The sequence below is a fragment of the Vulpes vulpes genome, chromosome 5, assembly GCF_048418805.1.
Source record: "Vulpes vulpes isolate BD-2025 chromosome 5, VulVul3, whole genome shotgun sequence".
NCBI lineage: Eukaryota > Metazoa > Chordata > Mammalia > Carnivora > Canidae > Vulpes > Vulpes vulpes.
In genome coordinates this window covers 70,603,544-70,726,955 of record NC_132784.1, presented here as the reverse complement: position 1 = coordinate 70,726,955, position 123,412 = coordinate 70,603,544, and the positions used below count along the sequence as shown (strand labels likewise).

At 50.3% G+C, this 123,412-nt stretch overlaps 1 protein-coding gene and 3 long non-coding RNA genes across 5 annotated transcripts in view; 2 read left to right on the top strand and 2 right to left on the bottom strand.

The window, feature by feature from the left end:
• Positions 1-3,187: 3,187 nt before the first annotated feature.
• On the bottom strand, positions 3,188-21,374 carry DUSP8 (dual specificity phosphatase 8). 2 transcript variants are annotated; one of them, XM_072758752.1, is made up of 7 exons: positions 21,238-21,374; positions 14,564-14,903; positions 12,804-12,942; positions 7,947-8,113; positions 7,276-7,435; positions 6,930-7,053; positions 3,188-6,695 (listed from the first exon to the last, which is right to left on the bottom strand). In XM_072758752.1, exons 2-7 carry the CDS (start codon positions 14,792-14,794, stop codon positions 5,639-5,641), a joined length of 1,878 nt encoding a protein of 625 aa, XP_072614853.1. In that variant the 5' UTR covers positions 14,795-14,903; positions 21,238-21,374; the 3' UTR covers positions 3,188-5,638. The 2 variants fall into 2 exon arrangements, with proteins under 2 accessions (XP_072614853.1, XP_072614854.1); XM_072758753.1 differs by lacking the exons at positions 12,804-12,942; positions 14,564-14,903; positions 21,238-21,374 and adding an exon at positions 10,447-10,801.
• A 637-nt stretch (positions 21,375-22,011) lies between these two features.
• LOC140598898 (uncharacterized) lies at positions 22,012-74,252 on the top strand. Its single transcript, XR_012001444.1, has 3 exons — positions 22,012-23,563; positions 67,195-67,317; positions 72,905-74,252. It is a non-coding gene; the product is annotated as an uncharacterized lncRNA (long non-coding RNA).
• Positions 74,253-113,057: 38,805 nt separating this feature from the next.
• The window catches only part of LOC140599041 (uncharacterized), a 22,884-nt gene continuing 12,529 nt past the window's right edge, over positions 113,058-123,412 (top strand). Inside the window, exons 1-2 of the long non-coding RNA XR_012001696.1 lie at positions 113,058-113,519; positions 118,448-118,627. This is a non-coding gene — a long non-coding RNA (uncharacterized lncRNA). The remainder of the gene's footprint in view (positions 113,520-118,447; positions 118,628-123,412) is intronic.
• LOC140598897 (uncharacterized) overlaps positions 122,433-123,412 on the bottom strand; it is a 1,185-nt gene continuing 205 nt past the window's right edge. Inside the window, exon 2 of the long non-coding RNA XR_012001443.1 lies at positions 122,433-122,989. This is a non-coding gene — a long non-coding RNA (uncharacterized lncRNA). The remainder of the gene's footprint in view (positions 122,990-123,412) is intronic.

Here is a 123,412-nt window from a genome sequence, read left to right as displayed (position 1 = left end):
CAGCTGGGATGAGCAGAGCCCAGAGTCAGGCATTGAGCCCACCCCAACTCTGCCCTGACTCTGAGGGATGTTGGAAAGTCAGTTCCTCTTGTTAAAAAACAAAATTCAACTGAAAAAAATTTGAAATTTTAATTGGCTTTATTTAAAGATTTGTGAACTGGGCAATATCCCACCTAGCAGGTAGAAAGAAGCTCTGGGGAGTGGTACAGAATGAAAGGTTTATATAGGCAGAAGTGGGGGAGGGGACAAGGAAGCTAAAAGAGTGGATTGTTTCAGGAAGGTCACCTTCCCTTAGGGAAGGCAGGGATCTTATCCAGCAGATGACCTCACTGGTGCTGACCAGGAAATTCCAGACTGAGTCCACCTCTGGGAGAGGCTGGAACTGCAGTTAGATTAGGTGATTAGTCTTGGCTTGCTGGTGGGGGGCTTAGCACAGGTGACTCCATTTTGGGCCTGTTGTCACTCTTTTAGCACCTCCTTGGTCCTGGAGAGGATTGAACTGGGTCTCCGCAGTGGTGCCCAGCTCTGAGCCTGTGCTTTATACATTGAACGTTTACTGACCATCTTCTCTAAGCAGGGACTAGGTGTCTGTATACAGACCAGTGGTAGAATGGAGGCAGGCACACAGCTTCAACGTAAGGTAGACCAGCAGAAGTGCACCCTGCAATATGTTACACTTATCCATCTTCTTTTTCTCCCTCCCTCCCTGCCTTCCTCCCATTTACCCATCCATCAATCTCCTGTCTACCAATCTACCTACCCATCCGACCACTAACCACCCAGCCAGCCTCCCATTTACTCGTCTATCCACACATCTACACACTCAACCATCTACCCATCCATCCACCCATCTCACCCACCCATCCATATACCACTATTCACACAGCCACTCCCTAAACCCCCATCTATCAACCCCTTATACCCACCCACCCAGCCAGCCAGCCAGCCAGCCAGCCCTGGAGTATAAGTGCCTGAGGATTAGCTTTTTTGATTCTTAATGTAACTGCATGACATTAAGCTTTTGATTGCTGAGACATTCACTTCAAAGACATCCATCTCAAATAAACACATTGCCAGCTACTGGACTGGATAAAGAGCCAGGCTGCCCCACCCAGGCAGTTCTGTTCTAGAAAGTCCTCAGTGACTTGATAACCAACCACTCTAGAAAAACCAGCCCCCACCCCCAACCCCCAAAAGTCAGAGACCAAGGTCCATGCAGCCTCCCTCTCTATCTGCGACCTTGCTGTCCCCTCCAGGAGCCATGAGCAGTAAAGTTTCCTCCAAGTTCCCTGATGGCTGGTGCTAAAGTGTGTCCTGTAATGTAGGATGGACCACCAGCACCGGTCCTGCCATGACACCGGCTCCCATGGGGAAATGCCTGTAGTGGCCACCAGCGGTGGTACAGGCCCTGGTGGGGGCTTCGGGCATCCCCAGTCGATAGCATCATTCCCCGCAGGCGAGACCAACACAGAGCAACCCTTTACCGACAATGCTTGACCCATCAAGACCCTAAAGCTCTTGACCAAGGAGGGCAGAGGAGTGAGAGGCAGAAGCAGGCAGGATGTTTGCAGAAGACCCCTTGCGGCAGGCACCAGACCATGTGGTCCAGAGCAGGTGGAGGCCAGCCCACAGTGCCCAGGTGTGCCTGGCTACTTGCTCTGTTCAGCCCTTGGGCCAGTTGACCTCCAGGAGCCTAGTCGACTTGGTAGCTGGCATCCTCCCACCCCACTTGGGTCCTTTGTCCTTATGAGCCCCAGTGGGTCATCCTGGGAGAGGTGCCATCACCCTGCCTCCTTAGAGAGCAGGAGGCACCATGGGCTGCTTGAGACAGCCATCAGCTTTCTTCCAGTCCCCAGTTTTATGGACTCCAAGGGGCTGCCAGAGTTATAAATAGATGTTCTTGAGCTAAAAATAGCCTTGCTTTAGCAACAGCCCTGTGCTTCTAGTTTTCGGCCTCTTGAGGGCTCCTAGGGATGCTGGATTCAAGGACCCTGCCTCCTCCCACAGGCCCCCCCCCAGAGAGGAGCCAGCTGAGCCCCTCAGCTTTCCCCATCTCCTGCTTTCTCATCTCTTCCAGCCTCCTGAAACATGCACATCCTGCATGCGTGTGCACAATCCGGTGTATGTGTGCTCATATGCACACACACACATAGGTCTGGCCTGTGTTCCTGGTTTGGGCTACCAGCAGCTTGGAACTAGGGAAGTGTCCCTAGGAATAAGCAGGCCAAACCTCCAAGAAGGGACAGACCCTCTTCGAGGGCTAGTGCTGTGTTAGCCAGAGGGCCATGGGGCTGAGGGCACAGACCTGTCCTTCAGTCCCACCCCCCCCACCCCGCCCTGCCCCGCCCCACCCCACCCCAACCCCACCCCTGAGCCTGGGAGATCTTTTCCTGGGAAATGCCAGGATGCCTGGAGTAGTGCCTAGCACATAGTGAGCCCAGTACACAGAAGCTGTCGTTATAGTAACAGCCAGGCAAGCGTTGGGTGACCCAGAGGAGTCATGTCTGAAAATCTGTCCCAGGAGAGCATTACCTGAATGCTCAGAGCTGCAGCTGTAACCACCGCATTCCGGAGGACTAATCTAAGCCCCTGGGGGGGGGGGGGGGCTGGAGCCCATCGCTTGCACTGACCCCAGGGAGAGGAACCCACAAAAACGGGTGAGTCACCCCAGTGCCTTCCACCAGATACTCTCGTGTGCCTGTGGTCCTTGTAGCACGCATGTGGATTCCTTCAACAAGTAATTTAAATAATTGAAAAGCTAATTGCAAACACTCTGTAGCTAGACCCCAAATTCTGTTGGAAGGGAAGGCTGTCGTGGCACACACACACACACACAGGCACACACGTTCATCTGCAGGACTTACACCTGGTAGTGGGATGGGGAAGGGTTGAGGGGCAAAACCAAGTTCTTATTGGGCATAGTTGTAAGTTTTTAAAATTTTCACTGGCAGGTAGCAACAAACAGGGTGTTCTCCATTCTAGGGTGGGCTGGGGCCCCTTCCCCAGCACCGCACCCCCATCCTGCCCACCCTGCCCTCGGGCTCTGAGGCAGCGAATCCTGGGGAAATTGGTCTTTTGGGCCCAATGCCCCAGTCTCCTGGCCTTAGGAACCTCCAGGACCACTGCCCCACGCTCTCCACTCCAACCACTCAACCCGCCTGAAGAAAGAGGCAGCCAGAGGCATGGAGAAAACATCCATCTCAGGATTTATTACAACACATTGTTTCCAAATACAAAAGAAGGGGACAGGACAGGGAGCAGAGTGTGGCCGCACTGGGGGAAGGGTTCTGAGGTGGGGGCGGGCTGCCCAGTCCAGAGAGACTGGGAGCCATGCGGGGGACCTGCCACCTCTCCTCCGCTGGACTTTCCAGCAAATATTAGGAGGGGGCGGGGTCCATTCTGGGATGACCCCCAATGCCAGGGCCGGGGGGCGGGGGGGGGAGGACTGAGAGACTTGGAGAGGGCTAGGGCCTGGCCCCTGCCTCACCTCAGGCAGTGTGTGGAAGTGACCGGGGAGGGATGCGTGCCAGGGCCCAGTCCCCCCAGGACAAGAGAGGGGTGGCCAAGACAGGACCTCCCCACACATTGCAACTGCTCACTTTGGGGTGACCAGTGCCTCAAGAGCAAGAGCCCCCCCACTCCAAGACCTAAGTTACAAGAGATGCTGGCAGCCCTGGAGAAAGGGCAGAGGGCAGAGAGAGGGGAAGAATGGGGGCTGCGGGACCTGCCTCCAGAGTTTTGGGCCCAACCAGTGGCCCCAGACCACTGTCTCCTGGACAGCACACGGGTGGGGCGCGGAGGTGGGGACCAGTGCATCCTCCACACCCAGGGTCACCTCAGAAACCCAACGCGATAGACAGACAGAAGGCAAGTTTACATAATCAATCATAATAATAATTAACCAATAATAAATACTTAAACCTCTAATCCATAGATTGCAAACACAACAATGATAGCTTATTTTCTTGGGAAATGGGGTGGGGACAGAGGGAACAGGAAGAGGACTTTTGCTTAAAGGAGGGATGACAGGTGCATAGGGCTGCAGGTCAACAGAATAAACAGAAGAAACAGCCACAGGGCAGCTGCCTGAAGACTCAGTCCACCCAGCTGCCCCTCCTGCCAAGCCCCTGGCCTCTTCCAGAGGCGACCAGTCACCCCCCCTCCACTAGACACTAGGACATCTGAGGGTTGGGGGACATCTCCTGCCTCCAAAAGCCATGGGTCCCAGTGACCCAAGAGGGTGTGGGGCAGGTGCAGCTGTGACTTTTCCCTGCTTTAGTGCCAGGCCAGCCCACCTGGGCCAACAGGCCACCTGGCATATCACTTGAAGATACTAGGGAGGCTTCAGAGGCGAGAGCTCCCCAGGGGAGTATGGGAGTGCTCTTCTTCAAGGACCCCGTGGGGCTGGGGCAGGTGGGGAGGACACCTGCACCTGCCCATATCAGGGGTCTTTGTTTGGAGACAGCTCTCCCAAAGCTAAGGACCCCCATCCCCTGGAAGCATAAGGGTCTGACAGGTGCTTAACTACCCCCTCAGTCGGCAAGGCAGCCAGCTCCTGGTGGAGGCCCTCCACCTGTAGGAACATACCTGAATTCCAAGTTTGGCCTGGGGCCAGTGGGGGAAGAGCCCAGAACCAGACTCTAAATGCATCTGCCCTCTGACCAGTGGAGACAGCACTGGCTAGCCCAGCTCCTCCTGCCTCATACCCATTGGGGCCCGGCGCCTCTCCTCTTTCCCTCACCTGGCAGGTGGTGCGGAGCAGCACCCCCGAGTAGAGGAGGAGGAGGAGCAGCCTGCACGGAACAGCCTCGTTGAACCCGAGAAACTGGCCCTGGTCTCAGGCAGGAGTGGGAGGCATTTCACCTCCATCCCTGCCCTGGGGACCCATGGCATCTGACACTCAAGAGCCCCCTCATGGAGCCCCTATCCTGTCCTATCCCCAGCCTGCTCCGAATACTCTAGCCTCTCCAGGCCCAAAGCCAGTCTATACCAACCGGGCAATGGGGCGGGGTGGGGGGCAGGGGAGGCAGAGGGCAGGGGTTGGGGGTGCCCCCAGCTGGCAGAGCCGCCTTGGCCACACCCCAGCTCCTGGGACATGTCCCCCACCTAGACTTTGGTGCAGAGCCCAAGAAAGGAGCAGAGGAGGAGGAATGGAGAGGAGGGGTCAGGGAGGGGCAGGGAGGGGCAGGGAGGTTCTGCGGCTCAGTTTGTGGCAAAGTTTTTTTCTCCTTTTTTCCCCTTTTTCTTATGTAAAAAGTGCACGAAAGCTCGGCAGCCTCTTTGCAACGGTCAGCAGTGTTTCCTGGGAGGGGGGGAGGAGGGAGGGGACCCCAGGCCTGGCACCCCAGCTTGGGGCTGAAGGTGGCCTCATATTGCTTAGAAACGTGTGTTTCAGTTTAAATACCAGACAGTAAAAATAGAGCTCCGAGGACCGCCCGCACTGTTGCCAAATCATTGCCAGAATGAACAGCTTAAATAAATAAAAAATTGAAATATTTACTTCTCGATAAAAATCGCAGTAAAACCATTTACCTTTCTTTGCATTATATATAATATATATTTATAGCGGGCCGGCTGCGGGCGACCCAGGCCAGGAGCCGAGGGCAGCGGAGCGCCGGGCGCCGGTCCCTGGCCGCCGTCAGGACACCTCGATGACCTCCACGCTGCCCGAGAAGCTGGCCTGCTTGCCCAGGGCCGCCAGCTCCTCACCCCGCGCGCGCCCCTCCACCATGCCCTCCTCGAACTCCATCTGGCAGCTTCGGCGCTTGAACTGCGTCTCCGGGGCCGGCTCGTCGGGCCAGCCGGTCCGCGCGTCCCGGGCCTCGGCCCTCGCCGCCTCCCGCCGCCGCAGGTCGCCGCCCCCCGCGCCCTGAGCGCCCGCCCGGCCGAAGGGCGCAAACCGCGCGCCGCCCGCGCCCTGCGCCCCCTCGGGGCTGAAGCACCAGGGCCCGTCGGGCGACGGCGTGCCGGGGGAGTCGAGCGGCGGCGCCCAGCTCCCGGGGCCGACGGGCTGGCCAGGGCCAGGCAGCCCAGGGGCCGACAGGGCCGAGAGGCCGAGCCGCGGAGTCTGCCGGGCGGCGTCACCGAAGTTCAGGCCGAGCCCGTGCGCCGGGGAGCGCGCCGGGGAGCCGGCGGGAGGCCGGGGCCGCCGGCGGAGGCGCGGGCGCGTCTCCGGCACCGCGTCCGGGCTGTCGGGGCCCGGCGAGGGCAGGCCCAGCGCGCCCCCCGACGGGCTGTCCAGCTTGCAGAGCTTGGGGGCCTCGCCGGGGTCGGGGGGCCCCGGGTCGTCGGGCCGCCGGCTGGGGGCATAGGCCGACTTGATGTCCAGGGAGAAAGAGCGCTTCAGGCGGTTGGTGTCCTGGAGGCGGTCGGAGGACAGGTGCAGGCCACGCAGGCCCTGCTGCAGCGCGCTGGTGGCCGGGGCGGGGGCAGGCGCGGGCAGCTCCCCGCCGGTGCCAGGCGCGCCCTCCCTGGCCGCACTGGCCGCCGCGCTCCCGGTGGCAGCGCTCTCTGAGGTAGGTGGTGGTGGCGGCGGCAGCGGGGCGGCGGGGCCCGGGAGGGGCTCAGGGGTCCCGGGGTGGGACGCCCCGTCCCCCTGCAGGGCAGCCAGCAGCTTCAGGCTGCGCTCATACTCCAGCAGCTGGCCCAGGAAGTTGAAGTTGGGAGAGATGGATGGGCGCCGGTCCTTCACGAACCTGGGGGAAGGCGGCAGCGTTGGACAGGCTCCCTGCCGGTCTCCCCCTCTCCCCAGCTCCCCCTGCGGTGCTGGGGCACACAGCAGGTGTGCACACCGGAGAGTGCTGGAGCCAGCGCCTGCCTCCCCCTCCCGGCCAGGGGGGGGGCCGTTGCTGCTCTCGTGGGTGGAGAGGGGATGGCAAGGGCTGCTTCCAGCCTTCCACTTCTGAGCCCAGGAAGAAAGGAGAGGCTACCTGTAGGCATCGTCAGAGGACATGCCCATGGTCTTCATGATGTACGCGATGGCGATGGTGGCAGAGCGGGAGATGCCAGCCAGACAGTGGACGATGACTTGGCAGCTGGACAGCTTAGCTTTATCTGGAGGCAGGAGCCATGGGGCCAGATGAGCGCTCAGGTTGCGCAGCCCTTCCCTAACCCAGATAGGGGACCTTCCTGCCCTCCCGCCCACCATCCCAGCTCTGTCTGAGGCCCAAGAACCGCTGGTCACAGTGCTTCTCCCCTGCCTCCTGCACACCCTCCTCCACGAGACCCCCACCCCCCCCACCCCCAAGGACATGGGCAGGAGGGCGCCCCCCTCACCGATGAACTCAATGGACTTGTCCAGCCAGGGCAGCAGCTTTTCGCAGTAGTTGTCGTTGATGGGAATGCGCATGAAGCGGCTCTCACAGATGAAGTCCGGTTTGGGGCAGGAGTTGCTGGCATTGAGGACATAGCTTATTCCATTCTGGGTCATCAGGTCCTGGAGAGACGGGGGAGGGGACAGGTTGGACAGGGGTGCCCTTGGAGGTGGAAGCCTGGCTCCAGGAGCCTCTCCCACTTCCACCTGGGAGCTCAGAGCCTCTGGAGCCTCCAGAGCGGGGTTGGGATGCTGGTCTCTGCTGGCGCCGCCCACAGCCTGAGGTAGGCTCCCAGGAATTTTATGGCTGCCTGGGCGGTGGCTTTACCCTCTTCCCTCATCACAATTTTAAAACACGGAATTCTTTCTGAGCTGGCCAGGGGCCCAGTGACATCAGCAGTTTGGCATGTGGGCTCCACCGCCTAAGGGGCTGGGAGCTGCTTCTCCACCCAGCCCTACTCTGGTCCTACCCAGTCCCCTTGCGATCTCCTGCCCTCAACCCAGTCTTCTCCCACACCATGCTCACTCATCCCCTCATTGGCTTTCAGCTCCTTTCTGCGCCCTGCCCCCCCCCCCCCCCAGCCCAGGAGCTGCACCTGCACTCCTGCCACCTTTCCCGGCCAAGCCCACACACCTTGTTCAGGACATCTTTCTGAGAGCCCAGGTAGAGGTGAGGCAGGATGCGGGTCAGGCCCACACTGGGCACAGGCAGGCAGGGCTGGGAGAGGCTCATGGGCAGCAGGGCAGCAGGCTTGCCCTCACAGAGGCCAGGGAAGCAGGAAGAGAAGGTGGCAAAGCCCCCTGCAGGAGGAGGAGCAGAGGAGACGTGGGTCAGGCGGTCAGCCGGCTGGGGTACGAGAAAGAGCCCAGGGCACCCTACCACCCTTACATCTCAGCCACACCCAGCCTGGACTCCCAGCCCAAAGTGATGCCAGCAGGTGAGCCTCTGGCCTGGGCACCTGGTGTCAGTGCTAGGTGCTGGAGGGCTGCTCTCACTAAGTCGAGGCGTGTGCTGTGCCCATATACAGCCTGCCCCTACGCCCACATTCCTCCCCAGGCTAATTAGGAGCTGGCCCCCCTGGGGACGCTGCTGTGATGCCCATAAATGTGGGGTCAAGGTGGCAGGTCAGCCTAGCACGTGCAGGACCCAGGCAAGGGTGAGTTCAGACGCTATGGCAGGCTCCTGTTGATGGTGTGGATCTTCCGTGCCCATGGCTGGAAGCCAGCCTGGGCCTTCCTGCCTCTCCCCCTGGGCTGATGCAATCCCTCCCTGACTCTACTTGGCTGGAGGCCCCAGGCCAAGCTTGGGTGCCAGGACCAGCAGGCAAGGGCTTCCAAGGGGCCCTCCTCCCCCCTGGGCATGACATCACCTACTGGAATTGGCATGGCCCGCGGGGGCACCTGTGCCCTAGTTAGGGCTCCATTCTGCCCAGAAGACAGCACCAGAGGATGGACTAAGAGCTGGGAACCCCCGGGACTGTGAGCAAGCAGGGCACGCAGCGGGCGCACGTCCTACACGTGGCTGGCATGTGTGCTGCCTTCCTACCACATTCACGTCCTGGGCCATAGGTCAGTGGAGGGAGCATCTCCACTGGCCCTGAAAGACCCGGGTGGGAATCCCTAGTTTCACCCTGACTCAGTGAGTGGCCACGGGCAGAGCTAATCACACCCTGGCCTGTTTCTGCATCCTGCCTGCCACATAGCACAGTTGTGAGTCTCAAGGGAAATGATGCCCGTGCAGACACACTGCGAGCTGACCTGCCCACACCCACAGCTGGGTGATCACCAGCTCCTGGGGTAAGGGGTGAGATGAGACTACCTGGTCGCCACCCTGGAGTTAACCACACTTTCGGCGACACAACCCCGTGGACATTCCCTGCTCTCAGTGGACTGATCCATTACAGAGTACAGATGGACTGAGGCCTCGTCTGATGTGCCACAGAAGGAGAGTGAGGGTACGGGTCCCAGGCCACGAGACCCCCAGTGCTCTTTCCTGGGCTGCAGAAACAGCTGGTGCCAGACCCTGGCTGGTTTCCCAGGACAGAGATACCTGGTGCCCTCAGCCTTCACCCCTGGCCCAGCTCAATGGCCAGTTTGTATAAACTGCCAATCGGAGTGCCTGCCATGTGTGCTCTGTGGCCCCCAATGGAGGCTTGACTTTGGCAGGGGGCATGGTGATGTGGAACCTCCAGTTGAGGGAGGGGAGGCACCAGCAGTGAAGGAGAAGCTGTCCCTATCTTGGCAACCTGCTGGCTGGATAGGGAGAAGTGCGTGATTGTCGGCATCACTGACAACCCAGTTCACAGGAGAAAGCTGACCGGGGTGCTGGGGCTGGGCTCCTGTTTACCAGTCAGAGCCAGGGGTTCCCTGGATGTTCCTCCTGAAGGAGAGCCCCCCCTACCCCAGAGGGACAAGGTCGGCAGGACCTCTCCAAAGACTCCTCTCTACCCTATGCCTCCCTTGCTCTCTGGGTGGCCTAAGGTGAAGGGTGGGGGGCTGTATTCCACCAGGAACCTCCCCCACAAAGGGGGATCTCTGGACAGGTGCAGACACACCAGATTTGACCGCAACTCCTCAGGTAAAGCCCCACAGGAGTGCCCCCAACCTGATAACTGCCCCATGGATGCCAAGTGCAGCAGAGCCCGAGGCCCCGCCCCTCCCGTAATTTCAGGACCCTCCCAGGTTCTGGGGTGCAGGAGACGGCCACCCCTCATTGGGTCAGTGGCAGCAGGCCTGGACCCTCCCAGGGGCTGGCACTACTGGCAGCAGGGGCGCCCCCACCCCGAGGCCTCCCCAAGGGCACCTTCCTTCAGGAGGGATGCCCACCTCCCTCTGCCTCACCGCTTCCCGGCTCTGCGCCACACAATGGGATCCCGGATTCGCACAAAAGCCCATGCCCAGGACGCAGCGCGTCCACCGTCCACCGACTCCGCGGGCCCCGGGCCCCGCCAGCGCCCCCGCCCGCGGCTCCCCCGCGCGCTCTCCTGCCCCTGGGCGGGCGGCGCGCCTCGCAGCCCCCGGTACCGCCGCGGCCCCCCCCGCCCCCGCCCCCGCGCCCCGGGCAGGGTCCGCACCTGCGCGCGCCCCCCGCCCCTGCACGCCCTCCGCGCGCCCTCCGCGCACCCTCCGCGCACCGGGCGCTCCCGCCGCGGTCTCCGGCCAGGGTCCGAGGGCGGCGCGTGCGGGGTCGGGCCGCGGGGACCCACCGACCCGGCGCGGCGACATCACCAGCCCGCATTCCGCAGCAACGCGCACCCGGGCGAGGGCCGCCCGCCGCTTAAAGGGCCAGGCTCCCTTTCCGTCCCCGCCCCGCCGGACGTCACCGCCGAGCCGCTGTGGGGGGCGGGGGGGGCAGCGGTCCCGGCCGCGGGTTCCGGACCCCAGCGCGCCTGCCCCGCGGCCCTCTCCTGCCTCTCTCCTGCTTCCGCAAGCCGCCGCGGTCTCTCTTCTCTCCGAGAGGGATAGCCCCGCCATCCTCCTGCGCCCCACCCACCGAGGGGGGTCCTCCCCTTCTGGCCTCTGCTGAGCCCCATCCCCCTGGACAGTCACTTCCCCTTGTGGCTGGGCAGCGGCCCTCTGACCGCCTCCCCCCAGCCTTGCCTTCCCATTCCCACCGGTCCGGCAGCTGTGCTTGCCTCTGGTGGGAGCTGTGGGCCAGGCTCTGAGGCTGCCCCCCAGCCCGGGGCCTGCTTGGTGCCACCAGGAGCCCGTCTCACTCACACCACGGTGGGTCAGGACTTGGGCCTCACCTGGCCCTCAGGAAAGCAGGGGCAGGCAGGGGAAGAAAGAGCAGGTGGCTGCCCCAAGGGTTCAGCCAGCCAAGTAGGGCACAGCCAGGTCCCTGGTGAGCCCTCCTGGCACATCCCAGCCTCAGTGTCCTCCCTGCCTGCTGGGTGAGGGGCCCCCCGGCTCCAGAGGAGACTGACATGAGAGGTTGGAGGCTTTCCTGGGAGGCCTGATAGTAAGGGAGGGAGGGCACTGCCCTGGACCTGCTTCTCAGACTCCCAGGAGGCCTGGGGACTCCCACTCCTGACTACAGAGCACGCGCATGCACATGCACACATGCATGCACGCACGCACATGCACATTGACATGCGCAGGTGTGAACATACACGCTGGGTTCCCAGCTGGGCTCCTGTTCTGCCCAGGACACCTGCCAAAAAGCCCAGACCTCTGTGCCCTCTCTGTCTTCTCCCTACCCGCTCAGCCCCCAAACAGCTCAGGGGGCAGTCTGCAATTCTGTGGCTTCCAGAGTTCACACACATGCACACAAACCCACATCCTACCCACACAAATTTGGGGTCGCCGAGATGGGACACATAGGCACAAGCAAGCATGGATCACCAGCATCCCAGAGCCACACACAGATGCAGATGCCCTCAGACTGTGTAGACCCAGACAGACACAGGTGTAGATGGCAGCACGCACACCTGCATACACTGCAGATCCACCAAGAAGCCCTTGGGGTGAGCTCAAGGGGTGCTTCCTCCTAGAGGTCAGCCCAGAACAGCCCAACTAAAGCCTTGGGTAGGTTCTCCCCAAAACTTCCCCTGGGCAGTGGTGAAGGTCTGTGTTCCCACTGAACACCAGTGCCAGGGGGCCAACCCAGTGCCCACGGACTACCCCACAGGGTGCCCACACACAGGGACTGCTCAGGGCACATGTGCTGAATGTACAGAAGAGTCCTATCGGCTGTGTGAGGGTAGGGATGGCACCCTCATCAGCCCTCTCCATCCTCTGCTCACCTGCAGTGGCCCCTGGCACCCAGAGGCCCCAGACCTGGGCAGGGAGGGTGCACCTCCCTGGGATAGGCCAGCTCAACCCAGCCCTGGATCCTGGGCTGCCTGGGGGAGGTGGATTCTACAGAGGTGCCCAGCCCCTGCCTACAGGAGGACGGAATCATCCAGAACCACTGTGGAGCCTGTGTGTGTGTGTGTGTGCCTGCGCGCACACATTCATGCTCAGGCACTCGTGCATATGCGTATGGGGGGGGGGGCTTCCCAGCCTCCAGGATGGCTGGGCTGTTTTCGGGGGACAGCCAGCCCTATAGGGGCCTCTGCTGGCCCCCAATCAGGGGTCAGGCACTCTGCCAGCTGCAGCGTTCAGAGGCACCCTGTCCTGGACCAGTTCTGCTCAGATTGGGACTGTGACTCCCCTTCCCAACAGCTGGAGGGGCAGAGACACATCCTTGCCTAGACTCCTCCTCTGCCAGTGGAGGGGCGGGCCCATGTTGGAGGGGTTTCTGAACTGTGGGGGCCCAGGGAGGGGACGATGGGGCTGCAAAGAGCTCTGGTTACTGAGATGGCACCCCTAGCTCCAGACACTGCCCTAGTACCTGCTGGTCTCTGGGCTCAGAGAAGAGAGCAGAGGTGGGTCCAGAGCCCTGACTCCCCAGGCGCCCCCGCAGCTAGGAGAGGTAGCTCCTGTAAGGAGGCTTACAGCGAGGAGAGGATACCCCAGAGCCTCTGCCCGAGGTGTGTCTGGAGCTCACCCGTGAGGATGGCCACGCTGTCGAAGCAGCCGTCCAGCTTGCTGAGCAGGATGGAGAGGAAACTGTCCGCAGCCAGCACGCTGGCGTCCCGTGTGCTCTGGTCATACACTACCACGTCCTGTGGCTCTGCGGCCTCCACCTGGGGGCCATGAGGGCAGAGGTCAGGGCACTGCTGTGCATCTGCTGGATGCCCCCTGCTGCCACCCTCTGCTACTGGGCAGGCTCTGGCGAGGAGGGGTTATCCCTGCCTTGCTGCCTTGCAGGGAGGGCAGACTTTCACCCATCCACCTCTCGGCTCACACTTGGATGGGGCTAAGTGCCCACAGACACACAGGGAGGCCCTCAGAGCAGGAGGAAATGGGGAGGTGCTCATCTCCATGCTGAACCCTTGTGTGCAGTCACCCCAGCTAAGGGAACAGACGGGATGGGCATCCAGGGTGGGCCAGGCTCATGTGGAGGACGTGCAGGTGAATGTGACAGTGTTCTCGGGGGCACGCGCAGGTGGCCACAGTGACAGGAATGTACAGACTCTGTCAGGGTGTCTGAGGCAAAGGGAAAACTGTCCCCAGGGTCACTGGGAGGCGTGTTTAGAGGCTCCTGAGGGTGGCATGCCTTTGGGTCTGGGCAATCCCCTAGCCAGTAATGGGCAAAGTGGGGGCTGTGGCAAGAGCCCCTATAATTCAGGAGGCAGCTAGAGGTGGGGGTTCCACTGCCCTCCTCCCAGCCTTGGGACCAGATGCTGAGCAGCTTTTGCTCGGAGTGGCTAATGCCCTGCCCCCCAAGCACACTCAGCCCCTAAGCCAGCTGAGCCGCCAGCCCTGGGCTGGATGATGTCACCAGCAGCCAATGGGATTGCGCTCTGGCAGGGAGTCCTCGCTGGGGGTGATTAATCACCGGATTCCCCTCATCAAGGCTGCAGGGAGCTGGTTCTGGCCTTGGGAGGGGGGGACTCCCCACAAGCGGCTGTACCACCTGGGTCCTCACACCCAGCTCTGCTGGCCCAAGGCCTGTGACCAACACCTTCCCATAGCTCTGAGCTGCTGGGCATGCCACCCCCCGACCCGTGCCAGAGGTACCCTGCCTCCCCAGGTCACCAGGCCAGTGGTCCCTCCCAGTGCTCCTGGCTCCACTGCAGTTGACCTGGGATGATCTGGGGCGGTGGAGGGGGGAGGCACAGAGAGAATTCTGGGTCACTCCAAACTCTAGGGGAAAGAACTGGAGGGGGGGCTGGGCACACGTGGCTCAGCATAAGCCTCTTGGCCCCCCTCCTGCGTTCCTCTGGATTCTCGCAGCCATCAGTGTGCGCCTGACCAGCTGCCACCATGGCTGCCACCATGGTTCGCTGCCCTGCTGCACCCCTCTCTGAGTCCTGGTCTGGACCCAGGGACATGGCCCCATCTTAGGTGGCAAGGACCCACATAGGGTCAGCAGCCTCTGGGCGGGAGGGGTGATGGATTGTATCTGGGGAGAGGGTATCAGCCGGGGAGGGGGGGGTCTCCCTGGGGAGGGGCATCTGTCCACCCTAAGAGGAAGCTCAGGGAGAGGGGTGGGGGCTGCCTACAAGTCCTGAGGGATGGAACGGCTCAAAATATTCTGACTCAAAGAGCTCAGTTTGGGTTTGAGGGCAGAGGAGGTGGAGGCTGCCCCAGCTGAGAGCCCCTGTCTGTGTACCTGGCCGAGGAACTCTGCCCTCGCCCCTGGAAGTGATGGGTGTCTGGGTGGGGACAGGGGACAGGGTGTGGGTGGCAGGGGCCAGGTACCTGGCCGCGCACGGCTGGCTGGATGAGCTCGGCGATGGTCACCTTGCCCTGCTGCAGCCGCCGCTTCACCAGCTTGGAGCAGCAGATGTTGACAGAGCTGAGCACGTGCCAGCTGTTGTACTCCACAAAAGAGCGGCTGTCGATGACCAATGGTCCCCCAGGTCCGCCCCGCAGGAGGCTGGCCAGCTTCTTGGCATCCATCACCTTCCGAGGGAGTCGGTCCCCAGCCATGGTGGGGCAGTGGGCAGTGGGGAGGGGGTGAGCCCTGCAGTGCACAGGGGCTGCTCCGAAGGCCAGGGATGTGGCCTACAGTTCGGAAGGACCGGGCATGGTGCCAGACCTGCAGGGAGAGGCAGATGGTCAGCAGTGGTGCAGGCCCCCAGGGTGGGCACCCGGCCAGCTCCCCCGGCAGGCCAACCTCAGAAGGACCCATGCTGGGACCTGAGGGCACCAGAATGTTTGAGCCTGGCATGCACCCATGGGGGCCCTTCCTCCCTTGGGGTAAATTGGCAGCCCCACTGGCCCTGTGAAAGTCAAGTCCCCTAGCATCTGAGGCAAGCAGGGTGGGCTCTGTGGCCCTTGGACCAGGAGAATGTTCTGGAATGGTCCCATTCAGCTGTGGACTGTGCAGGTCATGGTGACAGCCTCTCAGTGGGACACAGCAAGGGTCTCAGGGCTTGGACTGGGCTGGATGTGCAGGACAGGCCGGAGAACCCCTCCTCTGGGCCCTTGGGTTCATGGGCCCTCACTCAATCCAGAACATTCATCCTGCCCCCAAGGCTTCTGTCATCCCATTGCCGGGATGCAGACTTCTCCCTCTCTGGCCTGCACATCTTCTTAATCTCCAGAACTCTGGGCAAGGCAGGGATCCAGAGCCTGCTCCCTGCCCCAGCACAACCCCCTCTCCAGCCCTGCCCAGTATCAGTGCTCCAGAAGCAGATAACTGGACCCATAGGAAGGGGCAGGTGTCCAGGCAGGGTGCTGGAGGGGTCGTGGGAGTGGAGGCCGGGCTCCTACGCTCCTGCCATTGTCCCAGTAATGCCAGCTGCAAAAAGGGTCTGGGGCCAGCGCCCGTCTCCCTGCAGGAGCGTGTCACACTCTCAGAGAACAGAGGTGGCAGTGTGGCAGGGTGTTCCAGGCACAGTGAAAGCCCAAGGTCTAGGGGGAGCCTTCTAAGGACCTGTAGGTCCCAGGACGGGGTGGTATGGGTGGTGTCTGAGGATGAAAGTCTAAGTAGGTAACCCATATATAGGACTCTTCCTCTTGGAGGAAGTAGGAGGTAGATGCGGATGTGGGGACCCCAGATCCTGGCACAGAGACCCCTCCTGCGGATTTGGTGCCAAGCCTCTGCCACATACCTCGCACCCCCACCCCACCTGCCAGGACCCACCTGCCCTGCCACCTGCCAAGACTAGCCATTCTTTTCTTTCTTTTTTTTTTCTTTCTTTTATTTTTATTTATTTTTATTTATTTTTAAAGATTTTATTTATCTATTCATAGAGACACACACACACACACAGAGAGAGACAGAGGCAGAGACACAGGCAGAGGGAGAAGCAGGCTCCCTGCAGAGAGCCCGATGTGGAACTTGATCCAGGGTCTCCAGGATCACGCCCTGGGCTGCAGGCGGCGCTAAACCGCTGCGCCACCGGGGCTGCCCTCTTTCTTTAAAAAAAAAAAAAATTATTTATTTACTCATGAGAGACATAGAGAGGCAGAGACATAGGCAGAGGGAGAAGCAGGCTCTCCACAGAGAATCCGACGCAGTACTCGATCCCAGGACTCAGGACCACGACCTGACCAAAGGCAGATGCTCAACCACTAAGCCACTCAGGTGCCCCAGGACTGGCCTTTCTTAGGCTCACCTAGCCTCACAGCCCACCATGAGGCACACAGTATGAGGACAAGTTTACTTTAAAGATGGGGAGACTGAGGCTTGCGGTAGGAGTGGGATCAGCCTCAGGTGGCACCACAAAGACTGGACAGGCCCCAAGGCCTCTACCACTGCCACTCATTTGGGGTCTTCCCTCCACCACACCCCCACCTAGCTCAGACACGGGAGAGGCTGGTGGTCAGATGGCGGAGGGGGAGCCCTGCAGCAAGCCCCCAAGCTGCAGCTGCAGATGGTGTTGGGGGAGCCCCCCCCCGCGCCCCCCCCCCCAGCCAGGACACTGTCCCATTTCAGTGATGTTGGTGCTTATTCCTCAGGTGAGCTCCCAGGCTGGTGGAGGGGATGGCGGAGTTCACAGAGAACTAGGCACAAGGCAGGTGTAGACCATGTCCAAGGGCAGCCTTGGGCTGAGCCACGGGAGTTGGCCCAAAGGGAAGCGCTTGGGATGGCCCTCGTCAGTGGGCAGGGCCCTAGGATCCCATCCACAGACACCCTGCTCCCCAGGCTCCTCCACTGTGGGGGTAAGGCCTGGGAGTGCAGCTGGAGCAGCTGTCCCTCATCTGCAAAAGGGATACCCCACAAGCTGAGGGGGAGTCTTCACTAGCTGGGGAGGTCCTGCCTGTTGGTGGAGGGGAGTCCCACCTGCCCGAGGGTTCTCATCTGCTGAGGGGTCCCTGATTCAATTCCTGAATGAACTGTTCTGAGTTCTAACCTGTGTCTGTGGTGTGGCAGGCAGGCCGCAGCCAGCAGCACCCCCTCCGCATCCTCCACAAGCCTCCTGCTCTTGGATGTGTGACTAGGAGCCCAGCTCCAAGGCCGGTCCCTGAGACAGCTAGCTGCAGCGGGGCAGAGGGGCACTCAGTGTCCTCATCCTTCAGGTGAGGGCAGATCGTTTCCCACCTGAAGCAACAAATGCCAGAGGCAGGGACAAGGGAAGGGGCTAGGAGAGATCCTCTGCCCTCCCTGCAGCCACTGGGCACAAACACTGCCTTCAGGTCCTTAACTGGACAGGAGAGGAGTTGGGGTGAGGAGGGGTGCACCCTCCACAGATGGGAATCCAGGCTGTAGGACAGGCGGGGAGGCAGGCTCAAGAGGGGAGGAGGGTGGGGATGAGCCCAGCCAGGCTGCAGGGCTCCAGGACAGGGGCAGGGGGCTGGAAGGGTGGGCAGCGAGGTTCCAGGGCCCGGTACCTGGTCTCAGCCCCACCTCCCCCAAGGAACTCTGCAGCTCAGCCATATTAACCGCTATAGTATTGTTATTTGCAGCCGAGGGGGACTCATTAGCAAGTTAGCACCTCCGTCGTTGCCATGGCAACCACAGAGGTGCCAGGCAACCGCCGCTCCTGCGGCACAGCCACAGAACAGGCTGGCTCTGCAGGACGGCAGGGCCCACCCCTTGCTTCCTGCAGGTGCCCAGTAGCTGGGACCTGGGATAACCCTGGGCCAAGTCCACATGAGCCCCAAAGCCCAGGTGTGACATTCCTCCAGTACCCCCACCAACCCCATCCCTGCTCAGCCTGGTCCTAACCTTCCTTGCCTTGGGCACCTGTGCGCACAGCCCCCCTCACTCCCACCTCTGGGGAAGCCTTCTCCAAGTGGCCAAGGTCTGGCCGGAGTGCACTTCCTGCAGGAGGCCTCTTGCCCTGAGCGGGCATCCTGGGAGTGCATCCTCACCCACGGGGACTCCAGGAGTCTAAAGCTCCTGGGACAGGCCCTTGCCTGCAGTGGGATGGATCTGGGCCCAGAGCTCCAGTGGGGCTAGGGAAGCTTAGGACAGTCTTGAGCAGATGAGTGGGGCTAGAACAGGCCTGGTGGGCACAGAGAAAACAGATATTGTTAAGTCTCAGGCCTCTCTGACTTCAGGGACCCTCTCTAGGCTCAATCCAGATCCCATTCTTGGGAACTGAGGGGAAACGGTATCCATCACCTGCTATTCTAGAGTCTCAGTGCCGGTGGGATGGAGGCACAACTACAGACACCCCCATCAAAGGATTCGTGGCTAGGGAGACTTGGCAGTTCCGAAGGTTGGAGGCCCCTCCCCACCAGGCTGGGCACCACCCAGCAGGCGGCAAGCAGTTCCCCTTGCCTTGCAAGGCCACATACACAGGGCAGCCTGTGCTGTGACATGCCCTTCTGCACCCTGTCTGAACCCTGTCTGCTCACCTCTTTTCCACAAGCCACCCCATCCCCTCATGCAACTACTCACAAGGCAGACATGTGTGCTGGTACATGTGGCCACTGGGTGCACTCATCCTCACCCTCTGGGGGCCAAATCCCCTCAAATCCCAGGACACTCAAACCCCAGGGGCCAGCCCCAAGATCTCTTTACATTGTTGGCTCTCAGGGCCTCCATGGGGCACATATTTGTCCCCTGAGCAAGGGACATGCGTGGCCTGAAAACTCCCAATGGATAGCATCTTCACCAAGGCCTTCTGCTCAGCACCTACTGACGGGGAACTCACTACCTCCAGAGACAACGGTCAGGACTGTCAGCCATGGGTAGGCCTTGGCTCTCACTCACAGCGGTGTCTCCAGCCCGAGTGGTGCCTGGCACTCATAGGTAGAAGAGAAGAGCTGGCAGGGGGCCCCCACTATGCTGCGATGTCCAGCTCGCTGTGATCCAGGGGTACCTCGAGTCAAAAACTGCTGCAAAACGAGGCCAGGAGATAGGCTGGTAGATAGCTCTCACCCACTTAGCTCATTTTTCCCTTCCTCTGCTTTCATCAGGGACCCCTAGATGCTCTCACTCCTGCCCCCTCATCTCCCTGGGCTGCAGGGAACAGGATCCAAGTTGGCCTTTACCTGGTCCCAGAGGGACTGATGGCAAGGCCAAGTAGGGCTGACTTGGTGTGGAGGCCATGGGCCTGGGAGACAATGGGGTGGGGCCCTGCCCCCTCAGTTCACAGGGGTCTGGGTAGAGCCTGCAGTAGGTCTCAGCATATGGGTCCTTAGAAGGCCACACTCAGGACCCTACAGATCTAGGTTTCCTCTGTTCCTGCCTAGCTTGTGCTACTGAGCTGCAGGACTCTGGTCACTGTCCCCCCATGCTACACATGTGGGCCAGCCCGGGATATCTATGGTCACTGCTTGGAGCGGTCCAGGCAGAAGTGGACTCAGCCTGTGCAGTCCTGGTGGTCAGAGTCTGACCCATGTCCCTCTTGCTATGGTTTGGCTCCTTCATCTGCTTTCCCTCTGAGCTGCACCCTGTGGAGATGCAGCCAGGATACCCCCTGGCTTCCAAGGCCCCTTGGGCCCTCTGTCTGTGCAACAGAAACATCTGGGCTCCAAGGTCAGCCTCAGCTGGAGAGGAGAGGATGCTGGGTAGGTTTCTGGAGCAGAGGATGCCTTCAAGCATCCTTCTGCATCCATTGCCTTGCATTCCTGGAGGCAGTCTCGGGGGCACAGGAGCCTTCCCGAGGGCTGAGGGCAGCAGGGGGGGGGGGAACGGGGTGGGGGTTACTGGGAACTAGAACCTGCCCAGCAGCTCTCCCAGAGCCCTTGGCTGACTGCAGCGGGAGGTATTCAGGATGAACTCCCAGCTCCTAGTCACATGATCTGTCCTACCGGGCAGGTGCTTATTAAGCATCTGAGGAGTGAATTCCTGGGACATCTGTCCTCCCTGAGCAGGAGGTGGGGGGTGGTGGTGGTGGTGTACTGGATGCTACACTCATTTCCTGAGCTGCCCTCCCAGCAAGAAGGTCTGAGGGAGGCAGAGGGCAGTGCCTGGACCCACAGACCTCCACTCAGGCTCCCAGGGGCAGGGGGCACAGCAGAACGCTGCTCCCCTGATCTGCAGCACCCCCACCTCCACCCCAGGCTGCACCACGACACTTTGGGCATCACCGTAGACCCTGCCACTTCTCTCCTCTGCCGCATGGACTGCCCCTTGCACCCCGCAATCACTGAAGCACCCAGGCCCCCAACTCCCCCCTGCAGAAGCCAGTCCATTTTTGCAGTGGGAAGTCAGGAGGCAAATTCTCCCAGTCGCGGTGACCTGATGGGAGCTGGGCCCATTGTGACCCCCTCCCTTCAAGGCCAGACACCGAGGTACCCCTCCCCACTAAGGTGGGCAGATAGGCTGAGGCAGGCTGCTTGCACTCAGCCTGGCAGTGCCAGCCCCTCCCCCAGCACCCGCTGCTGCCTCTGCAGCAGGCTGGCGGATGGTCTTTATTCTGCAGAGGCCAGCTGAGCACCCTGAGGTGGGGGTACCGGTGGCGGCCTGACCACACAGCGGACAGGGGGTCTGCAGCTCCTCCCCACCGAGTTCGGAATGGGCCCTTTCCTAAGCCTCCCACAGGCCCAAACCCTCCGCTCCTTGGTCAGGGCCTGCGTCCCTACCCTGCGGGGGCAGGAACGGCCGTCCGATCTGGGGCCTCCCTGGTGCGGTGGGGGGCAGCCTGGGAAGTCTGGGGCTCTAGCAGAGGTCCGTACAGGTCTGCGCTGGATCGCAGAGGGCCCAGGTCCGGGGTGCTTACTGCATGCCCTTCCCCCCACAAAATAAGAAAGAATTTCGAGGAGAAAGGCGGCGAAGCGGGGGTTGGCGGGGGCAGCGCGGGCCGGGCCGGGGGTCCGCTGGGCGCCGTGGGAGGCGGGGGAAGGGCTTCCCGGGCCTGCCCGCCGCGTCCCCCTGACCCGGGCCTCTTCCCTCCGGCCCGCCGCCGCCGCCTCTTCCCGGGCGCCCGCCGGGTGCAGCCGCCCCAGCGCTCCCGCCGTTGCGCCCACCGGACCGGCTCCCCGCCCGCGCCCCGCGTGTCCCCGCGCCCCCGCTCGGCGCCCCCGCTCACCTCGCCGCTGCTCGCGTCCGGGGCGCACGGGGACCGGCGCCGCCCATGGGCCCGGCGGGGGCCCGCGCAGCCGGGGCAGGGGCCGGGGGAGCGCGCGGGCCTCGTCGCCGTCGCCGCCGTCGCCGCCGCCGCCGCGGGGAGCGCTCGCTCGGGCCGGGGCGCGCGCACTGCGGGCGGGCACGCGCGCTCGCGGCGCGCATCCCACCCCGGGCTCGGCGGGCGCGGCCGGTGCGGCTCCGGCGCGGCTCGGGCTCCGGCGTCCGGGCGGGGGGCGCGGAGCCGGCTGGGCCGCCGCGCTCGGCCGCGAGTGACAGGCCCGGGGCGGAGGGCGGGGCTGCCGGCGGGGATGAGGTCATGCCGAGCGAAAAAGGCCCTGACGTCACCTGCAGCCAATCAGCGCGCGCAGCTCCAGGGCAGGTGACGTCAGCCGGAGCCGGGCCGCGGGTGCAGATCAGAGGCGGCGGCCGCGGGGGGCAGGAGCGGGGCGGGGGGGGGCGAGCGGGCCTCCGCCCTCCGCCCTCCGCCCTCAGCCCTCCGCCCCTCGCCCGGGCACCGGCTCTTAAAGGCGCCGCACAGCGTCCCTCCCGCGCCGCCGGGGCCCCCACCTCCGGGAAGCCTTCCCAGCCCCGGCGCCCACCCCACGGCCGGGGACGCCGGGCGTCGCGGCACTCACGCCCGAGGAGGGGCCGGCCGAACGGGTCCTGGCGCGAGGGTCCCTCCCCCCGCCCCCGCCGCGGCCGGAGCTGGCGCCGCCTCCCCCGGCCCACAGCCTTTGTTTGCGCGGGGCCTGCGGGCCGGGGACCCCGCGGCGAGCTGGGCCCGGCGGGCACCTCACCTGCAGCACCTACGACCCCGGGGCTGGGAACCTGGGTTTCCACTGTGCTGGGCAGCAGATGGGGAGCTCCGAGGCGGGATGGTTCGTGTGGGGTCACACAGCTCCTGGAGTCCGGCGAGGGGGTCCCCAGTGCAGCGCTGCCCCCTGGCCCCACCGGGTCACCTCTGGCCCCTGGTGCTTCCAGGGAGAACAGCGCTCATGGGGTGCACCCTGACTGTGTGTTCTCCTCCCCTCCCCGCACAAAGAAGGCTGTTGAGGGTCTGTCCCCGCCCCCCCCTCCACGGTGGGGAAAGTCGCGCTGGAGGCCAGGGTGCAGGGAGTCCAGAGGGCGCGTTGGGGGTGGGGGGACCTAGGTAATTACCCCTTGAGCAGGGTTGGGCCGGAAACAAGGTGGTGGGCCGTCTGGAGGCCACCCCAGGAGGTGGCATGCAAGCAATGGCTGGAGGCTGTGGAGGCACCCGGGTGCAGGAGGGCCCCCCCCCCCCCCCCCGACTCCCCCCGCCCCCATCCCCCCAACCCCGCCCTAGGCAGGAAAGACCTGAACCCTCCCTAGACCTGGGGGCAGGCAGGGAGCTAGGACCAGGAGATCCAGGAGGATACACATCTCCAGATTCATCCAGTCCTTACTGAGCACCTTCTGGGGCTAGGCCCTGTGCTGGCCACTGGGGAGTTAGTTCTGAGACAGAGGACAAAGATCCTTGCCAGGGAGTTGACAGTGGATGGGAGCCTTCAAAGGTAATTATTTTTGAGGGAGGGGGAAGGTGTGACCAGACACCACAGCTGTTTCTAACTAGCCCCCCCCCCCCCCAAGGCTGCCTGATGGAGAGTGAGGGCCATCTTTCCTCCAGCCTGGAGCCCCCTAGCCTTGGCAAGTCTCCCAGGGCCACCCTGGGGCTCTGAAAGGAGCTTTGGCCTTCAGGAAGTGCAGCTCCTTCCCACAAAGGGAGGGAGCCTGGGGCCACTTTTGGCATCCCTGGTTGAATGAAGGGTCACAGAAAATGAAGCAGGTGCAACTGGCTTGGGCCAAGATGAGCCCTCAGGACCCAGAGCACTGTGTGGGCGTGCAGGAGGGCATCACTGCAGGAGGGCGCTGGGGGTGGGTGTCTGGAGGGCCCCTTTGCTGATCCTCATTCCTGTTCCGGAGAGAGCAGGCTGGGCCTCTTGCAGCCTCAGAGCTTTACAGAGTAGTTGTTTAGCAAGGGCCTGAGGCCTCCTTCCTGGCTGGCCTGAGGAATGTGGGGGTAGCTGTGTGTGTAGGGGGAGAGCGTGTTCCTGGCAAAGAGCCAGCACCAGGGACAAACAATCACCTGGGCCTGACCTGGAAGGACGCACTGGTAACCCAGGGGCTATTTGGGGCTGGAGCTGGGGTGGCTTCAGGTCCTTCCTCTTTCTCTGCCCTTAGCCAGAATCCTCTGGAATCTGCTGAGAAGAGAGGTCTTCCAGAGGCGGATCCTGAGCTGTGGGGAATGTCCAACCCAGATGCATGGCCAGGTCAGTGCTGCGTGGGGGATGCAGTGGGGCCTTGCTGTGTTTGGGCTCACTCCAAGTCTGAAAAGTGCTGGACCCTGGGAGGGGACAGGAGGACTCAGGTTGAGCCTCACATGGGGCCAGATGGCTGGTGGGGACACATGAAGCCCCTGGGGAGCATGGACAGGTCCAGAGGGTCTGGGACTGGCAGGGCATGGGAGGTTGTCAGTCTTGAGATTGACGAGCTGGGCTTGCTCCGAGGCTAGACCCAGGATGAGCCCAGTTGAGGAGGAAGGCAGAAGGTGTCCAAGGGGGCTCCTCTTCTGCCCGGCTCAGATGTGGTCAGGGGAGTGCCAATGGCTCCAAAGAACTCCGGTTGTGCCCTGGGCAGCTCCTAGCTAGGCCTGAGCAGGTGGCAGTAAACTGAGGGGCAGGCGATGGTGTCCTTTCTTCCTTCTGGAAACTCCAGTAGGTGAGTGGATGGGGGCGGCCTGTAGCTTTCCGGGGCTGTTGCTGGCCAGGGAAGTATGTTTGGGCCATGATTACTTTACAATCCTGTCATTTCTCGTGCAAATGAGCACTTAAAACCTGGACTTTTGCAACAGTGGGGCAGGGGGTAGGGAGATACTGTGACTTTCCAAGGCCTCTAGCCCTGCCCTAGGTTCTTTCCAGGCCCGGGGCTGAATTCTGGCCCCTCCCGCTGGGCTCCCCCAGAGGGCCGGCCTCCTGGGCGCTGAGACGCCTGCGTCTAGGAGACGTGGAGCGGCAGGGACGGCTTGGGGAAGCCTGCGCGGGGTCCGCAGTGGCCGCCGTGTCAGGCGGGGCCAGGTCCAAGCCCGGCGGCCTCTGGGCCCTGGCTCCCCGCGGGAGATCGCCGCCCTGGGGCCCGCGCCCCCAGCTGTGGAGCAGGATCTGCAGGCGCCCGGGCAGCGTCCGGGGCGACCGCGTTCGGGGCCCAGCAGGTGCAGGTGCGGGCGCAGCCGGACGGTCCGTGCGCGCCCTCTGCCGCCCGCCTGCGCCCGACCCGCCGCGGGGAAGACGCTCGGGGTGGACTTTCCTTTACGCAGCCTCCTCTCCGCGCAAAAAGAAAAGCAAGGTCCACTTCTTCTCGATGGTTTGCAACTCAGCGTTTCAGCCGATGACTCACAGTAAACGTGTGTCCGTGGCATTACTCTTCCCACTACCCGACTTTCTCTAAGTCCTCATTGTTAACAATATCGGTAACAAAGCACATCTCAGCGGGTGGGCTCTGCAGGCACGTGTCATCTCTATCCGCCCGAGGCCTAGAGCATTCCCCTCACCCCAGGAAGGTCCCTCACCCTCTCCAGCCAGTTGTCCCCTCACCTCCTGACCCGGCACCCGGTTCACAGAGATGGAAGCCAGGGGTGTTAATTATTTTTTGTTGGCTGCTCCCACTCCAGGAAGTGCTTTTGAGATTTCATCCAGGGTCCTGCTCTCCCACAACCAGGTGATAAATGCCTGTGCAGTGTTGCATCTTATGGATGTATGGTGAGACTCGAATGAATTTTCTTTATTTATATGGCCGATGATTTCCATATTTTGGCTACTACAACCAACGCAGTGAGCAGCATCCTTCTTTATGTTTTTCACAATACATTAAACATTATTTTATTCCCTGGGTTTTAATCATGATATTTTAAGAAAACTGACAAACACAGAGGATGGTATAACAAACGCCTAGCTCCTAGACCCAACCATGTTGGCAGTTTCCTGGGTTTGCTTCAGATTAGAAAAAACAACAGTCCCCATGCTGGTGGCTCCCGGGGTGTCTCCTGTCCTGTGTCCACGTCCAGAGGCAGCTGTTGCTCAGACTGGTGGATGTCTTCCTGCTTCTGTCTTTGTCACTGAACCCTGTGTATAGGTCTTGGGTACAGCACCTGATCTTCTCGTGTGCTTTTAAATATTTATGTATAAGTATCATGGTACAACATATCACCTTCAATTTGCTTTTTTTTTTTCATATTCCAGCCTGTTTATCCTTGCCAATGCGGGTGAGCCTACCCCATCCATTTTAGCTGCTGAATGGCTCTGCATTGAATGAACAGACCCATTACTTAGCCATTCCTCTACTGAAGGACATTTCATTTGCAAGTTTTTCTACATGTGGCAGCATAGTGGTGAGCATTCTGGTGGAGGTCTCCTAGCACTGTGTAACTCATGGTCCTCCCCACCAACTGTGTCAGCACCACCTGGGGCTGTGTTAGAAATGCAGGCTCTCAGCACCCCCCCCCCCCCCAAAAAGCCTGCTAAGCCAGAATCTGTGTTTTAACAAGTTCAGGAGATTTGTATGCACATTCAATACTTGATTCATGTTTTTGCATTTTATTTAATTTCTAAAGTTATCACATAGTAACATTGACTCTTTGACTTCTTTACTGTGGTACAATATGTACAATATAAAAATGGCTATTTTAGCCATTTATAAATGTACAGTTCAGTGGCATTATGTACATATACATTGTGCAGCCATCACCACCATCCATTTGCAGAACTTATTCATCTTTCCAAACTGAAACTCTGTTCCCCACTAACCGCTAGACTCCATTGTCCCTACCCCAGCCTCTGGCCCCCACCATTCTGTTTTCCATCTCTATGAATTTGGCTCCTCGAGGATTCGTGTATGGAATCCTGCAATATTTGTCCTTCATATCTGGCTTCTGTCACTGAGCATCATGTCATTGGGTTTCATCCGTGTTGTAGCATTTGTTAGAATCTCCTTCCTGTTTAAAGCTGAATAAGGTTCCATCGTGTGGACGGATCACATTTTGTTTAACCATTCATTGTTCGGCGGACACTTGGGTTGTTTCTACCTTTTGTCTATTGTGAATAATGCTGCTGTGAACGTTAGTGTACGAGTATGTATATGAGGCTCTGTTTTCCACTCTCTTGGGGGATATACCCAGACATGGAATTACCAGATCATATGACATATATGTGTAACTTCTGAGAAACCACTGAACTGTTCCCACAGCAGCCATACCGTTTTATATTTCCACCAATAACGTGCAAGGGTTCCAATTTCCCAATGTTGCAACAAAATTGGATCTTGAGGGTTTCTTGAATCTACCTGTGTAGACTCAAGTACCATCACCATAATCAGGATACAGAATGGCTCTGTCATCCTAAGAGTATCCCTCATACTGTTCCTTTATGGTGACATCCTCCTCCCGCTCCTACCCCTTGGCAACCACAGGTCTGTCCCCATCAGCATAGTTTAGTCTTTTGGAAGCAAGAGAGAAATGGAATCATGCAGTATATAAGCTTTGAGACTCCAATTGCCTTTGAGTTTGATCAGGTTGTTGGGTGTATCAATAGCTCATTCCTTTTTACTGCTGGGAAATATTTTTTTAAATATTTTATTTATTTATTCATGAGAGACACAGAGAGAGAGGCAGAGACACAGGCAGAGGGAGAAGCAGGTTCCCTAAGGGGAACCTGATGCAGGACCGGATCCTAGGGCCCAGGGATCACACCCTGAGTGGAAGGCAGATACTCAACCACTGAGCCACCCAGGTGCCCCTGCTGGTATGTATTTGATGGCAAATTTAAAACACAGTGTACCTAGTCACTTGCTGAAGAAAATTTGAGTTGTTTACAGTTTTTGAAGATAATGAATGTTATAAACATTCACATGCAGATTTTTGTGTTAATATAAGTTTTCATGTGTCTAGAGTAAATGCCCCGGGAATATGACCACTGGGTCACTCAGTGGGTGTAGGTTTGACTTAAAGAAACTGCCATTTGCCTTTGAGTGATACTGCCCCAGTGCTCTTGGGCCAGATTTCTCTGAGGTGTGTGCCCAGATGTGGGTTATAGAATCATCAGGTTATAGGATATATCTGCCTTTAGCTTTCTGGACATTGCTAAATTGCTTTCAAAGTGGGGATATAATAATCACCCACCAGCAGGTTATGAAAGCTCAATTTTTTATAATTCTTGTCAACATTTGGTATTCTGATAGCAGCTGCATTGAATTGATAGGTTACCTGGAGAACACTATAGGCTCTTCTCATCCATGCTCTTCGTTTAGCTTTTAAATGTTCTTCCATATTGCTTTACAACTTTCTCCAGACGTCTTATCCGTGCCTGTAAGATGTATTCCTACTTACCTTATAATTCCTGTTGCTGTTGGGAAGGGCCCTTGGTAAAAATTGTAGTTTCTGATTTGTTTTCACTTGTCTGTATGCATGTTTTTTTAATAAAGATTTTATTTATTTATTCATGACAGCGAGAGAGAGAGAGAGAGAGAGAGAGAGAGAGAGAGAGATGCAGAGGGAGAAGCAGGCTCCATGCAGGGAGCCTGATATGGGACTTGATCCCAGGACCCCAGGATCACAGCCTGGGCCGAAGGCAGGCACCAAACCGCTGAGCCACCCAGGGACCTCCCTGTATGCATGTTTTGATTTAGCCTTTCTGAATTCCCTCATAAGTTCCACCAGATTCCCTATCAACTATATGGACTTTCTAGGTAGACTGTCGTACTGCTGTGGATCACCACATTCATTTTTTTCCAAACTTGACATGGCCCATTTCTTTTCCTTGTCGTATTGCATTGGCTGGGATCCCCCATCATAATGTCAAATGTACACGGTGATGGTAAGAATCTTAGCCTGAGTTGCATAGAAAGCAGCTAGAGGCAAAGCTTAATGCAAGTGTGCTGTTGAAAGGTTGATCCAAGGAGGCCTCAGTGAGGGGGGAAGAAGTTGCAGCTGGTTGCTTGTCTATGAAGGTCATCTCCAGGGAGGCCTTATGGAGACAATGCATCTCACAGCAGTCTTCACAGAGGAAGAAAGGAGAACACTTAATCCTTCTGTCTTCTGTTCCCACAAAAGTTCAAGTTCACTTCACGGGGAACTTACTTCCCTGAACTTTTCTGCTGTGTGTTAAATTAGCTCTTCTAGGAGGCCACTGGAGGAGCCAGAGCTTCTGTGGGTTCGGCAAAATTGGAGCGGCATGCAGAACCTCCTGGGGCTCGTGTTGCTAAAGGCATGATGAAAGTCAAACATAAGACTGGCCCTCTCTGGAAGCAAGGCCAGGGTCCAGGGCTAGAGAAGGGGCCAGCAGATATGGGAGGGTAGCAAGCTGAGTCCCGTACAGAGGATATCCATTCTGTTGACCAACTTTAAGGAGACTATTTTATAGTTTTCCTGTCTGAATTACCTGTTCTCAGTGCCTGGCCACAAAGCTATCCTCCTGGCATCTCCCTGAACTACTGTTGGGTGGCTCACCTAAGTATTATATTTGAAACAGCTCTAAAGATTTACAGCCCCTGGCCTCATTCTACACTTGGCTGGACCATGAGACCTTGGTCCTCCTTGCAGCAGAGCGAGCTCAATCCCATACTAATCCCCCTTCCCCTGAAAGCCCATACAGGGGTATGGGTCAGGTAGTAGGGGTGCCAAAAGAGGGATTTGTTCCCAGGCAAATACTGGCTCTCAGTTCCTCTGGCAGAGAGCACTCGACCTCCATGAGGATCTTGCTTTGTGGCAGCCCTTTTGTTTCAGAGGTGCCTTAGTACCCCCTTGGGGCTTCCCATAGCTCTATATATGGCCCAAATTTCTGGGTGCTTGTCTCATTTATTTTATCTTGGGAGATCTGCTGTTTTAATAACCTCTACCATGTAGTGTGGCCAGGCCCCTTTGGGAGCATTTGTTACTCCTGTCTATGGTTTTTGTAACACTAAGGAGACTCACTGGGTTTGTTTGTTTGTTTTTTTTTGTTTTTGGCGGAGGGGATATCTATCTTTATCCAGGGCATTTTAGATCCCAGAGCCTGCCAGCTTCCAGGAGCACAGGATCTCTAGGTGCAAACAAGGTGAAAGGTTCCTCATTGATCACTGTCAGATGAGGAGCCTGCCCTTGGGCTGCCAGGCTGTTCCTGATATGGCCAGTCCAGAGCAGCCTCACCCTCAGGCTTGGAACAGCTCCTCCTGTGGTATCTGTGGGATTTTATCAGCCTTGGAGATGTCTCTCTGGGTTGGCCATACCATGGTCATTAAACAGAAATCCCAATAACAAGTTTGCAGAGTGGATTGCGGGAGATGCCTGCTTGTGGCCAACACCTGTGAAAGCATGACCTTTGTCAGCCTCTGAGCACCCAGACCACCATGATTGCTCAGACTGTTGACCAAGAGGGCTGGCTGGTTCCTCTCCTCTCCCTCTCTCTGTAGATCTGTCTCAGGACTTCGTGTGAGGTGGTCATTGCCCTCAGGGATGGTCCTGGCTGTGGCTGTCAGGAAAGGGTGCAGTTCTGCTTTTTTCCGTGGGGATCTGGAGCTCTTCTGGACCCCTGTCACGTAGGGGCCCTGGCAGCAATCATGGCACTAATTGGGTGGCTTGTTTCAGCCCTCCATCCTGCCACACTGCCTCTAACCATGGACTCCACTCATGTTTATTAACAGGTATTTTAGTTTCTATTTCTTCCACCTGTTCTGTTTCCTCTTTTTTTTCTTGTCTTTTAAAAAATTATTTATTCATGAGAGACCCAGAGAGAGGGGCAGAGACAGACAGAGGGAGAAGCAGGCTCTCTGCAGGGAGCCCAATGAGGAACTCGGTCCTAGGACCCCAGGATGGGGACCTAGGACCCTAGGAACCGAAGGCGGATGTTCAACCACTGAACCACCCAGGTGCCCCTCTTGCTTTCTTTTGTATTCAACTACTCTCTTTTTTATTCAGTTTCTCTCTTCTATTAACTGTTGAGTTATATATTCATGTATTATTCTTTTGTGGTTATCTCAGAGATTATATTTTATATTATTGACTTTTTATAATATACTATCGATTAATACTCTTGTGACTTCCTGAACAAGGCAAGAACCTTACAACTGTTTCATTCCATTTATTCGCCTGCATTTTACTTCCAAAAATGGTAAAAATCTTATAGGACATTAATATAATCTTTAACACCAACATATTTACAATTTCTGATGCTCGCTATTCTTTCTGAAGTTCTGTTTCCTCATGGGGCTCTTTTCCTTCACCCTGAAGAACTTTCTTTCATATTTCTTGTGCTATAGGTCTTTTGGTGATAATGTCTGTCATCTGAAAGCAACTCTATTTCAGTTGCATTTTATTAGATGTAAAATTCCAGATGCGTGGATGTTTTTATTTTTCCTTTCTGCACTGTAAGATACCATTCCATGTCTTCTGGCTTCTATCACATTTATTTATTTATTTATTCATTCATTCATTCATTCATTCATTCATTCATGAGAGACACAGAAGGAGAGAGAGACTGAGACACAGGCAGAGGGAGAAGCAGGCTCCATGCAAGGAGCCTGACGTGAGACTCGATCCTGGGACTCCAGGATCACACCCTGGGCTGAAGGCAGGCGTTAAACCACTGAGCCACCCAGGGATCCCTATCACTTCCATTTAAAAATCAACTGTCACTCTTATAGTTGTTCCTTCAAAGATAATGTGTTCTTTTTCTCCTGTGGCTTTTAAATTTTTCTGTTGGTCTTTGGTGTTTGGAAATCTTACTATGTTATGCCTCTGTGTGGTTTCCTAGTTATTCATTCTGCTGTTAGTTTGCTGAGCTTCTTGAATCTGTAGATTCATGGTTTTCAACAATTCTGGAAAAATATTATATCATTTTCTCTGCATATAGCCCTTACTCCATTATTTCTTGCTTCTCTTTCTGGGAGTCCAGAAATAGGTTTTTAAACTATATTTCATATGTTTCATGTTCTGTACTCTTTTTATTTTCTGTGTTTATTCTTTCTGTGCTTCAATCAGGATATTTTCTATTTGTATATATTTGTATTCTCTAAACTTGTTTTCTGTTGTTAAATCCATCCGATGAGTCATTAATTTTAGGTATTTCAGATACTGCATTTTTCAGTATGAGACTGTTCTTCCATTTAACATTTTTTTTGAAGATTTTATTCATTTATTCATGAGAGACACAGAGAGAGAGAGAGGCTGAGACACAGGCAGAGGGAGAAGCAGGCTCCCCGCAGGGAGCCTGATGTGGGACTTGATCCTGGGTCCCCAGGATCACACCCTGGACTGAAGGCAGCGCTAAACCACTGCGCCACCGGGCTGCCCCCATTTAACATTTTAAAATGTATTCCAGTTCTTTTTTTTTTTTGTGAAGGATTTATGGATTTAATATAGGATGGAACTATCACGTGCTATATACAAGACAACATAGTCCTTTCCTTTTTTTTTTTTTTAATATTTTATTTATTCATGAGAGACAGAGAGAGAGGCAGAGACACAGGCAGAGGGAGAAGCAGGCTCCCTGCAGGGAGCCTGATGTGGGACTTGATCCCAGGACTCCAGGATCACACCCTGGGCTGAAGGCAGGCACTAAACCGCTGAGCCACCCAGGGATTCCCAACTTAAATTCCTTGCAAGGTAGCTAATACGCAACATATTTCCAAAAATTATTTGAGGCAAAACAGAACACCAATAAGTAAATTTAAAGACATGTAATTATTTCTTGAGGTTCAGTTACCATAATAATTTTAATTAAGAGTAAATAGGGGATCTCTGGGTGGCGCAGTGGTTTGGTGCCTGCCTTTGGCCCAGGGCGCTATCCTGGAGACCCGGGATCGAATCCCACGTCGGGCTCCCGGTGCATGGAGCCTGCTTCTCCTTCTGCCTGTGTCTCTGCCTCTCTCTCTCTCTCTCTCTGTGTGACTATCATAAATAAATAAAAATTAAAAAAAAAAGAAATTTAAAAAAAAAATTAAGAGTAAATAGTATTACTCCTTCTGAAAGAAGGCAGGATTAAAAACACACATTGAAATAGTAATTAAAAAGGCATATTTTAGATTTATATATATATTTATTATTTTTTATTGGAGTTCAATTTGCCAATATATAGAATATTACCCAGTACTCATCCCGTCAAGTGCCCCCCTCAGTCCCCGTCACCCAGTTACCCCAACCTCCTGCCCACCTCCCTTTCCACTACCCTTTATTCGTTTCCCAGAGTTAGGAGTCTCTCATGTTCTGTATTCCAGTTCTTTACAGAAAATCGTTTATCTTTTCATCCACTTTGCTTATCTTTTCTATATTTTATTTAACATATTAATAAGTTATTTTATTTTTTATTTTTTAAAGACTTATTTATTTGTTCATGAGAGACACACAGAGAGAGAAGCAGAGACACAGGCAGAGGCAGAAGCAGGCTCCCTGCAGGGACCCCAGTGTGGGACATGATCCCAGGACCCGGGGATCATGACCTGAACCAAAGGCAGACGCTCAACCACTGAGCCACCCAGGTGTCCCAATCATAGTTTTTAAAAAATCGTTTCCTTATTTCAATATGTGGTCTATCTGTGGACCTGCTTCTGTTGTTAGTTTTCCTCTTGATTATTGATTTCTTGCCACTACCTGTATGTAGCACTTGTTGACTGTATGACAATTATTTGTATAAAAGGGCAATGGAGGGTCTAGTTGATATCTTTCTTTTTTTTTTTTTAAATTTTTATTTATTTATGATAGTCACACGGAGAGAGAGAGAGAGAGAGGCAGAGACACAGGCAGAGGGAGAAGCAGGCTCCATGCACCGGGAGCCTGACGTGGGATTTGATCCCGGGTCTCTAGGATCACGCCCTGGGCCAAAGGCAGGCGCCAAACCGCTGCGCCACCCAGGGATCCCCTAGTTGATATCTTTCAATGGGGCACTTGGCCTTTCCTCTCTTATCCAGGTAGGGCAAGAAATTGAACACTCCAGTCCAGTGGAGACTGGGCTGGGTTTGGGCTCATTGCACTTTTGTGAGTCTTCTGGGTGTGGCTTTCTTGGTGTGTGATTAAGAGCCTTCTAGATGTGGCTTTCTTGGTGTTTGATTAAGAGCCTCTGTATCTCCGTAGTGCTACAAGACTGTGGAGAACTCTGTTCTTTTCCTCAAATATAAAGAGCTTAGCTCTTTAGTTTTCTGCTCAGTCAGCTTCAGAATTTGAAAAATGTCTTAGAAGACGTTTGTCTTGTGTCTGAGGCAGAAACCTTTTTCTCTAGAAGGACATCGTGTGCTAAGGACCATGAGGCTACAGGAGATTTCACTTTGCCTTTAGAATCCTTGGGTCTCGTTTTGTGCCTCTCATAGTCCTGGAACTTAGCAAATGTCCCAATTTTCTACACCAGCCCTGGTGTGATTGCAACAGTTCTGTGAGTTTTCTTTCTCCCAGGAGCATCCCTCCTTCTGGGTCACACCTGATGATCAGCCCACACACAGAAATGGCTAATTCCCCAAAGGAAGAAAACATGGTGGTTGATCCTCTGTTCCTTTCAGAGAGCTTTCCCTTCTGAGACTTGTTTTCTCTGGTCCTCATTGATGTCACAGTGCCCTAATATTATATATGTATTCCACTTTCTCCAAATTGCAGTAAAATACACACAACATACAATTTACTGTGTCTTTTACTCTATGGGTTTTGAAACTAATTTAGCCTTTTCTAGTTGCTGCAGTGGGATCATCGACCTTCCATAAATATGACAATCCCTTTGGAAGCACAGAGTTTGCTCTCCTGACTTTAACACATCATCAAAAACCTTCATGGTGCAGGGGTTGGGAGGGTGGCTTGGAACTGGACTGCATGGTTTTCATCCTGGCTCTGTCGCTCTCTACAGTGGAACCGTGGACAATGTATTCCTATCTTGTGGCTGCCCCATGGGGGTCAGGATCAATTCTCTGCCCCAAATTGGCACAGATACCAGACTAATGACACTAGATACACCAAGAGTATAGGAAAGGGTTTATTATTGTCAGAATGAGCCGCCAGGTGAGTAGGGCAGGCACCAAGCTGGTTTGGAATGACTTGAGTGAAGAGAGGGAATGTGCTTTGGTTTTTACCATGGTTAGGGGTAGCTCTAGGCTTTGGGTTCCTATACAAGCTGGACCTGGAATGGTTTGAACTTCCCTGCCAGTGGCAATGGGCTTTCTTATTGGCTGATCATCTTTGGGGTAAAAAGAAGGTGGGGAGCCCCTGAAAACTGTCAGTGGTCCAACGTCAAAGATGGTGTTGGGCTCTTTATTCCACTTACCCTCTCTGAGTTTCATTCTGCATCAGTACACCAGTGCTGCTTTGAGCATTTGGTGCAGTGATACACACAAAGTGCTTGCACAGTGCCAGATCCACACAGGGAATGTTTAGAGGTGATTTCATTTTGGTCAGATTGCTTCAGGAAAGACAACAGGGCCATGCCCACCTCAGCTCAGCATGGAGCCAGGAGGTGCATGCCAGAACTTACCCAGCTGGCCGCCATAATAAGTCCATCTCCTATGGCTGCTTTACTGTGCATTTCCTACAAGGAAAGTACTGTATCAGTAGCCCATTTTACAGGTGTGAACCTAGGTTCTGGGAGGAAAAATTATATGCTCAAGGTTCCTCAGCTGGTTGGCTGTGGGAAACACACCAAGTGTTTGCAGATGTGGAGCAGATCAGCGTTTGCCAAAGGTGCTCTGGGATCCTAGGACAAGTGGCCTGCTAGCAGGTCTGGGAAGCATGGGTGCAGGTGTTAGCCTCAGTGCACATCCTGTCCCTCCCAGCAGAGAGATGGAAACAGAGATTCATCAGCACACAGCTACAGGGTTCTGGGCAATGGCTTTATTAGATCCTTCAAGGACAGATATCTGAGAAATTAGTGACTGTAGAGTGAGCAGAGTTGAGGAATGCTTGTGTGGCCCCTGCTCGGATGTTCTCACTGGAGAAGAGGCCAGGCAGGCAGGGCTTGGGGTGGGCCTTTTCTGCAGGTGGCTGGGGAGGGTCTCCAGGTGATGGGAGGTGGGGTTTTGAAAGTCATTGTTGGACACAGTGCCCGCTGTATCCTTTGGCAGGAGATCAAAGGGAAATGCTCACAGTGGGCAGGGGAGGAGGGCAGAAGACAGGGTGCTGGGCTGGAGGAGAGTTTGGATCAGGGATGCAGGGAACAGGCAGATGATAGCCGTGCCGGAACCCATGGGTCCTGATCAGGATGGCTCTGGCTTTGGTAGGAGTCCCTGAGAAAATGGAAAATCAGATCTTGCACTGGCAGCAAACAGGGACAGAGCAGCAGGACTCACAGCAGCTGGGTTTGCAGCAGCGGGACTGGGAGCAGCAGGGTTTGCAGCAGCAGGAATGGGAGCAGTCACAGGACCCACAGCCCCCCTTGAAGCCTCTGCAGGACCCACAGCTAGAGCAGGGACAGGCCGGCACACAGCAGCACATGGGCTTGCAGCAGCAGACAGGCACACAGCAGCTGGAGCCACAGCCTCCAGAGCAGCCACAGCAGGTCACGGTTCTGGTGGGTGGAGGGTGGAGCAGGTCAGAGGAGCAGGTGCAAGGGGAGGTGTTCAGGTGTGGAGCTTCCTGGGCCAGGGCCCCTTATATACCTGCCCAGGACAGGTGAGATGCTGGGCACACACCACTTCCTGCTTCCTGTTTGTACCTCTTCATCCCTGTTTTCCCCTAGATACCAGCCCCTAGTATAAAGTCCGTTCACTGCTATTGGCTACTTGTTGGGGCTCAGCCCCTCACAGAATCCATGTCTAGACTTGAGGGAGATCCATCCCCAAGAGTTCAGCCCATTTCCATTAACTAGGGGTGTTAATGGGATGATTAACATGATTAAAAATTGTTTAACTGTACAAAGCATATATACAATAATATATCAAAAAACATGTAAAATGCCCAGATTATGAAGATATTAGAAAAATAGATGAAGCCCTCTCCATGCATCTTCCCATCTTGTTTCCCTCCCACCCTAGGCAAATTCCTGAATTTGGAATGTATTAACCCTTGTAGTCTGCAGGGAGCCCGATGTGAGACTTGATCCCAGGACCCCAGGATCATGACCTGAGCCGAAGGCAGGTGCTTCACTGACTGAGCCACCCAGGCATCCTTATGCGTATTCTTTAAATATTATTTTGCATGCTTTAAACTTAGTGTAGTAATTTTCTCCTTCTGGAAACTGCCTTTGCAAAATGCAGTGGTTACGTGAAAGAGATTTCTCTAGGCGACTGGTAAGGCCCTAATTTACACGTTTTCTTCCTGAAGATATAGTCACTGACTTATCCCCTTACCTGTTAGTGGACATTGTCTCCAGCATCCTGCAACTGTCTTTTCTAAAGCTGCTGGTGCATTTTGGAGTGGTGGGCCTGGGACTGGGCTGCTCTAAACCCTGAGCACTTCCAGCAGTGCTGGGGAGACCCTAGTCATCACCCCCACTTGTCATTGCCAAGTTCAATGGTGCTAGATGAAACAGGGTATTATTGTGGTTTAATCTTGTATTCCTATTCACCATAAATGATTAGAAAATCTAGTAGGAAAAAAGTTGCTTAAAATGTCAACAAAATCTTATGTATCTAAGAATGAAACAATAAAGAATGGCTTGAAACCTCTATGGGGGAAAATATAAAAATCTTTTTTCTTTCTTTCTTTCTTTCTTTCTTTCTTTCTTTCTTTCTTTCTTTCTTTCTTTTCTTTCTTTCTTTCTTCTTTCTTCTTTTTCTTTCTTTCTTCCTTCCTTCCTTTTTTTTTTCAGAAAAGAGCCCTAAACAAATTGGATAAATGGAGAAATAAACCATGTTCATGGATAGAAAACATTATAAAACATTAGTTTTCTCCATATCAGTCCATGTAGTCTGTGCAATTCCAGTTGGAATCCCAGAGGATTAAATTGGGGAATTTCTTCCACAGATCTAAAATGTATGTGCAGGGCAGCCCGGGTGGCTCAGCGGTTTAGCGCCACCTTCATCCCAGGGCATGATCCTGGAGATCCGGGATCCAGTCCCACGTCAGCCTCCCTGCATGGAGCCTGCTTCTCCCTCTGCCTGTGTCTCTGCCTCTCTCTCTCTCTCTCTCTCTCTTTCTCTCTCTCTGTGTCTCTCCTAAATAAATAAAATCTTTGAAAAAAATAAAAATAAAATGTATGTGCAAAGCTCATGAATAACTGATATTATAAATAATAAGCAAAAAGGGTTTGTCTACTAGATATTATTAAATACATGATAAACATATAATAAAGTCTTTTCTGTTAAAAGTTTGGTACCAGCACAGGAACAGATAAATAGACGAAAATACAGAACAGGAACCCATAAGAGGCCCATGTATTGGGAAGTCTACTTTTTAAGAAGATGAATGGGAAAGGTGGCTCATTCTATACAGAAAATTAAAATTATATGCTTATGTTACACCCCCTAAAATGGATTTAAAGTCTAAAAGTATATGTAAAAGTGAAGGGAAAAATAGAAAGTGTAGGAGACAGTGCTGGAGGTTATGGTTATTATGCTAGGGGTAGAAAATGAATTTTTTTTTGGAAAGGAATTCTTAAATATGATTCCATAGCATAAATAATACTTAGGAAAATGCTGAATTTGACTGCATCAGAATTGCATATGTATGTGCTCAGTCAGGTTGCTATAGAGCAAAAGGAAAAGGTCGTTGGACTTTTGGGGGAGATATTTGCTGTTTGTAATCACTAAGGGGTTAATATCCAGACTGTACAAGGAACTGCAAAACAACAGGGAATGGACAGAGACAGTGAATAGAGCACTCACACTTGGCCAGTAAGAACACAGAGATCTTCACCCTGATTTTGATCAGAGGAAAGCAAATTAAAACAACGCATCATTGTATCATTGAGGAGAAGGAAAACTCTAGCAGCATTTAGTGAGATGGTGTATACCCATCCCTTATGACAAGTGGATTGCCCCCATATGTAACCCCAGAGGAATGCTCATACAACCTGGTGGCACTTAGTGAGGTGGAACATATGCACACCTCTGACATGCAGATTCCACCCAGAGAAACACTCGTACAGATGCTAAGGAAAAAGGATGTTAGTCATGGCTTTTCTGTCATGACTCCCCAAAGGGCAACGAACTCCTGCAATGTGGGGTTTGCATGGAATACACTTTAGTGGCCAGAAATAACATACTGGGGCATCCTTGGGTGGCTCAGTGATTTAGTGTCTGCCTTTGGCCCACGGCTCAATCCTGGAGACTGGGGATCGAGTCCTGCGTCGGGCTCCCGGCATGGAGTCTGCTTCTCTCTCTCTCTCTCTCTCTCATGAATAAATTTTAAAAAAAGAAGTAACATAATGGTTTTTTATGTAGCAAAACAAATCAATCTCAAATTTGCTAAAAAAAAAGTGAGAAACAGAACAAGCTTTATAACCCTCATGAATACAAATAAACATATATGCTGGAAAAATACTACCTATTTGTCATGACTGATGCACATATATGGGAACAAAGTTATAGGAGGTGAAAGAGAAGAATGTAGGGGGACAGGTGTCTGTGGGTGTGGAGGGTGGTGAGGTTGGGCTGAGGATGAAGGAGAAAATTTAAGTAATAAGCAGGGAGGACCCGTTAAATGATGACTGTGATCTATAAAATTCTCTGTGCACGTTGAGGCTTCATGGCCAGCCATGGTTAATTTTTGTGACTGCTCTGTGTGCACTTAGAGGAGCACACATTCTATAGTTAGTGGCACAACACTTGACATGAGTCATACTGGGTCAGTTTGTTAATTGAGGGGCTCAGATCCTCCACATCTGCCCCATATTTCTTGTTGTTTGAGTATAAAGTACAGAGAAGAAACCTCAGAGCCTTCCACTCTGATTATGGTTTGGTTCACTTCACCCCCTAGTTTGTGCAGGTCTGCTTTCCTTTCTTTCTTGAGGCTGTTTCATTATGTACACACAAATTTTAAATTGGTGAGAACTCTTAGTGTATGGAAATGATACTCATTTTCTCTGGTAACTCTTCTGGGCTTTTGGTTCTACTTTTCTTGCTATTGATACAGCTTTGTTTGCATGCATGTCTTTCTCCATCCTTTGATTTTTTTTCTTACCCCTCTCTTTCTGGTTAAATATGGCTTTTGAATTGGCATGTAGTTAGATTTCAAAAAAAATCTAGTCAAGCAATCTTTATATTTATATTTAAGGTAGCATATTTTTGCCCATTTCTATTTAGTGTAATTCCGGACACATTTGGGTTTATTTTTTATTTTTTATTTTTTAAAAGATTTTATTTATTTATTCATGAGAAACACAGAGAGGAGAGAGAGAGAGGCAGAGACACAGGCAGAGGGAGAAGCAGGCTCCATGCAGGGAGCCCGACGTGGGACTCGATCCTGGGTCTCCAGGATCATGCCCTGGGCTGAAGGTGGCGCTAAACCCTTGAGCTACCTGGGCTGCCGCAGATTTGGGTTTAAATATACACCTTACCTTATATTTAATATAGAATCAACCTGTCTTTCTTTCCTCTTCTTCCTCACATCTTTTTGGATTGATTTGTGCTTTCTCATCCCATCATCGTGTGACTGGACCTCCCCATCTTCTGCTTTCTCTCCATGGACCTCTGCTTACACATGGGATCTTCTTTGCCTATCTTTAGTATTCATAATTTTGTCTCTAATCCTTTTTATCTCATTCACTTTTTTTTTGGCCTTAAAATGTGTTGTTCTTGTTCGCTTTGTGTTTCCTTCATTTTACTCTTTATTTCTGGAGTGATTTTCTTTCTCTCTCTTATTTTCCCCTGAGGGTTGTCACCTCATTCAAACATTCTGTTCTAACTTATGTTGTTCCTTCACTTTGTATTAATTTCTATGATTGTTTATTAGCTCATTTTGAAATAGTAGGCTACTTGTTGGTCTGTCGGGTAACATTTCTTTCTCTTGCCCTAAGGACTCACCAAGGGCCCCTGCGCCCACTCACCACAGCAGGGAGGAAAGCCTACCACGTTCAGGTGCTGAGCTCAGGCATGTGCCACGCTTTCTGACAAATACCCATGGCCCTTCTGAGGCTGCCCTGTCCTCAGGTCTGTCACACATCCCTTTGCCTCCGTTGGCTTTCTCATGCAGAGATGCTGATACCACAGAGGACTCGTGACTTTTGTGAGTTTGTACTTTGTGGTTCACCTGATTTTGTTAAAAATTTCAACCATGGAGTTTTAGTTTTCCTGTCTAGCTGCCTGGTCTGTTTTTATGTGAAAATATAAGAATATACAGACGAGCCCCCTGTGCTTCCAGTTTTCTAAAATTCCTCTTTTGAAAATTTAGCCCAAATACCTGAAACCATATTCTCTTGACATCACAAAACAAACAATAATCCTGTTCCCTGGTGACACGAGATGTCTGGTATACCCTTCTATCCTCACTTCGCCTCCCAAATGTAGTTGAAAAAAAATCTGATATTTTATTTCTGGATTAATTTCTCGTTTTCTCTTACATCTTGTCTTTTTTTTTTTTTTTATCACAAGGATCCTTTCTTCCAGGGCATGCCAGATTTCTCCAACCCATTATCAACAGTCATTTAGGTTTTGCTGTATGTTTTATTGGAATTTACTGCTCATCAGTGATTCTGGCCTCTGGGTTTTCATGTAGTGTTTAATTGGCTGGAGAACATCCTCCCTAGAAATGGCATAGTTTCTAAAATATGTGTATGTTATAGGTTCTGAGAATAGTCTCAACATGCATGTCAATGTGAAAGAGCTTCAGACTCTCCCAAATGTGTCAGGCCGATCTCACCTCTCCTGGGGGAGACTGCTTTCTCTCAGCACTGTGAGCAGTGCTATAGCTTTCTGGTGACTTTGGTTTAAATTCTAAAATCCTAATTTTGTATTTGTATAAAAGGTGGATGGTAGCCTGAGGGGAAAGGGCATCCTGATGCTTTATGCTTCCTCTCCCTGACCTTGATCTGCTCCAGGGTCCTCCCAGGGACCAGTGATCTGTATGGTATCTGGGAGGAGAGAGGAGAGGGGAGGTTGCCCATCTCTTACTCACCTGGACACACACACCTAGTCCCTGCTCAGATGGTTGTCAGCACCCAGCACCTGCTATGCATCTGGACCTCCTGTGACAGACACCCACACCCACTCCTCAAGTCTGAGCCCTCTTATCCTGGGAGCAGAGAGGGTGAAGATATTTGGTAGCCGCTGGGGTCAGAGAAGTCAATGGATGGTTCTTTGTGAATGTACCAGCATAGTTAGCACATCCAAAAGCCCATTGACGAGGAAATTGCTAACTTGTCACTATACAGGAAAAAGGTTGAAAAGAAAAAACTGCACTAAGCATACCATTGGCTTACAGAGACAAAATAAATTTTATTAAAGGGATATTCAATTGTTATTATTTTAAACAGGTGAAGTTAGAGGCACAGGAAGGAAGGAAACCCTTGTAGGGAGAAGAGGGTCACAGGGAAGTAGGAAGTGGCCCCGTAAGATCCAGCCTCCTGCTGGCTGAGAAGCCAGATTAAAACAGTCTTGGTTTTCACTTAGAAACCTGGACTTGGCCTTGCATCTCAGCCAGCTCCCACACAAGTCCGAAGGGCTGATTGCAACAGTCAGTGGACAACTGCTTCTAAGCAGTGGCACCTACAGGAAATCCACTTCTGAGTGAGGAGATTAAAGACAGGTCCTAGAGGTAGAGATGAACCAAAGAAGGAGGTATGTGTATGAATGAAAGGTTGGAGAAAGTTGAGGATACATCAGGAGAGGATGTGTGAAAGGTGCTGATTCAGGGAAACCATAAAAATACAAGTTTCACCAAACATTGAGAAAGAAACCAAGGTCGGGGTTCAGAGCTTTAGACCTTGCACTGGCAGCAAACAGGGGCACAGCAGCTGGACTGGGAGCAGCAGGGCTTACAGCAGCTGGACTGGGAGCAGCAGGGTTTGCAGCAACAGGACTCAGAGCAGCAGGGTTTGCAGCAGCAGGACTGGGAGCAGCAGGGTTTGCAGCAGCTGGACTGGGAGCAGCAGGGTTTGCAGCAACAGGACTCACAGCAGCAGGCCTGGGAACAGCAGGGTTTGCAGCAGCAGGACTGGGAGCAGCAGGGTTTGCAGCAGCAGGACTGGGAGCCACAGGACCCACAACCCCCCTTGGAGCAGCCACAGGACCCACAGCCCCCCTTGGAGCCCCCACAGGACCCACAGCTGGAGCAGGGACAGGCCGGCACACAACAGCACACAGGCTTGCAGCAGCAGGATTGGGAGCCCCCACAGGACCCACAGCCCCCCTTGGAGCCCCCACAGGACCCACAGCCCCCCTTGGAGCCCCCACAGGACCCACAGCCCCCCTTGGAGCACCCACAAGACCCACAGCCCCCCTTGGAGCCCCCGCAGGACCCACAGCCTCCCTTGGAGCCCCCACAGGACCCACAGCTGGAGCAGGGACAGGCCGGCACACAACAGCACACAGGCTTGCAGCAGCAGGACTGGGAGCCCCCACAGGACCCACAGCCCCCCTTGGAGCCCCCACAGGACCCACAGCTGGAGCAGGGACAGGCCGGCACACAGCAGCACACGGGCTTGCAGCAGCAGACAGGCACACAGCAGCTGGAGCCACAGCCTCCAGAGCAGCCACAGCAGGTCATGGTTCTGGTGGGTGGAGGGTGGAGCAGGTCAGAGGAGCAGGTGCAGAGGGTAGGGGTTCAGGTGTGGAGCTTCCTGGGCCGGCCCCTTATATACCTGCCCAGGACAGGTGAGATGCTGGGCACACGGTCACTTCCTTATGACTAATTACATTATTTTTCCAAGCCCTATTTTTTCTCTTTGCTGGTGCCTTCCTACTGTCTCAGGTGACCATCCACTTTCTGTGGCCTAAATTTGTCCTCTTCCACTTTTGTTTTGGGCTCTATAATTAGAACCTCAGCTCCAGAATGCCTGTGTTTCCCCAGGAGCCCCAGGCACTAGTCACCTTCCCTCTGCTGGCCTCAAGTGACCTATGGATGCTCTTACTTGTGCCTGACCTCTCTCAACATTCGTCTTATATGTTGAGATTTGAAAAATCATCCATGCTCTTTATTGGAAATAGTAAAAATTTAAAGAAGAAAATAATTCCCATAGACCTGTCATCTGGAGATGACATTTTGGTTGGTTTCTGTAAGTATGAATAAGTGTATGTATGTTTGCGTTGCCTCAGTTTACCCAGGCCTTTGTCAGCCTTCTGGGAACACACTTTCTTTTACTATCAAAATAAGAATAATCTAGCCCCCATCTTGGTATTTGCCAAGGAATCCCTTCTCCACTTGGTTATTTCTGAAAACCTCACAAATGTCTCTGGTTCCTGTTTGTCCTGTCTCCACCCAGACCATCCGTTTGTCATGAACTACTTTGTCCAGCTTCCAAGTCTGCTCCCCTCCTCAGCTTCACTCCACAGGAGAAGGGGTGGTTTCTCTGCAGTTACCAAACCATTGCTAATGCAAGGTTACTTTGTTGAAGGGATGGTTATAAAGCTTGAGGTGAGCATAAGAGGATTATTGTGCTGAAAAGGAGAATTTAAATCTGTACCAGATGTCACTGCTCCTCAATTCTCTTGGCCATGCCCTTGGGCATCGGCCTCCTGCTGATGGCCTCTTTCCTCTGGCCTCCAACCATCTACCTTTGACTGGACTGCTGTCCTTGGTATGAAAATTTCCGACCTTTTCTTCCACTGTTCTTTATAGTCTCTACCGCTGATTCTGATCCTGACAAGGGATCTTCCAAATCAGCAAGTTTGTGATAATTTCTGTAGAGATGCACCTTGTTCCTCATGAAGCCAGCCTTTTCCTTGATTAAATAGTGATTAAGTAGTGAACCCAACAATTCAGCGTGCAGCATCTGTGTCTGGTTTGTGCTCTCATCTCAGGGCTTGCTGGTCAATGGGAAGTGGCTATCTCTGCGTCTGCAGCTTTGCCTGGAGTTCCTGATATTGAACCATCCGTGCATGCTTGGGGATGCAACCCAGCTTGGTCATTCTGTATTTTTATTTTGATACACTGTTGGATTCTGTTGATTACTATTTAGGCATTTTTGCATCTATATCCAGAAGTAAGATTAAGAGGGCATCCTTGGAAGATGACAGCTTGAATATGTAACATCTCTTCTCTCCTGCCAAGATTGACTCCCAGCCACATGCCTTTCAAGGGCAGCAGGCAGAGAGGTCATGGATGGGGTGATAGATGAGGTTTAGGCTTTCCTTGACCCTTTGGGCTTGATAAGAGGTTGGGAACAGAGTCAGAACCCTGGCCTGGACAAGGACTGACCACAGAGAGCCACCGAGCACAGTGCAAAGCAGTTTCTGTCCCCCTCCTGAGGGTTCTCTGCCTCTATCCTCACACAACTGAGGGAAAGTGGGATGAGTCCTCTGTACCTCTGGAAGGACATGGGGACACTGGGGAGCAGAGTGGATCCCACCTACTGCCTCACTTAGGGTATGACCTTCCATATCTTGTGGGAATATAGCCATTACTGATGCCCTAGCAGGCAAAGTGGGCCTCACAGGGCAGTAGGACACATGCCTCACACCAGAGGATGATCGAATTGGAGGGACAAGAAGCCTTGGCACCAGATCCCAGTAAAATGAAGTTTCCAGTGGGATGAATGGCAGGTGAACAAGAGAAGACTAGTTCAGGAGAGTCAAGTGCACACACGTGAAGATTTAAAAAAAATAACAGGCAATTTTTTTAGGAGTTTTATGTTTACAGAAAATATTGAGTGACAAGTACAGAGGATTTCCATATACCACCTTTACCCACCACCCCCTCAGTTTTCCATATTTCTAACACATCACGTTACTATGGGACAGTTGTTACAATTGTTGGAACCAATATTAATACATTATTATTAACCAAAGTTCATAGTTTACATTAGGGTCACTCTTGTCACACATTCCATGGTTTTTGAAAAATCATAATGACATGGATTCATCATTATGGTATCATACAGAATAATAGTTTCACTGCCTTAAAAATCTTCTGTGCTCTCCCTCTTCATCTTCCTTCCTCTCCTTCCTCCAACCCCTGGCAACCACTGGTCTTGTTACCAGCTCTTTCATTTTGCCTTTTCCAGAACATCATAGCATTGGGATCATGGACATTTGGACATTTCAGATTGTTTTTTTTTCCACTTGGGAAAATGCATTTAAGATGACTCCATGACTTTTCATGGCTTGATAGCTCATTTCTCACTACTACTGAATGATATTTCATTGTCTGGATATCCCACAGTTTATCCATCACCTACTGAAGGGCATCTTGGTTGCTTCCAAGTTTTGACAATTATGAATAAAGCTGCTATAAACATCCACATGCAGGTTATTGTGTGGATGTAAATTTTTACCTCCCCTGGGTAAATACCAAGGAATGTGACTGCTGAATCATAAGGTAAGATCATATTTACTTTTGTAAGAAATTGCCCAAAGTGGATGCACTGTTTTGCATTCCCACCAGGTGGTGTGTGGTGGTATCTCATTGTTGTTTTAATTTGCATTTTCGAATGACATAGGATACAGAGCATCATTTCATTTGCTTATGTGCCATCTGTGTATCTTCTTTGGTGAGCTATATATTCAGATCTTTTGCCCATTTTAAAATTGAGTTGCTTGTTTGCTTATTGTTGAATTTCAAAAGTTCTTTATATATTTTGATGCCAGTCCTGTATCCGACATGTGTTTTGTGTTTTCCGCCTCAGGCTGCATCTTGTGTTTTCATTTTATCAGTGGCTTTCATAGGGCAGATGTCTTTAACATAAAGTTCATAAAGTATAACTTACCAAATTTTTCTTCCAAGGACGTCCTAAGTCATCATCAAACCCAAGATCACCTAGATTTTTTTTCTTTTATTTTCAAGACTTTAATAGTTTTCTGTCTTATGTGGTTCATTTTGAGTTTTTTTTTTTTTGTGTGTGTGTGTGTGAAAAGTGTAAAGTCTGGATATAGATTTTTTTTTCTTTTCTTGTATGTAGACATCCAAGAGTTCCAGCACCATTTGTTGAAAAGTCTATCCTTTCTCCAGTGAATTGCCTTTGCTCCCTTGTCACATCAGTTGACTACATTTGTGTGGATCTGTTTCTGGGATCTCTACTCTGTGGCTCCATCTGTTTGTCTCTCTTTTCACCAATGGCATGCTGCCCTGACTGCTATGGCTTGTGGTGGGTCTTGAAGGTGGGTAGTGTTAGTCTTCAGACTTTGTTTTCCTTTGTTAGTGTTGGCTGTTCTGGGTCTTTAGCTTTTTGCCATGGTCTCTAGCATCAGTTTGTTGACATCTGTGGCATAATAAGCTGAGATCTTTATTGGGATCACACTTAAATCTGCTGATCAATTTGGGGCAATCTCTTCCATCAGAGTTTTGTAGTTTCCTTGGATATATATATCTTGTATATGTTTTATTAGGTTTTTACCTAAATATTTCATTTTTTTGGTGCTAAAGTAAACAATACTGAGATTTTTCATGTCAAATTCCAATTGCTCATTGCTGGTATGTAAAAAGCAATTGACATTTCATATTAACCTTGTATCCTGCAACTTTGCTATAGTGGGATTTCTATAGAAGCAGTCATGTCATATCACTGAAATCTAAAATACCATGATTTAAAAAAATTAAGCAACATCAAGTGCTGGCAAGGATGAAGAACAGCAGGGACATTCTCTCACCACTGGCAGGAATGTGGAATGGCTGCAGACAGTTGGGACTAACATACTCCTACCATATGATCTAGCAATTATGCTCCTTGATATCTATCCAAAGGAGCTGAAAACTCATGTCCACACAAAAACTGGCACATGAACATTTATAGCAGGCTTACTTTATTCATGAAAGACACAGAGAGAAGGCAGAGACACAGGCAGAGGGAGAAGCAGGCTCCCTGCAGGGAGCCCCATGTGGGACACAATCCTGGAACTCCAGGATCATGCCCTGAGCCAAACCCATGAGCCACCCAGGTGTCCCAGCAGCTTTACTTGTAATTGTTAAAACTTGGAAGCAACCAAGATGCCCTTCAGTAGGTGATAGATAAATAAACTGTGGCACATCCAGATACTGGACTATTATTTAGTGCTAAAAAAAAAAGAGCTATCAAGCCATGAAAGGTCATGGAGACACCTTAAATGCCTCTTACTAAGTGAAAGGAGACAACCACAGATTGTGGGACATCCTGGAAAAGGCAGAACTAGGGACACAGGACAGAGATCAGGGGTCATCAGGGTTTGTGGGGGGACGAACAGGAGGAGCTTGGATGGCTTTAGGGCAGGGAGACCCCAGTCCGTGTGACACTGTGGTGCTGGACACATACCATTATATGTGTGTTAAAACCCATTGAACATAAAAAAAAAATAAAAATAAAAATAAAACCCATTGAACATACGACACCATGAGTGAGCTATAGTGTAGACAAAGGGCTTCACACCCAATGATGTCAGATTCATCAACTTCAACAAAGCTGAGTCTGGTGGGATGCTGGCGGTGGCCGAGGCCGCACATGCAGGGAGGCAGGGGGGTCTGTGGGAGACCTCTGTATCTTTTTCTCAGTTTTGTCATGAACCTAAGACTGCCCTAAAAGAAGTACAATTTAGAAAAGACTGTTGTAGATGCCTCAAAGGACAGTCATGGCTGACAATTTCAGGCTGAAATTATTGCCCTGGAAGATTAAGTGAAAGGAAAATCTCCCATCGCAGAGCAGGAACCTAAAGCAAAGCTATGAGAGGAAGAGGTGAGAACTATTTCCAGGCAACAGTTAACAGAGCAATGGAGAAGTGCTGCAAACGAAGCAAGTGATACAGAGACGACAGCAGAAGAGAAGAAGGGACCAGCCTGGAGCAGCAAGTGCACAAGGTGACATTTAGGGTGAAAAGCATCAGATAGGGCCAAGAAGCTGATGCTAGAAGGTGCGCTTTATGGAAAAGAAGAAATGACCTTTGACCCGTGTGTATCGAGCAGCAGAGTCGGTACCTGGAAAAACAAAAATGACTAGAAGTGTAAGGGGAGATTGACAAAAACGGAATTATGGAAGATTTCAATATTTCACTTCTGGAATTGGGCTTACCTTTGAACAACAAAAAAAATAAAAGGATCTAGAGGGGCCGAATAATGCAAATGACAAGCCCCAGTGCCAGTGTACCTAGGATGCGGTGGTCTGGGCCGCCCCTCGTGTCCTGCAGAACCCCGCAGCTTTGCCACAGTTGGTCGGTCGTGATGACTGGTCACCAGTCTCCCCCCCCCCCCCCCCCCCCCCGCCCCCGCCTTGACTGCTCAGAGAGTTTGGCTGCTGGCTCAAGGCCACGCTCTCCAACAGTTTCTGGTTTGATTCTTGGTGATTTCTGCATGCAAGCAGATCATCGTTCCTAACCCTGTCTTCTCAGCTTGTTGACCTGCTCTCCCCTTGGTTGGTCATCTCCTTAGCTTTGCTCTTAACAAGTGCAACCCCGCTTAGTGCTCAGCTTGTGCACCCCTCCTCCACCACTACCCCCACTCCCACCCTTGTTCCAGCTCATACTCTCCTGTGCCCCGAACTCACCAGGACCCTCTTTGTTGACCCTCAACCTCTCTGATGACCTCTGTCATAATGACTAGTTGGTATAAAATTCACGCACGATACAATTTACCCAACAAAGGTGCGTAACTGAGTGGCTTCCAGCTCACAACTGCGCCCATCGTCAATCATAGAGCATGCTCATCACCTCAGGAAAACCCCCATAGCCTTTAGCTACCACCTCCAATTCTCCTTCCCAGCCTCAGCCTTACACGACCAACAGTAAGGCTGTGTTTGTGTTTTTGTCTATTTTGGAAATTACATAAAAATGAAATGCTACAGTACGCAGTCCTTCGTGACTGTCTTCTTCCACTTAGCATGATGTTTGGAGTTTCATCCACGCTGTAGTGTGTGTCAGTACTTCATTCCTATTTATTGGATGTTATTTATCAATAATATTCTGTTTTACAGATGAACTACATTATTTTATCCGTCCATCCCCTGGTGGACACTTGGCTGTTGAGTGCAGCTTCCCTGTAGATGTATGTTTTCATTTCTCTTGGGTGGACTGGGTCATGTAATGACTCTCTGTTTCACTTTTGGAGGAGCTGCTAGGCTGCTTTCTGCAGGGGCTGCACCATCACACTCCCACCAGTAGTTATGCGGGTTCCAAGTTTTCTGTGTCCTCTCCAATGCTTGCCATTGTTTCACCTGTTCTATTCTAGCCGTCCTGGTGGGTGTGAAGTGGTACTCTCTCTGGTTTGGATTTGCACTTGCCTGATGCTAACGATGTTGGGAACATTTTCATGTGCTTGTTGGCCATCTGTGTGTTTTCTTCAGGGAAATATCTAATAAGTTGCTTTGCTTACTTTTTAATTGTGTTATCGGTCTTCATATATTCTGGACACCAGCCCCTTATCAGACCTGTGATCTGTAGATATTTTCTCCTGTCTGTAAGCTGTCTTTTCACTATCTTGACTGTGTCCTTTGAGGCACAAAACCTTAAAATTTTGATATGTCCAATTTATCTATTTTTATTTTTTGTTGTCTATGCTTTTTACATCACATCCAAGAAACCACTGCCAGACCAAAATTTGTGAAGATTTACCCCGTGTTATAGTTTTGACTCTTAAATTTGGACCTTTTTTGTAAAAAAAGATTTTATTTATTCATTTATGAGAGACACAAACACAGAGGCAGAGACATAGGCAGAGGGAGAAGCAAGCTCTTCGCAGGGAGCCTGCTGCAGGACTCAATCCCAGGACTCTGGAACCATGCCCTGAGCTGAAGTCAGACACTCAACTGCTGAGCCACCCAGGCATCCCAAATTTGAGCCTTTTGATCCATGTTGAGTTAACTTTTGTACATGGCGTAAATTAAGGCTGCAACTTATCCCCTCGTATGTGGCTGCATGGTTTCCCCAGCACCATATGCTGAAGAGACTGTTCTTTCCCCATCAATCTTGACTCCCTTGTCAAAAACTGGCCGTGTATGTGAGGCTATTCTATTCCATTGGTCTGTGTGTCTGTCCTCAAACCAGGGCCACACTGTCTTCGTCACCGTGGCTTCGTAGCGGGTTTTGAAATCAGGAAATGTGAATTCCCAACTTTGTTCTCCTTTTTAGAGATTGTTTTGGCTGCTCAGGATCCCTTGAGTTTCCATATGAACTTTATTCGAGTCAGCTTGTCAGTTTCCACCAAGAAGACAGCTGGGATTCTGAGAGGGAGCACACTGAATCTGTAGACCAATCTGGGAAGTATTGCTGTCTTACCACATTAAGTCTCCAGGTCTGTGGACTCTGTATTAGTCAGCTCAGGCTGCCACGACAAAATACCAGACACGGTGGCTTAAACAGCAGAAATTAACCCTTTCACAGTTCTGGAGGCCAGAGCCCAAAAGCAAGGTGCCTGGTTCTTGCATATTCAGTGTCTGGTGAAAACTCTCCCTTTGGGTTGCAGATGGCTATGTTATCACTGTGCGGACACATGGCCTTTTCCTAGCTAATGAGAGAGAGAAAGATGGAGAGAGAGATGGAGAAGGGAGAGACAGAGGGAGAGATGGGGAAGAAATGGAGGGAGAGAGAGAGATGGAGGGCTAGAGAGAGAGATGGAGGGAGAAAGAGATGGAGAATTAGAGAGAGAGATGAAGAGATGGAGAGACAGATGGAGGGAGAGATGGAGGGAGAAATAGAGGGAGAGAGATGGAGGGATGGAGAAAGAGATGGGGAGAGAGAGGTGGAGAGATGGAGGGAGAGATGGAGAGATGGAGAGAGAGAAATAGAGGGAGAGATGGAGGGAGTGATGGAGAGATGGAGGGATGGAGAGAGAGATGGAGAGATGAAGAGAGAGATGGAGGGAGAGATGAAGAGAGAGATGAAGATATGGGGAGAGAGGTGGAGAGAGAGCTCTGGGTGTCTCTTCCTGCCAGGACACCAGTCCTCTGGGATCGGTCCACACTTCCAACCTCATACAACCACAATCACCTCCTTGGAGGCTCCGTGTCCACACCCAGCTCCCTGGGGGTCAGGGCTTTTGTGTGTTTGTTTGGTGGGACCAACATTCAGTCTTCCCATGTACTTACATCCCCTTTATTTCTTTTAACAGTGTTCTATCACTTCCGGTGTATTTGTTTTGTACCTCTCTTGTTAAATTCATCCCCGAGTATTTTATTCTTTTATTCTCTTTATATTGCACATGGAATTTTTTTTTTAAATTCCATGATCAGATTGTTCATGGCAAGTGAACAGTCATACAACCAGCTTTCCTGTATTGATCTTGTGTCCTGAAACCTTGCAGAACCTGTCCCCTGGTTCTGGTCCCTACAGCACAATGGCTCCTACACACTGACATAGGTCAGATTCGCTGGTAGTCAGACAAAAGCAAGTTAAATAATAAGATGTTATGTCCACCTATCTGGCAAAAATTAACAAGAATTACGGCTGTTGCTCATGAACTTGGGGAAAAGGTATTCTTATACATTGTTCTTGGGAGGATAAGTTGGTATAGTTTTTTTTTTTTGAAAGCATCATTTGATAAAATTAGGTGATACCAACACAATTTGCCTTGAAATTACTAAAAGTAAAAGCAAATAGAAACACACATATAATATACATATGTTAGCATTAGTAAAACCCCCACTGAATTGGAAATGAGTAATGATACCTGTTGGAAACATTAAATTAGGGACACCTGGGTGGCTCAGCAGTTGAGTGCCTTTGGCTTAGGGTGTGATCCCAGGGTCCTGGGATCGAGTTCCCCATTGGGCTCCCTACAGGGAGCCTGCTTCTCCCTCTGCCTGTGTCTCTGTCTCTCTCTTTCTGTGTGTCTCATGAATAAATAAAGTCTTTTTTAAAAATTAAAAAAAAAAATAAAAAGAAACATTAGATTAGCCATACCAGTTGACTTGGAGAAATTTCTCCAAGGCATTTGTTTGTGAGGAAAGTGGATGTAGGGAAACAAAAGCATAATGGGATCTCATTTTCATAACAAATAGTACAAAGTATTTATTTTTATTTATTTATTCCTTTTTCATCAAAGCATAGTTAACATACAGTGTAATATTAGTTTCAGGTGTATAGTATAGTGATTCAGCTCTTCCAAAAAACACCCAATGCTCCTCAAGACAGGTGCTCTCCTTCACCCCCATCACCTGTTTCCCCATCCCCACCTTCCCACTTACCTCTGGTCCCATCAGTGTGTTCTCTATGGTTATGAGTCTGTTTCTTGGTTTGTCTCTTTTTCTCCCACGTTGCTCATTTGTTTACACAAAACAAATTCCAAATATGACTGAAAGAGTATGGTATTTGTCTTTCTCTGATTGACTTATTTTACTCAGCATAATACTCTCTAGTTTTACCCATGTCATTGCAAATAGTAAGATTCCTTTCTTTATTTTTAAGATTTTATTTATTTATTTATTTGAGATAAAACATGAGCAGGGGGTAGAGGGTGAAGCAGACTCTGCTCAGCAGAGAGCTGATGTGGGACTTGATCCCAGGACTCTGGAATCATGACCTAAGCCAAAGTCAGACGCTTAACTGACTGAGCCACCCAGGCACCCCAAGATTTCATTCTTTTTATGGATGAGTAATATTCTGTCCTCTCTGTACCACAGTCTCTGTTTCCTTCAGATTGGGGGTCAGGTGAGGACCAGGACAACGGTTGAGGTTAGGGTTAGGTCCTGGATGAGGCTATATTCCTACTAGTGGTAGTACAAAGACCTCCCCAGAAGGATAAACTGAGGATCAGGGTGGGCATGAGGCCCAGGTTCAGGGTTCGGGTTCAGGTGCTAGGCGGGGGTTGTAGGTTATGGCTAGGTTTTCTTGCAGAATCATGCTCTCCAGCTCCATCTGAGTCATTGCAAATGGCAAGATTTCATTGTGTTTTTATGGCTGAGTAATATTTCACTGTATATGCACAACCCCTTCTTTTATCCATTCATCCACGGACAGACACCTGGGCTGCTTCCGTATTTTGGCTATGGTCAGTAATGCCGTCATGAATGTGAGGGTGCAGATATCTTTTTAAATTAGTGTTTTTGTTTTCTTTGGGTAAATACTCAGTAGTGGAATTACTGTATCACGTGGTAGTTCTATTTTTAATTTTCTGAGGACCCTCCATGCCGTTTCCCAGAGTGGCTACACCCATTGTCATTCCTGCCAACAGTGCAGAAGGGTTCCTGGAACAGTACCAAATATCTCTCATGTATGTTTTATATGTCATGAGAGGGGAGTAGGATAGTGCTGGGGCGTGATGAGGTGGGCCGGAGGGGGCAGGTAAAAAGGCAGGTGAGCATATAAAAATGAATCGGGTATGTTGCATGATCTACTTATGTCAAAGTTATTTATGTGCATGCCTGCATGAGGAAGCCCAAAAGTTACACCTATGTCTGCTTCCTAGGAGGGATAACCATGGCATATGGGTTGTATTTTTTTTTAAGGTGGCTCTACACCCAGCGTGGAGCCCAATGTGGGGCTTGAACTCACAGCCCTGAGATCAAGAGAGCTGAGATCAAGAGAGCTGAGATCAAGAGTTGATGCTCAACTGACTGAGCTACCCAGGTGCCCCTCCATGAAGTGTGTTTTATGAAAAAAATCAGGTTGCTTACAAAGAAATGTGGGCAGTGTAATTCTTATCTGTATAGACATAGGGCAGTTACAGCCAGCCATCTGGAGTGTTTGGGTGGCTGTGTGCTTTCCTGTGAATATCCACAGAGAACTTTCCTTTGTCAAAGTGGACATACCAGGAAAGCAAGAAAACCGCCGTATTACTTAGACACCTTTGCTTCAGAGGAGAATGAATGTCTTATTAGGCCTGAGAATGGCTCAAATCTGAGGATTTTGAATTTCTTGGATCGATAAAATTAAGAAAAATAGGGCCAGGGACTTATTGCTGACAGCTCTTAATTTTGCCAAATAAGGATGTGAAAACACCTCTCTCACGAAACCAGTATTGGTTGAGATTTTAGTGCCAAGACTTAGCAGACATAGAATCTCAGCGTGAGGCTAGCTCTTTACATTGAATGTTTTTACCTTCAGGAGAAACATACTCTCCCTTTGTTTCGTGGGTGGGCCTTAGCCTTGGCAGGCACTGTGCTCTAGACTAACATAGCAGGAGGGCTGTCCCCCCTGGCATCCCTCAGCGGCTTAGATGTCTTTTGGCGTGGTGTCTGCTCGAGTCACTGTCAGGGCTGGGTCCTGCCTCTGGGGTTGGTCCTGCAGGCCCTCTGCCACCAGCCTCCTGACCCCATCCTCAGCAGCTTCTCAGAGCTCTGCATCCCTGGCAGGCTGCTATTGGGCTGCCTGCCTGCCTCTATCCCCTGGAAGATCAGACCTCAAGGGCAGGTCCTGCCTGCTGTTTGCTGTCATTTCCCCAAAGTCAGAGCAAGGTGGACACCCAACAGGTGCTCAGTAAGTGCTTGGGGTGTCAGGGAAGGGTTGCAGCCATGGGTGAGCCTCCAAGATGTTTCTCCCTAAGGGGCCAAGAGTCCCAATGCCCACAATATCTGTCTTTAGGAACGACTTAGAGGACGGCTAACTTTTTTTAAAAGATTTTATTTATTTATTTATTTATTTATTTATTTATTTATTTATGAGACACAGAGAGAGAAAGAGAGAGAGAGAGAGAGAGAGAGGCTGAGACACACAGGCAGAGGGAGAAGCAGTCTCTATGCAGGCAGCCTGATGTGGGACTTGATCCCAGGTCTCCAGGATCAGGCCCTGGGCTGAAGGCGGCACTAAACTGCTGAGCCACCTGGCTGCCCCAAGGATGACTAACTTAAAATTAAATGGTCTGGATCATTTTAGCATTTATAGTGTTATTTTATTTTATTTTATTTGAGATTTATTCACTTATTTGAAAGAGAGAGAGAGAGAGAGAGAGAGAGAGCACAAGCGTTCACAAGCCCAGGAGGAGCAGAGGGAGAGGGAGAGAGAATCCCAAGCAGACTCCAAGCAGACTATGGAGCCTGATGTGGGGCTTGATCTCATAACCCTGAGATCCCGACCCGAGCTGCAACCACCCGGGCACCCCTTATATGTTATTTTAAATATATTTTAAAATCAATATCACAAACACGTAGTTTAAAAAGGCAAATGGTACCTGAAACATGTACCAAAAGTCAGGTATTCACACTCCATCCTGCCACCTGCATCTCCCTCTACAGGTGAACGTCTTCTAGTGTTTACCCTCCTATTTTAGCACAAGATACCATCCCCTCTTGTTTCATTGATCCTATGTGCATTATCTGTCGACTTCTCCCAGAGGACAAAGGCTTCCTCTGTAATTCTAGACAAAACACCTCGGCAAGCAAGCAGAGGGCTGGTGCATTCAGCACAAGGTGAAGGATGCCCAGACCCCCGCAGGACGCTGATCCCTAGATGTGCGGCCCCGGAGGCAGCATCCTGCAGGGCAGTAGGACTGCAGCTCATTGTGTCACTCAGGTCCAGAGCTCTCAGATGCCAAAGGGACAGAGCCCAGCGCGATCCTTCCTGCTGACAAGGTCATCTTTTCACACTGTGAAGACTGTGGTCTGCCCCTGCCTGGAGTCCTCCTGTGGATGCAAAGCTTTCTTAGGTCACCAAGTCACCTGCTGTAGCTCTAGGAAGTCCCTCCTCTTATAATGCTCTCACAAACAGCCTCATTCATGGTTTTCTGGGGAAATCCAGCATTGGTTCCCTCAGGACATATTCTGAGAATGTGCATGTCTCAAAAAGGCATTACTGATGAAACACTTGTAAACGTCGTGACACTTCACTGGTTTTCCCAGCGTCTTTGGCAGTTTGCTCACCTACAGGGGAAGGAAGAAAGGAAACACAGGGAGCCTGAGGCTTGTGATTGGACAATGTGTTTATTTAGGGGCTTTTCAGGGTCAGACCCTGGTAGACATAGAACACAGTGAGTGGGTGTTGGGAAGAAGGCTCAAGGAGCGGAGGGGGGAATGGTGAAGGGGTCCCAGGCAGCTCCAGAGCTGGGGTGTCAGCTGCCTCCTGGGAGTCCCATACCAGCCTTACCTCAGGTGTTAAGATGGAGAAGACAGGTAATGGGAATGGGAGATAGGTCTCTGCTGGGAATAGCACCAACCTAGTCCTAACCAAATTCAGTGGGGGGAGGGGAGAGTATTTAGAGGCTTAGATCCCAAGGAGCTGAGATCCAAGTGCAGCAGACAAGGAAGGGCCTTCTGGAAGGTGAGTGGGGAGGGGGCTCCAGGATGGATAAAAGAATAGGGTCTGTGAGCTGGAACTCTGCCCCCAAATCTCAAGTCACTCCTCTTCTGATGAAGATGGACAAGGATTTGGGCTCCAGGGATATGGAATGTGTCATTGGTCATGGCCAGGGGAGCTCAGATTGGAGCTACCTGGGGTCTGTGGACAGAGCCTCAGATCTTGCACTGGCAGCAAACAGGGACACAGCAGCTGGACTGGGAGCAGCAGGGTTTGCAGCAGCTGGACTGGGAGCAGCAGGGCTTGCAGCAGCTGGACTCACAGCAGCAGGGCTTGCAGCAGCTGGACTCACAGCAGCAGGGTTTGCAGCAAGAGGACTGGGAGCAGCAGGGCTTGCAGCAGCTGGACTCACAGCAGCAGGGTTTGCAGCAGCAGGATTGGGAGCAGCAAGGTTTGCAGCAGCTGGACTGGGAGCAGCCACAGGACCCACAGGACCCACAGCCCCCCTTGGAACCCCCACAGGACCCACAGCCCCCCTTGGAACCCCCACAGGACCCACAGCTCCCCTTGGAGCCCCCGCAGGACCCACAGCTGGAGCAGGGACAGACCGGCACACAGCAGCACACGGGCTTGCAGCAGCAGGACTGGGAGCCCCCACAGGACCCACAGCCCCCCTTGGAGCCCCCACAGGACCCACAGCCCCCCTTGGAACCCCCACAGGACCCACAGCTCCCCTTGGAGCCCCCGCAGGACCCACAGCTGGAACAAGGACAGGCTGGCACACAGCAGCACACAGGCTTGCAGCAGCAGGACTGGGAGCCCCCACAGGACCCACAGCCTCCCTTGGAGCCCCCACAGGACCCACAGCCCCCCTTGGAGCCCCCGCAGGACCCACAGCCTCCCTTGGAGCCCCCGCAGGACCCACAGCTGGAGCAGGGACAGGCCGGCACACAGCAGCACACGGGCTTGCAGCAGCAGACAGGCACACAGCAGCTGGAGCCACAGCCCCCAGAGCAGCCACAGCAGGTCATGGTTCTGGTGGATGGAGGGTGGAGCAGGTCAGAGAAGCAGGTACAGAGGGGAGGTGTTCAGGTGTGGAGCCTCCTGGGCTGGGGGCCCCTATATATCTGCCCGGGGTCAGGTGAGATGCTGGACACACGGTCACTTCCTGGTTCCTGTTTGTGCCTTTTTTCCAGGGGACATTCAGTGTGTGTGTGTGTGTGTGTGTGTGTACACATGCTCCCATCCCTGACCTCCCATTGGCTTTGACATCCTCCTTTCCATGTTTCTAAATTTAACTTCTTCTCATTTTGTTTGGTTGTTATTAATAGAAACTCATTTCCAGGATTTGTAGCTTTTCTTGAATTTTCAGAGAATGGCATAGCTGCAGATGCATGTGCTTCTCTCTGCTGGACCCCACACCGGGGCCAGGGTCTCACTTACCTGCAGGTTCACTGGCCCCCACCCTCTCAGCATGTAGCACAGAGTGGAGGCGTGCTGGCCCCTGCTCACTACAATTCCCAGCACCGCCTCCTGTAGGCATGACATTGGAGAATCCCAATTTCTTTCTTTTTTTAAAAACTTTTATTTAAATTCTAGTTAGCATACAGTGCAATACTGGTTTCTGGAGTAGAATTCAGTGATCCGTCACCTGCACATCACACCCAGTGCTCAGCACTACACATGCCCTCCCTAACCGCCATCTCCCATCCTACCCCTCCCCAGCTCCCTCCACCCACCCTGTCTGTTCTCTATCCTCAGGAGCCTCTCATGGTTTGCTTCCTTTTCTTTTTTTTCCTTCCCCTATGTTCACCTGTTTTGTTTCTTACAGTCCACATATAAGTGAGATCACCTGGTATTTGTCTATTCTTTTTAAAATTTTATTATTTTATTTTATCATTTTATTATTTTTATTTTATTTTATTTTATTTTATTTTATTTATTTTATTTTATTTTATTTTATTTTGGTATTTGTCTTTTCTGACTTACTTCGTTTAGCATAATACACTATAGTTCCATCCACATCACTACAAATGGGAAGATTTCACTTTTTTGATGGCTGAGTAATATTCCATTATGTATGTATATATACACACCACATCTTTATCCATTCATCAGTTGATGGACATCTGGGCTCTTTTCAGAGTTTGGCTATTGTAGACGGTGCTGCTATAAACATTGGGGTGCAGGTGCCCCCTTTGGATCTGTATTTTTGTATCCTTTGGGTAATTACCTAGTACTACAGTTGCTGAGTCATAGAGTATCTCTATTTTTAACTTTTTGAGGAACCTCCATACTGTTTTCCAGAGTGGCTGCACCACCCTGCATTCCCACCAGCAGAATGAGAGGGTTCCTTTTTCTCTGCATCCTCACCAGTATCTGCTATTTCCCAACTTGTTTATTTTAGCCATCCTGACTGGTGTGAGGTGGGTGATTTTGATTTGTATTTCCCTGATGCCAACTGCTGTGGGGCATTTTTTTATGTGTCTGTTCACCATGTGTAGGTCTTCTTTTTGTGTGTGTGTGTGTAGGTCTTCTTTAGAGAAATGTCTATTCGTGTCTTCTGCCATTTCTTGACTGTATTTTTTGCGTTTTGGGTGTTGAGTTTGATAAGTTCTTTATAGATCTTGGATACTAGCCCTTTATCTGATAAGACGTTTGCAGGTACCTTCTCCCATTCTGTAGGTTGCTTTTTAGTTTTCTTGATTGTTTCCTTCACTGTGCAGAAGTTTTTTTATCTTGATGGAGTCCTACTAGTTCATTTTTGCTTTTGTTTCCCTTTCCTTTGGAAACGTGTCTAGCAAGAAGTTTCCACAGCCAAGATCACAGAGGTTGCTGCCTGTGTTCTCCTCTAGGGTTTTGATGGATTCCTGTCTCACATTTAGCTCTTACATCCACTTTGAGTTTATTTTTGTTTGTGGCATAAGACGATGGTCCAGTTTCATCCTTCCGCATGTGGCTGTCCAGTTTTCCCATCACCATTAGTTGAAGAGACTTTTTCCCATTGGATATCCTTTCCTGCTTTGTCAGAGATGAGTTGACCATACAGTGGAGGGTCCATTCCTGGGTTGTCCAATCCGTTCCATTGATCTGTGTGTCTGTTTTTGTGCCAGTACCATACTGTCTTGCTGATGATAGCTTTTTTTTAAATTGGAGTTCAATTTGCCAACACCCAGTGCTCATCCCATCAAGTGCCCCCTCAGTGCCCATCACCCAGTCACCCCAACCCCCCGTCCACCTCCCCTTCCACTAACCCTTGTTCATTTCCCAGAGTTAGGTGTCTCTCATGTTTTGTCACCCTCACTGATATTTTCACTCATTTTCTCTCCTTTCCCTTTATTACCTTTCACTAATTTTTATATTCCCCAAATGAATGAGACCATATAATGTTTGTCCTTTTCCGATTGACTTATTTCACTCAGCACAATACCCTCCAGGTCCCTTCACATGGAAGCAAATCGTGGGTATTTGTCGTTTCTAATGGCTGAGTAATATTCCATTGTATACATAGACCACATCTTCTTTATCCATTAATAGAGCCTGAAGGCCAGCATTGTGATGCCACCAGGGGTTTTTCCCCCCAACATTTCTTTGGCTATTTGGGGTCTTTTCTGGTTCCAAACAAATTTTAGGATTGTTTGTTCCAGCTCTGTGAGAAATGCTGTTGGTATATTGATAGGGATTGTTAAATGTCTACACTACCCAAAGCAATCTACACATTTAATGCAATCCCTATCAAACTACCAGGAGAATCCTAATTTCTATATAAGATATCTGGTTGACTTATTGTTTTTTCTTTTTAAATATTTTATCTATTTATTGAGAGAGAATCAGAGAGAAAGAGAGAGAGAGAGAGAAAGAGAGAGAGAGAGAAAGAGAGAGAGAGAGAGAATGAGCAGGGGAAAGGGGCAGAGGGACAAGCAGACTCCCCACTGAGCAGGGAGCCTGATGCAAGACTTGATCACAGGACCCTGGGATCATGACCTGAGCATAAGGCAGATGCTTAACCGACTGAGCCACCCAGGGGCTCAACTTACTGTTGTTAAGTAATTTTTTGCCATTTTACCTGTACAATTCAGTGGCATTAAGTACATTAATGATGTTTTATAATAATCATCACCCCCATCTTTTTCTGGATGTCTTTCATCACCCCACACAGAAATTCTCTTCCCATTAAGCAGTAATTCCCCATTTCCCACTCTCCCCAGCCATGGTAGCTTATAATCTACTTTCTGCCTCTAGGAATTTTCATTCTAGGTGTTTCATACTTGTGAAATAATACAATGTTTGTCGTTTTGTGACCGGCTTATTTTACTCAGCATGTTGTGTTCAGGGCTCATCCGCACTGCAGCAGGTGTCAGAGCCCTGTTCCTCTTCATGGCTGAATAACATTCCACGTGTGGATAGACCACATTTTTTACCTGTTATCTGTTGATGGTGGTTTCCACATTTAGCTGTTGTGCACACTGTTGCTGTGACTGTGAATGTACAAGTGTCTGCGCCTGGCCCTTGCTTGCATTGGGTAAACACCTAGGAGCAGAATTGCTGAGTCATGTGGTAATTCTATGTTTAACAGTTAGAGGAACTGCCTAACTGTTTCCACAGCGTCTGCCCCATTTTATTTCCCATCAGCTACGCATGAGGGTTCCAAATCCTTTTTCCAACACTCGTTCTTTTTCTTTCTTTTTTATTGGAACTGTCCTAGCAGGTGTGAGGTGGGATCTCATTGTGGTTTTGATTTGCATTTCCCGATGGCTAAGGATATTGAGCATCTTTTTATGCATTTTCATTAGTGGCCAGCAGTGCATCTTCTTTGGAGACTTATCTATTCAAATATTTCACCTATTTTTTGACTGGGTTGTTTTTTGTTGTCTAGTTGTAGGAGTTCTTTATATATTTTGGATATTAAACCCTTATCCAATATATGATATACAAATATTTTCTTCCTTTGTGGTGGGTTATCTTTTCACTTTCTTGGTGCTGTCCTTTGACTACAGAAATGTTTTCTTCTGAGTTTTACAGTGTTAGCTCTTACATTTAGATCTTTGATCCATTCCGAGCTAATTTTTGTATATGGTGTAAGGTGGGGGTCTAACTTCACTGTCGTGCCTGTGGACATCCAGTTGTCCAAGCACTATTTGCTGAGACTATCATTTCCCCACTGAGTGGTCTTGGCACCCTTGCCGAAGACCAGCTGGTTGTATGTATGAGGAGAGGGTTTATTTCTGGGCTGTGTTGTGTTTTCTCTTTCTCTGTTCTATAAGCCCATCCTGTACTAGCACCACACTGTTACGATTACCGTAGTTCACAGTAAGTTTTTAAGTTTTTATTTTATTTATTTATTTATTTATTTATTTATTTATTTATTTATTTATGAATGAGAGAGAGCACAGCTGGGGAAGGGACAGAAGGAGAAGCAGACTCCCCCCTGAACAGGGAGCCCAATGTGGGACTTGATCTCAGGACCGCAAGATCATGTCCTGAGCTGAAAGCACGCTCAACTGACTGAGCCACCCAGGTACCCTGAGAGTTCACAGTAAGTTTTATTTATTTATTTTTTTTTTATTTTTAATTTTATTTATTTATGATAGTCATACAGAGAGAAAGAGAGAGAGGCAGAGACACAGGCAGAGGGAGAAGCAGGCTCCATGCGCCGGGAGCCTGATGTGGGATTCGATCCCGGGTCTCCAGGATCGCACCCTGGGCCAAAGGCAGGCGCCAAACCGCTGCGCCACCCAGGGATCCCCACAGTAAGTTTTAAAATCAAGAAGTATAAGTCCTTGACCTTTATTCTTTTTCAAGATGGTTGGGCTATTTGGAGGTCTCTTGAAATTCCTTATATGTATTAGGATGTGTTTTCTATTTGACAAAAAAGGTGTGTGTGTTTTTTTTTATTGAAACATATTTATTTTGTTATAATAAGAAGTTGACTGTTGTTTGCCAGAAGCAGCATGGCTCTAGCTGCCCTGGTCTGCAGTGCCCTCGATGGGACCACACCTCCTCAGATCTGGCAGTTGATGAGTAGGTGGCTGAGGGGTGAGTTCTTGGGGCTCGTGGGCATGGGATTCAGAAGTGTCATCAGTGGCTTCAGTTTAGAAACCTGTTGAAGGTGACTGTCCAGCTGGGACACAGGCAGGCAGGTGGGAAGTGCTCTCATGAGGCAGGTTGTGAGGTCCCAAGTGATTCCATGATGAGGGGCAGGAGCAGCAGGAGCACTGGAGCATGGGGTGGAATCATCTGCTCCCAGTAGAGCTTGGAAGCCAGGACCCTAGGCAGAGCTGACATGTAGAGGAATCCTGAAAAAGGTACGAGGCTCAAAGTGGGAAGGGGAATTAAGAGATTCTGAATGGTCTGGGCAGAAAGTGATGCCACCTCATTAAGAGCCCCCCATGTGCGTGTTGCTGATGGGCTTCTCTTCTTTCTGTGTGACATCACCCATGGTTCTTGTCATAGTTTAAGTCCATTCATTTTCAGTTGTGTGTAGTTTTACATCACACGACTACAGTGCTATTTATTCACTTGTCAGTTCTACTTTTGGTGGGTCCTTGGATGCTTTCCAGTTTGGGTCTGCGAGGAGAAGCTGCACTGTCCGTGCTCTTCATAAGCGTCAGGGTCTGCGCACCCACGCCTTCTGGTCCTGCCTGCGGCGGGACTGCGGGTCACGGGGCATGTGTGTGGAAACGTAGTGGACTGTGTTCAGAGCAGTGTTTCTGTCGTGTTCTCGCCAGTTCCCCAGAGTTATTCTTGCTGCACAACCACTTGGCTCTGCTGGGGTCACCGTTTTGGCTGTCCCAGTGCTCCCACAGATCAGCAGTGTGGCATTAATGCGTATTTTCCTGGTTACTAATGAGGTTAGCTTCCCTCTGACGTCTTCTTGCTGGTTGTCTTCAGGACGGATTTGCCCATGTTCCAGTCTTAACTTTTGACTCACACACCCCGTAACGTGGAGGTCTCAGAGCCAGCGGGATGATGGAACCTCTGATCTCAGCCTGGCACCATGCTGGGCTAGAGGGAAGGTGGTGCTCCTGGCCAGTGGCCGTGGGAAAGGCCACACTACAAACCACATGTCCTCACACTCACTTGGCTGATGGTGGTCGCCAGGGAATGATGCCGGCTCGGTACCCCTGCCCAGGGGGGTGTCCAGCCTTGCAGGGAGCATATGGGTCCTGTGTGTGCCCTCCCTGACGCCCACTGCCTCCTGGCATCTGCGTGTTTCCTGGCAGGGCTGTTGGCCAGAGCCGCTGTGGTCCCTGCAAAGATTTTCTTGACTTTGAGTGGAAGACACATTCGGTCTCACAAAAGGCTTCAGGCTCCTCTTGAAAAGTATCCCGACTCTTCTTTGGTGTTGGCACTGCCAACAGGTGCTTGGAGGGACAGAGTCATCGTGAAACTGAATGTAGGGGTGCGGCCTCCACTGAGGACCGCGGATGAGTGATTTTCCCTGTGGTGTCCAGCACCGGGCTCCACACAAGCTATTTCTTCATGTGAGACTAACAGCACCTGTGTGTTTTATTTTTGTTTTGTGTTTTGCTTTGGATTTGAGGTGTGAAAATGTGCCTATCTCAAAGGCTCACAGCTCCCCTAACTCTTGTGCCCACTTCACAGGAGCACTCGTGGTATCCTGCCTCTGTGTACTTGTTAGAGTTTATTAATTTTTAATATTAAGCATAAGATAATATTATTAAAGAATGCCCACCTTATCCATCTGTGGGCACACGTGGTTGTGATCACATGCTGTGGAACATTTTGCGTCCTGGTTTTTTCCCATTACGCCGTAACAAAGCCGCATTCCTGGGCTATAAGGAACCCACAGGCATTTGTAGCCACTGCCTGGAGTCCCTCGCCCCCGAGTATATCCAGTACATTGTACATCACACAGACAAGAGTCAGCCTTTCAACTGTAGGTGGCTCCTAAGCCCACCCTCTTCTAGATAATTTTGTGTTAGCCAGCCTTGTTCCCCAGATCTCTGAACATCCAGTGTCCTTCCTGGGTAAAGTCTGAGAAGTTCAGGCACTGAATAAAAGGGTCTGCATGGGGGATCCCTGGGTGGCTCAGCGGCTTAGCGCCTGCCTTCAGTTCAGGGCATGATCCTGGAGTCCCAGGATCGAGTCCCACGTCGGGCTCCCTGCATAGAGCCTGCTTCTCCCTCTGCCTGTGTCTCTGCTTCTCTCTCTCTGAATCTCTCATGAATGAATGAATAAAAAAATCTTAGGGAAAAAAAGGGTCTGCATGCACGGAACTAGTGCACCCTGGTTTCCACCACAGCTGTAAGAATGAGGCCTGTCCTTGGAGGATCTGTTTATCTAGAAGCTTCACAAAGCTCACAGTTGAATTTATAAGACCAAGAATCAGGATGAGCTGATGTCAGGGGAGATGCCCGGGGACGAGGGGCAGGGTGTGTAGTGGACCTCCCCCAGCTCCGGGGATCAGTGCCAGCCCAAGGTTCCGTGGGGAACAGGGCTGAGCAGGTCTGAGCAGGAGAGGTTGGGAAGGATGGCTAGCACAGCCCTGGGACCCACTCAGTGCATGAGGGGTGGCTTTTCTGGGGCTTAGTCACTGAAGAGCCTGCAGATGGCAGGCTGCAAGTAGAGCTGGCAAGGAGGAAGTTTCTTTTTGGTTGTGAGTGTAGTGGAGAATCCCTGCCTGATTCAGAGTATGAGGGTGACTCCCTTCTTCATCAGGAAATGCAAAACAGGATTTCTGGTCCTGAAGATTCAGTCTGCATTACTCCTGAAGGGGATGGACACAGAACTGTGTGTTGGGGGTATGGGATGTGTCACCACTCAAGCCTGGGAGCTGGATTGGCTGGAGCCCCCTGAGCCTCTGGTCACATCTCAGATCTTGCACTGGCAGCAAACGGGGACACAGCAGCAGGATGGAGGGCAGCAGAGTTTGCAGCAGCAGGACTGAAGGCAGCAGGGTTTGCAGCAGCTGGACTGGCAGCAGGATGACCTATAGCCTCCCTTGGAGCCCCCGCAGGACCCACAGCCCCCCTTGGAGCCCCTGCAGGACCCACAGCCTCCCTTGGAGCCCCCGCAGGACCCACAGTCCCCCCTTAGAGCCCCCGCAGGACCCACAGCTAGAGCAGGGACAGGCCGGCACACAGCAGCACACGGGCTTGCAGCAGCAGACAGGCACACAACAGCTGGAGCCACAGCCCCCAGAGGAGCCACAGCAGGTCATGGTTCTGGTGGGTGGAGGGTGGAGCAGGTCAGAGAAGTAGGTGTAGAGGGGAGGGGTTCAGGTGTGGAGCCTCCTGGGCCGGGGGCCCTTATATACCTGCCCGGGTTCAAGTCAGATGCTGGGCACACAGTCACCTCCCCTATGTTGGTACCTTCCCCACCCTTTGTTCCTTGTGTCCTCCTCCTTCTCAGAAGCTGCTTATGCTTCACCTGCCGTGTGTGTATTTTGGTCATTCTGTCTGATCTTGGGTAGAGGTTTCCTTTTGTGCCTGTGGGGCCTGGTCGTTTCTCATGTGCTGTTGGGCAGTGTCCCAGGATCACAAGAATATGCCCTATGCGGGCACCCTCTTCTCTGTGGGGCCCAGGCTGCAGCACCTCCCACATGCCCTCTATCCCGGGTGGGTCCTAAGATAAGGCTGGGGACTCTGAGTGGAGTTCTTCCCCAAACTTGTGTTGCTCTCAGGAGAGCTGGCCTCATGAATCATGGGCAGATGAGGAGGTGGCCTGAGTGTGAATGCCCTGGGCTTGCTGAGAGAAGGTGGGTGAGCTGCTTGTGAATGCCCAGGGCAGCTGGCCCCTCCTGAGCCCGGGGAAGGTGGTGGTGGTTGTGCGTCCAGCCTGAGACCTCATCTCCCAGGGCCAGGATTGGGTTTCTGGGGTGGGAGGTGCACCTGAGGAGGGTGGATGCTTAGCACCTGTTAATGGGAATCGCCCATCAAATTGGGAAGATGCCAGGTGACCGCATCAGAGCTTTCAACCCCCTGCCAATGCCATGCCAGGAAGGCTGGGGAGGCGTGGCTTTGTTCTTCCTGCACCAACCTGCTCCCCTGGCTCTGTCCGTAAGGCTGAGGAGGGGAGAGTGGATAGGGCTGCTTTGGGGAGGGCATGCCCGCATGGTGCGGCAGCATGTGTGTGTGCTTGCGGGGTTGGCCAACTTGTTGAGGTCGGTCCACAGAAAACTCTTTTGGAGGGGCCGGGAGGCAGTGTACCCGCATGTGAGTGGGGGTGGGAGGGCCAGAGGCAGAGGGAGAGAGAATCCCAAGCAGGCTCCATGCTCAGCACGGAGCCAGATCTGGGGCTCAATCCCCCAACCTGAGATCATGGCCTGAGCCCAAACTAAGAGTCAGATGCTCCACTGGCTGAGCTCCCCAGGCTCCCCTCAACAGAAAATTCTTTGAAGAGGTGACACTGATAAAACAATATTTGGAAAGGCATCCCACATGGGAGGAAGAGTGAGTGCAAAGGCTGTGAGGCAGGGAAGGGGCTTGGTGAGCCTAGGGGCTCCTGGCCACCATGGCAGGTGGTCTAGCACTTACCTACCTGAGGCTCCGTAGGTGGGAAGTGGACACCTTGTGGGCAGGAGCAGAGCAGGTGGTGGCGGTGGGGAGGTCTCTCTTCCCGTGAACCTCAGAATGAGATTTCCTGAAGGTTCTGTGCTGAGGGAGTGTCTCCCTCCTTCTGCTCTGCTGGGCTCATCATGTGCCAAATGGAGGCAGGAGGCGAAAGCACTGCACCTTCTAATATATGGAAAAATAGGGAAAAAAGGAAAACTGAATAAGGCTTTGGGTCTCATCTCTGAGAAACCCCTGTGGAGGCCCCGCTTTCCTTACTGTGGGGATTTGTTTTTATGCAGAAGAGCCTCCGTGAGGATTTGCACCTGGCCGGACCCCTGCCTGGTGCCGCCAAGGAGAACTGTAACGAAGCTGGGGAATGTGCCATGTTGTTCTGTCCCGTGGAGCAGTTTACGTGCAGAAAGGTATTATATTCCTTGAATGTTTTGTAAAAGTTGTTTTGAAATGTCCAGGCCTGGGTATTTTTTGTTTGTTTGTTTTGTTTTGTTTTGTTTTGTGTGTGTTTTTTTTGTTTTTTGAGGGCACACAGCCTAGAGTGTCAGTATTTTACTTATTCAATTTTTATTTCTTTAATTGGATTTTTCAATAATTGATGAATCCTGGAGGATATGGGGATTCTGTGCCCAAAGGCTTCAGGGGATAGGTGCAGGTCTTGGTCCTCAGGCCACCTGTCGCGGGCCCGCGTTTTATCAGGCCAACCACCAGGGGGCGCTGTGTCGTGCAGAAGTGCTGCTCTTTCTTATGAAGAATTTGGCCTCATTTTAAGCATAAACTCTTGATTTTAAGAAGATCTGCGACGTGATGAGCACTGGATATTATACACAACTGATGAATTATTGAACACTACATCTGAAACTAATGATGTGCTGTATGTTGGCCAGTTTAATTTAAATAAAAAAAGAAAAAAAATAAATAAAAAAAGGAAGAGATCTGTGTGCTTCCTCTGATTTTGGAGGCCCAACTCGGGTAGGGTGTGTATTTATTCTAGTTAATAATCAGAACAAGAAAAGAAGTCACAATAGATTAGACATTTAAAGAAACTTTTGAAGACCACACACATGAACAAATAGGCAAATAACCTGATTTTATTGAATGGATGGCCCACATCCCCTCCAGACCCCACGCTACTTCCTTCCACTATGTTTTTTGGCCACATACTTTTTGGTCACTCTTCATATGGTAGCAGTTTTATAATTTTATTTTCTAAATTTTAATTTTATGCCTAGAAAGACATCTTAGGGTTTTCCTGTAGCTCAGATGCTTGCGATTTGTTTTTTTGATTGTTGGTTTTGAAAATTGGTATTGTCGTGTCAAATCTGGGAAGACTTCAGATGTTTTCACATTTGCACTGCAGAACTTGGGGGCACCAACATTTCTTTTTTGCGAGGTGTTGTGTTTGATTTTACATTCTCTTAGGATTGATTACATCCATCAACCTGTCGTGTTTGCATTCTGCTCAAGGTGGCCTGGTGTGCTTTATAGCATTTTTGGCTGCTCAGTATTTTCATGTCAAATCAGCAGGAGGCTGAAATCTTTTCTAAAATATTTATGATTTGCTATTGTACATTAATTGGATTATCAAATAATTCATGAGCCTTGATTACTTCTGTATGAAATGTATCTCCTCTTAATAGATTTTGCTGTTGTTGATGGGACATGAAAATTTTGCTGGAGTTTTTGTCTCTGGTCAGAATAATTTATGGCTTATTTTATCATGCTTACCTCCATTCTATTAATTGTTATGGAGTCTCCTTTAGTTCTTTAATAAATACGTGTCAAGATGATAGAATAAAGTGCTTTCTGTTTAACCCAGGATCTTTGCTTTCTCACTTTTTATTTATTTATTTATTTTAAATTTTTATTTATTTATGATAGTCACACACACACAGAGAGAGAGAGAGAGAGAGAGAGAGAGGCAGAGACATAGGCAGAGGGAGAAGCAGGCTCCATGCACCGGGAGCCCGACATGGGACTCGATCCCGGGTCTCCAGGATTGCGCCCTGGGTCAAAGGCAGGCGCCAAACTGCTGCACCACCCAGGGATCCCCGCTTTCTCACTTTTTAATTGAGATGTTCAACAATATGTTTCCAAACTGCAGATAAAGAGACAAATTTATACTTTATCAACCTTTGCGTACACTTTTTGTGTGTTGTTTGTGTACACATTTCTCTTCTGAATTTTTGAAAATATATTTTACAGTTTTTAAAATTTTGACCCCAGGTTGCAAGGCTGGAGCAGCCTCGTATTAGGCAGTTCATCTTGTTCTCTTTTGATTCTTTACTGGAAAATGCCAATTGCCATGTGAGTTAAATATATTCTGGTTATCGATGGAAGACCTGTAGCAAGATGGGAAGGAATTGCCTTCAGGGTCTCTGGAGGCAGCTTTGTTCTACTGTTTATTTTGTACAGATTCTTATTTGTTTGGGTGGGATTTTTATAAACTGTTTTGGATAAATTAGTCACATTTGTTTTTGCATTTTGACATATTTTTAAGGGCTCATGCAAAAATGGATCTAATTCAGTATTGTGGTTAATTTTTTTAAAAGTTCTATTTATTTATTCATGAGAGACACAGAGAGAGGTAGAGATATAGGCAGAGGGAGAAGCAGGCTCCTTTCCGGGAGCCTGATGGCGGGACTCTATCCCAGGACTCTGGGATCACGACTTGAGCTGAAGGTAGATGCTCAACCACTGACCTACCCAGGCTTCCCAACATGGTTAATTTTGATCAATGCTCCATGTGTCCTTGAGAAAAGAATATATGCTCTTTTTAGGGAATGGTGTTCTGTATATGTTCAGGAGGTAAAGCTTTTTAATTAGACTATTAGAATTTTCTGTAATGGTACTAATATTTTATATTTTTATTCTCATAATTACTGAGAGAGGTTTGTTAAAAATCTCTCATTATGGGACACCTGGGTGGCTCAGCAGTTTGGTGCCTGCCTTTGACCCAGGGCATGATCCCGGGGTCCTGGGATTAAGTCCCTCATAGGGTTCCCTGCAGGGAGCCTGCTTCTCCCTCTGCCTGTGTCTCTGCCTCTCTCCCTGTGTGTCTCTCATGAATCAATAAATAAAATCTTTTAAAAAACCTCTCATTATAACTGTAGGCTTATAAATTTCTCCTTGTAATCCTCCCATTTTTGTTTTCTATAATTTTGAGTCTGTGTTGGTAGATGCACTCATGTTTGGAATGTTATCTGCCTAGTGAGTTTGTCCTTTGATCATGAATTGCTCTTAATATTTAAGGTAATGGCTAAAAGAATATTTTAACATCATGTGGCCTGCCTTGTGACTATCTTCGTGTATTTGGGAAATTCCTCAGTAATACTTCTCAGTAGAGGCCAAGCTGTCTCCTGGGGTAAAAGCTAGAATGGTCAATATTCTCTCTCCTGACCTGTTCATGATGGCAGAGACATATTGACTACGGCTTGTCCATTCGGAACAATTTATCACTGACTGTGGTATCAGCAGTGACTTTTCTCACTTCTCAGGCTCCCATGTTCTAAGACTGTGTTTGGGAAGGCAATGCTGCGGGCACTCAACATCCTGTCAGTAATCACCCGTTCCAAGTTATTTTATGTATGATTAATGATGGAGTGTTTCTGTAGGTGATGCAGCTGAGCAGGGAAAAGTCTTGGAGAGACGCCCTTAGATGGATCAGAAAGGACATTTGGGCAGGGGTTGACCTTAGGTATGAGCGTGGAATGTTCATCTGCTATCACAGGAGGGTTGGCCAGGTGGTGGGCACAGAAGCTATGGGAAGTAGATGTGGGGGCATGAAGCTGCAGCAATCCTCTTCTGAGAGTTCAATTTTCTTGGTAAAATAGGAAGCAAGGTAATCAATTGAGAGCAAGGATCGGGGAGAAGTCATAAATAATACTCAATTCCTCTCATTCATTTGGGGAATATAAATAATAGTGAAAGGGAATATAAGGGAAGGGAGAAGAAATGTGTGGGAAATATCAGAAAGGGAGACAGAACATAAAGACTCCTAACTCTGGGAAATGAACTAGGGGTGGTGGAAGGGGAGGAGGGCAGGGGGTGGGGGTGAATGGGTGATGGGCACTGAGGGGGCACTTGACGGGATGAGCACTGGGTGTTATTCTGTATGTTGGTAAATTGAACAGCAATAAAAAATAAATTTATTAAAAAAATAATAATACTCAATTCCTACTCTAGGGCACCTGGGTGGCCCAGTGGTGGAGCGTCTGCCTTCAGCTCAGGTCATGATCCCAGGGTCCTGGGATAGAGCCTGCTTCTCTCTCTGCCCTCTGTAGTTCCTCCTGCTTGTGCTTGCTTGTGCTCACTATTTCTCTGTCAAATATGTAAATAAAATCTCTCTCTCTCTCTCTCTCTCTCTTTTAAAAAGAAGCGATTTATTACATGGGCACTAGCTTTCTAAACAACCACAGGAAATCAGGATTCTAAAATCACAGACTGTACAACCCCAGATCTTTTCCCATTATGGGCCAATTTACCTTAGCAAGAATAAATAGAGCTTAAAGGTTTACTAAAGGAAAAGCAATTCTAATTCTTTTTTTTGAAAATTTTAAAAAGATTTTTTATTTATTCATTTATGATAGATATATATATAGAGAGAGGCAGAGACACAGGCAGAGGGAGAATCAGGCTCCATGCCGGGAGCCTGATGCGGGACTCGATCCCGGGACTCCAGGATCACACCCTGGGCCAAAGGCTGGTGCCAAACCACTGAGCCATCCAGGGATCCCCAGCAATTCTAATTCTGAATTAGAGTTTGAAGCTTATTGACCCTACTTACCAACTTAAGAATCTTCTTTTGTACACTTAAAAATTTTTTTGCAACAAATTTTATTTCTCACTTAAAAAAAATTAGTTTCAGAGCTAGAATTTAGTGATTCATCAGTTGCATATAACACCCAGTGCTCATCACATCACATGCCCTCCTTCATGCCAATCACCCACTTACTCTGTTCCCCCCCTTCCTTTCCACCAACCATTTGTTTTCTAGAGTTGAGTCTCTTATAGTTTGTCTCCTTCCCAATTTTCATCTCATTTTTCCTTCTCTTCCCATATGTTAATTTGTTTTGTTTCTTAAATTCCACATGAGTGAAATCATATGGTATTTGTCTTTCTCTGACTTACTTTGCTTAGCATAATACCCTCTAGTTTCATCCACATAGTTGCAAATGGCAAGATTTCATTCTTTTCTTGGTGGCTGAGTAATATTCCAGTGTGTGTGTATGTGTGTGTGTGTGTGTGTGTGTGTGTGTGTGTATCACATATTTATCCATTCATCTGTTGATGGGCATTCCGACTCTTTCATATTTTAGCTATTGTGGACATTGCTGGTATAAACATTGGGGTGCATGTGCCCCTTGGAATCACTGTTTGTATCTTTTGGATAAATATTGAATAGTGCAATTGCTGGGTCATAGAGTAGCTCTATTTTTAACTTTTTGAGGAACCTCCATATAGTTTTCCACAGTTGCTGCACCAGTTTGCAGTCCCACCAACACTGTAGGAGGATTCCTCTCTATCTGGATCCTCATCAACATCTGTTGTTTCCTGAGTTGTTAATTTTAGCCATTCTGACAGGTGTGAGGTAGTATCCCACTCCCACTGTGGTTTTGATTTTTATTTCCCTGGCAGTTAGTGATGTGGAGCATTTTTCCATGTGTCTGTTGGCCATTTGTATGTCTTCTTTGGAGAAATGTCTGTTCATGTCTTCTGCCTGTTTCTTAACTGTATTTTTGTGTTTTGGGTGTTGAGTTTGATAAGTTCTTTATAGATACTAGCCCTTCATCTGATAAGATATTTGCAAATATCTTCTCCCATTCTGTAGGTTGCCTTTTAGTTTTGTTGCCTGTTTCCTTCACTGTGCAAAAGTTTTTATCTCGATGAGGTCCCAAGAGTTCATTTTTGCTTAAAAAAATAAAATGTCTATGCTACCCAAAGCAATCTACACATTCAATGCAATCCCTATCAAAATACTAACTACATTTCTCACAGAGCTGGAACAAACAATCCTAAAGTTTGTATGCACCCAGAGAAGACCCCAAATAGCCAGAGGAATACCCAAAAGGAAAAGCCAAAGCTGGTATCATCACAATTCCTGACTTCAAGTTATATTACAAAGCTGTAATCACAGAGACAGTATGGTACTGGCATGAAAACAGACACACAGATCAATGGAACAGGGTAAAGAACCCAGAAATGGACCCACTACTCTATGGTCAACTCATCTTCAACAAAGCAGGAAAGAATATCCAATGGAAAAAAGACAGTCTCTTCAACAAATGGTGTTGGGAAAATTAGATAGCTATATGTAGAAGAATGAAACTAGAGCACTTTATTACACCACACACAAAGATAAACTCAAAATGGATGAAGGACCTAAATGTGAGACAGGAATCCATCCAAATGCTAGAGGGGAACAGAGGCAGCAACCTCTGTGAACTTGGCTGCAGAAACTTCTTGCTAGACACGTCTCCAAAGTCAATTGAAGAATCTTGAATCATTTTAACTCTCATACTCTCAGGACAATGATTCCTCTGGAGGCCCTGCATGCGATATGGGCTGGTATTTTTTGCCACCTTGTTTATGATACTCCCCCAAATCAGTCATGATTTTTCTTGTTTGTTTTTGTTAGTCAACATGATTTATATTTACTCACATGATGATTGTCTTTAGTGACCTATTCCTTGCCTCTCAGTTTAATTTCCTTCTTCCTGGATTATATTCTGAATGAGTTTCTACTGCAGAGGTCTGATGGTGGGTAAGCACTGTCAGTCTTAATTTAGTTGAAAGTGTCTTTATTTTATACTTAATTATTGAGTGATAGTTTAGCTGGGTATTGAATTCCAAGTTGACAGAAATTTATGCTTAGTATTTGAATTTTTCCTTTTTTTTTTTTACCTCCTAGATCTTTCATTGAAAAGTTTGTTTTCAATAGAATTATTAATTTTTTTTCTGATACCCTTTAAGATTTTCTATTTGCCATTGTGTTCTGAGGTTTTACTATGATGTGACCGGGTTTGTATTTACTTATGTTTTTATTTATCATGCTTTAGATTTGTGATTATTCAATATGAGATGCATTCTTTTATTAATTTTAGATGATTATTGTTTCTGAATATTGAATTTTATCCACTGTTTCTGTACTCTTCTTCCAAGATTCACATAAACTATATATTGAATATTTTTGTTCTAGTCTTCATGTGTCTTAAGGGTCTTTACATATTTAAATTTTTTTCCATACTGCATTCCAATTAATTTCCTTTGATGTTTCTCCCCTGTTTAACAGTTCTCTCTGCATCTGTATCTACTTTTCTGTTTAGCTAGAACTTTGGATGTTTAATTTTAGTGACATTATATTTCATATTGGTAATTCTCTATGAACATTCTTATAAATCTATTTTTTAGTTTATTATTCTTTATTTATGGATTTAGTTCTTCTTTATGTTTTTAATAGTTTTAGGTATATGTATTTACAGCATTTTTGTATTGTTTTTCTTTCATTTTACAAGTTTAGGTTTGTAATCCTGTTTATTATAAATACTGACTCTTGCTAATGAATGTTTATTTTTTAATTTTTGTATTATAAACTCATCTTTAGCAGTGCATATTCTTCTGTTCTTTTCTCTTCACTTCCAGTCTATTTCCAGTGTAAATCATATTCCTGGGTGGTTTGGATTCTAGTCCCTTGAACCTATGATTATGTCATCATATGAGGTAACATATCTAATCCCTGGTATGTCTAATCCCTGGAACCTATGATTATGTTATCTCACATGACATGGTAAAAGAGACTGTGCAGGTGTGATTAGGTTAAGAGTCTTGAAATGGGAGATTATGCTGGATAATCCTTGTGTACCTAATGGAATCGCCAGGGTCCTTATAAGAGGGAAGCTTTATATGAAGGTCCTTTGAGAGCCACAGAAGGAGACATAACCACAAAAGTGGAGACCAGAGTGATGTGCTTTAAATATGGAAAGGGGATGAGCCAAGGAATGTAGGCGATTTCTGGAAACTGGAAAAGACAAGGAAATGAATTCTTCCCTTGAGCCTCCAGAGGGAACACAGCTTTGCTGACTCCTTGATGTAAGACACTTGAGTCTTCTGACCTCCATAACTGTAGGAGAATAAATTGGTATTAAGACATTAAATTTGTGGTAATTTGTGCAGCAGCAATACACTCTACTACATTTACAATGTGTGGTTACTACCTATCAAAACAAATGAATAATTCCAAATATGTATTTATCTGCACTTAATGTATATACCCATTTGCCTGGCAATTAGCCTTCAAGAAATATGTTCTAAGGGAAAAATTGCAAATGACAGTTTGATTATAATGTATCTTGGTGTGGATCTTTTTTTTTTTTTTTTTAAAGATTCTATTTATTTGAGGGAGAGAGAGCATGGGGAGGGGGAGGGGCAGAGGGAGAAGCAGACTCCCCACTGAGCAGGGAGCCTAATGCAGGGCTGTATCCCAGGACCCCAGGATTATGACCTGAGCAGAAGGCAGATGCTTAACTGACTGAGCCACTCAGGTGCCCCTCAATGTGGATCTTTTTGGATATAATATGACTGTAGTTCTTTGAACTTCTTGAATTTATATGTCCATTTATTTCCTTAGATTAGAAGTTTTTGTCCATTATTTATTAAACTCTCTGCCTCTTTCTCTTCTACTGCTGTTGGTGGGACTCCCACAATGCATATATCAATCTCTTTATTGGTGACCCATACATCACTTAGGCTCTCTTCACTTTTCTTCATGCTCCTCTGATGTGATTTCAATAACCTGTCTTCAAACTCACAAGTTTGTAATTGAACCCCTGTATTAAATGTTTCAGTTCTCTTATTATATTTTTCAGATCCAGAACTTCTGGGTTTTTTGAAAAAAATTTGTTCTCTTTGTTAATATTCTCATTTTATGCATGCATTGTTTTCCTGATTTCATTCAGTTGTTGTTTTGTGCTCTCTTTTAGCATCTTTATGACATTTACTTTAAACTCTTTGTCAGGCAGCTCAAAAATCTGTATTTCTTTACAGTTGATTGGTTTCTAGAATTTTATTTTATTTTAGTTGATCCATGTTTTTGCATGTGTGCTTCATATAGAAGGAGTCATATAATACATACCTTTTGACTGGCTTCTTTCACTCAACATTATGCCTGTAAGATTTTCATTGCCACATAGTATCCCACTGAGTGACTATGTCACAAATAAATGTTCTTTCCTGCTGTCAGTGGACATCTGGACAGTTTCAGCTTTTAGTGCTAGAATTGCCACCTTTTTGTATACACTTTTTTAAAAAAAATATTTTATTTATTTATTCATGAGAGACAGAGAGAGAGAGAGAGAGGGAGAGAGAGAGGCAGAGACACAGCCAGAGGAAGAAGCAGGCTCCATGCAGAGAGCCTGACGTGGGACTCGATCCTGTGTCTCCAGGATCATACCCTGGGCTGAAGGCAGTGCTAAACCGCTGAGCCACTGGGGCTGCCCTATATACACTTTTAAAACTGTTTCTTATAAGGTTTATATTTAATAGGTGGGGATCTTTTCTTTTTGTTATGTGTGAATAGAGAGATATTAATTTTACATGTTAATTATATATCTCACCTTCTATCTGAATGCTCTTACATTTTGAGTATTTTTCATTTGACTTGTTTTTGGTTTTTTTTCCAGTTATATAATGGAACCATCTATAAATAATAATGGTTTTGATTTCTCTTTTCAATTGTTATATTTTGCATTTCATTCTCTTAAGTGATTATATTGAATAATTCCATCAAAGCAAGTAAAATAATACTGACAATGGTGAAATCAGAGTAAATATTACCATATTACTTTCAGAAAAAAATAGTTGCACCTGTTTTTACTCCCATCAGCAATGCACAGATGTTTTTAGAGTATTTATTAAAGAAGCATCATGGAGACAGAGGGTGCTTAAGTTAGAAATGTCTTTATTTAGAGCTGTCACAAGGTCCAATCTGGACCTTGGTAGGTGAAAGAAGCACAGGTAAATTAGAAGGAAGTGCCAGAGTTGGGGCTGGTAATATGTGGGGGAGAGGGGAGAGTGGTGCACCTATCCCAGATCTGGACTCCAGCCATTGGTCTTGTAGTATATTCCCAGGCTCAGCTAAGTCCCATGTGTGGGGTGGGGGTGGGGATGATGACTCTGGGGATCAGGGTCCTAAAGGGACTGTAATTGTTAAGGGGGAAAGAAATTACTCTTCTCCAAGGCAAATGAAGCAGGAGATCTAGAGTAGGAGAGAAGGTATGGATAGATGCACTTATCCTTCATAATCTGGGGAGCAACCCCACTGGGACAGGAGATTTGGGCTGCCAATTCTGGAAAAGATGGGTTGAGATCTGCAATCAGTGACTCTGGTATGTAGAACCGATCATTTCCTAGAGATTGTGGATCTGCAGGAGCCACTTGAGGTCCGTGACGTAGCCTCAGACCTTGCACTGGCAGCAAATGGGGACACAGCAGCTGGACTGGCAGCAGCAGGGCTTACAGCAGCTAGACTGACAGCAGCAGGGTTTGCAACAGCAGGACTGGGAGCAGCAGGGTTTGCAGCAACAGGACTGGGAGCAGCAGGGTTTGCAGCAGCTGGATTCACAGCAGCAGGGTTTGCAACAGCAGGACTGGGAGCAGCAAGGTTTGCAGCAACAGGACTGGGAGCAGCAGGGTTTGCAGCAGCTGGACTCACAGCAGCAGGGTTTGCAACAGCAGGACTGGGAGCAACAGGGTTTGCAGCAGCAGGACTGGGAGCAGCAGGGTTTGCAGCAGCTGGACTCACAGCAGCAGGGTTTGCAGCAGCAGGACTGGGAGCAGCCACAGGAGCCACAACCCCCCTTGGAGCCCCCACAGGACCCACAGCCCCCCTTGGAGCCCCCACAGGACCCACAGCCCCCCTTGGAGCCCCCACAGGACCCACAGCCTCCCTTGGAGCCCCCACAGGACCCACAGCCCCCCTTGGAGCCCCCACAAGACCCACAGCCCCCCTTGGAGCCCCCGCAGGACCCACAGCCCCCCTTGGAACCCCCACAGGACCCACAGCTAGAGCAGGGACAGGCCGGCACACAGCAGCACACGGGCTTGCAGCAGCAGACAGGCACACAGCAGCTGGAGCCACAGCCCCCGGAGCAGCCACAGCAGGTCATGGTTCTGGTGGGTGGAGTGTGGAGCAGGTCAGAGAAGTAGGTGTAGAGGGGAGGAGTTCAGGTGTGGAGCCTCCTGGGCTGGGGCCCTTTATATACCTGCCAGCGGTCAGGTGCAATGCTAGGCACATGATCACTTCCTGGTTTCTGCTTGTGTCATTTCTCTGGAGTAATGTCTTTTTTGTGCTTCTAGAATCCATGGCCTTTCTTTGACTTTCATCCAACAGATACCTTCCTAAGTTTCTAAATTTGTCTTCTTCCCCCATCTTGTTTATTTTCTGTAAAAAGAAACAGTTCCAGGATTCATGATGTTTCTAGTTATCTCTTAACCACACATAGTTGATGGATTCAGGGATCTTCTCCACCTCTCTGTATATTTTGGTACCAAAATTGTCCCCACATTTAATTTTAATATTTCATTTAAAAAAATGAGATCTTTGCAAGGGCACCTGGTTGGAACAGTTAGTAGTGTGTGTGACTCTTGGTCTCGAGATTGTGAGTTTGATCCCCACATTGGGTGTAGATATTACTTTAAAAATAAATAAATAAATAAAAATGAAGTCTTTGAAAAGGCAACAGAAGCAAAAATAAACAAGTGGGACTACATCAAACCGAAAAGCTTCTGCACAGCTAAGGAAACTATCAACAAAATGAAAAGGCAGCCTACTCAATGGGAGAAAATATTTGCAAATTTTTAATCTGATAAGGGGTTAATATCCAAAACATAGAAAGAACTTATATAACTCAATAAAAAACAATCTGGTTAAGAAATGGGCATTTTTTTTCCAGAGATGATACCCAGATGGGCAACAGACACATGAAAAGATGCTCAAAATCATTGACCATCAGGGATATACAAATAAAACCACAATGAGGTATTACCTCACACCTGTCGGAATAGCCTGACTCAAAAAAACAAGAAATGACAGATGTTGACGAAGAAGCAGAGAAAGGGGGACCCTCATGCATGGCTGGTGGGAATGCAAACGGGTGCAGCCACTGTGGAGAACAGTATGTAGGTTCCTCAACAGATTAAAAATATAACTACCATATGATCCAGTAATTCCACTACTAGGTGTTTATCCAAATACAATAAAAGCCCTACTTTGAAAAGATGCCGACACCTCATGTTCATTGCAGCATTGTTGACAACTGCCAAGATATGGAAACAACCTGTGTCCACTGAAGATGAATAGATAAAGAAGCTGTGGTGTACATACACAATGGAATATTACTCGGCCATGAAAAGAAGGAAATCTTGCCATTTTCAACAACAGAGATACGAGGCAGAGGAAGACAAACACCATGTGATCTCACATGTGGGATCTAAAAACAACAAAAACAACACCCCAAAACCAAGTCCATAGACACATAGACTGGTGAGGCTTGGAGGTGGGCAAAATGGGTGAAGAGGCCAAAGTTAGCAACTTCCAGTTATAAAATAGGTAACTATTTTGGGGATATGGTGGACAGCATGGTGGCTAGAACCAGAGTCAACAATACTGTGTTGCATGTTTGGGGTTTTTTGTTTGTTTGTTTTAGAGAGAGAGAGAGAGAGAAGAGGGAGGGCCAGAGGGAGAGGGAGAGAGAGAATCTCCAGCAGACACCTTGCTGAGTGGAGTTCAATGTGGGGTTTGATTCCATGATCCTGAGATCATGACCTGAGTTGAACCCAGAGTTGGATGCTCAACTGACTAAGCCACCCAGGCGCCCCAACAATACAATGATGCATATTTGAAATTTGCTGAGAGTACTTCTTGAAAGTTCCCACCCCGAGAAACAGTTTTGTGACCATGTGTAGTGACGGGTGTTGATCACACTACGATCATGTCAAAAGGCGCAAACACTTAATCATCGTGCCGTACACCTGAAGGCAACATCATGTTACATGTCTCTTGTATCTGAATGAAAAACACAGTCTTAGTTAAATAAAAGTAGAAAATTAGAGAAGAAAACAAATCATCCATAACCCCATTCCCAAGACCACTAAGATCTTGGTTTGATCTCATGGAATTTTTTTTAAAACACAGGTAGATCTCATGGTCTATCTGTCATCCCGTCATTTGTGTTGTTGAGCTCTCTGAAGTACTAGTCAGATAAGAATTACCCGAGCCCTTGTCCTGATGGGTGTGAGCTGTCCCTCTTTAATACCAAGTGTACCCATGAATCCCAGGAAGTGTTTTCTGTCCTGCACACTGGCCTGGTGGCTATCCCCATGCTCCCTCTGACTGCAGACTGCAGACTGGGTCCCCTCTGCCATCTCTTTGGATTGCTCTGTACTCACGTGGGAGAAATCTCAAGATGACTGGCTTCTCCCCTCCCTGCTGGGCCTCATGCAGACTTCCTGGTGGCCGCTGTGGATGAAGAAACCTCATGGCCTGGTCCATGCCGGTCTCTGCACCAGACGTGGATGGCTGTGCCATGACAACCCACCGAGGTTTAGCCCTACAAGGTGGTGGAGGGGCTGACTTCCAGGGGACAGAGTTTTCATGGTCTCCTAGGTTATTTTAGTTTTGGGAAAGGAGAGATGGCTTTAGGATTCATAAAAAGTGGTTAGCTAAGGTTGGCTGCCTGGTCTGAGTCTTGAAGAGAGCATGACTAGAAGCTTGGTGGTGTGGAATGAGCACAGAGTGTGAAACTACCCATGTCCCATGTAAGTGCGCTGCAGAGGGTGTCCACTTCAGAGGGCCCACCTGTAGGCAGGGAGAGGAGGCGACCTGTTCTGTGGGTGACAGCCTTCCTGTTTGTATCATCATTCCTGTGCTTGCTCATTGGTTCTTTTTTCAGGGCTGCCATTGACACAGAGATGGAAGTGACACGTGATTTCCTTTCCTGGGGGCTGACCCGCCATGCCACTGGGCGCTCAGCCTGCCCTGGTCAGAAGCCAGTGCTGAGCCCCTGTGGGGTTTGAGGTGGGGTACAAGAGTTCAGGCTTGCTTCTGGCATTGGTGATTTGTTGACTGGGGCCTGCCGGAGGCTCCAGAAAGTGTCATCCAGGCACTTCGTGCACCAGTGGGTCTTCACACTCACATGACTCAAATGGCAGGTTGGACCACGGCCTGGTTCTGCTATAAAAATCTTCGGTTGGAGCCCTGCTCACAGCTGGTTGAGAGCGACATGCCCAAATGCAGTATATGTGAAAATTCTCAAAGGCTCACCAATTGGTGAATTTTGGAAGGTTTCACAGCCTTCCCTCACTTAAGAAGAAATATTTTCATGCTTCTCAGACCACTGGATCCATAGAAATTACACCCACTTTACAGGGCTCACCCCCATCTTTGAGTATGCCCGTGTCTTACCAGGTTCTTGGGATGCTTCTCCTGGGGGTGGGTTGTTACTGCGAGGCCAGTTACCACGATTCCAACACAGAGCGGCTCAGCGTTATGTGACTGGATACATAGACAGTGGAGCCAGTTGTGGGTTCTATTGTGGGCGTGGGCTTGGTCTAGCCTTGAGGAAACAGTGGGAGCGTATTGCTGCCCTGATGGTCTCTTGCTGGAATGGAGGAGAGAACATTTGTCAAGTCAGTGCAGCATCTCGGGTCAGAGACTGTACAGAAGAGCAGCTCTGAGGCATCACCACATACTTGTTTAAATAACCCACAGCCTTTCTCCAAGACCCATCTGGATTTTTGCACTGGCCAAACAGGACAGGTAAATGAGGGTGAGTGGGGATCATTAGTTCTGCATCTTCCAGATCTTTCCTGGAACTAATCTCTGAATTTCCCTGGGGAAGCTGTATGGACTTAGGTTCAGTATTTGTTCATGTGTGTGCGCGCGCATATTGAGAGACTTCTGCTGGCTTTCATTTTGCTGCCACACTATCTCTTGTTCCAGAAACCAGAATGGAGATCCCGTCAGTGATCTTTTCCTACTATCTAATCCCTGTGGGCACCGTGGACACAGGGTGGGTCCACAGGCCCACGGGACCCACTGTAAGGCACACCAAGGCCAAGGACCATGCACCTGCTGACTTCTCCAGACCCTCACTCTGGGTCCTGCACCACTGTAGGATTTGGAGGCCCTAGGGACCAGCATTGATTTAGAGCTGGTGTCTGAGGATGTTCTAGAATATGCAGGTTTATCCCTTTTTTCTGGGGCAAGTCATGGCTGTGGGCTCCACTGGGGAAGGCCTACAGGAACAGCCATGTCTGTGGCTGGGCTGCTGGGCCCTTCTGCACAGAGATCTGGCTTTGCTGCCGATCAGTGGGCTCTGGACCTGTGATTTGACTAAGGTTTAGGAACTCGGCCGGAGGCTGAAAAGCTCTACCATGGTGATTTGAGTCGTGTTTCTGCCCCCTGAACCTAGAATTTTCCTGCTGATATAGATCGCATGGCATCTTGGTAGGGCACCCACCCCAGGATCAGCTACCCCCCCGCTGTAAGTCCTTGCATTTAAGCACAATCAGCCTCATCGTTCCCTTCTTGCAGCTCACTGTGATGAGTGCGGCACTTGCATCTGGCAGCTAAGCGCCGGCATCTGGTCTCTACCATGCTGGGGCCTCTGGGCTGTTGGGTGCCTGGTACTGTTGCGGCAGCTCCCGCTGTAACTATCTCTGGCCAGAAGAGGCCGGCCACTGAGGGCTTTGCAAGGACGCTGAGACCCTCCTTGCCAGTGCATTTCTTCATTCCTCGTAGGGACGCATCCTCCTGACCCCACCAGGTAGTGTTGGGGGGAGCAGAAAAGTTGCACCTAACCAACCCACCCAACTGTTCTCATTTGTCCGGACCTTGGGTCCCTTCCCTCAGTGCAGCCCACTGCCCGTTTTTGTCGATCAAGTGCTACTAGAATACAGCCCTGCCTGTCGTTTCCGTGTCCTATGGCTGGTTTGCATCCTCAAGGCAGAGTCCAGGTCCCACATAGACCTGATGACCCACGAAGCCTACGGTATCTACTACCTGGCCCTTTGCAGAGAAGCTTTGCCAACTCCCATGCTATAGTTTGCTGGGGAAGTTGAGGCAAGCCCCTGACTGTGGGCCACTTTTGTGCGGTTCAGGCCTCTGACATGCAGACCAGCCAGTGGTTCATACCAACCCTTGTTGACTGAGCTGGTATATTGAAACTTTGATGCCCAGGGTGCCCACTTGGCCTGACCTTATCTGACCTGTTAACCTTGCTCTGCTCATTCCAACTTCCCAGACTTGGTAATACAACCGGCAGCAGCCTGCCCCTTCTTGGTTGTGAACCATCTCCTCCCAGTGTGGGTCGTGCTCACTTGCACGGTCCTGGAGCTACTCTTATCTCTGTCCCAGCCCTGTGCCCTCACATCCAGGCCTGAGTGCGGCCTTCACCAACAGCGCCTACAGATGGGGGGCCATACGGGCACCCTGCCTGCATGCTTGTCAGTGTCTGCTTCTACTGTTGTTGCTGTTCTTAAATTTCCTGTGCAGCAACATCACAACCGCCACAAGGGAAAAATTTTTGAAAATAAAGAAAAAAAAATTACCCATTGCTCTACACCATCCAATGACTACATCCCATGTTCATATGCAAATCCACTTGTTAAAAGTGGAATTGCAGGAAGAGATGTGACAAGACTATAGACACCAAACCCTGCCTCTTTCATCCAAAAACCATCACAAAAATACAGAAGGGGGTACCTGGCTAATAGAAAAAATGCCTGGGGTATTTGAGTTCAGTGTGGGCTGGGTGTGGTGCTGCTGCCACACTCACTAAACATTATTTTAGGTGGTGTTAATAGCCACATGGGCCCAACTAAGGGACAAATGATGCCCTCACCCTGGACTTATGAGTCCATATTTGTTTTTTTTTAAGATTATTTATTTATCTTAAAAAGATTATTTATTTATTTATTTAACAGAGAGGGAGAGTAGAGTGAGTGAGAGAGGACATGAGTTGAGGGGGAGGGGCAGAGGAGACTCAGGCTCCCCTCTGAGCAGGGAGCCTGATGAGGGGCTGATACCAGGACCCTGAGATCATGACCTGAGCTGCAGACAGATGCTTCACCAATGGAGCCACCCAAATGCCCCTAGTTTTTTTTTTTTTAAATAGACTATTTTTAGAGCAGTTTTAGGTTCATAACAAACTTGAGAGGAAGATACAGAGAGGTGCTTCACTTTCCCACTCATGATCTATGTTGAAATTCATGACAGGTTTATTTTTTCCTGGCCTCTCCTGGGACAGTCAGGAGAGGCCACCTGCACCCACGGTGACCTCAGTGACCCCTGATGCCACTGCCACTTGAGTTTGCCCCCACCCACACAGTCTGAATCCAGGGTGGGTCAGAGTAGGAAAATGTTTCTCTGCTGGCACTGCAGAAAAATCGTACTTTACAGTTTGCTTCCCCATCCTCATCTTCTGCTTTTCATCTGGCTCCTCGCTCCCTGGTGGGACCAAGAGGGTTTTGCTTTCTTCAGAGGAGACCATGGTACAGAAAACAAAGATCAAACTGGGGCAGAGGCTCATTTGAGACTTTGATGATAAAAGTGATGGCTCCTGCTCCTGAAAAGCACATGCTCGCAAACCTTACATGCATACATGCACACATATGCACATCCAAACACACACTTACATGTACACATCTCACACACATGCCTGCTTACACACACGCACATGTTTGCACACACACCCTATGCACATCTGCACATACATGTAACAGCCTCTTGCACATGCACATGCTCTCACAGCCCTTACACACATGCTTACATATGTGTGCACATGTTCACACACATGCTCATGCATACCCTAACATGCATGCATACACACATGTCCACAATTGCACACGTGCACAGGCTCATGCACACACCCTTATATGCACACATGTGTGCACATGCACACCTGCATACACATGCACATGCTTGTACATATACCCTTACATGCATGGATGCACATACATGCACATCCACAGACTCATGCACACGCTTGCACACACCCTCACGTGCATGCATGCACGAACCCGCACACAGATGCACATATCCTTACATGCACACATGCTTACACACGTACATGAATGCACATATGTGTGCACACATACACCCCTCTGGTGTCTAAGGGCTTCAAATTTTCAGAATTGGAGGAGGAGAAATGAGTTTTTGTGCGAAGAGCTCACTCTTCCTCTGATTGGAGAGTGGCTTCTCTGGAGATGTTCTGGTTGCCTCCAGCATGCAGGCGCTTTCAAGGCACAACAGAGAGAAGGCATGGCATTTCTGTTTGCTTTATTAAGATTTGAAAACATAAATCCCCTTAGAACAAATAGCAATCCATTAAATCACTCTGATGTTATCCTGTGTTATTTATTCAAAATGATATCTAAGACCAATGGGGAAGGTCACTTTGAGTTCCCTGACTCAGAAACAAAGGGGGGTAGCCTCGTCTTCCCATCTGCTCCCCAGTTCAATGATCTACCCCAAACTACTCAAAAGTATTGGCTGGTCCCCACTCCCTTTGCCCTGGCTAGTCTCTACCCCTCACCCCAGTGGTGTCCTGTTGCCCTGGTGGCTGCCTGGACCTTTGTTGTCCTCCAGCACCACAGTCCTGGTCGCCTCTGGGCAGGTGCACCTCTGGGCAGGTGTCATGTCCTGTTCTCTCCTGGGCTCCAGTTCCTCAAGGGGTGCATGCAGTGGACACTGAGCACACCTTGTTGCATGGGGCACAGGGTTACTGGATACCCTGGTGGGACTCAGGAAGTCCAAAGAAGGATAACACTCCAGGGAGAGGACAGAAGTGGGAGATTAACAGAAGCAAGAAGAAAGAATCACTAGGACTTGTGGGGAATGGGTATGTTTATTTAAAGGTTTGACAAGGTCAAGAAGCTCAGAATGCACAGACTGTAAGAGACAGGGAATTAGAGCATGTGGCATCAGGAGCTTCCCTCAGGGAGATGCCTGGGTGCTGGACTGGGGCCAAGGGAGAAGAGATCAGAGCATCCTGGCAGACCGTGGTAACCTGGGAGCAGAGGCTATTGAGAGCCTTTCTGGAGGAGATGACCGGATGGTAAGGGGGACAGGCCCCTCTTGGGGGGCGTGAGCAAGCTATTTCTGCCCTAAACATTCCTGCTTCCCATTCCAAGAAAAAGCAGGCCAGGGCTGTGATTCAGGGGTTTGAGATGGAGCACTGAACTCTCTCCTGGGCATTAGATCTGTAGCCAGGGGGTGCATGTGCTAAAGAATCAAATCTTGCACTGGCAGCAAACAGGGACACAGCAGCTGGACTGGGAGCAGCAGGGTTTGCAGCAGCTGGACTGGGAGCAGCAGGGTTTGCAGCAATAGGACTGGGAGCAGCAGGGTTTGCAGCAGCTAGACTCACAGCAGCAGGGTTTGCAGCAGCAGGACTGGGAGCAGCAGGGTTTGCAGCAGCAGGACTGGGAGCAACAGGGCTTGCAGCAGCAGGACTGGGAGCAGCAGGGTTTGCAGCAGCTGGAGTCACAGCAGCAGGGTTTGCAGCAGCAGGGCTCACAGCAGCAGGGTTTGCAGCAGCAGGACTGGGAGCAGCAGGGCTTACAGCAGCTAGACTGGCAGCAGGATGATCCACAGCCCCCCTTGGAGCCCCCGCAGGACCCACAGCCCCCCTTGGAGCCCCCGCAGGACCCACAGCCCCCCTTGGAGCCCCCACAGCTAGAGCAGGGACAGGCCGGCACACAGCAGCACACAGGCTTGCAGCAGCAGACAGGCACACAGCAGCTGGAGCCACAGCCCCCAGAGCAGCCACAGCAGGTCATGGTTCTGGTGGGTGGAGGGTGGAGCAGGTCAGAGGAGCAGGTGTAGAGGGGAGAGGTTCAGGTGTGGAGCCTCCTGGGCCGGGGGTCCTTATATACCTGCCCGGGGTCAGATGAGATGTTGGGCACATGGTCACTTCCTGGTTCCTGTTTGTGCCACTTTCTAGCAGAAAAATTCTGAGTATTTTAAAGAATTTAATAATGCACATGTTCTGGTATTTATGAGAACCCCTTAGTGTGTTTTGCAGACACTCCAGCACAGAGCTTCCATCACCTGACAGGGCTTGTGTTTCAGGTTTTGCAGGAGACATAAGCAGTGCCTCAGAGTCCTACAGGTCATCACCCTGACATGTCCCCTGACCCTGTCTGAACCCCAAACAGTCTTGACAGTGTCCCAAAGAGCACATGAGAGGTGGGCTCAGGGTGTGGAGAGTGTGGGAAGCAGAAAGCCACTGTGGCGGTGGGGAATGGGGGAGTGTCCTTCCTGTTCATCTCAGGGCAGGTGGTACCCATGATTCTGGGCTGGGAACCTGGGGGCACAGCCCGGGCTGGTCACCATCCTGCTTGAATTGCATTGTACTTTGACTTTAACTGCAGGGCATGGTGGTGCTGAGATGTCATCAGGCATCTCCTGGATTCCACAATGCTCCTCCTTACTTCTATTATGAGTAGCAGCCAGATTTTTCTTTGATAATCGGGTTCAATCATTGCAGTCAGTACAAAGCCCCTCTGCCTGTTGACTCTGAGGCACGAGGGGCCCTAGGTGGCGGGGTGGCCGCCTGAAACTCCAGTCCAGTGGAATGGTTGTGTGTCCCTGTGGAAATGTTTCTCCTTGTGTATCTAAGACCAGAGCACAAGGTCATGGGGATTGGAAACAAACATCTTGCTAGCGGGTCAGTAGAGAAAATAGGGAGGATGTAGTGAGAATCATCACGTGTGCATCTTTCCAGTTCTTGATGGCAGGTACTCTTCCATGGGGTTCCTCAGAAACACAATCTGCCTTTCATCTACTCTCACCCTGGGGACAGGTGTCTGGTTCCACCTGGCCATTCCCACCCCCATAGCCCTCAACCCATAGAGCAGGGAGCCACGTGTGAGAACATTTCTCCCCAAAAAAGATTTTGATTGCTTGAGGTTTTCAAATTAATATTCAATTTGTTAGCATTGCAATTTATTATTTTATTTTTAAAAAGATTTTATTTATTTGTTTGAGAGAGAGAGAGAGAGAGAGAGAAGGAGCAGAGGGAGAGGGACAAGGGGACTCCAAGCCGAGTGTGGAGCTCGATGTTGGGCTCAACTCAGGGTTTGACTCATGATCCCACAACCCCAAGATCATGACTTGAGCTGAAACAAACAATCGGCTGCCCAAGTGGCTGAGCCACCCAGGCATCCCTGTTATCATTACAATTTAAAATGCTTCTAAAAGGGTCACCTGGGTGGCTGAGCAGATGGGCGTCTGCCTTTGGCTCAGGGCATGATCCTGGGGTCTGGGATTGGGTCCCATGTCGGGCTCCCTACAGGGAGCTTGCTCCTCCCTCTGCCTGTGTCTCTGCATCTCTCTCTCTCTCTGTGTCTCTCATGAATAAATAAATAAAATCTATTTAAAAAATAAAATGCTTCTAAAAACTTTATAAAGACAACTTACAAATATATAAAATAAATATATTTTATAGATATTGATATCTTTATTTTACAAAACATAGATATAATAAATCTAATAGTAACTGTCAAAGGGACCTATGGCTAATGTTTCACTGCTCAAACTGAAATAACTGAAAGTCTCTTAAGCTTAAATATTCCATCGCCTCTATTAGTTTGATAAATTCCCTTTAACGTTCTAAACCACGCATGAAAATTAGTTACCTTTGGTTTCTCTTTTATAACTATTCCACAGTTCTTGGATGTTCTGTTCCATTTCTCTAGGTGTTTTTTTTTTTTTCTTTCAGTTTGGGAAATATCTACTGACGTGCCTCTGAGTTCGTGGATTCTTTCCTCACCATGTCCAGTCTACTGATGAGCCCATCAAAGACTTTTCATTTGCGGCACGGTGGATTTGAGCTCAGCCTCTCTTTGATTCTTTCTTAGGATCTCCCTCTCACTGCTTACATTACCTGTTTGCTCTCACATGTTTCCTTACAGCATTGCCATATTAGTCATAGTTATTTTTTTAATTTTTAAAAATATTTTATTTATTCATGAGACAGAGAGAGAGAGAGAGAGAGAGAGAGAGAGAGAGAGGCAGAGACACAGGCAGAGGGAGAAGCAGGCTCCATGCAGGGAGGCCGACGTGGGACTCGATCCCAGGTCTCCAGGATCACACCCTGGGCTGAAGGTGGTACTAAACCGCTGAGCTACCCAGGCTGCCCAGTCATAGTTATTTTTGCTTCCTCGTCTGATCATTTCAAAATCTCTGCCATGTCTGGCTCTGGCTCTGGCGCTTGCTCTGTATCTTCTAGCTATGCTGTTTGCCTTCTAGTATGCCTTGTAATTTTTTGTTGAAAGAGGGACATGATGTACCAGGTGAAAGGAATTGTGGTAAGTAGGCCTGTAGGGCTGTATTAATAAGGTGTGGGTGGAAAGTAAGTCTTCTCAGTCTCTTGATAACCTTGACTGTGACCTTTAGAAGTGCATCTTAGTTTTTCTTCCTCCCAATCAGGTGGTCATGAAGTCTGGGGGCTGGAGCTGGTGTTTCCCTCCCTCCAGGCCACTTGGGCTCTGATAAGACTCCAGCAAGGTTAGGGTAAAATAATTTATCCCAAGGGCAGACCTTATTAAAAACAGAGTGCTCTGGCCTATTTCAAATGTCTACTTCCATCCTCCCCTGGTCAAAAGCATGAGAGGGTATTTTGATTGTGTCCACCTGGAGGTTTTAACTCTCAGACATGTCCACACTGACATTTTCCTACCCTGGTTCTGGCTCTCATGTAGGTCCCTGCTTCTTTAAGTTGTGATTCTCTGTCCCTGCCCATTTGTCTCTCCAGTTTCTAGTGGCGGCAGTATGCCCCATGACTTCAGATCCTTGGAGCATTTTCTTGTGTGGATGGGAGTGGCTACCTCCAAGCTCCTTACATGCTCGATTGGAGTGGTTTCCCTCTTCAAGACACTTTAAAAACCTCCAAAAATTGATATCTCTTCTACTACGTAATGTATATGGACCAGATAAATATAGCCTTTGGACATAATAAATATCAACTTCTAAATACTTTAGCACTATCTTTAAATTTAGCACTATCTTTAAATTTAGTTACATAAATTTAGTTAGTATTTATGATTTTTACCTTGAAATGAAAGTCTAAAGTCAATAACTAAAATATACACCTTTGATGGAAACCACAAGGTGATTTGGTAAATGGTAAAAAATATACAGATTTTTTTTCAAAACAAAGTCGTATAACATGAATTTTAAAATTGAGATATAATTCATATACGATAAAAATCCACTCTTAACTGGGTACAACTCAGTGGTTTTTAGTAGATTCGCAAAGTTATACAAACATTACTCCTGTCTCATTTCAGATCATTTTCATCACCTCCCCAAAGAAATTCCATAATGTTAGCAGTTAGCATCCATTCTTCCCTTCCCACCCAGTCCCCATAAAATACTAATCTTCTTCCTGGCCTTGTGGATTCACCTACTTTGAACATTTCATATAAATGGGATCACATGTGGCCTTCTGTGTCTGTCTTCTTTCACTTAGTGTAATTTTTTTCAAAGTTTTGTTTATGTTGTACCATGTATAAGAACTTTATACCTTTTTAGGACTAAATGGCATTCTATTGTGTGGATATGCCATATGTTGTTTATTCATGCATCAGTTGGTGGACATGTGGGTATTTCTACCTTGTGGCAGTTGTGATTCGTGCTACTATAAACATTAGTGCATGGATCTTTGCATGACTTCAGTTTTCACATCTCTTGGGGACATCGAGCGATGGAATTTCTGAGTCCTACGGTAACTCTGTTGAACATCTGAGGAGCTGCCAAACTATTTTTCAAAGTAGCTTCCCCATTTTTTACTCCCATTGGCAATGCACAAGGGCTCCGGTTTCTTCTGCATCCTCACCAACATTTGTTATTATTACCTGTCTTTTTGATCATAGCCATCTGAGACAGCGTGAAGTGGGACCTCCCTGGGTTTTGATCAGCACTTCCCTGATTCCTAATAATGTTGAGCATCTCTTCATTGGCTTCTTAGCTATTTGTGTATCTTCCTGGAAAAATACTTATTCAAATACTTTGCTAAATTTTGAGTTATTTCTCTTATAAATATTTTTCTTGAGTAGTTTTTGTATATTCTGGATATAAGCCAATGTCTGATTTGTAAATATTTTCTCTTATCTGTAGGCACTAATGTTCATAGTAGCAATATGAAGGCAGACGCTTCACCAACTGAGTAACCCAGGCACTCGGATAGTTTATAGTTTTAACTTTTATGATTAAGTTATTGGTCCAGTTAGAGGGTTTTTTTGTGTTGCTATTTTTGCACGGGATGGGAGAGGGAGAGAACTTCATTCTTTTGAAAGTGGATATCTCATCATCCCAGCACTATTTGTTGAAAAGACTCTTCCACTGAATTATCTTGGAACCCTTGTTGAAGAGCAATTGAACATAATTTAGAGGGTTCATCTCTATACTCTCAGTTCTATTCCATTGATCTGTGAGTCTATCCTTATGCCAGCACCACACTGCCTCAATAATGTGGCCTTGAAGCACACTTTGAAATTGGGATGTGTGGATACTTCACCTTTGTTTTTTTTTGCAAGTTTTTTTTTTGACTATCTGAGATTCCTTGAATTTTCATTTGAATCTTAGGATCAGATGGTCAATTTCTGCAAGAAGCAACCTGGTATTTTGATAAGGGTTGCATTCCGTCTGCTGATCAACTTTTGGAAGATTGTCACTTTAACAATATGTCTTCTGATACATGAATGTTGGGTGCCTTTCCATTTATTTTGGTCTTTAACTCCTTTCAATGATGTTTTGCAGTTTTCAGTAAGCAAGTCTTGCATTTTTTTTGGTTAAGATTATTTAGTCTTTCGTTCTTTCTGATAAGATTGTTTTCTTAATTTATTTTTATTGTTTGTTTATTATTTTTAACTTTTCTTTTCTTAATTTGAATGATGTTTGCTCACTGCTAGTGTATAGAAATATGACTGACTTTTGTCTATTGATGTATCCTGCAACCTACTGAATTCACTTATTTGTGTGTGTGTGTGTGTGTGTGTGTTTCTTAGGAGTTTTTTATATATAAGATAATATATTCTGTAAATAGAGATTTTTCATTTCTTCTTTGCTAACCTGGATGCCTTTTATTTATTTCTCTTGCCTTATGATCCTGGGTAGACCATCAGTGCAACATTGAATAGAAGTGGTGACTGGATATCTCCTTCTTCTTCCTGACCTAGAAGGGAAACATCCAGGCTTTCTCTACGAAGTGTGAGGTCAGCTGTGGATTTTTGGTAGATGCCCTTTATCAGGTTGAGGAAATCCCCTTCTGTTTCTCCCGGTACTGAACCAAAGCTGTGACATCTATGAGTGGTGGGTTCCTACTGACTCGGAGCCTAGAGATAGAGTGCTCTATACTCTATGCTGAGCCACACCATCTCTGGTCCTGATGCAGCACAATTTCTATTTTTGTCCTATAGAACATCTCAGGAACACAGATCACTTTAGCCTCACTTCCCTCTCTCTAGGCTTGACTCCTGCTTTGGGGCCTGGATGGGCACAGAGACCACACACTGGATCCCTTCTAAGGCAGATCATCTCATGGGGAAGGAACAGCATCCATTATTCCAACAAAGACAAACTCTGAATCCATTTAGATGCAGCTGGAACTCTCTCTATACTAATAAGAGATAGTCTTTCATTCACTCATCCATTCACTAATCCTTTACTCATTCATACATACATGCAGTGATTCCTTCATTAATTAAACAAATGTATATGGACTGACCGCTGGGCCCGCAGTGGAGAGACAGCAGTGAACAACTGGGGAGCAATGGTCCCCTTAAGCAGTGAGACAAGGGAAACATGGTCAGTTTTGCTAATGAGACAGGATGGAAGAGAAAAGTCACCATGAGACCAAGGCTTATGGGTAGAGAGTTTATTTAGTGGTTCACCAAGATCCGTTGGAATCTTAATACAACTGTGTTAATTAGGCCAGTTACATGAGATGGTTGCATGCTAATGCCATAAAGCTCCTAGTGAGTAGCAGAAAGCAAAGATTTTGTTCCTCATATAGAATGACATAAACAGGGACTTCAGCCACCTCCTTGCCCTGTGGGCCACTTCCATATAGTCTGGCTCAGGCATTAGGGCATGTGGGAGGAGAGGCAAGGTACTTGAAGGATGGGATCCCTTTTTAGGGAATGGGTATGGGAATAGTCCATTCTCTTCCCACAAAGGCTGGGGGGAAAGTCCCAAGCCAGATGACTCTAGTTGTTCAGTACCTGAAGAGGAAGTGTTTACGGGATCCAGGATTTATCTATAGTCACTTGAGTGGAAACATGGGTCTTTAGGAACTACTAGAGGTCCTTAGGCAGAGCCTCAGACCTTGCACTGGCAGCAAACAGGGACACAGCAGCTGGACTGAGAGCAGCAGGGCTTACAGCAGCAGGACTCACAGCAGCAGGGTTTGCAGCAGCAGCTGGACTGGGAGCAGCAGGGTTTGCAGCAGCAGGACTGGGAGCAGCAGGGTTTGCAGCAGCTGGATTCACAGCAGCAGGGTTTGCAGCAGCAGGACTGGGAGCAGCAGGGTTTGCAGCAGCTGGATTCACAGCAGCAGGGTTTGCAGCAGCAGGACTGGGAGCAGCAGGGTTTGCAGCAGCTGGATTCACAGCAGCAGGGTTTGCAGCAGCAGGACTGGGAGCAGCAGGGTTTGCAGCAGCAGGACTGGGAGCAGCCACAGGATCCACAGCCCCCCTTGGAGCCCCCGCAGGACCCACAGCCCCCCTTGGAGCCCCCGCAGGACCCACAGCCCCCCTTGGAGCCCCCGCAGGACCCACAGCTAGAGCAGGGACAGGCCGGCACACAGCAGCACACGGGCTTGCAGCAGCAGACAGGCACACAGCAGCTGGAGCCACAGCCCCCAGAGCAGCCACAGCAGGTCATGGTTCTGGTGGGTGGAGGGTGGAGCAGGTCAGAGGAGGAGGTGCAAGGGGAGAGGTTCAGGTGTGGAGCCTCCTGGGCCGGGGGCCCTTTATATATCTGAGCATATGTTCACTTCCTTATGTTTGTTTATGCTCTGTTCTCAGGTAAATTCTGGTGGCCATGTACTAAAAATAGGTATGACAAACTTTATAATTGTGTCACATTTTTTGCATTTTTACTCTGTTCATTGATTGCTTTCGGTCCTTTCTGTGTCAGCTGTAGTGACTGAAGCTATAGATTCAGGATCTGGCTTCTGTCCCACCTCTGGATTCTCTGGGCTTTTTTAGAATTCAAAATCCTGAACCTTGTGTTTTGTTCTACTTGAGAGTCTCCCCATCCATGGACCAGCACCGTGCTGTGGTCCTACAACATGTCTCACAACCAGTAGACCCACTGTGCCCTCAGCTCTCTCCCTCTTTCTCTTCTTTCATTTGACTTTTATCTGAGTTACAAGCAACACTGTGAAGTGAACAACAAGCACAAATAGTAGCAGAGACAGCAGTGGGTGGCTCCATCCCTCTCAGATTTTCCAGCTTTGTCTGCTATTAGCTCAACCACTGTTTTTAAAAAACATGACTGTGTTTCTATCTATTGGCGTTCCTGTTTAAATGCTATCTGTGGGCTCTCCTGACTCTTCTGCTACCTGCCTTCCCAGCACCAACTCCTGGACTAGCCTGCAGATTCATCCCAGCTGTTGGGACAGCAATAATCAATCCCCTGGTCACCCGTTCTGCTTGCTGGGCATTCCCTAATTACAGCTGTGTTTCCTTGGGGATGATGCCTTGGGGGGTTGGGGCTCCCTCCTCTTTGGGAAGATGCCCTCTGCGCTCTCTGACATCCGTCTCCCATTAGTGGATCCCATGGATTTATTTATTTATTTATTCATGAGAGACACAGAGAGAGAGAGAGGCAGAGACACAAGCAGGCTCCATGCAGGGAGCCCGAAGCGGGACTCGATCCCAGGACTCCAGGATCATGCTTTGGGCCAAAGGCAGGCGCTAAACTGCTGAGCCACCCAGGGATCCCCTGAGCCACCCAGGGATCCGTGGATCCCATGGATTTAATTTGGTTTACTTCCTTTTCTGACTGGAACAACTCTTGTAGTAGTTTCTTGACGGAGAAAGCAATGGAAGCTCCATCTTCAGAAAACCTGCATTTCTGAGAATGAATCCTAATTGTCACTTCAAACCTGATTGGTAGTTTGGCCAGATACACGATTCTGGGTTGGAAAGTTTCCCTTAGAACAGGAATGGAGTTGCTCTATTTCCTTCTGGCTCTTTGAGCGACGGTAGTGAACCTGAACCCTTACTTCCACCTCTGTGTGCGCCCTCTGTGGCTTCTCCTCTCTGGGAGCTTGGAGGATCTTTCCTGGGAAATCTTTATTCTGAAATTGCACCCCGTGTGCCTGGGCTCTGGGTCTCTTTTCCCTTTTTCCGATATGTCACGCCGATACCATGCTGCCGTCCTTGGGCGTAGAAGTGGAGGTCTTTCCATCCCAGAGCGTCCTGAATGAGATCTTGGTTATTGTGCTGTCCTGCTCTGTCTGCCTCTCTTCGCTCCGCAGGCTTTGTTTGCTTGTTTGAGACACGGGGACTCAGGTGGGGCCCCGACCACCTTGTCTTATTCTTCTATGGTTCATCTCTGCCTTTCCGTTCAATTTTCTGGGATCGCTGTTCAAGGCTGGCTCTTGGCCTCTCTCTCCCGAGTCCTACTTCTGGCTACCAGACTTCCCATTTTCGAGCTTTCTCTTTCACTGTGTTTTTCTTCTGGACAGCCCACTACTGTGCTTCATGGCTCTACTCTGATTGAAGTGTCATCTTAGCAGCCTGAAAATGCTCTCCAAGGTGCCTTGGGGGTGCTGTGCTCCTACAGCATGGTGATCCTTGGCTTAGCCTATTGACCTTTGGGAGAACCTGCCCCCCAATGGCAGGATCCATGTCCCTGTTCTCTGGGACCCTCTGTTTTTCCATAGAGGAATCACTCATTGTCTTGCGTGGAGACTAGTCCCCAGGGTTGTCAGAAGGGAGTGAAGGAAGAGGCCGGGGTCTCAAAGTTTGTGTGTGTCCTTCCGTGTGCCCTCACTGCCTGATCTCAGTATGGCACTCTTGGATGCAGCGTGTCCTGTGTCCCTTGGTTTCTCCATGAGTGGGAAGATGATCTAAGCCTCTCCTTCTTGTAGAGAATTTCAACGAATCTGCTTGGTGTTAGACACACCCATCCCCTGTGCCCTGCCTCAGCGTCCCTGTGACCCTACACACCTTCGGTCCCAGTGGTGGTCCTGCATGTCTGCTGGCTCTGGCTTCTCCGCAGCAGGGCTGTTGCTCGAGCTTCTCCTTCATTGTTGAGTCAGCAAATGCTCACCGCTCTGCTCTTTGATTTCCAGTGCTCTGTGGTTGCTGTGTCTTCTTTCCTTCTCTTACCTGGGGAGTTCTACTCTACTCATTATTTTACTCAGAAGGGTTCAGAAGGGAATGGAAGTGGGTGTTATTCTGTCCCATATGAAAGAACATCAACCACCACAGATCTACCCCCGCCACAAAGTTGAGGATCTCTCGGTTTAGTTGCAAAAAGGAATCCTGATGGAGCTTTTATTGGGATTGAAGTAAAGTGTAGATTAATTTAGGAATAATTGATACCTTTTTGCTGGAGAAACTTCCAGCGCAAGATTATGGTAAGCATTTACTTATGTTCAGTCTTTTCCTATTTCCCTCATAGGGGGGGGGGGTTTTCCTCTCAGTGTTATTGTGATAGAATTTATGTACAGTAAATGTACCCATTTGCAGCACAGCTTTGACCAGTTTTAACAAAACTGTACACCTGGGTCACCACAAAACAAATGAGATGTCAAACATTGCCATTGGCCCAGAATGTTCCCTGGTGTCCCTTTCAACTCAGTGCCTGCCACCCCTGCTGGCCAGGAAACGCTCACCTGCTTTCTGCCACAAGTGAGACTTTTCTTTTGCAGAGTTGCACATAATTGGAATCCTAGGCATTTCTCTTTCGTGTGTGTCTTCTTTCATTCCGAAAGTCTCTGAGGCTCCTCCGTGCTGTTTCTGCACAACTCATGGCTGACATGACATCCCAAACACCATTTCTGGCTCGACAGCTCAGGGAGGACTGTGTTCTCTGGTTCCCCCTTTCTGTACCTGCAGCCCGGAAGCAGCCTCTAGGCAGAGAGTGGCGATGTGGGATCCTCACCAGTTCCCTTTGCTCAGACACCAGAGCCCTTTGCTTAATGTCGCTCTGCGTCTGAACAAATTTATTTCGGATATATATTTTTAAAGATTTTATTTATTTATTTGACAGAGAGTGCACACGCAAGAGAGCGCACAAGCAGGGAGGAGGGGCAGAGGGAGAGGGAGAAGCGCGTCCCACGAAGCAGGGAGCCTGATGTGGGATTCGATCCCAGGACTCTGAGATCATGACCTGAGCTGAAGGCAGACGCTTCACCGACTGAGCCATCCAGGTGCCCTTATGTGTGTTCTTTAAGCATTATTTTGCATGCTTTAAACTTAATGTAGTAATTGGTAATACACTACTTTTCTTCTTCTGGAAATTGCCTTTGCAAAATGCAGTGGTTACATGAAAGAGATTTCTCTGGGTGATTAAAACAACTTAATGTACAAATGAATGACTCTCATTAAATTTACAAAGTTGTGCGGCCATCCACATAATTCACTTTTGGGACATCCTCTTCACCCCAGTTAGATCCCTTACACTTATTCAGTCAGTCGGTTTCTATTCCCACCGCCTGCCCAGGAAGCTAAGGAGCTCCTTGTTTCTGTGGAGTCGCCTTCTCCTGACGTTTTATGTAAGTGGAATCATATGTGGTCTCTGTATCTGGCTTCTTTCCCTGAGCGAAATGCACCTGAGGCACGTCCGTGTTGTTGCATTATGCAGACCCCATTGATTTTTATTGCTGAAGAGGATTCCTCTGTGTGGATGTGCTGCATTTTGTTTGCCCATCACCACTTAGTGGACATTTGTGTAGTTTACACTTTGTGGCTGTTGTGGATAAAGCTGTTGGGAATGTTTGTGTGCAGAGCCTCACATGGCCGCATGCTTCCCCTCTTTTGGATAGAGACCTAAGGCTGGAATTCATGGGTCTCATGGTAAACGTATGTTTTTGACTTTTTAAGAATTCACAGGAGATCATGTTCCGCATTGGCCGTCCCATGTGATGTTCCCACCCACGGTGCCGACACCTGTTGCTGCGGGGCACAGATGCTCTAATGGGTGGAAGACGGTATCTTGCTTTAATTTTCATTTCTGCAGTGACCAGTGATGTCGTGCCTCATTCTGGGGCATTGTCCATTACTACGTCCTCTCTGGGAAAATGTCTGTGCCCATGTCTTGTGCATACTAAATTAGGTTGTTCGTGTTCTTCTGATGGAGACGAAGATGTGTGTGTCTCAATATTCCTTCGGATGCTCCTCGTTCTGTTCCCAGTCTCCCTTCAGGACTCTGATTACGCACGAAGCATGCTGTCCCACCTCAATATTGCTTTGGAGTGTGTCCCGCCTCTCTCTCTCTCCCGGTGCTGCTGCGCTCTGGGCTGTGGGGCATAAGTGTCTTCTAGTTTATCGGCTCTGTATTTATTTGAGTCTAGACGGCTGTTGAATCTATGCAGTGACATTTTAAGAACAAATTCCTCTTTGAAGGAATATGTCCTGGGTCCGTCAGAAGAGTCGGTGATGCTACAGTAACAGGCAACTCCAGCCTCTGATGGTGGATAGCGAGGGGCCACATCTCACGGACACTCCACATCCACAGGGAGCTGAGCGTGTTGGGGGGCGGCGCTGGCCATCTGCTTCTGTTCGGCAGCAAACACTATGTTTCTGAAAGTTGTCTTTTCTTTGAGGTGCACGTATTCCTTTTTTCTTACATATTATAATTTCCGCCATGTGTGGGAGAGGCCGTGCAGGTTCTACTGCCATTCAGATGGAGGGCAGTACAAAAGAGACCATTCCTCTCATCGGTTCAAAGGACTCAAACTACAAAAGCATAGATATTGTTGTAAAACCCACTAGAGAGTCAGCGACACAAAGACATGTATACTCGGCACACCCCAGGGGAGAAGAGCCCCACGGCAGCTCTTGTGCCTGTTGGACAGTCAGAGGCCACGATGCCCCAGAGCGAGGACGAGGGGCCAGTGGACTGCTAAGACCTTTGGGAGCGGTACCTGTGGGCTGGCGGGACAGACTGTGTCTGGCAGGGCCTGCCCCCTGATTCAGAGTCCTCAGCCACTGCCAGCTCTCCCCACAGATCTCTGAGTGCTTAGGAGTCAGAGGGACAGGGACAGAATCTGTGAAGGATCCCTCACAGGGGTGGGGGCTACACCGTGCGCAGGTGAGAGCTGGGGGAGAGCCTGCTGAGCACCTGCAGCTCCCCGAGGAATTAAACCTGGGCACCTCACACCCAGGAAGATGATGCTGTCCAAGGAACAGAGACCCGCATGTGCGGGTGAGGATGTGCAGAAATCAGAGGGCCCAGCAGTGTCGACGGGAATGTTAGTGGGTGCAGCCTCCAGAACAGGGTGACAGTTCCTCAAAAACTTATAAAGATAATTGCTGGATGGCCTAGCTGCCCCCCCTTCTGCCTATATCCCCCAAAGACCTGTGTCCCCTGTGTTCACAGCAGCAACCAGGCACACGTGGCCCGAGTATCATTGCAAATGAGGGGAGGAGCATGGTATGGGTCAGCCACACTTGAACGGTCACTTGGCACAGAAAGGAAGGAAATTCTGACACCTGCTACAACTGGGATGCAACGTGGGGACACGATGTGAACTGACCATCAGCCAGGCACCAAGGACGAAACTGGGTGACCCACTCATGTGAGTGCCTTGGAGGCTCCAGATTCATGGGGACAGAGAGTGGATGGTGGTCACAGGAGGGAGGGATGGGAGTCAGTGTCTCCTGGGGACAGGGTCCCAGTTTTGCAAAGTGAAGATTCTGGAGATGGATGGTGGTGATGGTAGCACACAGTGTGAATGCCACTGAATGTGCACTTAAAAAATGGGTAAGATGATAAATTTTATGTTATGTGTATTTCACCACAATAAAAACTTTGGAAAACAGGAGGGAAAAGCTAGGACAGGGGAGAAGAAATAAGAGAAGCCCCTGAGTCTTTTGGGCTCGGGACCAGGAAAAGACCGCATCCGTGTGTGCAGGGAGCAGGGATAGTGCAGGACAGCGAGGGGAACTCCTGCAGGAACCCAAAACCCAGCAGAGGGGCAGAGGACAGGGCCTTGGGGGGCATGGACACTGGAGAACATTGAACCCCAAGAAGAGCAGAAGCAAGTCCTGTCACAGGGTCACAGACAAGAGGGAAGCTCCAGGGAGGCCTGGTGACCCAGGAGCCTGAGAAAATCTCAGATTCCCTGATACTAGACAAGGGGCAGAGATGTTTCTCAGAGCTTCTGCTCCAAGACACAGTGCAGAATGCAGCTTTCCATCAGGCTCGATTTGGATCATGAGCTAGAAGAGTCCAAGCTTTATAAATGTCTCCACAAAACAAAGAAACCACTAAAAAGAAAACTCTGGTGAGTCCTTCTGGAATAGCGAGAGAAGCCTAGCTAGGATACAAAGGGTCGTGGGCAAGAACAGACCAATATCACCTTGTACCCAAATGATCACTGGGGTGAAGAGGACTCTGACCCTGAAGGTTTAGAGGGGAAACATTGTGTAAAAAGGAAGTGTGTCACAGGCAAAAAGCAATGTTTATGTTATTTTAAAATGACACACGATTTTCCTGGGGAGACAACATGAATAGAAACCAGGAAGTGACCATGTGCCCAGCACCTCACCTGACCCCGGGCAGGTTTATAAGGGGCCCCTGCCCAGGAGGCTCCACACCTGAACCCCTCCCCTCTGCACCTGCTCCTTTGACCTGCTCCACCCTCCACCCACCAGAACCATGACCTGCTGTGGCTGCTCTGGGGGCTGTGGCTCCAGCTGCTGTGTGCCTGTCTGCTGCTGCAAGCCCGTGTGCTGCTGTGTGCCGGCCTGTCCCTGCTCCAGCTGTGGGTCCTGCGGGGGCTCCAAGGGAGGCTGTGGGTCCTGCGGGGGCTCCAAGGGGGGCTGTGGGTCCTGTGGGGGCTCCAAGGGGGGCTGTGGGTCATCTTGCTGCCAGTCCAGCTGCTGCAAACCCTGCTGCTGTGAGTCCAGCTGCTGCAAACCCTGCTGCTGCCAGTCCAGCTGCTGCAAACCCTGCTGCTCCCAGTCCTGCTGCTGCAAACCCTGCTGCTGTGAGTCCAGCTGCTGCAAACCCTGCTGCTCCCAGTCCTGCTGCTGCAAACCCTGCTGCTGTGAGTCCTGCTGCTGCAAACCCTGTTGCTCCCAGTCCAGCTGCTGCAAACCCTGCTGCTCCCAGTCCAGCTGCTGCAAACCCTGCTGCTGTGAGTCCAGCTGCTGCAAACCCTGCTGCTCTCAGTCCTGCTGCTGCAAACCCTGCTGCTCCCAGTCCAGTTGCTGCAAACCCTGCTGCTCCCAGTCCAGCTGCTGTGTCCCTGTGTGCTGCCAGTGCAAGATCTAAAGCTTTGAACCCAGACCTTAGGCTTCTTTCTCAATATTTGGTGAAACCTGTATTCTTGTGGTTCCCCCAAATCAGCTCCTTCCCACACATCCCCTCCTGAAGCTCACTATTGGAGCCTTTATCTTTCGGTTTGTGGGAGCTTGGTCTACAGACTGAGGAGGACTCAGTTTTGCTGCTGTAGAAGACAGATGTCTTTCACATGGTGGATATAGGTCCCTCTTACCTATTCTTGGGGAACCATACTTCTTTGCCTGTGTCACTTCTTTGCCTGTGCACTGCCATCCTGGGCCCTGGCTAGACCTGGACTCTTGCAGATATGACAGCCTCCCGGCCCACCGTCCCCTCTGAAGATACTCCACCCCCCAAGCCTCATCCTCTTGCCTGTCCCATCTCTGACTCCATTTGAGCCAAGTCACAGAGGAGTGGCAGAGAGTGGGCTCCCCTAATCCTAGGGACCCTTTGCCACTGAGAGTTGGCCCTGCTCTACAGCCTCTATGCTTGGCTGGCTACTGTTCCTGATCCCTCTGATTTGTGTATTGAGGCAGGAACTGAACCATGAATTCCCTAAATAAACACCCCACCCCCACCCCCTAATGTTGTTCTCGCTGTGATTCTTCATTCTGGTGTGGATGAGCAGATGCTTTGCAGCCCACGTGGCCTCAGGATGTTCCTGCAGAGTCCAAACGGGGACCCCTGCCCTGGATTCTGTGAAGCAAGTTGTGCGGGAGGTAAGATCCATAGTTGGGGGCAAGATATGCCAGCAGCACAGGCCCATTTTGAGCTGTTCAAAGGTTGCCACCAACCACATGGGGCTGTTTAAATTCAAACTGATTAAAAAAAAATCCCATGGGAAAAAAAAAAAATCCCATGAGGTAAATGCTTCAGTTCCTTACACACTGGCATGTTTCAAGTATGCAGTGGCCTCTTGTGGTCAGTGGTTGGCTTACAGGATAGCACATCTCCATAAAAAAGCAGAAAGCTCTGTGGGCAACTCTGGTTGGAATAGGAAAGAGCTCCCCACCAGGTGTGTCACCCAGGCCCAAGAGCTGGGGTCCAGATCCATGATTTCTCAATGCAAGTATTAGGTAGGTGGGTGTGGTTGCTGTAACAAATTATGTCATGCAGGTTGGCTTGAAACAAGAGAATTTATTCTCTCACGCTTCTGGAGACCAGATCCCAAATTGAGGTGTTAGGACCATACTCCCTGGGGGTCTTTGGGGACAATCTGTTCTTTGTCCTCTTCTAGCTACGGTGGCATCTTGGGTTTATGCCCATCTCACTCCAACCACCTCCCTTGGTCACATTGCCTCCTCCTGGTCTGGCGGTCCATCTCTGTCTCTCTTATAGAGACACCTAATGGTATGTGTGTCAGCCCTATAATCTGGGCAATGCCCCTTCCTCAGGATCCTTAACTTAGTTCTATCTGTGAAGACTCTTTCAAAATAAGATAACATTCACTCTTTTGTCACATAAAGTAACATTCACAGATTCTAGGAATTTGGACAGGTATCTATATTTGGGGGGCCACCGTTCAGGCCACGATAGTCTGCCCTGTGATCCCCAAACATCTGCATTTGTCCCATGTGCAGCATACACTCACCACGTCTTGGTATTCCCTAACTTCCCAGCCCATTACAGCATCAGATCATGTTAAACACCATCAGCTCAAAAGTCCCAAATCTCATCATTTGATCTTCTGAATCAAGTATGGTTGATACTCTGGATACGATCCATCCTGGGGCAAATTTCCTCTTTGTATGAGGGCCAGAGAAACTAGAGCATAAGTTATCTGCTTCCAAAGTGCAGCGGTGGGGTATGCATAAATTAACAGGTGCAGGCATCCTCGTTCCGGGAGGAAGAAAGAGGAGGAATGAGCAGGTCATCAGTCCGGGAAGGCTTGAAATCCAGCAGGGCAGCGTCCACCAGGTGTCAAGGCCTGGGAATACACAGGTGATCATGTAACTCATCATACAAACCTGGGGGGCACTTACAAAATTTAACTTTTAGTTTGAAATGTTCAAGACTCACAAAGACCTTTCAGAGTTCCTCTGTATCCCTCACCCAGCTCTCTCCAATGATAATATTTTTTAAAAAATTATTATTGTGGTAAAATACACATAACATAAAATGTACCATCTTTACCATCTCTAAGCCCACAGCTCAGTGCATTAAGCAAGGACATGGTGTAGGGTTTTCAGGTGGTGAAGGGTGAGGCCAGGCTGGGAATGCCAGAGAATGCTGGCCTGTACCATAGTGGGGAGCACTTTGTCCAAATTTGGGGCAGAGGAGGAAGAGGGAGAGGTGGGCCTGCAAGGTGTCAGCATCACACACCAAAGATGAAGTTGCGCCCCTTACAGTGTGTTTGTCCATCCACTCACTGAAAGGCATTTAGGTGTCTTCATTTTTTGGCTACTCTACATTAAGCCACTTTACGCATATGTGTATGGATTTTTGTGTGCACATTTGTTTTTACTTCCTCTAGGAGAGTATTCAGAATGCAGCCACTGGGTCATATGGTGTTTGATTTACTTTATAGGAAACACCAACCGGTCTTCTAGAGCGGCTGCACCATTCTGCATTCCCCCCTGGCGGAGCATAACAGATCCAGTTGTTTCCAGCACTTGGTTTTTCCAGTAACTTCAATTTAAGCCACTCTAGCAGGTGTGTTGTGGTTTCTCATTGTGCCTTTAATTTGCGTTTTCTAATGGTCATGATGCCAAACATCTTCACAAGTGAATCCCAGCCATTCACACATCTTCACTGAAAAGTCTTTTCATATGTTTTGCCCATTTTTAAATTAGAGTGTTTTTCTCACTGTTGCATCTGGAGAGGTCTTTATATACTTCATAGCCAAACCGTTTCTGACATTTGTGATTTTCAAATATCTTCTCCCTCTCTGTGCTTGTTTTTCGATCCTCTTGATGGGAGTTCCACAGAGCAACACTTTTTAATTTTGATGAAATCCAATTCATCAGGTTGTTCTTTTGTGGATTGTCTTTAGTGCTCTAAGAACGCCTTATCTGTCTAACCCTAGGTCGTGAAGATTTTTCTGTTTTCCTCTAGACATTTTATTGTGATTTTTAAAAGATTTATTTATTTCTTCATGAGAGATACAGACTGAGAGAGAGAGAGAGGCAGAGACAGGCAGAGGGAGAAGCAGGCTCCATGCAGGGAGCCTGATGTGGGACTCGATCCTGGATCCCAGGATCATGACCTGAGCCAAAGGCAGGTGCCCAACTGCTGAGCCACCCAGAGGTCCCAGCTTTGTGGTTTCTATCCTATGATCTGTTTTGAGTTAGTATTTAATAAAATATGAGGTTTAGGTCAAGATTCTTTTCCTCCTACAAATGGCTAATTATTCCAGTGTTACCTGTTGAAAAGTCCATCCTTCTACCATTGAATTGGTTTTGTATCTTTGTCAAAAACCATCTGGCCCTGGATGCCTGGGTGGTTCAGTGGTTGAGAATCTGCCTTTGGCTCATTGGTGATCCCGGATCCTGGGATTGAGTCCTGCATCGGGCTCCCTGCATGGAGCCTGCTTCTCCCTCTGCCTAGGTCTCTACCTCGCTCTCTGTGCCTCTCACGAATAAATAAATAAAAGCTTTAAAAGAAAATAAAATCGTAAAAAAAAAATCATCTGGGGATGCCTGGGTGGCTCAGTGGTTGAGTGTTTGAGTGTCTGCCTTCGGCTCAGGGTACGATCCCGGGGTCCTGGGATTGAATCCCACATCAGACTCCTTGCTGGGAGTCTGCTTCTCCCTCTGCATGTGTCTCTGCTTCTCTCTCTCTGTGTCTCTCATAAAAACAAACAAACAAACAAACAAACAAACAAACAAAAACATCTGGCCCTACTTGTGTGGCTTTATTTCTGTATTCTCTATTCTGTTACATTCTCTTCTCTGTTTGTTACATTTGATTCTCTATTTGTTACATTCTGTCCTCTATACTGTTACATTGGTCTACATGCCTTTCCTTCCCCCCCATGCCACACACTGTCTTAGTCTTTGTAGCTATACAGTAAGTCTTAAAGTCAAGTAGTGTTATTCCTGTAACTATCTTCCTTTTCAAGATTGCTGCGACTATTGTAGTTAACCTTTCTTTATAATTTTTTAGAATCAGCTTGTCTGAATCTACAAAGAATCCTGCTGGGATTTTGATGGAACTTTCTCTTTCATTGTAGATCAGGGTGAGAGAATAGACATCTTAGCTATGTTGAGTTTTCCAATCCATGAACATTGTGTATCTCTCTATTTTTATAGATCTTTTTTGGTTTCCTTCATTAGCATTTTGTAGTTTTCAGCACACTGTGTCTATATATTTTTTTGTTACACTTTGCCTATGCATTTCATTTTTTGGAGCAACTGTAAATGATATTGTGCTTTAAATTTGGTTTCCAGGTGTTTATTGCTATCAAATAGACATATGGTTGATTTTTTTATGTTGACCTTGTATCTCATGACTTTACTAGACTCAAAACTCATTTATTGACTCCAAGGGTTTTTTGTTTTGTTTGTAGATTCCTTAGGATTTTTTACTTTTTAGAGTTTTCCTGAGATCCTGAATCCTAATCTTAATCTTTAACTTTTATGCCTTTCTTTCATTCTTTTTCTTTTTCTTTCTTTCTTTTCTTTTCTTTTTTAAAAGATTTTATTTATTTATTCATGAGAGACTCACAGGAAGAGGCAGAGACATAGGCAGAAGGAGAAGGAGGCTCCCTGCAGGGAGCCCCACGTGGGGCTTGATCTCAGGATCCCAGGATCACGATCTGAGCTGAAGGCAGTTGCTCAACCACTGAGCCACCCAGGTGTCCCTCCTTAGGATTTTTTATACAATCACATCTTCTTGTGTGTAAAGTCCAGGAAAACTCAGCTCCCAGCTCACTGGGCTTCCTTGGAGCTACTCTCAATCTGTGGCCTCCATGACGGTTCTGTTTCTTCTCACCTTTCATGTACCCAGATGCTCCTGCTCCCCAGGGCTCTGTCCTCAACTGCTCTTCTCTACACCCTATAATCAACCTTAAGCTGTTGTTATCTGGCCTTGCTCATTCCTGGTTTTGTTACCACTGTCATGGTTGGTAGCTTCTGGATCTGCACTCAGGCCCTGAACTCCAGGGCTGCTCATCTGACTGTACTTGGGATGTTTTGAGGTCCTATGGATTCTGTGAATGAGACCTGTCCTCATCTCCCCAAACTTGTCTTTCCTCCTGTGACAGGCAGAAGAAGAAAATGACTCTCAGTGACCCTTGTCCTTATATAACCTCCTCGTGAGTGTGGATGGAGCTGTGGTTAGGGTGAGTTATCACCTTTGTGGTTTTGTTCTGCAATATGGCAAAAGGGATGCTCACAGATGTGATCAAGGCTCCTAATTAGCCGAGTTCATCAAACAGGAGATTATGCTGGGTGGGCCTGCCCTGATCAGGGAGCTCTTAGAAGGGAAGTCTAGATGCTGGAGACAGAAGTCAGAGACGCGCCTCCTGCTGGCCTGAAAGGAACCAGAGAGCCAGGTTGTGAAGTGTATGGGGATCACAGTGCAATAACCGTGGGAGGTCTCTAGTGGATGAGAGTGGCCTTGGGCACACAGCTCACAAGGAAATGGGGCCTCAATCCTGCAATCACAAGGAACACTGAGTGGGCTTGGAAGTTCCAGAAGGGAACCATGTGTGGCTGACCCTCATGCTGGCCTTGTGACAGCCTGAGGAGAGGACCCAGCTTTGCTGTGCCTGGACTCTAGAACTTAGGAAATGGAGGTAATAAATGTGTATTGTTTTAAGCCTCAGAGTTTGTGGTAGTTCATTACACAGGAGTTGGAAACAAATATACCCTCTCTTAGCACTGAGTCTCCACTCGATTCCCCAGAACCCCATCCTCATCCCTACGCGGCCTTTGTCTGATCCATACCCCTCAGTATCTATTTGCTCCACTGCTCTGCCTGCAAGTTTAGGCTTTCAGTGACCCCCACCCACTGAATGAACTTACAGAAATCCTAGACACTCCCCCACCTGCAATCACCTGCTGGCTCTTTAGCTTCCAGTGAAAGGATCGAGCTCCTGTGTTGGGCCTCAGCCTTCTCCCCTCTCCTGTCTGTGCCCCTTTATGAGCAGGTGTGTTGGCCAGGGTGTTTGCTGTGCACTTGGCATGGACTGAACACTCAGCCTTTACCTCAATGCTGCGAGGTATGAACTATTGACTCCTTTTTACAGATGAGGAAATCGAGGCACCAGGAGGACACATTGCTTGCCAAGGGTCACGCAGCCTCTGGTGCTGACTACCAAGCCTGTGTCCTCTGTGTCCTCAGACACGCTCCCCCTGAGCCCTGCATGACTTACCAAATTATTTTTTTAAAGATTTATTTATTTATTTATTTATTTATTTATTTATTTATTTGAGAGAGACAGAGACAGAGACAGAGAGAGACAGAGAACACGTGCAAGGAGGGGGAGGGAGAGGGACAAGCAGACTCCACTCTGAGTGCGGAGCCTGATGCCAGGCTCCATCCCAGGACCCTGAGATCATGACCTAGCCAAAATCAAAAGTTGGATGCTTAACTGTGCCACCCAGGTGCACCCTCACTGAATTCGTTATCTGAGGGAACCGTTTGCCCACCTCACGACCCTGTAGTGGGTCCTACACACCCTCCCCTGCAGGGGTGAGCAGGCCAGAGCAAGATATTCCAGGGAGGGGTGATGCGGTAGAGGCATAGGTGGGGCTTTCACTTGTTAGAAGGGAGCCAGAGAAAACTGCACCATGAGAAGGTGTCTTGTGCAGATGGAGTGTGTTTATTGCAGGATTTCACAATACCTGGTTTGGACCAAAAAATGCAACAAAAATGGCAGAAGTGACCAAGGACTTGCAGGTGGTCAGGAGGCCTTGGTTTGAGGGGTCCCAGGAGGCTTGATTGAGCTTGAGGCTCAAATATGGGACTCACTTCCAGGTTGTGCTGGAGGAGGAGAATGCCAGCTTTCCATTAGGAGGTGATGGATGTGAGGTTGATGCTGTCCCTATCTGCTGTCATCTGTAGCCCGACACTGACCACCCAGCTGAGGAGACTGAAGAAAGAATACTCCAGAGGGTATGATGGCATTACAGCTGTAGGGCTACAGCAGGCAGACCAAGATGCATCCTGGAAATCTGAAGTTGAGTGAATTACCTGAGCCTGTGGCCAGTATCTCAGACCTTGCACTGGCAGCAAACGGGGACACAGCAGCTGGACTGGGAGCAGCAGGGCTTACAGCAGCTGGATTGGCAGCAGCAGGGTTTGCAGCAGCAGGACTCACAGCAGCAGGGTTTGCAACAGCTGGACTGGGAGCAGCAGGGTTTGCAGCAACAGGACTGGCAGCAGCAGGGTTTGCAGCAGCTGGACTCACAGCAGCAGGGTTTGCAGCAGCTGGACTGGCAGCAGCAGGGTTTGCAGCAGCTGGACTCACAGCAGCAGGGTTTGCAGCAGCTGGACTGGCAGCAGCAGGGTTTGCAGCAGCTGGACTCACAGCAGCAGGGTTTGCAGCAGCTGGACTGGCAGCAAGATGACCCACAGCCCCCCCTTGGAGCCCCCGCAGGAGCCACAGCCCCCCTTGGAGCCCCCACAAGATCCACAGCCTCCCTTGGATCCCCCGCAGGAGCCACAGCCCCCCTTGGAGCCCCCACAGGACCCACAGCTGGAGCAGGGACAGGCTGGCACACAGCAGCACACGGGCTTGCAGCAGCAGACAGGCACACAGCAGCTGGAGCCACAGCCCCCAGAGCAGCCACAGCAGGTCATGGTTCTGGTGGGTGGAGGGTGGAGCAGGTCAGAGGAGCAGGTGCAGAGGGGAGGGGTTCAGGTGTGGAGCCTCCTGGGCCGGGGGCCCTTATATACCTGCCCAGGTGTCACATGGTCACTTCCTGTTGCTATTTGTATTTTCTCCAGGGAAATTCTGAATTTTTCCTTGTTTGTTTCAAATAATCACACATATGTTTACATGCACTTTCTATGTTATCCTTTTCATTGTTTTCATCAAATACTGGCAACATCCCAAGCTGCAGTGTTTCCACACTTAAGGGCTCGGCACCATAAGGAGAGATGTGTCCGGCAGGCTCCCATGGCGGCAGGGGAGGCTGGTCCTGTCAGGTCCTGTCTGGTCCCCCCGTGAGGACCATTGCCCCTTGTCCATTCATCTCTGACTCTGAGTTCTTGGTGTGGCCCCTGCTCTTCTCTTGCATCTCATCCCATTGAGCCGCTGCTCCCTCGAGCTGCCTTACCCCTTCTAGACATGAATGGAGGGGACACTGTCTGTCCACAGGTCCAGAGACCCAGGAGCTATGCGGGAGGGGCCTACACTCTCCACGGAGACACAGAGGCTTCCAGGTGTGTGTGGATTGGCCTTCCAGGAAGCTAGTGTGCAGAGAGGAGGGGTGGAGGTGGTGACTGGAAGGGGTGCACCTCCTGCACCTCTTATGACAGCTGACCCAGCCCCTGCCCGGTGAAGCCCCTCCAGCTGCCCAGTTCCCTTCCAGCTTGTTTCTCCCCTGGTTGTGGCCATCAGCCACACAGGATAGCCGCCAAAGGCAGGGGATCCAGAGCCAGATGCCCTCAGCCGGACACCAGGTCTGCTCCTTTCCAGGAGTGGGCCCTTGAGTACTTGGTTCTCTCCTGCCTGTTCTGCTCCTTTGTACACATGGATGGTCATGGTTCCAGCCCTGCGGAGAAAGTGGGGCTTGCCAAGAGCCCCGAGCGTGCGTGGACAGTGCATGTGGATCCCGCCTTCCCATCCTTGGGATTTCAGTATGCTTTTGGGGCTTGAGTTGGGCTGGGTCATGCCTGACATTTACACACTCTGAGGTCCTGCCCAGGATGCCCCCCAGCTCACTGGGGTCAGGATGGACCCTCTGGAGGGTGAGAGAGAAGGGCACCCCAGGCAGAGAGCAGACCTTGAGCAAAGCAGGCAGCAGGGCCGGGTTTCTGGGGCTTCAGGTGCTGAGCTTTGGTCTCAAGGATTGGCCTGTAGCTGGTGGGACCATGGGAGGGTTGGTGCAGGGAGGGCAGTGGTGAGGGACAGGCAGGAGACCCGACCTTCAGGCAGGGTGTACGGTGCTCGTCCAAGCGTTGCAGGAGGCCTGATCTGGATCCCAGCCATGAGCCATGAGCTGGGGCAGGTAGGGCAGATGCAGGTCTGGAAATGAGATCCCTGGGAAAAGGACCTATCACAGTGTCGTGTGAGTCCCTGCCACTGTTCTCATGAGCACACGCACACCCAGCCCATACACTTGCCTACACACGCACATGCACTGCCTGACCTGGAGGATTGATAAGCTACAGGATGTGACACATTGAATTTTAAAAATTTATTTGGGGCGCACTTGGGTGGCTCAGTAGGTGAAGTGTCTGCCCTTGGCTTAGGTCATGCTGTTAGGGTCCTGGGCTTGAGCTCTGCATTGGGCTCCCTGCTGAGCAGGGAATCTGCTTCTCTCTCTCCCTTTGCTGCTCCCACCAAACCCCCCCCCCCCCCATGCCCAGCTTGTGCTCTCTCTCTCTCTCTCTCAAATAAACAAAATTTTTCAAAAAGTAAAAATTTGTTTGGAGAAAATTGGGCCAGTTTTGTTTTGTATCACATGGCTCTGTAAGGTCCTAGCACAGGAAATCTGAGACAAGACCGCATCTGTGTGACAGAGAAATGTCCCACGTGCAATGTAGACGTGCAGGGCGGAAGGGTTCTTGAATCTGGCTACTCCTGCCATCTTCTTTTCCAGTTGAGGGGAGTGAGTCAGGAAAAAGTCACCTCTTGATTGTGGCCAGCACGAGGACAAGCCCAGGGCACCGGACATCAGGGAGGTCTTCACCCCTGCCCAGGGGCGATCCCGGCTTGGCTTGTGCAGTTTGCAAGAGGATAGTCCCTCTGCACGTTTAGCTGCTCCTCTCCCCCCGCCCCCAGGCCAGGCAAGCATCCCTGGTCAAGACCACAGAGCGGCTCCCCAAGGACATTCCAAGGGCAGCTTGGAACACCCAAGCTCTGGTTGTGCACCTGCGGTTTTGTCTTTATTTTTATTTTTTTAAAGATTTATTTATTTATTCATGAGAGAGACAGACTGAGAAAGAGAGGCAGAGACACAGGCAGAGAGAGAAGCAGGCTCCCTGCAGGGAGCCCGACGCAGGACTCGATCCCGATACCAGGATCAGGACCTGTGCCGAAGGCAGGTGCCCATCCGCTGAGCCACCCAGGCGTCCCTGTGGTTTGTCTTTAAAGCACCACTGCCCACGGTGTGGAGGCACCTTGGTTCGCTTACCCCGAGGTGGCCCTGGGGGCTTTCCCAGGGGACACAGCCCCAGCCGTGGCCCCGGCCTGTCTCTGCTGCTATTCTGTGGAGAGTCGCCTGCCAGTTCCCCTCCTGCTGAAATAAGGTGCGTTTCAAGTCCAGACGTCCCCCACCTGTCAAACACGGTGGAGATGCCTCCTCATTCTCGTGGGTATGACGTCAACAGAAACAGCGTGACAGGTGTTTCAGGGGCGCAGGTGGGGACTCCGGGGGCCCCTGTGTGAGGCAGCCTGGAGGACGGGGTTGCGGCCTCTTTATCCCCTCGGAATTTGTTCTTGATAGACGTCCGCTCAGCCACAGTCATTTGTGCACGTTTGTATGAACGGTGTGGCTGCTGATCACGGGAGACCCCTGTCCCCCGGCCCTGGCTGGGGGTCTGCCCACCGCCCCAGCCAGTCCCCCGGGTAGGAGGGGGGCCCCCAGGTCCTGGTCTGCAACTCGCCTCCTCCAGGGCTCCCCTGGCGGCACCCTTCGGCCACGTGATCCATGGGCGTGGGCTCCTCCACGGGCGTGGGCTCCGTCCCTCGCTCTCCCTCGGTGTCTGTCTCTGTCTCTCTCAGGAGGGACTCTACTTGTTACCTGTTGTGTTTTATTCATTCACGTTTACCGGTTTGTAGTTGTTCTTTATGTAAAGGGGATGCCGGCCTAAGGTCTGCGGAGCGCTGGGCCTCCCCGCAAACCTTCATCTGGCCTGTTCCCTCAGGGCTTCCTGATCTGGGCTGATGTCCCTCGAAGAGCTATTTTTCTGTGCCTTTTGCCTACAATCCATCCTCTCTGCCCCCTTGAAATGTGTGAGTGTGCACTTTTGCCGCCCACAGCAGTGGGCTGTGAGCTACGGCAACCGGTGCCGCCCCACTGCTGCCTCTCCTCGCACCGGCCCTCTGCTCCTACCTGCTCTCCTGTTCTCGCAGGACACCCGCTTTGTGAGGTTGTCGGGGTTTCCTGTTTGTCTCTCCAATGGGAGCGTAAGACCCATGCGGGCTGTGCCTGGGGCAGGGATGCGAGCAGAGACCCCAGATGGTGCATCTCCGTGCATCAACCAGGGCCGCGTCTCCACCTCCACCCCAGCCTGGTTTCAAGTCTCTGTGGCCTAGGAGAGTACACAACACAGCCGGCGTGTTAACAAGTGGTTACAATGGGCCCAAAAAAGTCTGATGGGACAAAGCATGGCCTTAAATTGTGTCCCCCAGAATGCATGCTTAAGTCCTGACCCCTGGCGCCTGGGAATGTGACCTTAATTGGAAAAAGTCTTTGTGGATATAATCAAATAAAGCCGACGTCACTAGGGTGGGCCCTAATCCAACAGGATGGGTGTCTGAATAGGAAGAGCAGAGACAGACACACAGGAGGCCACATGAGCACGGAGCAGAGACAGGACGATGTGGCCACCGGCACAGGGCCGCCTGGAACCCCAGGAGTGGAAGAGGCAGGAAGTGTCCTCCCCCAGAGCCTCCGGAGCTTGGCCCTGCCCACACCTTGATGTTGGATTTGGCCTCTAGTCATGGGTTGGGGTGGGGGGGAGATCACATGGTTGTCCTAAGCCAGCAGCGACAGCAGCCCCAGGAAGGGACAGCTGTCTCACCGAATGCGTGCCTGTCCTCCAAGCTGTGGCTGTGAGTGGCCCAGTAATGTGTAGTGGTGGATTGAATAGGCACCAAGGAAGATGTCCAAGCTTTGGCCGGTCGCTGCACCACTTGGTGTCTCTCTACGTCGTGATGGAGGATGGAAGACACAAGTCAATACGGAGTCAGGAAGAAAACCATGTCCAAGGGCCTGGGTGGGGCCGGCATGGAGAGGGAGGTGACAGGTGCGTTGCCTTCAGAGGGAGGTAAGGAGGAGGGTGGAGAGGACTCAGCGAGGGGCTAGGGGAGGGATGGAGGGCTTTGTCTGGGGGAGCGTGTGAGTGGGGACACCTGGTGGGAACCGGTGCCTCTGCCCAGCGTGTGGCCCTCTGCTCTCCCTGCCAAGGCCCCTTTGGGACCTGGGTTTGGGTGCATGCAACCCACAGCACTTGTCACCCCTAACTCCATAGCTACCTGCCCCTCTTCATGGATGTGGCGCCCTCTAAAATACATCAGGGATGTTATTTTAAACCTCCCTTCTAGCCAATGGGTTATAACCAGCTTACAGTGTAGTTTTGTTCGCTCAGACAGTCGCGGTACTGCTTTTCCTGGTTATTCTGTGATTCGAAGTGAGTGGACTGGTCATGGCTTTGGGGTCTCAGTCAGCTTCTCCTTGACCCAATAACCCTGTAGTGGGAGGCCATGATGCCATTCCCCAAGGTCACACACTGTCCAGGTGGTGGGCCTGATGCTCGACTCCAGGCCTCTGACTCCAGAACCCACTATCCTCACCACTGTCCTGGTGTTTCTCCAACTGGGGTCTCCAGCACCCCACCAGGGTTTCCAGAAAGCCAACACTATCTTCACAATTACAACAAGACACTGGTTTCCCTTTCTCTGTGTCCTTCATGAGTGAATGGTGGAACTTTCTGGAAGCTACATGATGGGTGGTATTGGCACATAGTGACAATGACAGAAGCTGATGAGAATCCAGCTGTCCCCCATTACGCCCTTTTTACCAGGGTTTGGGTGGAGAGGAGGAGGAGGCAGTGACTTAAAAAAAAAGCATCATGTGTAAGCCCATGACACGTCATGTTATTTATTTTTTATTTTATCATTTATTTTTTATTTTTTCAGTGTTAAGCTTTTATTATCCCTGCTTGTAAAATTTAGTTTTATTTCTCCCACCATACATTGAGCTATAACTGACTTATAACATTTATAAGTTTCATAGTGTGGCAGGGTGATCTGATACGTGGATACCTTGTGAAATAATCGCCACAATGAATTTACTTCTTGCACATTTTCTTCATTGCGATGAGAACTGAGAACGGTTCAGATCTACTCTCTGCAACTTTCCAACACACAGCACGGCATCGTGAGCGATTGCCACCGTGCTGTGGGTCACATCCCCAGGACTTGTGGGTCTTGTAAATGGAAACCTGCGCTTTTGACCACCTTACTGATGTTTTCTTAAACGAACTTGTAAACAAATATTCCAAAACTTGGCCAGCGCCCATTTCTGCTATCCTATTACACGTGGACCCACATACACAAAAGGGTTCGGGACCCTTGATAGTGGCCAGGGGGTGATGCTATGGGCACCATGTGATTGGGGACCAGTCTTCCCTTTTTTAAAAAGATTTATTTATTTATTCATGAGACACACACACAAACACACACACACACACACACACACACACACAGAGGCAGAGACACAGGCAGAGGAGAAGCAGGCTCCCTGCAGGGAGCCCGATGTGGGACTCGATCCTGGATCCCAGGATCACGCTCTAAGTCGAAGGCAGATGTTCAATTGCTGAGCTACCCAGGCATCCCCCAGTCTTCACTTCTTGGGGTCACAGTGCTCAGGTCCCTTGGTAGAAATGATGTCCCAATAATAGTGAAACATAAGTTTTCTGTCTTGAAACCTTCCTTTATTCAAAATAAACTCCAGACCAATACAGCAGTGCCCCCTCCACGACTATTTCTGGAGGGTCGTGAAGGGTCTCAGACGTGGTCAGGAATCCTTTGGGTCTTGGCTAGCTTTCAGGTGCTCTCACCAACCCCTGCTGCACTGTGGTGCGCCACCATCGCTTATAATCCAGGAGAGACCAGCAAGGCCACTGCCCACCTCTGCCCAGAGGGCTCCACCTGTATCCCGAGAAACACAACTGATCAGATGAGTGTCTGTGTGTAAAGAGGTTTGTGTGAAGGACTTAACTCACATGCTTGTGGGCCCTGGTGAGTCCAGAATGTATAGGGCCGGCAAGGCAAGATCTCCAAGTTACTGTCGTAAGGGGATTCCTTCCTTCTCAGGAAACCTCAGTCTTTATACTCTTAGAGCCTTCGCCTGATTGGATGAGGCCCACCCACATTATGGAAGGTGATCAGTTTTACTTGAAGTCAAGTGATTTAAATGTTGATCACATTTACAAAATACCTTCACAGCAATGTCTAGACCAAGGTTTGACCAAACAGATGCTGGGTACTATGGCCCACTCCCCTTCCAGGTCACTCTGACATGGGTCTGGTATCCCTCAGCAGGGTGGTCTGGACCATAAGATGATACAGGGTTTACTGGGACTGAGCTTTTTGCCCATATATTCCATCTGCCCCCTTTTCTCTTGGGTGGTTGGGTCAGGAGGATAGGGTGGTGGACCCTGACTTTGGCCGTGCAGAGCAGACCCTGTCCCGCCAGGATGGCTGCTTCTCAGGGCCCCCAAGCCTCCTTGAAGATGGGGAGAAACACCGACATGGGTCCAGATCAATTTTGCAAGAGGTCCCTGAACATCATGCCTATTGGAAATAAGCAGATGCCCGGAGGAGGTGTTGGGCACACGGGAGAGGTAGTTCTCTGGAAGCTGCCCTGTGTCCTCCAGAAAGAGGAGAATAAGAAGAACCATACAGAGCAGAGGGACTGGGGGGACACAGAATCCAGTTGGACGGCAGCAGATCACAAATAACAAGGGGACCATGAAGGAGAGATGCCCGCGGGGCGGACACCCTGAGGGCTGGGGAAAGTCGGGTCAGATGGTGGGCACATGGTCACTTTTGCTTCCTGTTTGTGACACTCCCCCGGGTAAATTTTGTTTGTTTTCTTAAAATTTAAAAACATCCATTGTTTTTCTGGGTGGTTTTGCACTTTGACTTCGGAGCACTGCGTCTTGCCCTGACTGGCTGGTTCCTGGTCTACACATCACGGGGGAGACGGGCCAGGGGTGTTGAGACTCAGCTGGAGGCCTGCATGGTTCCTGCCAGGTCCTCTCCCATGGTTGCCCTGACCCCCTGACTGGACCCCAGGCCATCAGGGAACATCTTGGGGGAAGGAGAGTGAGACAGAGCCTGGGGGGCAGGAGTGCTTGATTGCTGCAGAGAGTGGGACCCTCTTTCCATAACTCAGCTGTGCTCAGCTGAGCTGGGCGTGTGCCAGGCCTGGACCTACTCCCCATCTTGGCTTTTGGGGGACGGGCTCCAGGCATACATGCTTCTAAAGGGTTTGTAGCTCGAGCAGCAAGGGCAGGAGGGGTCCGGCTGGGAAGCCTGAGCATTCCCTCCTCTGCTGCTCTGTCCTGCCCCCCCCCCCCCCCCCCCCCCCCCCCCCCCCCCCCCGCTCCAATGCCCCCGCCCAGGTCGTGGAGTTTGCAGACACTTGGAGTTTGCAGAGACATGAATTTGCACTTAATTGCTCCGAAGCATCAATCAGTGAGCTGGCAGGATCCCTTCATTCAGGGGCATAGCACAGTCCCGCAACCTCCACCCCAACTGCCTGCCACCGCCACCCCCTCGGGAGGCACCGGCTCTGGGCCTGGGAAGTGCCTGTTTTGCTTCCTCCACAGGAGACTGTTTGGAGGAGGGGCTCCCACACCAATGGGCTAGTTCGGAAGTGCTGCTACAGCTCTGCTTTGCCTGGAGGTGGCGTTCTAGCACCGTCCATGAGGCCACAGGCTACCTTTAAGGAGGTTTAGGGAGATTTGCAGCACTTTGTTGAGATCTCATGCTCAGCCAGGGCAGCTGCCTTCCTGAGACCACCTGCCACGCCGCAGGTGGTCACTGTGGGCTCATCCCCACAGCTGTCATGCACCCCACTTTACAGATGAGGCACAGAGCTGGGGATACATAGCTGGCAAGTGGGGGGCGGGGTTGGAGGGCTGCCCCTATGTCTGTGCATCCTCAAAGGAAGGCTGGCCCCTGGGCCAGTGATGTTGTGAGGACCCTTGTGAAACCCACCCCGCTGATTGTCCCGGGACTGTGACGATTTTCTTGCCATCAGCTGCTGGGCTGGGCTGGTCTCCCTCGGACGCTGTCAACCGTGTGGAGCCAGAGCGTTTCCCTCTTTGCCCAGAGCTGGGAGCTCAAGATGTTGTTGTGGGAAAAACAGTTGAGTGTCAAACCATTCAGCTTTGGTTTTTGATCTGGCCTGCCCTCGGAGAAGCTGGCAGATGCATCCCAGCCAGCGCAGGGCTGGATGAGGTCCAGCCGGATGAGGTGACATGAGGTCAGGGTCGTGGGACCCACAGGGCGGTGGGCTGGGCAGGGATGTGGGAAGGTGGCAACCAGGATGAACGTGAATTGCACCCACGTGTGAAAGCATCGGGGGCCTGGGGCCCATGGTGTTGCTGGGTCTGCACAGGGCAGGTCTTGGGGCGAGCTTTTGGTCTGAGAGGGGCTGCAGGGCCGGAGCCGCCGTGAGGACAAGGCTTGGTGGGGAGCACCTTGCAGAGGGTGGTCTCGGGCTGGGCAGGTACATGGTGGTCAGCGTGCTCCTCATCCCAACAGGCCACCCCATGGCAGCAGCTGGCTGGGACCAGGGGGTCGACTCACTCTGGGGTTGGGAGGCTCGGCTGTGCCCTGAGGGGGCAGAGGCTGCTGCCTGGTGGCGAGGTGCCCCGTGTGACTGGCCAGAGCACAGGACAGCAGTGAGGGCGGCTGACAGTTACAGACGAAGCTGTTTGGGGCCAGGATTGTAGTTGGGCTTCCTGGACTTCTTGCTGGTGTGGTGGGCCTGCCTTCCTGCACCCCTGATGCCCGGGGCAGCGGGCGGCTGCCTCGGTGACTGTGGACGGCGACAGAGGGGCTGACAGTCCCTGAATCGCCCGTGGCCTACATGTCTGTTTGGATGTTTGTCTCCAGCATTTTATCACATTCAATGTAATTGAAATCTTGCCACTTGCAGCAACGTGGACGGTCTTTGGGGGCATGAGGCTGAGCGGAACAGGCCAGATGGAGATGAACCCGCGTGACCACCTTCCACGGGGCTGGGAAGTAAACCCGCCGACACCGAGAGAAGCTGCTGCTCGCCAGGGCTGGGGGCCGCGGTGAAGTTGCTCGGGAGGTCCCAACTCCCAGTTATGAGGTAAATAAAGGGGAAAAATCTTGCGAGTTTGTATTTGAAAGGTCAAATGATGCGGGAGGTTTAGAGGGAAAGCAAGACTTGGCCTCGCCCTCCCTCAGCCCTGGGCCCCATGCAGAAGATCTCTCTCTGTCTCTGTCTCTCTGCCTCTGTCTCTTTGTCCCTGTCTGTCTCTCTGACTCTGGCTCTGTCTGTCCTCTATCTGGATCTCCCTACCCCCACCCCTGAGGTCCAGGCTTAGACAGGACGAGTCCTCCTGAGGCCAATCTGTGTGTGTGTGGACAGCTATGCTCTCCCTGGGTCCTCACTGGGTCATCCCTCAGTGAATGTCTGTGTTCTGATCCCCTCTTGTTGTGAGGACCCTGGTCACACTGGATCAGGGCCACCTTGGTGACCCCATGTCACCTCTAGCACCTCTGTAAAGGCCTGATCTCCAGCCGTGGTCCCATTCTGAGGTCCAGGGTGTAGGACTCTGACTTATGAATTTGGGGGACACTGTACTTTGAACATCCCTCCTCTTGTGGTAAATTTCCTTCCTGGCTAATTCCCAGAAAGCCACACCAGCACCAGCTCTGAGGGTCTCTAGATCCTGCATTGGTGTAGAACCTGCCCTGACTTTCCGGGTGCCTCTCCAGGGAGGTCTCACCAGAGTCCCAGGGATGGGTGGATCGGCTAATCTGGCCCGAGTTATTCGCCCCTGTTTCTGGGGCTGGGGACCTCCCTATCACAGGGGGAGCAGGCTGGCACACCCACGCAGGTTCCCAGGTGCCAAGCAGCAGCATCAGGATGCAGGCAGTTGGCTCAGGAGAAGCAGGGCCGGGGCCAGTGGCCAGAACCACGGGGGCAGGAACCCCACCTCTCTGCAGCTACAGAGTGAAGACGGGGATGTGGGTGGATGGTATACTCATCTCTGAAGCCCTGGCACCCAGTTGGGACCCTCAGAGAATCAGGCCAGTGCCATGGGCATGGTCGGCTATGGGAGAGGCCGGGTTAGCTGCTCCGTGGGTGTCCCGGAGCCTGGCGACCTCCCGGGCCTCTGAGCTGGCCTCTGCATGCGGCCTTCCTGTGACGAAGGGTGGGTGGCTGGGGAGGGGGCACAGGGGTCAGGTGGGACGTCGGCTGGGGTGGGGGTGACGGCAGGGTCTCGGCAGGGCCAGGAGGGGACGCTTGTTCCCACCGCTGTTTTCCGGGTGACCTCCTCTTGCACTTTCTACATCCTGTGAGAAGGCCCCTTGCCTAGGTTCTCATGTAAACATGTACGGCTATAAATTCTCTTCAAGTCTCTGCTACTTTGGGGCCTGTCTCCCTGGTTTTGATACAGAATCTTTTCTAAATGTTGTCTAATTGCTGGAATTACTTCTTTAATCTATGCATTATGGGGAGATATGCCTTTAAATTTCCAGAAACGTGGGGCTTTTCCAGCTATCTTTTTGATGTTGGTCTTCAAAAGTCCTGCAGGGGATGGAGAACATTCCCTGCGGCTGTGCTGAGATTAGGCTCATCGTGAGTAAGTGGACAGCTGTCCGGGCTTACGGATGCCCGTTCTTCAACCACGGGGTGCAGAGTCTGTCCACACCCAGAGTCTTTAACCTTTTAGTTGTGTGCTTCAAACTTGCCGGCCTTCCTGGCCATTTTGAATCCGGCCAGGACTGAGAGAGATGTGCTGACCGTTCCCCCCTTAGGCATGCACTCACTGAATCCCCCCGACACTCTCGGCAGCCTCCCGCCTCAGGGCCTTTGGCTGGCTGGGCAAGAAAGCACTGCCCGGGGGACGGGACGGCTCACTGCTTTGCTGTGTCCTGGTTGACAGATGGACACCTTCCCCAGGAGGTCCACCCTTTAACACAGGCCACCTTCCCTCTGGGAAGTCCTTTCTACTTCCCTGTTTTATTGTCCTCCTTGGAACACTCTCTGTCACTCAGTGGTCCCACTTGCTCTCATCCATCCCTCACCATAGAGGGTCACTCAGTGGTCCCATTTGCTTTTGTCTGTCCCTCCCCATAAAGGGTCACTCAGTGGTCCCGCTTGGTTTTGACTGTCCCTCCACAGAGAGGGTCACTCAGTGGTCCCGCTTGCTTTCATCCGTCCCTCCCCATAGAGGGTCAGCTGCCCAGACTGAGATTGTTGTGTGTTTTCTTCCCATCTGCGTCACTGCTCCCAGCCGGTGCCAGAACAAAGCAGATGCCTGTCAGGGCTGCTCAGAAGGACGGATTCTCCTCGGCTTTACTGTGCTGTGTGTGTGTGTTTCTACAGATCCTGTTTTCAACCCAGAAATCTCAGTGTTAGCATTTCTCATAAACACTCAAAAATTCTCCCACATTATCTCTTCGAACGTTGACCCCCCCGCCCCTCGCTCCCTCTGCCCCCTCCGGCAGCCCGGTGGCCTGCGGGTCCCTATGTGTCTGTATTCCCGTGTGGAAGGAGAGATAACCTATCGGTGTTTACACACCCCGGCACCCACTCTCTTTTCATCTGGCCGAGCCAGACCCGGCAAGTTGTGAAATTCAGTTAGTGTAGTTCTTGTTTGTAGAATTTCCGCGTTCGCTGTCCCGGGTGCGTGGCCGTGTTTGTGGGTTCTCCTCTGCTCCCCTTCCAGAGGCTCTGGTATTTCTTTAGAGATTTCCGCAGCACCTCTTCTGTGCCATGTGTGCTCCTTGCAGAGACTGGGGCCTTTGCTGGGTGGGCTCTCCCACCAGTGGCTGCTTCCTCTCCCACCAGGCCTGTGTGTGCGGTTTGTGATTTGTGATTTGGGCTCCCGGGAACTTCGTCTGTGGGGTCCATTGACATCTCCTTGCAGGTGACTTTCCTTCTGGGTTGTTTGCTTGCATCCTTGCTCACCTGGCGCGTCCCAGCCTGGGCTGCCTTGACAAGATGTCCCATGTGCCTCCAGTTTTCAGGGGATGCTTGGCAGGGCCAGCCTCGAGGCTGATCTCCCGCCACACCCCTGGCCAGCACTGGTCCCCGCGGCTTCCCTTGGCCAGGCCTGTGAAGGGCCAGCGGCACTCGTTCACCTTCCCCTGTGGATCCGAAAGTCCCTCAGGCCTGGGCACTGAGGAGCCGCCTGGTGACCTTCCAAAAATCATAATGTGATCTAGCAGGTGTTTCTTGTGGGAGGGCTGTGGTTGGCGTCTTGTCGGCCTGTCTTACCCAGCAGGCTGCGTACAAGTGGAACTCAGCAGAACATTTGGAAATGTGCATGTTGTGGAGTTGACGGCTCCGGCCATGGTGCTGTTGGGTCTGCTGCCCTCAGAGCAGGCCTGGGGCCGGGCCCGGGGGCTCCAATTGTGCAGCCTGCCCCCCAGCATTGGCCTGCCTTGCCCGATGAGCCCATAACAGTGAGCTCCTGGGAGGACAGTTCTTGCACATCAAAGTCCAGAGCCTGGGGCCTCAGAGTGGGGCCTTTTGTGGAAATAAGGCTGTGGCAGCCACGGCTCTGGGTCAGGGAGCCCCTGACCCAACAGGACTGGTGTCCTTATTGTGAGTGGACATCAAGACACAGAGAGATGACCCTGTGAGGACCCAGGGAGAGCATGGCTGTCCAAACACAAGCTGAGAAGCTTCAGGGGGACCCTGCCTCCCCACACCTGGACCTCGGGCTTTGGCCTCCAGGACCAGGGGACAGTGAGCATCTGTGGTTCAAGCCAGGGTTTGTGGTGCTTTGTTAAGGCCACCTGAGCAAACTCATACAGTAGGGAACACAGTGGAGCTAGGGGTGTTGGTCCCACAAGTACAGGAGTGGAATTATGTAAAAGTTGTACATGTTTTTAATCATGTAGAAGCTGAAACAAAGACTCACAGAGTAAACTTCTGGGAGGTACAGATTGTATTTATTTAGAGATCCAGACTGAACACTTGTCAAAGGGGGAATCCCAGCAACTGAGCAAAGAACCTGAACCATTGACAGAGAAGGAAGGGAAGGGCTTGGAGACCCCGTTCCCTCAGGGAGGACCCCAGGGCACTGATGCCTCAGTGTCTTCCAGCTAGAGATTAGTGGCCATCCCAGTTCAGACAGCCTAGGTGGGTTGGGGAAGGAGGGACGTGGGGAAGCTAGGAGTGGGCAGGGGTGAGGAGAGGGTTGGCAAGGGTCCAGGTCAGAGGGCATCCAGCTCAGGATCTTCCCTGTGAGCTCTCTGGAGGCACCAAGTGGCTTGGTGAGCTCAGGAATGGTGGCAGAGGGGACAGGGCCCTGGGGTTGTTCATGATTTGAGTCCTGAGGTCTGGCCACGAGGCTGCAGCAGTCCAGAGGACAATAGACCTAGGGTTGTACACCAGGAGCTCAGGACACACTGGCCATTCCAGGAGAGCTCAGATCTGCAGGAGCCAGAGCTCTGCTTTCTGGGTCTAGGATGCAGCACTTGTCACTGCCTAGGGGAGAGACGGGGGTACAAGGGCCACCTGAGGCCTGTGGCCAGCATCTCACACCTTGCACTGGCAGCAAACGGGGACACAGCAGCAGGACTGGGAGCAGCAGGGTTTGCAGCAGCTGGACTGGCAGCAGCAGGGTTTGCAGCAACAGGACTGGGAGCAACAGGGTTTGCAGCAGCAGGACTGGGAGCAGCAGGGTTTGCAGCAGCAGGGCTCACAGCAGCAGGACTGGGAGCAACAGGGTTTGCAGCAGCAGGACTGGGAGCAACAGGGTTTGCAGCAGCAGGACTGGGAGCAGCAGGGTTTGCAGCAGCAGGACTGAGAGCAGCCACAGGAGCCACAGCCTCCCTTAGAGCCTCCGCAGGACCCACAGCCCCCCTTGGAGCCCCCGCAGGACCCACAGCCCCCCTTGGAGCCCCCACA

Excerpts from the sequence above, each read along its gene's own strand:
- DUSP8 (XM_072758752.1), bottom strand. The coding sequence starts at position 14,794 with ATGGCTGGGGACCGACTCCCTCGGAAGGTGATGGATGCCAAGAAGCTG. Across the intron at positions 7,436-7,946 it reads AGAAAGATGTCCTGAACAAG|GACCTGATGACCCAGAATGG; the intron begins GTGTGTGGGCTT and ends CCGTCTCTCCAG. Across the intron at positions 7,054-7,275 it reads CAAGTCCATTGAGTTCATCG|ATAAAGCTAAGCTGTCCAGC; the intron begins GTGAGGGGGGCG and ends TCCTGCCTCCAG.